At 41.6% G+C, this 104,619-nt stretch overlaps 3 protein-coding genes, 1 long non-coding RNA gene and 3 gene segments (V, D, J or C); 2 read left to right on the top strand and 5 right to left on the bottom strand.

The window, feature by feature from the left end:
• Window positions 1-8,624: 8,624 nt before the first annotated feature.
• On the bottom strand, window positions 8,625-10,977 carry LOC120436321 (the record flags this gene model as incomplete). The annotated part of the segment is given in 3 exon segments: window positions 8,625-9,109; window positions 9,183-9,491; window positions 10,935-10,977. Coding segments are annotated over 3 exon segments (570 nt in total), but the record flags the coding sequence as incomplete, so codon positions are not given.
• Window positions 10,978-26,387: 15,410 nt separating this feature from the next.
• LOC120436293 lies at window positions 26,388-28,754 on the bottom strand. The gene is given in 4 exon segments (XM_039607057.1): window positions 26,388-26,411; window positions 27,147-27,216; window positions 27,323-28,209; window positions 28,742-28,754. Coding segments are annotated over 4 exon segments (984 nt in total). The 3' UTR covers window positions 26,388-26,397.
• A 6,156-nt stretch (window positions 28,755-34,910) lies between these two features.
• Window positions 34,911-36,604, top strand: LOC120436236. Its single transcript, XR_005610261.1, has 3 exons — window positions 34,911-34,966; window positions 36,345-36,479; window positions 36,556-36,604. It is a non-coding gene; the product is annotated as an uncharacterized LOC120436236 (long non-coding RNA).
• Window positions 36,605-36,810: 206 nt separating this feature from the next.
• LOC116325036 (NACHT, LRR and PYD domains-containing protein 3-like) lies at window positions 36,811-55,168 on the top strand. The gene is made up of 10 exons (XM_039606822.1): window positions 36,811-37,048; window positions 39,073-39,160; window positions 40,215-40,467; window positions 40,551-40,601; window positions 48,046-49,807; window positions 49,883-50,056; window positions 52,023-52,196; window positions 53,582-53,755; window positions 54,096-54,142; window positions 54,232-55,168. The coding sequence occupies exons 1-10, from the start codon at window positions 36,999-37,001 to the stop codon at window positions 54,771-54,773; spliced, it is 3,315 nt and encodes a 1,104-aa protein (XP_039462756.1). The 5' UTR covers window positions 36,811-36,998; the 3' UTR covers window positions 54,774-55,168.
• A 9,014-nt stretch (window positions 55,169-64,182) lies between these two features.
• On the bottom strand, window positions 64,183-65,248 carry LOC120432755. The segment is given in 2 exon segments: window positions 64,183-64,664; window positions 64,738-65,248. Coding segments are annotated over 2 exon segments (525 nt in total).
• A 1,191-nt stretch (window positions 65,249-66,439) lies between these two features.
• LOC120436229 lies at window positions 66,440-70,042 on the bottom strand. The segment is given in 4 exon segments: window positions 66,440-67,335; window positions 68,286-68,671; window positions 68,747-68,830; window positions 69,935-70,042. Coding segments are annotated over 4 exon segments (525 nt in total).
• A 21,272-nt stretch (window positions 70,043-91,314) lies between these two features.
• On the bottom strand, window positions 91,315-94,060 carry LOC120436292. Its single transcript, XM_039607055.1, has 4 exons — window positions 93,660-94,060; window positions 93,370-93,452; window positions 91,577-92,995; window positions 91,315-91,500 (listed from the first exon to the last, which is right to left on the bottom strand). Exons 1-3 carry the CDS (start codon window positions 94,058-94,060, stop codon window positions 91,842-91,844), a joined length of 1,638 nt encoding a protein of 545 aa, XP_039462989.1. The 3' UTR covers window positions 91,315-91,500; window positions 91,577-91,841.
• Window positions 94,061-104,619: the final 10,559 nt, after the last annotated feature.

Genomic DNA, 104,619 nt, shown 5'->3' with positions numbered 1-104,619 from the left:
GTTGAGATGTGATGGATCGGCTGCGGTCCACCTGATAAGTGAATACTGGGTAAACTGAGACAATAAACTGTTTTAAATCTTCACTGGCTGCAGTGAGATACATGTGCTGAAGATTACTGGACTCGGCGAGGTCCATATGATGAAGTTCTTGGGGAGATAAATGACAGAAACAGTTTCTGAATTTTGAGGAGAATTCTGAAGCACTGAGGTTGAATTTTCTCTGTGCTTGGTGCGCTGTGTGGACTTATATCAGAGTTATAAGTCCAAAGGTTATGACCTGGAGGTCATTCATGGTGTTTAAAGAAGAACAGGAATTAGAAAAGGATATTTAATGTCATATTTTGTGTAAATTGAGGAAAACTCACCACATGTGTTCACCTTTTTCATTTAAAGGGATACAGACATTAACACACACACAGTACTTGGGTGTGAGTTACTTCCTCTTTTAATTTTAAAACTGCAACACACGTGTTCATTGAACTAGAATTTCAGCAGTGGATGAGACAGGATTTAGGTTAGGGCTAGTTAAAGATAAAGATGACCTTTATTAGTCCCACAGCTGGGAAATTTGTTTTGTTAAAGCAAAAGTGCAAAGTTATGCAGCAGAAATTAGAAAACACTGGAATGCAATAAAATAAAGTAGAATAGAATAAAATAGAATACCAATACTATATATAGCTGAGTAAGAAAATACAAAATACAACTTTGTCAAAGAAAGAAGTGCACATATAGCAGTCTTATTGCACGTATGAGGGTTCTTGTAAAGTAAAAGATTATGCTCAAAGTTTTATGCCCTGGAGGCCAAGAGTCGTGTGTAGAGAAGAACATGACTTAGAAACGGACATTTAAGGTCACATTTTGTCTAAGATGGGGAGAATTGTCCCATATGTGTTTATTTCTCTTCTTTTTAAGAGGACAGACGCACTGAGTGTTGTCTACTTGCTCTTTCTGATTCTAAGCAAGCATGTTTGATAAAATGCTCTTAGGAAAGCGTATTTTGAGTGCTGCTAAGTGTGTGAATGTTGTGAGTACTTGATTTGAATGATTCTGTGTGATTTGTACAAAATAATAAATAAGTAATAATAACTCATAGGGGAGTGCGTGAATAGAGGAGGCCTGAGAGAGTGTGTGTGCGTCAAACAGGAAGTCTGATTATAGCTGGGGAGAGACGTTGCAGCATGAAAACAGAGCAATTAGAGACTGAATGTCTTAAGAAAAAGTAATAAAATATATTAATTACATGTTTTAGAAAAAGAAAAACTGAGAAAATAAATACATGAACTAACATTTACATTAATGAATTGAAAACACACGTACACAAATTGTTACAGGTGAAATGTTGGGAATAATCAAGAAGTGAGATAGCATAATATACTGATGAAATGAAGAAAGCAGCTTACACTCCTTTGATTTCCAGAGTCAGTGTGTCCCTCCCCTCATAGCACCCGTGCCCAGTTGGCCCCGTGATCAGGCGAAGCATGGAAGGCTGGACAGCCCATGACGGGTAAGATCCCACCTCGAAACCCTGGGACAACCTAAGGCAAGGCGCAGTCACGATTGCTTGAACCTAGGTCCCTAAGTGAGCTGGACTCACTGGAGGAGACGGGACTACAAGGGTAAAGCCGCTGGGGCAGAGGGGGGAAACGTCATTAACAATGACGAGTGATGAGCCGAAGAGGGAGACACTCACTGTCTTTCAGGGTGAATTGTTCCCTGAACCTGAAAATCAAGCTCTAACTTCTGGCTGAGGACAAGGAATGTTGTTATTTAAGGAGGGAGATCAAATTTGGGAAAGAGAAAACTGACTGTTTAAGTGGAACCTTGTGAGGGAGTCTGAAAAAAACCACGAAAAGAAACATATACACAATCACACACACAAATAGAAAATGCGTTAACCTTAGAATACAAAAGAGCTCATGAAGATCAGATAGCAGGTTTAGCATAGGAGTCTGTTTATCATGTTGTCCAACTCGCTTAGTGTGTAGTAAGTTTTCAGAAGAGAAAATTTAGAAGTTAGTGATGATGGTGTGCAAGTTGTGTGGTGTTTAACGAGATTTTCTGTGTATTGAGCAGGTGAGGTGATGTTAGTTGACCTGAGAGTGTCAGGACCCTGAAGAACCTGTGGCAAAATGTTCTGTGTTTAAGATTGTTGAGGTTGTGTTGTAGTGATGGGTTACTTCTATCGGTTAGATTTGTGCTGTTTTCTTATTTTAATGGAGGGAGTTTTATCAAACATGCACATGTCTAAGGGGGTCCATCATTTTTGTAACAGTGCACTTAGAAAAACCTGTCAGGTGATTTTGTTTTGTGTTTGGATGAGCCAATAATCAGCTCTCTTTTTCTCACTTTTGTTCTAAGCAGGCCTGCAAAAGAGTGGATAACAGCGCTGACAAAAAGTCTCGGGAGAACAAACATAAAGGTGATCTTCTCCAGATTACAATAGGTAGAGGAAAAGGCTAAGTCTCTGTCTAAAAGGATTGCCGCGAGCCAATCCAGTCTAAAAAGCAGAAAGAACTATTTTCTTAAAAACAAAGTAAAACAAATAAATGAGTTGATGTTGCTGAGAGTGAAGACTGAATATTTGCGAGATAGTCTCCACTGTCAGCAATACCTGATGTTAATGCATGTGAGTGAATGTGTGTAAATGGATGGTGACTGGACGGACGAGGCAGACCATAGGTTGGACCGACTGGACACTGAGATAAAGACTGGACTAAGGTTAGACACATGACTGATAACTGTTCTGGTTTAAGTTTCCTTTCTTATAATACAGGTTGGATCATAAGTGAGGAAAAACTGAGTATGAAATGTGAAGTTCTGGTTAACACACAGGTTTTTGTTTCTAGGAAGTTCCAAGGATGCAGGCTGGGGATGGAGCCAAGAAAAGATTTGACATAATGATTAATTTGATTTCATTCCTTAAACACAGGTTTGAAGAGCCGGAGCATGAATATCTAATATGATATGACTAACCTTTTTCTTTTAATCTCCTAAGCTCGAGTGAAGGATTTTGAGTTTGTAACACATAAGATGTGTCACAAAAGGGGGGAGTTACAGGATTTAAGGTTTAATTTGAAATGGGTTTTAGGATCGTTTTATGACGTTTGGGGTTTTGATAATTTAGATATAGAAATTGTTTTGTGGTTCTTTTGATCTGTTTCTATGCTTAGATGGTGATGGTTTATATCTTACCCTGGGCGTGTTTAATAAAACTAAAAGTGTTGCTCACACACATGAAGGGCATGGAGATTAAGTAAAGTTAATATAAAGGACAGAGCCCAGAACATGATATGGTGAAACAACTTTGAATGATTAAAGGAACCTTAGATGAATATAGTAGATTAGTGAGGTGTAGCAGAGAGAGGCTTTTTGTTTTCTATCCTTTACAGGAGAAGATTTCAGGACCACAGCAACCACAGGGGTGGCAAGAATCCTGGAAGCCTGAGATCGAACGGAACCAACCAGAGAAAGGAGAAGAACAGAGCACAAAGACACCTAGTTGTTTATATAACAAAGAAGATCAAAAGCTTGTTAGACATAGGTTATAATGGAAGCATAAAAGGGATGAGAGGAACTTTACATAACATAGAAATCCTGCAACAATTCGTAAATTGCCCAAACACAGTGTTCAGACCGGATATGCGCTACCCGTTAAAGGGGGCGAAGAAATCAGGCCTAAGTTTGAAAAATGAAATGGGTTAACTCGATAGAGGATGTTTCCAAAGGTCGAGAAAATAATGTAGGACCTTTTACCAGGAGAAAGCTAATTGTATCTTTTACACTTTACAGTGTGCATTGAGGGAAGTCAGGAATAGTTTAAATTAGGATTAAAAAATTGAACTAGGTGGAAAGGGGGTGTAGCAAGTAGATTTAGGGCAGCTCACAGCCTGGCGTAAACGCAAGGTGCTGTCACACAGCTTAAGTTATTTGTTTGATTTATTTTAAACATTGAAAACATACAACCCGTTGAGGAGACAGATAGGGTTGGGGAATTGAAAGGTTTTGTTTGTTTAGCATAATCTCTTTTGTTATATTTTAGCTTTAACAGGAACATGCCTCTCTGGAGCTTCTCTCCTGATGCTACCCTGCCAAAGACCCTTATCCATAGAGACTATGTCAGCTCCCAAACAGACAACAACAAACCAAATCTAGCAATAAAACAAATTAAACATTAATAGTAACAAAGCAAGAACAATACAGAATCCACATCTGAACCGAAGAATAAAACAGTGAAATATGGATTATTAAATATTAGGTCTCTCTCGTCAAAGCCTCTGTTAGCTCACGCCAAGCGGTCGCAGCAGATGGTTGCCCGTACCTGAGCCTGGTTCTGTCGGAGGTTTCTTCCTGTTAAAAGGGAGTTTTTCCTTCCCACTGTTGCCAAAGTGCTTGCTCATAGGGCGTCACAAGATTGTTGGGTTTTTCTCTGTATCTATGAAGCGCCTTGAGGTAACTTTTGTGGTGATTTGGCGCTATATAAATAAAATTCAATTGAATTGTATTGAAGTAAACTTAATGTGATAAATTAGAATTAGTTCATTTCTCAAGTGAGAAATGAAAAAGGGGACTGGTGTTAGGAATAAAAGAAATATTTTTAATGTGTACTCTAATAATGAAGGCTTGTAGAGCAAGGCCACCTTTGACTCACAAACAAGTGCTCAGCCAGATTGAAAAACAGGAAGTTTTAGTGCACAAGGCATATTAATAGATATAGACACAAAAAAGAGGAACTCCCCATACAAACAATGTTCAAGACTGTGTGACGTGTAAAGTACCGAAATAACACCATATAGGTCACAGCTGATGATTCTAATGTTAGAGAGCTCTTGCAACTGGCGTCTGAGCTGTGCAGAGGTCTCTCACCCCCGGAAGATGATTGAATAAAGAAAGACAGGTACTTATGTATGTCAGCATAAGGTGGAGTCCAACAGAAGCAAGGCACCCTACATGCGCACAGCATGCAGCAGGGGTTGCCAAAATAATATAGAAAACAGCACATGCAGTGAGAGAACACCCACTAAAAGTTCTGACTACACATAGTGTGGTGGCATATGTGAACTCGCAGGCGTTCGACTATGACATCATTAGCACAACAGAGACTGAGTAAAGTTTTAGATGCTCCAAATCTGACATTTACACATGAAGGAATCAATATGGCAGATTTAATGGGATCAGGAGAACCTCATGATTGTACTAAGAAAGCAGAAGTTGAAGGGAAAGTCAGGGAAGATTTAAAAGCAGAACCTATCCCTGGAGCTGAGGATTGGTTCAGAGATGGCTGCTGTCATCGTGATGAAGAAGGATCGAAAGCAGGCTATGCTATAGTCTGCAAACAAGGAACTGAATTTGAGCCCACGAGGAGCTCCAGCAGTGGAAGGAGCCACGCTGGACGGGTCCTTATGAGGTCGTTGCCAGAACAACTACAGCAGTTCAACTGAAAGGGAAAGGCGATACCTGGCATCATTGGTCGCAGTGTGCGCCAGCACATGAGAGCTTGCCAGAGGAAAACTCGTCTTTAACTAACACAGGTGTGAACGATAACGAGCAGAGGCAAAATAAATCCTCTCACCTGTGCAACGGGCCAACCAGTAGTCTACCTGGGAGGCCAAGAGAGAAGAGGAGCAGCGCAGAAGGTCGCCACGCCAGCAGAAAGGAGCGGTGACAAGTTGAGGACTCCACAAAAGCAGGGAGTTTCATTCCAGGATATAAAGTTTATATAACATGATGCAAACACACGAATCAGAGACACGTAATGAGAAAACTGATTAGAATGTTCCTTACAACTACATGTTTATTGTATGCAATGATATTAATGATGGCTGTGTTGTTTATTGTTTATATTTTGCAGGGCACTCGGACCACTTGTCTGAACACGGAGGCCAGTCCAGCCCAGCACTTCCTGAGACTGTACTTGCCAATATGGGATCGGTAAAACGACAAAAGCGCGAGGTGTCAGGTAAAGGTGATGAGTGTCTCAGCATGAATAATGGCATAGAGTTGAATTATGTTAAAGGGTCTACCAGCTCATTCATGTTTGATTTGTGTGGCGTCATTAAGTGTACAGGAGGTAGTAGTAGCTGGAGAGCATATGATGTATGGGTCTGCAATCACCCCATGATATGCTTAGGGTAAATTTAGTTGATGCAAAGTCTAAGCCGTTCAGAGAAACCTTAATCACCATTCTGACTGATCAGATGGTAACTTCGGGAACAGTAGCTCAAAAGGAACAGGAACCAAAAGAGAGATTACTTCTGACGACAGATTACTCTAGACTGAAGCCTAAGGATTTGATAAAGCGTGCCACGGTTTCAAGGACAGTAACCTCTGGCTTGATTGGGTGGCTCAAAATGCTAGAGAACAACATGTATTAAAGGCTATTCCACAACACAACACACGTACCTTAGCCGCCAGAGGTAAGAGACATATTTTGGCGAAGAGGGACCCAGGGTACACATGCATATGACCCTAGGTTAAACTCTCCAACCTAGACTCTATTGGAGTGCCCAGGAGAGTTCCAGATGAGTACAAGCTGGTAAATCTGATAGTGGTAGAATTCGAAAGTATATTTCTTTGGGTGACACCTAATAAGAATGTTGATCGCATTAACTATGTTCATTGCAATCTGCTGAGACTCTCTAACCTAACCAGGGATGCCATGATGGGGTTCGCAGAACAATTGGGTCCGAGTTTGCTGATGGGAAATCGAATGGCCTTTAACATGAGAAGGGAGGCGTGTGCGCCATATTCGGAGACATGTGCTGCACTTTTATCCCTAATAATACTGCCCCAGATGGCTCAGTAACCCGAGCTCTGGAGGGTTTGAAAACTTTGTCTAAAACTATGCATGAACACTCAGGTATCGAAAATCTGCTGGCGTCCTGGATGACATCTGTGTTTGGACAATGGAAAGGTGTGGCTATGTCAGTGATGTTTTCTTTGACTGTACTTTTGGGAATACTGGTCATCGCTAGTTGTTGTATCATTCCTTGTGTCAGAGGATTGTTGGTAAAAGTAATGGCGAGGGTTCCTAACCCTGGCTGGGTTGAGGTCATCTACCAGATGAACTTAGAACCCCTAGAGTGGGGCAGGGAGTGATACAACATGAAGTGTGGTGACATTCCTTGATGGAATGTCAAAAGAGGGAATGTTGGGATTTAGAGATTCTTTTATTGCTGCCATATAATCTGCCTTATGATAAATGCATTAATAACATGTTCTACAGTATTATTTTATCAGTAATATTGTTTACAGGGTTCATATTGCATTGAATATGTTTGTCATCACATTCATTTTATTCACAGGTTGAGTTTATTTTATACACAATGCATAACTGTGCTTGTTTAGAGTTGATGTTCTATCCAAGAGGGTTTTAAGCTTCACTGGTGAGAGTGTCCAGGTGATACATGTTGAAGGAAGATGAGAACATAGCAGGTTAATCGCATGCATGCTTACAATACACATAAATCTAGTAGCAGGCCTGAGCGAAGGCCCAAGTGTCTTCTGCTTCTTATTTGAGACCTGCGCCAATTCAGTCTACTTAGTGATTGAGGACGAGGGTCCATTATTAGCCCTTAGAGGCCCTGAAGCTCGAAGTTATTACCTTAAAAGGAAGGTGTTATCAAAGAGAGAAGTTATATGTCTGTTTATAGTTATTAGAGATGTACAAGATGTACCCTTGTCTGTAAACAATGACTGGACATAATGTATTTTTGACCTGTATTGACGTGTATGTGGGGGTGTGATCCTCTATGCTATAAAACCAGAACTCAGTGTATTTTTGTCAGAGCAAATAAGCCATATGCTGACGGTTGTTCTCCGTTGTCAATAAACTCATCGTTTGATTGCACTTTTCTGGGCCTCCGTCGTTTGTTGTCTGGTCTGCAGTTGATCGATCTCGCTTCACCACTCACATCCTGGGCCATCTGACCTCAGGAAATCACATGATAGGGTGGGGCCAGGTTTCACAATGAGCTCACCCGAAACCCTGGCTGATTAGGTCCCACACCCGCTTTCACACCTTGGCGCATGTGATTAGAGGATCACCAGGGGGTCCTTTGTCCCTCCTTGGGGGGATACTCCCACTGGGTTTAAATCTGGGACTCTCGGCCATTTGACCTTAGAACTGAAGAAGCTTCTCGGATGAGAGGTGAAACGTCTTCAAGCAACTTAAAGAAGTCCAGACGCTTTTCTTTGCAAACTCCTTTGACTCCTTTACAAAATGAAAACCAATCAAGATGAACTCTAATTCTAATTTATTTTAACATTTAAAATTTCATATTCAAATAAATATTGGGTCATTGTGTTTAACATTTTTATTGCACCAGGAAGGAATTTGTGATTTTGTGTGTGAACATTATGATTTTGAATATTTACTTCCACACTATGATATCACATAGTGTCATGACTATGCAATCCCAATGATAGTGAACTAAAAATAAGGCTCAGACACACCTGCATGTTCTTTATCTAACAGATTTATGGTTTCATGTTGTCATCTTTCTTTAAAATCCTGTTTGTATCTCATTAAACATTTGTTCTTCTTTTACCACTAGTCGTTGCCTATCAGCATGTATTGGGAGTGCTGCTGTTTCTCGCAGTTTTCTACAAAATTAAACTCAAACAAGCAATATTTTTTTGTTTGCTTTATTTGGAATATTGCAGAGAAATACTTTGAAGAGCAGGCAACACTTTGTTTTAATTAAACAAATGCTATAAATGATGACTCATCTACTAGGGAGCTAATAATTCAGCCTTTTCTGTTTCAGCTCTTTTTTAATATTGAAATAAAAAAGAAAGTAAAAAAACAGCCAAAATGCTGCACTGTTACAGATTTTTCTAAATCCTGAGTGATAAACGATATAAAAAGCGATAAGCCAAGAAGAAGGAAACAGTCAGTCAGCTGCGTGTTTGCAGCTGCGTCTGACGAGCCTGAGCAGAGAGACTCCACAGCAGTACACCAGACTCTTCGTGATCAGCACCGTGTACACCAGGCAGAGCAGTTTTACTTGTTTTTGAGACACAGGATGTTCTGATGATGGACGTTCTGTTAAAGTTTGATTGGTGGAAAGTGTATCTGGTGGAAGTTCTTTTGGTGGACTTTGAGAAACTCCTGAAACAGAAAAGTCACATTTGAGTAGCTGCGTAGCCAATTTCATGCTGAAAAGGCAACAAACTTTCATTACCTTCCTCTATTTGGTCCTCCACCGTCCCCCCCTCGTGTGTGACAGAACAGTTATATGTATGTGAGTTCTCGTCTCGCTGATGGATCAACAAGATGCTGGCAGTGTAATCGGACTCTATGACGTCCAGCTGTTCTGTGCCACCAGGGGTCAATGCCAGCGGAGATCCGTCCTGCTTCTGGCTTTTCCAGGTGATCTGGACCACAGGAGGAATCATTTGTGAGGCCACACACAGCAGGGATCTCTTCTCCTCCAGATGATCACTGGATGCTGCTTGGTACACTGTCACCGAGGGCTTCAGTACCGGCTTCTCTGAAGTTTGACAGCAGACACAGAATTTCACTCAGTGTGACCTGACAGGCTTCATTATCACCAAACTACCCATCAGTACCTATCGGCCGAGTAATGGCTCATTTTAAACACTTAATAATATTCAGATGATTTATTGTTATAATATACAATATAATAGCATATATTAAAGGCAGAATTATATTTATCAAAGTTAAACTGATTTCATTAACACACAATATTTAATACAATTAACTCCTTTGTCCTTTACGTCTCTTTTATCACAATTTTAAATTATAACAATACAATGTAACACATCTATAGATGTAAAAATAAATCACATCCTTCACATATTATTGCTACAGTATTGATAATAAAAGCACGTGTACTTCATACATTATGGTTTCTGTTTATATTTGAAGCATATAGTTTGTAATTATTCTAAAACTGTTGCAAATAAGATTTCATATATACGATGTGAATATTTGTATATCGGTTTTTATAATATGTCAGAATTTAATTGTATCTTTGTTTTCATTATGATTTTATATTTGGGATCTCTTAATCTCTTAAAATATATAATTAAGGTTAGTATGTAAGTATTACAGTAATTTCATCTGAAAACATTTATGAGAAATATTCGTACATGGGATTTTTTAAATCTATATTGCGATTGATATAAATAAATATTTTTATGACATTTTAATGACATTAAAATGACATTTAAGAAATTTCCAGTATGCACAGAGAGAGAGAGACCAACACATCATTAGATCAGTAACTTCAGAACTTTTTTCATTGTGTTCACATTTGTTCACATGAGACGTTATTTTTTCATGTAGTTAAACAATAGCAATTATTTGAATATGTGGAACATAGCTTAAGGCCCTCAAAGGATACACAATCAATTCTATATAATGCACTACATTTAATTAAATACCGAATTACATAGCTTATTATATAATTTCAAAACTTTTCTTATTTTAAGTATGATGTCAAGTCCTAAATTTCCAAATTACATCTACTATAATATTTGAGATTATATTAAGCCAGTAGTCATTAAACTTTCCTTAAATGTGTCTTAAGGTTCAAATATGAATAACATTTTATTTACAAATTTATGATTTACTGTAAATATGTCCACAATGTTTAATTTGAATGATTTTGTTTTACAAATCCCAGTGAATCTGTTATCTTTTTGAGCTTACAAACAAATATAAAAATAAATAAATAAAAAGGGAGTAAAATTTGTTAGATAAGGATTAGTTGTAACCCTGCTCACATCAGACTTTTAGGACTTTTCACGCTGAAAAAAAAAGAAAACAATGAATACCTCACATATTCAGTGAGATTCACATTTTTTTCGACCTTAATAAAAACACATTTAAAGTTGGACTTAACAGAAACTGGCTTTGAACAAATTGTCATTTTGAACGCTGTAAGGAAAATGAATTCATTTGTTCTTACCTGTTACGTACAGTTTAACTCCAGAGCCAAAGATCCTGTCCCCTCACACAGTGACACAGACCAGTACAAAAACCTGTCTGATGTTGAATGTGACAGCTGAGGTAAAGCAGTGTCATACACCGATCAGACGTAACATTATGACTCTGCCTGATTTTGTGTTGGTCCCTCTTTTGCTGCCAAAGCAGTCCTGAGGCATGGATTCCACTCGACCCCTGAAGATGTGCTGTGATATCTGGCACTGAGATGTTAGCAACAGATCCTTGAAGTCCTGTAAGTTGTAAGGAAGGACCTCCATGGATCACACGTGTTTGTCCTGTAGATCCCACAGATGCTGAGTTACTGGTCACTGTTTCTTCCTTGGACCACTTTTGATACGTACTGACCACCCGCAACAACACCCCACAATCGGGCTTTTGCGTTTTTGCACCGAGTCATCTAGCCATCATTATTTTGTCAAACTCACTCAAATCCTTACACTCGCCCATTTTTTCTGCTTCTAACACATCAACTTTGAGGAGAAAATGTTTACTTGCTCCTTAATATATCCTACCCACTAACAGGTGCTGTGATGAAGAGATAATCTTGTCACCTGTTGTGGTCATATTGTTATTTCTGTTTAGTGTATTTCAGCTCCGTGATTTGGTTTAGTCGAGATGAATTAATGTTGTAAAAACTGCATGAAGCTGAATATTCTGCATAACTTCTGCCTCCAGATGATGAGCTACCTGAGCTGACCTTTGTTTCACAAGTTTCTTCTTGTCCAAACAGCAGGTTGGCAGTTTTCCACCAGAATTAAACTTCTCAACAATGTTTTGATGGAGTAGCACTGTAACAGGATTCATTTGCTGTGGCAGGGTGTAGTCTGTGGCTCAGCTGCACAGGAGGGGTGTTGCAGTGGGTTCAGGGACAGTGTCAGGAGAGCCTGGTGTACACAGCTGACAGCGATTGTCTGGAATCAATGAACGGTCTGCAAAGATAAAACTGTGCAAATAATTCAATTTAACTGCACCGGCTAACGCATCTGAGTGTGTTTTGGGACCTAGCAACAGCCAACAAGTGTTACAATATCAGTATGCACTTTGGTCGTCCTCTGGTTTCTAAGAACAAATATCTGTCCAGCTAAACGGTTTCTTCTGTTTGTTCAAGATTATAAAAATCAGCAGACACACAAAAAATTAACTCCACAGACAAAATAGAAACTTGCTGCATGTTTTGTAGTTTAACTGCCTGCAAATCTAAGCATGATTATTATGATGAGTCCTCATGGAGGAACCAGCACATGACAGCAATGACTGTAAAGGAAAATAAACCAACCTGTATGCTCTGTGCAGATGTGCAAGGTTACAGAAATAAGAGTTGGACAATCAAAGACACCAAAGCACAGCTTGCACTCGCAGATGTGATGTAACTTTTAGCGTTGGCTGACATTCGTGAGGATGACAGTCACAACTATAATGTTACTAAAGGGTGTGTTTGGCCAGTTGGCTATACTTTGAGAATCCTGGATTCAAACTGTTGTTTTTCATTCATTTCTTCTTTTTTTTTTTCAAAACCATATGCTTTGTGGTTTCTGGAGCTGTGATCACTGTTTGTGGTGTTTAGTTTTCCCTCAGTTGCTGATCACCAGCTGTTCTTGTAGAGGAATATTGCTTCCCAACAAAATATAGACACTTCTGTTTGATGTTTGTCAGAAGAAGCTAATATCTGTGGATTTTTACAGTCTGCTGTTTTTGACCTGAATGTGAACACATGGTAATTTTATCTGATACTCCCAATTTGTCATCTTTTGGCTCTTATTGAATTTATTTTGGTCTTGATTATTTTTACTTCTTATATAAATAGAATACAAACTAGTTGTTATGGTTTTAAAGGTGATGCCTGCGTCAGTGTGTGTGTGTGAACCTGAGCTGTGGTCTGCTGCTGTTCCTTTGATGGTTATTGTTCAGTCTGCAGGGATCTTTTGTCACTGTGAGAGCTTTGAGCACAGCAGCAGTAGTAGATGGCTGAATGAACGAGGCTAACTGCATTTATCTCCAACTCACAGCTGTTCTCGTTTTTCACAGCTGAGAAATCTTTTTTCTGAGCATGGTTGTAGTCACTGTCGACTTCACCAGTGCGTATGTTAATATGAAGAATCACTCTGAACTTATCATCGTCTTTCTTCTGGTACCAGTGCACATAGCTGCCACTGCACTGGGCAGTTCCACAGCTGAAGGAGACTTTTTTGCCAGGTGTCGCAGTCAAAGTTAAATCTTTCTGCACCAGCTCTGCAGCCATGGTAACCAGCGCTGCAAAGACACAGAGAGAAAAATGTCAGTTTGATGGTGTTTCTTACATGTAGTTTTTGTTGGGTTAAAACTCACCTAAACACAGACAACACAGAGCAGCAGCTGGGAGGAAAAGCATTGTGTGAACCGTTGTGTTCAGTGACGTTTCCTCTGGTGAATCTGAGGAGAAGTGATGCTTTGATAGAAACGAGGCCAAACAAGGACAATTTATATGATCAGATGAGGACCACGTGTTTCTAACAACTCCTAAAACCTCCCATTAACTGCTGCAGCTGTCAGTGCTGCTGCTGAGTGACAGCTGAGGCGTGTGTTGCAGTTTTCCACTGAGACTGAGGTTTGCAAAACATTAACCTTCAAATATAGAGTGGAATTTATTTATTATTTCAGTCGTATCTTTTCTTCACTTTCTATGAAGTCAGTCAACAAAATGTCTTAAAACTATGATGACTTCAAAACTAAAAATATTTGTTCCCACAGACACAGACTGAGGAACATAAATGGACTTGATGTAGTCTGAAATATTTTCGACCATGTGTGGAAACAATAGTATCATCAACATACAAATCCATGATATGATACATATCAACTTTTAACGTTCAGAAGGAAAAACCTCCCATACAACTGGTCTGTGACATTTTTTCTTTCTTACCCACCTTTATTGTGTACTCCCAGTTAGGGATGGGTATTGAAACCCGGTTCTTGTTGAGAACCGGTTCCCACTGTTTCAATTCCTTGGAATTGTTTGCCATTTTTGCAAACGATTCCCTTATCGATTCCAGTCGCCCCGAATGACGTCACCACGTTGCGGAGCGTCATTTACCTGGCAGGGCGCCTAAGCGGCTCAAACGCTCAAAAGTTTGGTTATACTTTACGAGAACAGATGACAACGGGGCAACTTGCAATACTTGCAAAGTAGATATTTCATTTAAAGGAGGAAACACTACGAATATGCAAAAGCATTTGCTCACAAAACACGCGATGAACTTAAATGAATGTCGTGTTTTTAATTCCACTCCGGACTCATGAATCTCAACCCAGCAGCAGCGGTAACGTTTGCACGTCATCTCCCGTTAATGCGGCAGGTAAATAATCAACTAACAGTGCATATTATGTTAGCGCGATCTGCCTTATTACAAAACCTGCCGTTACTGTCCGCTGCATTTAGGTGACCATGATGAGAGAGACAGACAGAGTCTGGCTGGCAGTTCTTGCTGCAGTCTACCGGTAGCGTCTCCTTTCAGGCCAGGATAGACAAATGTCACCGAGCAGTGACTTAAGTTTGTGGTCAAAGGCTTGCACCCATTTGCCACAGCAGATGCCCCCGATTTTCGGTAAGTGAATGTGTTTAACTGTAGGCAGGGACATTACTGGATATTCTTGTGTAATTGCTACAGAATAATTTATGTTATACTTTGTTAATGCTACAGAAGAATATTTATTTTATTATTTTACATTTACAATTTTTTTTCCTGGGTACCCTGTGACACCCCATTGAAGAGCCGTAGGCTGTGGATCTCTTAAGAACTCACTGTTGGGTTTGTAAGGCCATGTTACTCCTAAATTTCTATCTTGTTCAAAGAGAAGATATAAAACAAAGTTCTAAGCTAATCGACCTGTGTGTTCTCCTTTTTTAAAAAGAATCGATAAGAGAATCGATAAAGAATCGAATCGTTAAACAGAATCGAAAATGGAATCGGAATCGTGAAAATCTTATCAATACCCATCCCTACTCCCAGTACTCCCAGTTAGCTGTCAACTTTAATTACAAGTATTAATTTTACCCTTTGATGGTATGAACATTTCGATTTATGATTTAAAGTACTGAAAATTTCTCTAACTGGTGTCTCTCAGACTGGGATGGAGCTGTGGTTTCTTGCTTTTCCTCTGATGGTTTTTGTTCAGCCTGCAGGGATGATTTCACACTGTGAGTACTTTTGTAACAAGAGCAGTAGTAGATGGCTGAATGAACGTCTTTAACTGTTTTTAGCTCCAAAGCCCAGCTGCCCTGATTATTCACTGCTGAGAAATCGTTCTGCTGAGGGTGGTTATAGCCTCGATTTATTGCACCGCTGCTTATGTCAATAGAAAGAAGCATTCTGAATAATTCTCTTGTGTCTTTCTTCTGGTACCAGTATACAACAGTACTGCTGCACTGGTCAGTTCCCCCACAGCTGAAGGAGACACTTTCTCCAGCTCTCCTGGTCAGAGTTAAATCACTCTGTATCAGCTCTTCAGCCACAGTAATCACTGGGGTAGAGACACAGACAGGTTAGTATGGCAGTGTTTGTTACTGATGGTGGACTCTTGTTTCAATAAAATCACTCACCTGAACACAGACAGCACAGAGCAGCAGCTGGGAGGAAAAGCATCGTGTGCAGTGATGGTTTCTCTCCTGAACCTGGAGAGAAGTGGTGCTCTGTTAGGCTGATGCAGAACAATGGCAAGTTATAAGATCTTACAAGTACCACGTGGTTTCTAACAGGTCCTCCAACCTCCTCTTGTAAGGGTGGTGCTGACTGACAGCTGAAACCATCCTATACAGGGAGTGCAGAATTATTAGGCAAATGAGTATTTTGTCCACATCATCCTCTTCATGCATGTTGTCTTACTCCAAGCTGTATAGGCTTGAAAGCCTACTACCAATTAAGCATATTAGGTGATGTGCATCTCTGTAATGAGAAGGGGTGTGGTCTAATGACATCAACACCCTATATCAGGTGTGCATAATTATTAGGCAACTTCCTTTCCTTTGGCAAAATGGGTCAAAAGAAGGACTTGACAGGCTCAGAAAAGTCAAAAATAGTGAGATATCTTGCAGAGGGATGCAGCAGTCTTAAAATTGCAAAGCTTCTGAAACGTGATCATCGAACAATCAAGCGTTTCATTCAAAATAGTCAACAGGGTCGCAAGAAGCGTGTGGAAAAACCAAGGCGCAAAATAACTGCCCATGAACTGAGAAAAGTCAAGCGTGCAGCTGCCAAGATGCCACTTGCCACCAGTTTGGCCATATTTCAGAGCTGCAACATCACTGGAGTGCCCAAAAGCACAAGGTGTGCAATACTCAGAGACATGGCCAAGGTAAGAAAGGCTGAAAGACGACCACCACTGAACAAGACACACAAGCTGAAACGTCAAGACTGGGCCAAGAAATATCTCAAGACTGATTTTTCTAAGGTTTTATGGACTGATGAAATGAGAGTGAGTCTTGATGGGCCAGATGGATGGGCCCGTGGCTGGATTGGTAAAGGGCAGAGAGCTCCAGTCCGACTCAGACGCCAGCAAGGTGGAGGTGGAGTACTGGTTTGGGCTGGTATCATCAAAGATGAGCTTGTGGGGCCTTTTCGGGTTGAGGATGGAGTCAAGCTCAACTCCCAGTCCTACTGCCAGTTTCTGGAAGACACCTTCTTCAAGCAGTGGTACAGGAAGAAGTCTGCATCCTTCAAGAAAACATGATTTTCATGCAGGACAATGCTCCATCACACGCGTCCAAGTACTCCACAGCGTGGCTGGCAAGAAAGGGTATAAAAGAAGAAAAACTAATGACATGGCCTCCTTGTTCACCTGATCTGAACCCCATTGAGAACCTGTGGTCCATCATCAAATGTGAGATTTACAAGGAGGAAAACAGTACACCTCTCTGAACAGTGTCTGGGAGGCTGTGGTTGCTGCTGCACGCAATGTTGATGGTGAACAGATCAAAACACTGACAGAATCCATGGATGGCAGGCTTTTGAGTGTCCTTGCAAAGAAAGGTGGCTATATTGGTCGCTGATTTGTTTTTGTTTTGTTTTTGAATGTCAGAAATGTATATTTGTGAATGTGGAGATGTTATATTGGTTTCACTGGTAAAAATAAATAATTGAAATGGGTATATATTTGTTTTTTGTTAAGTTGCCTAATAATTATGCACAGTAATAGTCACCTGCACACACAGATATCCCCCTAAAATAGCTAAAACTAAAAACAAACTAAAAACTACTTCCAAAAACATTCAGCTTTGATATTAATGAGTTTTTTGGGTTCATTGAGAACATGGTTGTTGTTCAATAATAAAATTATTCCTCAAAAATACAACTTGCCTAATAATTCTGCACTCCCTGTAGTTTAAAGGAACATTTAAATGTTTTCCCATAGAAGGAAATGTATTTGCTTTTCCAACCATTCATCTTTCTTCATAGTTCAGAGTTTATTCATACTTTCTGTGAAGAGATAAAACTGTGTGACTTATTCTGCTATTTTAGAGATGCAATGGACTTGAATTCCACAAAGATCCTGATCTCTGATTTTAGCTTTGAAATATTTCCTTTTTCTCCGTCAACCTAAATCACATAAGTGGAAGATGGATGGATTTTCCCTTTCAATTCATTAGTTCAGTTTCCATTGCTCATACTTCTAATTCTTGTATTTGATGATCCAACTGCGTGGAATAACAAAACTTCAGACTTCAGTGTTTGGAGATCAATATTCTTCATAGTGTAATTACTTTTTAAGACACTGATAAAAGGTTTTAACATTTACACTGAAGTATGTAACTGACACCAGTATTTGAAAACCAGTTATGTTTTTCACATAAAACATAAAGATATTTCCTCGATCTTTTTTCATATTTAGATATTTATCTATCCTTAATCCTTCTTAATTGTCACAACAGATTGTGGATTACACGTTTGTGCTCTGCCCAACTTTACTTGCATAAACCGTTTGTTCTGGTTGTTCCATCGAACTTAGAGCAAACAGGGAGGTTGCAGAGTGCCCCCTGGTGGACCAGCTGTGAAACATCAATATTCATGACATTGTCATAATGTCACTGTGACATATTGAAAGGTGTTTCTCTTGTCTAATCTTTTTTAATTGTTCATTTATTGATCACTCTAAATGCTGATATTGATATATTGTCAAATCAACCAATATATCAGTGAGGCTCTAGAAATGACAAACCAACCACCATCTGAATCTCATCAGCGTTCACATGTATTTTTACACCATCATAGTACAATAACACTGTTGTAGAAGATGAGTGCACTCCACTTCCATATTGTTCATAGATACATAGACAGCTTTCCTGGAAGAGTGATCTCCCCTCTGTTGGTCTACCTTTAAAATTTTAGAGGTAATTAAGAAACATTTGGAGTTTGGATATATAACACACCGAAAATTTAGAACTAAAGCCACCAAAATAATTGTTCCATTTTTTCTTTTTTCCCTTTTTTTAAGATAATAAGCTTTTGACTTTGATTTCTGGAGATCTAAATCCTGAAATTTTTTTTTTCCTCAGACTAAAATGGAAGCAATACATGTGAACCTGGGCTGTGGTTTCTTGCTGCTCCTCTGATGGTTTTTGTTCAACCTGCAGGGATGATTTCACACTGTGGGAACTCTGAGAACAGGAGCAGTAGTAGATGGCTGAATGAATGACTTTAACTGTTTTTAGCTCCAACGCCCAGCTGTTCTGTTTCACCACAGCAGAGAAATCATTCTGCTGAGGGTGGTTGTAGCCTGAAGTGATCGCACCAGTGCGTCTGTTAATACCAATAATCACTCTGATTTTGTCACTGTCTTTCTTCTGATACCAGTACACAGCTGCAGTGCTGCACTGGTCAGTTCCCCCACAGCTGAAGGAGACACTTTCTCCAGCTCTCCTGGTCAGAGTCAAATCATTTTGTATCAGCTCTGTGGCCATGGTAAACAGCGCTGCAGAGACACACACAGGTTAGTATGTCAACGTTTGTTACAGATGGTCAACGTTTGTTACAGATGGTGTCTTCTTGTTTGAATAAAACCACTCACCTGAGCTCAGGATGCACAGAGCAGCAGCTTGGAGGAAACACATTGTGTGCAGTGATGTTTCTTCAGCTGAATCTGAAGAGAAGTGGCACTGTGACAGAGCAGAGGCCAAACAAGTATTAATAACTTAAGATCATGTTTGAAATCATGTGACGAGGCTCACGTGATTTCAAACGGGTCCTCAAACCACCCTGCAGCTGAAGATCATACAGCTGCTGATTAACAAGTGATGCAGTCTTGAAATTTTTCCACTGAATCTGAGGTGTGAAGAAGAATAATCATCAGTGTGAAAGTCTGAAAACTGCTTGTTTAGCCATGCGTGTAAACTACAGTGTCATAGAAAACATTTCTTCACAATAAAACAACACAATAACATGTTTATAAAAGATGTTTCAGCTCCGCTTTTTGTGTTCTTCACACATATGGATAATCTTTCCTGCATGAGTGATCTCTCTTCTGCCGATCTCTCTGTGGATTATAAGAATCAGAATCTGAATGTCTTTATTGTCATTGTCACAGGTACAACTAAATTAAATGTGGTCCCTGATCAGTGCATCATCCCTAAAAATATGAAAATATAAATCAAACAATAAAATCAATAAATAAAATACTTACAGTGCTAATAAGAAAAGTATTAGCAAACATTCACATACATTCCCACGTACATGCTTCAGTCAGCACACAGATTAATGCAAGAGTGGTGTGATGGACATTCCTTGTAGCAGCATTCAGACGTGTTATTGCAGTTGGATAAAAGCTGTGTTTGAGTCTATTTATCCTTGCACTGATTGCTCTGTACCGTCTGCCCGAGGGCAACAGTTCAAACAGGGAGTGTCCAGGATGTGAGGTATCTTTTATGATATTTTGAGCATTTTTAAGACAGCGGGTGTTGTGTAGATCTTCCAGCATGGGGAGAGGGCAGCCAGTGATCCTTTGGACGGTGTTAATGATCCCTTGGAGTGCTTTCCTCTCAGCCACTGTGCAGCTAGTGTACCAGATGCATATGCAATATTTAGTACACTCTCAATGGTGGCTCTGTAGAAGGACACCAGCAGTCTCTGTGTGATATTATTCCTCCTGAGAATTCTCAGGAAGTGCAGTCTCTGTTGGGCCTTTTTCAGGAGCTCAGAGGTGTTCGCACTCCAAGAAAGGTTCTCCTCCATGTTGACTCCCAGGAAGCGAAAGTTTGCCGCCCTTTCTACACAGTCCCCATTGATGAATAATGGTGGGATCTCTGCCTTTTTCCTTCTTAAATCTATTATGAGTTCTTTGGTCTTTGAACTATTGAGGAGGAGGTTATTGGCCTTACACCATGACGACAGCTGCTCCACCTCGTCTCTGTAAGCGGACTCGTCACCCCTGGAAATGAGCCCCACCACGGTGGTGTCGTCTGCAAATTTCACAAAGGTGTTGCTCTGGTGGACAGGAGTGCAGTCGTGTGTGTAGAGAGAGTAGAGTAGTGGACTGAGCACACAGCCCTGGGGTGAGCCAGTGCTGAGACTCAGGGTCGAGGACGTGTGATGGCCAACTCTGACTCTCTGTCTACGGCATGAGAGGAAACTGTTGATCCACATGCAGGTGCTGTATGGAAGCCCCAGGTCTTGTAGCTTGATCACCAGTTTGTGTGGGAGGATGGTGTTAAAAGCTGAGCAGTAATCCACGAAAAGTATGTTAGTTACGGCAGCATGGAGTACTGTGGCAACAGCGTCTTCCGTGGACCGGTTTGCTCTGTAGGCAAACTGGTGTGGATCCAGGCTGCAGGGCTGCTGTGATGTATCTGAGGATATTCTTCTTCCAGGGTGAGGGTGGTGCTGCTGTGGGCGGCGTGTTGCTGCTGTGGCTCCAATACCTCCGGTACCATGGCGTCAAAGCGGGCGAAGAAGATATTCAGCTCCTCCGCTAGCGCCAGGTCACCTTCCACAGCTCTGAGGTTGATTTTATAGTTTGTTAGATGCTGGATGCCCTGCCACACCTGCCGGCTGTTGTTACTCTCCAGATGGTCCTCAATCCTCCTCCTATAGTCCCCCTGTTGCCAGACCTGAACGCCATGTTCCTCTCCTTCAACAGCTGCTTGACCTCCCAGGTCATCCAGGGCTTTTGGTTGGGATAAGCCCGGATACATTTGTCTACTGTAACAGTGTCTATGCAGTGTTTTATGTAGCAGAGAACACTGTCTGTGAACATTTCCGGTCCAGATAACAGATAAGACTGCTACTGATCAACACTGAAGCTTCTGTGAGGTTTTAATCTGGTTTGAATTTTATAAGGCACAGGTAAACCTTGTGTTGTTATCCTATTCTTATTCTCCTTTTAGGAGTTTGAGAATTGATTGATGGTGATTTATCCCCATCTGCTGGTGAAAAGACTGCATTAAGTATCATCTTAACACTTCAATAATCACAGAGAAGCTTCATTATATTACTACAATTATTCGTCCATTTGACTTCAAACACATATGAACTTGAGTTACACTCCATTCTTAATCCATAGGGTTTAATATAAAGTTTGCCCACCCTTTGTGGCTTTAACAGGTTCAACTCTTAATGGAAGACTTTCCAAAAGGTTTATGAGTGTTTATGGGAATTTTAATGTTGGATGAGACGCCCTGGCTCACAGTCTCGGCTCTCTGTTCATCCCAAAGCTGGTATGTCTGGTTGAGGTCAGGACTGTGCATGCCAGCCAAGTTTTTCCACACTGAACTCGCTCATCTGTGTCATCATGGATCTTACTTTATGCAATGGTGTGGAGTCATGTTGGAACAAGAATAATCATTCCTCCAGCAAATTTTACACTTGGCACCAGCACGATTTGTCAGTGGCTCGCTCACCTGTAACCTGACTTCACTAGCTGTTACAGGTAGGAGTCACGCACACGTCGGTTGATTTGTAAGTTTTCTAGATGTCTGTGTCATCAGGTTTGTTCTACACACTGGCAAGCAAAGCTAGAAGCTGGCACAGTGTTAGGTTTTAATTTTAATGAATTGAAAAGTACATAAATAGTTGTACGAAAAAAGACTTATGTATAAAATTCCTTCTTTATAAAAAGGTAACATTTATCCCATTCTGACCAATCATAACAGTCAATTTGACCAGAACATTTTAAAATCTTCCTCTGGTGAACGACCTCTGAACCATGAAGAAACTTCACTTCCCACTGCTGTGGATGCTGTGTGTCCTGTAACACTGCGTGATGTGTTTGTGATGTGTGCTTGTGTTGTCTATGAGATATTCTCAGCTGAAGGGTCAGTGGGAATAAAAGAAACAAAAACAAAAAAACTTGTTTGCCATGAAAACTGTTCAGAAGTAGATCAGCTGTATGGATGTGTTTTTCTAACATTTATTTTAACAGTGTAAATATTCTTTATGACTGCGCAATATGCGAGTAACAGGTTATAGTGAGGATGACCTCACTTAACGCAGGAAATGACATTTTCTCTTAAAAGTGGAAAAAAAACTAGAGAGCAAATGGAGTCAGAGTAGAATACCTTTTTTTTTTGTTTTGTTTGTTTGTTTGTTTGTTTTTCACGTTTGTGATAATTAGAAGCAGTAATATTAAAAACACAAATTCAGTAATTACAATTGACTGTGGTGCAGTGTCTGGAAGCAGCAGGTACACCACCTGTTTAAACTGGGAAACGAAAACATCGTTCAGTCGTGGTCGCAAGGGCGTAGATTTGGCATTTGGCAAGGGACATGTCCCCACCAATATCCAGCAATCATTGAATTGTCCTCACCAATAATTTGATCTCTTCGAGTAAAGAAAAACAAACCTGACAGAAAGAAAAAAACAATCTGTCAACGCAAAATAAACTTTTAACATATTTTCAGGTGAGAATGTAGCTGTGTAAACTTCAAATATATGTGTTATTGTACTTACATTATAATCAATGAGCTTCCTTTTGTCCACTTAAAATATGTTTACAGAACTATTTTTGCATTTGTTACAATTTCAGCTGTCCTCTTGGCCAGATTGCTCTTAAGAGAAACATTTTTAAAGTAAACAAGAATTTTTTTAACTGCATAAATAAAGGATACATAAAAGTCACTGCCAAAAACTGATTGCGTCTTCTACTTTGTTACAGGAATGTTGTTTGTTGCTCAAGATGACTTGATATAATTCATGAGGAATATATTTGACACGTTTCACATGTTATAGACCAACAAGTTATTTATAGCAGTTTAAATACAAGCAAACAGTTTTTGGCAAATGCCGGAAATCAGTTTTTGGCAGACAATCAGTTTTTGGCACAACACCTGGTCCTCAGGTGGCCGCAGCCTCTGAATTTGGACACCCCCGGCCTGTTTCTGGCCGGACAATAATAACGGTGACATTTAACTTATTTTATCCGATAAATAAACATTGTAAAATTCAAGTTTTACAATGCCTAACAGCCCTTTTGATTGTCTCCCTAATTCTGAGGTCTCAAGGTTGGCAAGTATGTGCTAGGCTTTCACCCACATCAGTCTGTCAATCATCCATGTCTGTTGCTGTAACAGTAGTTCATGTGTGGAATAAAAAATCCCAGCTCACTGATTTGATCGGGGCAATGGTGCCTAAAATGTTGCATAATTTTGCTAAGAGATCTTTTACTTTGTGGTAATCTTAGATGACAAAAACCAGCAGGTCATTCAGTGTTCCCTTAGTGCTAATGTGTCAGAGATGTTGGTGTATTATAACTAAAATAATGTTGTTAAGTCCTTAAAGTCATATTCTTTTATTGTCATGACTGTATTTGAAGCTATTTTTATTTTTGTATGATACCTGATTTATATGGAATATGGCTGAAGTAAACTAAAGTCTAAAATACTTAGTCATTTGTTTAATAGTAATTTAACATTATATAATTCACATATAAAACTATGAATTATTATTTTGAATGGTTTAAAAGCATGTAGAATAGCATATTTAGGCAAGTATATTTCTCCTTTTGTTATCAAGAAGCAAAGACAAAAAGGAAAAAAAAAAGAAGAAGAAAGAAACAGGGCAGGGTTCTGTGGCTGAATCATCCGTCCCCACCAATGCCAAAACCAAATCTACGCCCTTGCGTGGTCATGTGACCTGGTATTTTGAACCAAGCTTCGGAGCAGTGTTTTAAACATCCCAGTAAACAGGTGTGTTTACAGGTTGTAACTGCAGAAGCCTCCTATTGGCCAGTTTGCTTGCAAATTGACTCCATTTGATCGGTATGTAACTAATCTTTTTACTGTAAATGCTAATTCTACGATGCATTACAGGGAGTCTGGGTGGGTGGTTTGAAAGCTTTACAGCAGAACCGCTACTGCTTCTGTGTGCTGCGTTTACAGAAGTGCTGCTTTGCATTTTTGCCTTGTTTTGCCTTCTCGTTTGATGTGTCTCCAACACTCTTGTTCAGGTTTTTAGCAAAGCCTTTGAGCCCTGTGTGTAATATATATATATATATATATATAAATATATATCATAATGTACTAAGTTATCAAATTATAGCAGTGGTATGTATAATAATTTAGAATAGTATTATGAAATTGTTCATTTGTTTTGTGTTCGTACACTGTTAGACTTTTCGTCTCCACTTTACCGTAACATACTGGCGTCACTGACGACGTGTTACGGTGGCTTACCGTTCTGCAGGATGATACCGTTTTTTGCTGTTGTGGTATAATACTCTTGGACAAATTATGGTAACGCACCGTAGCTTTTGTCGTCATGTCGTAAATTACGTCAACAAAGTAACATCATACTGTGATTAAGAAATTGGTATACTACCGTTTATTCACGGTATGTCACTGTAAGCCCGCTGAGAGGTAATAAACCGCAATATATTTACCAGTAACTTACCGTTATCACGCATCATCAGTACCAAAAATATTCATCTCTGCTAGAGGATACCGTGTTCCTACAGGCGGTCATTTACTGTTTAACACGTCGTAATTTACCATGATTTAAAGAAACAGTAACATACTGTAAGAGACTGGAGGGTTCCAAAAAATTGTATTGTATTAAAAAATGTACCATTTATTTATATATATTTTTATTAAAAAAAACCCATATATATACCCACTGTCGATCGATTGATCGAGATAGATAGATAGATATACACACACACACAAAATATAATTCATGTGCTTCACACCACTTTTTATTTCTGTTCTGATTTTTCCCTGCTGAAATACACATTTCCAAAATCAAAAACTGAAAAGAACTGAAAACATATTTTCATTGAGGAAGCATTTGTTTTTACTAAACCATGTAATCCATTATTTTCTCAGATGGTTTTACAAACAATAACGATATTATGTCATATCCATATCATGGCAGACAACATATGCTCAAGTGTTGGGTTTTCTTAGTTATATTTTGTAGGGTCTTAAACCTACAATGTGAAGTGCCTTGGCATTCATTTTGTTGGCACCATACAAATAAACTGAATTGCAATGAATATAATATCAAGCCCCACACTTCTGCCTCTATACACACTTTGTCCAAAATACTGGCTCACACCACCAAATCAATGCACAAAGCCGGGTCCACAAGGACATGGATGAGTGTGTGTGGTGTGAAGGAACTTGACTGACCTGCACTGAACCCTGATCTTGCTTTGTGGACTGAGTTCATTGATTTGTAGGGTGAGCCAATACATGTGACAATTAAAGTGTAAGTAGCTGCAATAATTTTTAACAAACGGGTAAAAGAAGGAAAAAAAATCAAAACTGTTGCACTCAAAGAACCTATTGGACAGAGACAGCGTCTTGCAAGATGGCAAGAGAGCTTGTCTTCATTGTTGTTCGTCTTGTGTAAATGTCCAGAAAGCATGGGCCATGGATCATCTGTGGAGACACAGGTAACAACACATTGGTCACTTAAATTATACAAGAAATTCACTATAAATGGCAAAAACAGTTACCTAATTTGAAGTTCTCCACTCAAATTCAGTAAGCCACTGGAGGAAAGTTGTGACATGAGGATTAATGTGAACAACCTTTCGCTTCACAGTGGTCCCAGTCTTTCTGCTTGTCCCAGCCTTGGAGGTACATTTTGTTCCCTCTTCAGGGTTTATCCTTACAAAAAAAAACTTAAAACATGCCACAATAAATAGTAACATACAGTAACATTGAGTTCTGATTTGAAATAATGAGTTACTTAGGGATAATTTATTCATCATCTATCACTATTAGCTAACTGTTCAAACATACCTCTGAATTAGTTCCAATGTTGCACACGCTGACTCCTGGTATTCCAGGTTCAATACATAGAATGAACCAAAGAAGACTGACATCGCATCAGCAAAGGTGTTCTCTTTGTCCAGCTCCAGCCAGTTAATTATTAATGGCCTTATGTACATAAGTCCGTTTTAACATATTCTAATTGTACATAATTGGGAATTATTCTGCACGTTAAACACACCTAACAACGTGTCAAAGGAAAAAACCTTAGAGAAGCAAGAAACACAAACTCAAGTTATGGCATGTACATGGGCGAGGCTTACTGCGTGGCAAGACACAGGCAAGTCGCGCAGAGCCTCAGTCCGTTCTTTATTTTATAGCAGAGAATAGATTACACAGCATCTCTAGGTGGAGCATATGTAATAGAAAAACATCTCTAGATATGATTATCGCATGAGTGGCCGTTATCCAAAAAACAAGAGGAACTAGTATCTTTTGTCATATCAGCTTCAGGTTGGAACTGTCTCTGCCTGAGCGTGTGTGACTTTGTAACTTCCTCACGCATGCTTCTGTTCTTTAATCTGTAGGTTGCAGGCACATCATGTTCTCACAAGAAATTATACTTAAGCAAAATAAAGGTTATCAAAGTAAGTAAATGTAAAAATCTCTTAACACAAAGAGTCAGCCTAATTAAATTACCGGAGATGAATCAACTGTATGGTTATTTTGGAGTTTATAGTTTGTGCTGCTGTTAAACTTTACAGTATTGACTTCAGTATTCCTGCTGTTGGTGTAGCTAGACTACTATGTTGATCAGTAATATGTAATGTGAAATTTGATATTGTTACTTTGCTGGATTCACTGAGACACATGTCCAACAACCTTGGTTTATAAAGGAAATTACAGAAATTTGAGCTAAATAAACAGAGACTGGATACCTGTCTGCCAAACAGAAACTGTAATATGGTCTAATCAGCTCTATTTCATAAATGACTTCTTACCAAGCATAATCAGCCTTGGGGTGATTGGCAGGTTGCTCTCTGCTTCAAGGGACATCCTGGTAGATATTTCCTGCCAGATAAAGGACCAGGACATTTTATGTAACAAAAAAACAAAACAAAAAAAACAGGACAGCAAGCAACAGCATTAAACATAGAGCTGTATGAAAAAAGCTTACATCTGCTAAGACAAAGAGGGAGTCTTCATCTTCCTTGTAATACTTCATCATGAGAAGTATGGCTGCTGTGCCAACCTTGTTGTTGGTCAAAACTCCCTCACTTTCTATCTGCTGGATGAGTGTCCTTATACCAAGGTTCCATTTGAGCTTCTGGCTGGAGAAATAATTAACAATCCTTCTGCCTTTGGTTATGAGGGCCTGACTTAAGCGCTCACTGATATCAATACCTGTGAGTTTGTGAAAGTGGTTTGAAAGACCTTTCCGAGTAAACAAGAATGGCCACTGCTCTTGAATTTCAGCTACTGAAAGTGAGGGACAACTGTTGATAAGCTGGCGCTGAGAAATATATGTGAGGCACATGAAGTCATCCACATCAGGTCTCTCCACAGCTCCAGGTCCTTGTGAATTAAAAATTGTTAACAGGATGTGTTTCTTTTCCTCTAAAGAAGCTGGCGTTTCCCCCTCAGGAAGTTCAACTGGCTGCCAATTTATACAAGCGTAGCTATCAACAAGGCATCTAACTTTTTTAGGTGAGGTTGCATTACTGTTGGGACTGCAGTCTTCCTCATTCCTGCTTCTCTTTGTTTCACTAAATCTATGTGTTGTATTATCTCGATTAACATTTTCAACTCTAGATTTGATGCTTCTTAGTAGTGGATAATGTCATCAACCCAGTCTTTCTCCCTTTTCAGTAAAATCTGCAAATGTTTGAGGGGATCTGTTTACAATGATCTTAGCAACCTCTTCACAAGATGCACGTTTAGGGTTTCTGCAGTGAACTTGCATGGCCTCCACAACAATTCTAACCATACTTCTCCTGTCCTCTGGCTGAGCTCTGTCCCCTCTTGTGATTGCATGCAACAGTTGGAGTGGAAATCTTTCCCAAGCTCCAGAGTAATGGTGTCATTCAGGTTCTTTGGTCTGTTGCCATCTAAAAATAAGAGAGAGAGAGATCATTGAAAAAGCAACTTTATATGGCTATTTCAACAAATGTCCTCACTAAAAGATGAACCCTGCAATTAGGATTGAGTACTAACAGAAAGAAAAATACATAAAAAAATACAGTATATTTTACAGTTTGTCACAATTTCCACCCTTAGTCCTACCATTACCAACGAAAGGTTAATGGTGTTAGATTCAGTGTCTACTTTTGTTTTGTGCATTGCACAGCTGCAAAGATCCGGAAATTCCTCTATGATGCTCTGTATAGTGCTGGTTGGTAAGAGCATTTTAGCCTGCATTTTTAAATGACACAAAGTCTTCTAATAGATTAACTGTGTCCTGTCCTTGTATTATGGTAAATTCCACAATTTCTTGTTGCCTTGACTGCTGAACTGTCTACTTATGTTTTTGAGAAATATGGCTGGAAAATGATGTTCAGACACTGAAGTATTTAGAGCAACCTTCAAATGGACATACTTTTTCCCCCCATCTTTGATATGAAATCTGAGATGGGCACAAAGAGTTGTGAAGTTTTGTACAGCATACCTACATCCAGGAACTTGACAGCTGAGGTCACCAGTGAACTTATAAAACTCCTCCTCAGTGGTCTCCCTTCTTGTTCTGTGATTCCTAGGCATATGTGAATGAAAGGCAGAAAATGTTCTGAAAGTGGCAGGGCAGTTCTCAGTTCCACAAGAAAGCCTATAGTTAGCTACATGTTTGTGGCTTTTAACATGCAAACTGAACAATATAAATTTGCGTGCACAGAAGCCACAAAATTTACAAATACACATAGTTGCAAAAAGTTCAGTGACCAATTACCTTTCCTAAATGACATATGCAATGCAAAAAATAAAAAAATAAGAGTATTGTCAATACGGACCAATTCCCAGTTTTTACATGATCAAAATTATTCACAAAAGGCTTCAATAAACAGAAAATGTGTGCTGACAAAAGACAAGAGAGCAGTGCACAAAAATGAAAAGATATTTGAGCTCGACGCTTTAATGGGTTTAGCCTGACTAAGTCAGCACTCCGCACCGTACAGGTAGTACAAGCACACCTGAAAACACTGACCAGCTAACAGCTTTAAGCATTTGGGCGCAACCTCGGTAGTTCACCGATTCACCTGTTGCAAACGTCCAAGTTTCTATCAAGTCTCATAAATCCATCGGCAACTATTACCTAACTAGTCTTTTGAGTCTCCACATTCATAGATATTGATATTTTGTCTTAGCATTTGAATGAAAATAACCTGGTAGGGTAGCTGAAAAGTCAAAACAAATAGTAATAAGAATGCATTTCGGACTTCTCTTGAATAAGTAAAAAAACACTTACCTTCAGACTGATTAGCTGGTGTCAATCCAACTTTAATGTTTCCCATGTCAGTCAGTTTTAGGGGAAAAGTGTTAAGTTTAGTTGTTTCATTTACTTTTGAGATACTCCCTCATGGACGAGAAATTTGGAGTCTAGCAGAGTTGTCACGAATAGCATACGATCTTCAGATATAATCCAATCAACCTTGCATTTAACCCGATTGAACATCCAGTTACCTTTGACTACTTCTAAGTTGCACATGTTAACGGTCTCATCATCACTCTGTGCTGCAGCGAACTGGATCTGTGGCACAGAATAGTTGATGGCCATGTTGTTCTCCTGCTTTGCAGCTTTGTTTGAGTCTGAATTGCGTCATAAACATGCAAAACTAAGAAAAGCAGATCAATATTTTCTTCTTGTTGTTATTTAATGGTGGTTGGCAACCAGCGAAAGGAGCATTAACCACCTCGAGCAATATTTTCCCCATTGTTGTTTTGAAAGTGAATACCCGACGTGTGCGTCATACGTCAGGTTGCACGTCAGGTGAAGGTGTGGTGTCGGCTATCGCACCTGTCGCATTAAAAAGCTTTAAAAACGTAATAATCGCTTTAAAAACACAACCCAACGCGCTAAACATGAACAAACATAAACACCCGTGTTACATTAACACGTATATCCAGGACATCTCTTCTGAACCAAGACGAAGTGGTGCTACAAGAGAATTATTTCTTTAGGAGAGTGCATTTAATAGCAGTCTGGCCTGCCACAAAATGCACCGCTGAAAATAAAGTTTCTGCTTGTCCCAGAATTTATTAATTTTGAGAGTGAAGTTGAAGGACTGATGCTGGTTAGTGGTGTAGGTTTCATGGATGTGACACCTGAACTTGTGTAAAATGACGACCAGAGCATATTATTAGGTTAGTTCACTGTAGTTAGGCAGAGGTGTCTTAAAACGTACCACCTTATACAAAACAAATGAAGGTCCAGTGTAAGAAAGAATAAGAAGAGAAAAAAGGAACACCCTGCTAAATGAAGTCATTTGTAAACATTACTCTAAATGTAGCCATTAGTTTTTGTTGCTGGCCATACAAAAAATAAGTATACTTCAAGTATATTTCCCAAGTATACCTTACCTAGTACGTATACTAATAATGCTTCTTGGGACTACATTGGCCCCCGTTTTAGTACATAACAGTATTCTTGAAATTAACTTTTAGATGTACTTTTTGTTCACCATAAATGTACTAGCATAATGTCATAATGTCTACAAGAGTATAATTAAAATATACTCGACTCTATCACAATACTAACTTTACAAGTATACCATTAATTTACTTTTTAGTTTATATTTGAGTTATTTCTGATAGAAAAACAGTAATTAAAATTCAATTGAAACATATTTTTCACTTGCAACAAAGCTCTTCATTCCCCAGATATCAGATAACAGTTTTAACTATCAGAAGGCTTCATTTGTAAAGAACTGCACCCATAGTTCAAGTACCAGAATTATATTGTGCATGGGCATAGGTTAGAAAGTCGTTTGAGAGTTGAGGTTTATTAATTATTGACCCTTTTCACTCACGGTTTGAACAATTTCATTTTTTAAATTAATGATTTGCCCCACTTACTCTGTTCAGAAGGTAAAAGACATTACACAAGAATTTTTGACAGATTCTTGTTTTAAAACATCAATCATTGTTTTAATTTCACAGTTAAAGCCCTGCAATTCATGCTGGGTATTTCAATTCAATTCAATTCAATTCAATTCAATTCAATTTTATTTATATAGCGCCAAATCACAACAAAAGTCGCCTCAAGGCGCTTTATATTGTACAGTAGATAGCACAATAATAAATACAGAGAAAAACCCAACAATCATATGACCCCCTATGAGCAAGCACTTTGGCGACAGTGGGAAGGAAAAACTCCCTTTTAACAGGAAGAAACCTCCGGCAGAACCAGGCTCAGGGAGGGGCGGCCATCTGCTGCGACCGGTTGGGGTGAAAGAAGGAAAACAGGATGAAAGACATGCTGTGGAAGAGAGACAGAGATTAATAACAGATATGATTCGATTCGATGATTTCTTTGTACTTCTTAGTAAACCTCAGGTATACGTCAAATAAATTACATACTAGTTTACTACTAGCACTACTATAGTACAAGTATAGACTAAATGTACTTATACTTTTCTGTATACTTCTAACTGCACTTAAAGTATGCTTAAATGTAATTTGGTCTAAAAAAAAAACCCAAGAAAATACATACAAAGTAAACTAAAGGTATACTTGCTTGTTTTCTAGTTTTTGTAAGAATGAGACTGGTTGTTTGAGACAAAGTGGACTGTAATAATGTTTCACAATACATTTATTAATATATGAGGTTCAATTCATTTCAAGGAATTCAATTTTAGTGTGGCTGCAACTTACTCCTTAAGTTAAAAATGATGCTGTATATTGTAGTTTATATGTTATACTACTCTCACAGTGAATTGCATTTTATAGTAATACACTCTGAATGAGGATTTAAGTAGTTACTCTTAGATCTACAGTAGAAAACAACAGAAATCCGGATGGTGTAATAGTATAATCTCAGTAACATCACCAATTGTTACGTTTGCTGTATTTTACAGCTGTTTCCATGAGTACGGTGATTTACCGTAAAAATAATGTAATCTCATGGAATTTTCCCATTACTTACATCACCATTACTTGCAAACTACAGTACTAAACTGCAAACATCCTTTAGAGTTTTTTACTGTTGATTTTGCAGTACTAAGCTATGGAAATTACTGCAAAGGCTAACAGTGTACATTTGATTTCTGAATGCTTGATATGTAGATTCGCTTTTGTGTTACATCGAGTTGGTGATTTTTCTGTACATGTCATCATCTGTCATCCCATTCACCCTCTGGTAAGATACAGCTGTGAATTTACAGTACATGTACAACTGAATCATTGATTCTTTTCATGTCATATTTTAAATAGCTGTAAATAAACTGTTGTTTACACTGAACCACATCTCTGTCTCAAGTATAGGAGCTGAATCAGTGTTCCCTCTAAGCTGTGCGAGTGCGCAACTGCGCACTGCTGACATGGTCTCTGCGCACAGAAAATCTGCGCTGCGCACAACAAAAAATCTGACATGAATCGAAATTAAAATAAATACGTAACAATTAATTCTGTTTTGCAGTGTGCGTCAGTAAGTGACCGGTGACTGGCTGCTCCAGCCAATAATGCGATTCACATTGGTATATACGCAGCTAAATAAAGTCATTGACAGGTTACGACAGCCTTCTTATGTACCGCAACCAGTGTTTTAGCTACCAAAGCGGTGAGGCCAATATGGAGTGAAGTCAGGCTAATGACAATGGGTACAACCATTGGAGATGTGAGCAGGACAGACGGAAAAATTGACGGAAAAAGTGTGGACTTCAAACTATATGCCAGTTTTTGTAAAACCAGAGTTATTATTCATTATGTTTTTTCCTGAATACTTTTGTTGTTTATATTTACTGCGGGAAGAAACGGTAAAAACTGCGTTTTCTAAGGAAAGCGCTTGAAGGCACTCTGTGCCTGTGAGTAAAAAAAACAAAAAACAAAAAAACCCCACCCTTTCCTATTGGTGGAAAACTGTACTATGTCCACCAATCAAAAAATGCAGCATTTGGTTGTTTATGAAGAGGGAGAAGTTTTAGGAGTGATGGCAGCGCGAGAGCGAAAGACAGAGAGAGAGAGAGAGAGAGAGAGAGTTTTGACATTTGTGACGTTTAGCATGTTTGGAGTATAAAGTTAGTGTGTTGTGTAGTGGATAGTTTTGTTATGTGTGTCAGAACAATGAGGTGACTGCTGAGTGTCACAATTGCTGCCAAAAAGCTACCAAAGGCAGATTACAATGTAAATAATGTCTCCAGATTAAAAACAGGAGGAGTGATGCATCTCCTGCTGTCAGGCCTGCAGGTATCAGGCTGTGATGTTCTTCTTTATCTCATAGTGGACAGAAATTATTTTTTGGAGTGGCACAAATAATTTGTGTGGCATCAAATTTGATGCAGAACACCTGATTGTTCTGTAAATAGTTTAAAATGGTTATTTAAAAAATAAAAACCCATTGGCTGCATTTTTAGATAAATAGCTGCAAAAAGCTTTGTTGTTTGCAAAACTCAGTTACTTTTTTGAAGAAGTAACTAGTAAGTATAATTAATTTCTTTTTCAAAATGACTTGCACAACATTGGTCATTATATATTGTATTTTGCAGACAAAGAGTTACAGGACTCTCTCCTAGTGCACAGCAAGAACTTCACGCAGACTCATGATAAAGTCAGAGCTTTATAAAAAAAAAATGTTGTTGTGTTTTCAAAATTGGAATTCAACTTATTTTTACTTCCAATAGTGTTAACATACTACACAGGTCATGAACATGATTTCTTTTAATTTTCATTGTAAGTGAGTTAGAGCACTTAACTAAACGTATTCTAATAGAAATGTTGATGCTGTAATTAGATTTTTTTGATAAACCATGTAACTTGGATGGATGCAATGCTGGTTTGACCACAGTGCACACATCTGCTGTTCCTCACAATGGTCCAAGGGACCGCTCAGGGAGTTTGTGTGTTTGCTCGGACACATGAGAAATTAAAGGGAACATTGCCTGAGATCCTTTTTGATCATTATTATAGTTTCTAACTAAATATTCTCTGGGTGAAATTCCCAGGATAGCGTAGTCAGATTTTCCCTATGATTGTAAACACTTTTGAGCTCCTGCGCCACCATTCTAGTGTGACATGTGCAGTGATGGGAATAACGGCGTTACAAGTAACGACATTACTAACGGCGTTACTTTTTTCAGTAACGAGTAATCTAACTAATTACTATTCCCATCGTTACAACGCCGTTACAGTTACTAACAAGGAAACGCGGTCCGTTACTATTTTTCAACAAACAGACGGTTGAAGCTGTGTTCAGCTTACCGCATCTTATATCAGCTGCACGGAAGTAGCTGTAAGTAATCTGGACGCTACAGCTTTAAGCAGCTGCGTGCGCCCCCGCGGACGGTAATCACGATCACTGTCTAGCGCAGGGGTGGGCAATCTCAGTCCACGAGGACCGGTGTCCCTGCAGGTTTTAGATCTCACCTTGGGTAAACACACCTGAATCACATGATTAGTTAGTTACCAGGCCTCTGGAGAACTTCAGGACATGTTGAGGAGCTAATTTAGCCATTTAAATCAGCTGTGTTGGTTCGAGGACAAATCTAAAACCTGCAGGGACACCGGCCCTCGTGGACTGAGATTGCCCACCTCTGGTCTAGCGCAACACCTGGAGCTAAGAGGGCAAAACAATCGCATGAGTGCTGCTGTTTGACTGAGGAAGAATAAAGGAGTCGTGGTAAGCCAATCACATGACCACTTAAAGACAAAGCAACAAGGTGATATATACCAGTTTTTAAATTGTGTTGATAGGCCACGTAAAACCAGAGTCATGATAAACAATATGTACGCGTGTTTTTCCTCAATAGTTTCGCCACGTTAGCGCTAGCAAGCACTCTCTGCTTATGAGCAAAAAACAAAACAAAACAGGGGAAGTTTTAGGAGTGACGGAGAGAGAGAGAGAGGGAGAGAGAGAGAGAAAGAGAGAGCGCGAGTTTTGAGATGTGAGAGATTTGTGACGTTTAGCGTGTTTGGAGTGTGTAGTTAGTGTGCAGTGTTGTGGATAGTTTTGTGTTGTGTGTCAGAACAATGAGGCGACTGCTGTCTCCAGCAGTGATACACCTGCTGCTGTCAGACCTGCAGGTATCAGGCTGTGATGTTCTCCTTTATAGTGGACAGAAATTATTTTTTTGGAGTGGCACAAATAATTTGTGTGTCATCTTATTGAAGAACAGCTGATTGTTCTGTAAATAGTTTGAAATGGTTATTTTAAAAAAGGGTAAAAGGTAAATGGATGCAAATAACTTTGTTGTTTGCAAAACTTGTGCATAGGATTTTAAAATTGACAATTAATATTTGCATTTGAAGTTATGAAATATGATTCATTAAACATGTTTGTGGTTGTTACAGTAAAAATATAACTTTTTCTACTCTGATTTTATGGTTTTTGTCTGATTTTAGATCAATTGTGTAAATACAGTATGTCAAAATGAAAACATAACTGTAACTTCAGACACGTGAGGTTGTGCTGAAAGAAATGATACCAAACAAGACAAAGTAAATAGTTTTTAAAGGTAAAATGTGGAGGGAAAATCAAGAGTAGTAAAAAATGGCCAATTATACCCTGGACCCCAGGGGGTTAAACGATTTCTTTTTAAAGTAACGTAATAGTTACTTTTCAAGTAATTAATTACTTTTAGAATACTCTAACTCAGTTACTAACTCAGTAACTTTTTTGAAAAAGAAACTAGTAACTATAATTGAATTACTTTTTCAAAGTAACTTGCCCAACACTGGACATGTGTGACATCACTGGTTCCTTGCTCTCTTCCTCATTGTTCTCACCTCCTTGTGCTCTCACATTGTCTGTAATGTAATGTTTCTCCATAGTTCACAGTAACAAACTGTCCAGCTGTTCTGTCCACTCTCCTGCCACCAATTAGATGACATGTCCTGTTTAAGCAACTGATTAACATCTTCACAAGTAAATGGTCACAACAGTACTGCAGACAGACAAACTCATAAATCTCTACTTAGACAACTGGAAGATTTTCTTCATATTTTCCTGTTTGTTCACAAAGCAAACTTCTGTCATTCCTTTGTTGTTCTTACTGCAGTGGTTGGAGTGGTTTCCACACCTAATCGAATCAGTTTGGATCACTTTGCTTCACCTGAACACCCTGACAGTATTTACACACTGCTGTCTGACTGCATTCAGCTGACACTGAGATGAAGCAGAAAAGAAGCAGCTGGTATTTGGACAGCACACATGATGGAAAGGAGGATTTCAGTCGATGTGCACATGAATGATTTGTGTTTCCTCTGCAGGTGAAGGTAGAAAGTGTGTGTGAGCTGATGTGGATGTGAATTCAGCAGCATGGATCAGTGTGAGGACAGAGAGGAGGGAGTCCCTCCCTCTAAAACCACTCTGTGTGGGGAACATGAGAGCCAGACCAAAGCTCAGAGGTGAGATGACCATCTCTAACTGTCCATGACTCTTCTCCATGTCACAGCTCAGCACTTTTCACTATTCACACTCAAAGCTGTGTGTGTGTGTGTGTGTGTCACGTTATAGTTCAGAGCAGCGGTACGCACTGTATTCTGCCAGACCTGGGCCCAGCTGCAGATCCCTAACGACTGACTTGTACTTGGAGTTACACGTGTTTTTTACTCGAAAGCGTCTCCCTTCCAGTTGGTCCTCCTCACTGTTTTGTGGAGTGAATCAAGCACAAGACTGTACTAAACTTGAACCTGAATCTAAACATGAACTGATGCCTGAAACAACAAGCATACCTGAACAAGAAGCCTCTGCGACTTCAAAGTAAGTCACTGAAATACAGTGTTGGGTAAGTTACTTTAAATTAGTAACTTAGTTAAATTACTAGTTACTTCTATCAAAAGTAACTCAGTTACTTCAAGTTACTTGTTACTTTCAGAGTAACTAGTTACTAGGGAAAGTAACTTTGGTTTTACTCAGAATCCTCTTGTTAATGTGTTGCTTCCATAACTTTGCCAGTCTTCTAGCTTGCTTACTTGCCACAAGTGCACTGTGCCACCTACCAATAGAAAAGAAAAAATAATGTGCATACTTCCACGAGAGAAATCCCACGCCTGGACCGTCGTTGACCGCCGCATGATTCTAGCCTACGTCTCAGCGTCATGTGCGCTTTTTTACATCCAACACAAAAACTGCAGTCGTGGTGCTTTCGATTGTACTCAGAACTCGGAAATTCTGCCTTCTGAATAGGAAGATGTAGGTAACACCAAACTGCAGATGAGCTGCATCCAGGGCTGGACTGGGACAAAAAATCATCCCGGGCATTTTGACTAGAGACCGGCCTCCTATTATAGGAAAAATCATAAAGCCTTTGAATGAAAATAAACACTGTTGTGACAGTGATGTACACTGTTCTGATGGTATATATGTATCAATCTATCAATCGTTTGTTGTAAGATTCAGATAATTATTTAATAACAGCCAGACATTTTAAATGAGAATAAGTAAGAAAAGTATTTCTTTGTGCCCCCCTTTTCCTGTTAATGCCCTACCTGGCCCCCTGGCAAAACTTTGCTAGACCCGCCCCTGCACAGTTACCAGCTGTCAGCAACATAGAAAAGGATCCTGGTGTTATTTGTCTCTCAGAAACAGCTCATAACTTCCCTTCAACTCATTCATGTCACCTAAAAGGTAAACCTGTTTCTCCATCACCTGTTCAGCTCTGATGATTCAGTAAGGACATCTCCTGGTTTCATCTTCATGTTTCCCTCTCACCAGATAACCAAACTAATATCATGACCAGCAGCTTTTACAGCTGTGGCTCCAGCAAACCTCAGCTGATATTAGAAATTAATATTAAATAAATTCTAACAACAGCTGATCAAGCTTAAACGTGCTGCTGTTGTTTATCCGCTGGTTTCCTCTTTCTGGCGCAAAGTGGGCGATAAATAAACAAGAGAGGAAAGCCGATCAGCTGATCATTGATCAGTTTCATGATTGAAGTAGAAACAAGAGAGGGAGGGGAGAGAATGAGAGAAGAAGAGGCAGCTGTGCAGCAAAGACACAGAATAACTCCAGCTTTGTGTCTTTTTCATTGTAGCTGAAGTCTGGGACAAACTGTGTTCCTTTTCAGCTCAATACGAAACGCATAATGTTTTCTCTGAATACGAGACGATTCCGTTTTTTACGGGACGGTTGGCAACTCTAATAATTAACTGTATGAACAAAATCAGTAACATAGCACCCACACAGCTGTATAGAAACTCCGTCATGCTAGCTAGCACGCAGTACGAAAAAGTCAGCATACCGAAAATTAACTCCACCTAAACTTGGTTTATAACTGACTCAGATAGACTGCAGGTCATAACTTCTTACCTGAAGTTCCGTTCACCTGATACTCGGACCGGCGGCCGCTTCGGGTCTCTCCTCTTGCCTCCCTTTTCCTTCATCCACCTGCTGGCCTCCACCACTTGCTAATGTTATTGAATCTGTGGAAGCTCCGCGATATCCACCACCGCGAGTAACGAGTAACGAGCCTATCTAAATCCCAGTAACGAGTAGCAACGCTCCTGGTTTTGACATAATAACTAGTTACCGTGCTCGTTACCACAATAATAACGTAGTTACTGTAACGTGTTACTTAATAACGCGTTAGTCCCAACACTGATGAAATAGTAGTAACAGTAAAACCACAGAACTGTAAATCAACAGAGCGTCTGTGATTAAAAGCCTGAAGTAAAGGTGTGTCTCATAAATCTGCTTTCTCACTTTACATGAAACACTTCTTTATAGAGATATTAACCATGCACAGTTAAATAATTCATTAAAATTGGATCATCTCTCTTTAGTCTTCAGATCCTCGGTTGTAAACATGTCATGGATCAGGATCAGGCTGGGCCCCGGCAGATGATCTGTCCAGTGTTGAACAGCAGTGCTGTAAGTCATGCTTCATCCTGTTTCAGGTCCTTTTCTGTATATTAAAAAAAATGTTTATTTCCTCTTTTGTTCCTGATAAGCAGACTCTGAGGTAAATATCACATTACACAGACCCTGACTTTATTGATTTTATTGTTTTAATCTAATGTGCTGATTTTATTGTTTTAAATGTAATTCTGATCATCATTTTTTATACTATTTTATTATTGTCTTTGCTATTTGTGCTAATTTTATTTATTTTAATGTCATTTTAATAATCATTTTTATATATATATATTTTATTTATTTTACATTATTATTTTTCTTAGTTTTTTAACATGTTTAATGTATCATTTTGGCATGTCAAGTGTACAGCACTTTGTGTTCAGCTGGGGGCTGATCTGAAAGTGCTATATAAATAAATTGCTTGCTTGCTTGCTTACATCCACAGCCATAGCAAAGGAAAGTGTCCTGATTTGAAACTAAACAAGTCATTATTCTGTCTCTTCTTCATTTTAGAAAACACCTATCCACCTCAGCGTACAACATCACGTTTGACACCACATTCATGCTTGGCATAGAGTTTAACACAAGAGATAAATGCACAGTAAATTTTTACCTCTAATATGGAGACACCTTGAGATAGGAAACAAAATTGGGAAGCTTTGTCAGCCTCAGGGATCAACAGACTGCACTCTGATAACAAAATCACAGGCAGGATGACAAAGACCAAACAGCAAAGAGTAAACTCAGGTGACTTGGACCTCTAAGCAGAACACTGACGTAACAATTAGACTGTCCTTTTTTAAGAAAGCCTGTCTAAAATGAAACAATCCCAGGTTAATGCAAAATTGGATTATTTGTTTATACAAGCAAAGTTAAATTTGATGTTAGTCGCACAAAAATGTTGAAGTTTATGGTCTTAAAGCCTATATTTATGTATCTGTTGTGTTTGACCAGTCTATTTGTTTTTTTTCTGTTAACAACTCAGATGTTGGTGAGATTTCATAAAACGACTCTTTCTTGTTCATTGTTTAGTGTGCGTATTATCAAAAACGTTCTCTTACTTTATCAGGTAAAAAAGACAGACGGGCTTTTAAAGGAATGGTTGTGGGAAACTCTGGAGACTTTGGGAACTGAGGAGCTGAAAAACTTCAAGTGGTGTCTGCAAAATGTTACTGAGTCAAAGGATGGCTTCAAGCCAATCAAAAAGAGTCGACTGGAGAACGCAGACAGACTGGACACAGTGGACCTGATGGTGCAGATGTACGATACAAAGACTGCAGAGGTGACGAAGAAGATTTTAAGGAAGATCAAAAGGAATGAAGGTCTGCTATTTAGAGGAACTATAAAGCCTGTACATGTTTTTTTAAATAATAATAAAAATGAATCCATTATTGGTTTTCAACAGGACAACCCTTTCCCCAAATTCTGCTGCAGGATCAACCAGCTAATGCCACAGGTATGTGTTCATTATGGTACTAAGTCATACTACACTAAGACTGATAATATAAGTGTAATATTTAAGGGGGGAGACCAAATAGCTGCCAGTCTGATTTAATCTAAACCTTTCTCATCTTTCCACAATTCACTAACTTTCATCTGTGTGAAAAGGTGAGAAAGTCTGCCCAAAAAGGAAATCTACTTCTTCTCTCTATAACTCAGTTTGATATTTAACTGCAAGAAGCATTCAACTCCAGTCAAACAGATCTTTAGTTAATCTGCTATATGAGGTGGACAATTTCTCAGTTTCCTAGACTTCCAAAAGTAACGTATTTTTAGGACTACACATATATATATATATATAAACACCCAGCGCGCCCCTGCGGGCGGTTTATCCTTCAAGCTCGGGTCCTCTACCAGAGGCCTGGGAGCTTGAGGGTCCTGCGCAGTATCTTAGCTGTTCCCAGGACTGCGCTCTTCTGGACAGAGATCTCCGATGTTGTTCCCGGGATCTGCTGGAGCCACTCGCCTAGCTTGGGAGTCACCGCACCTAGTGCTCCGATTACCACGGGGACCACCGTCACCTTCACCCTCCACATCCTCTCGAGCTCTTCTCTGAGCCCTTGGTATTTCTCCAGCTTCTCGTGTTCCTTCTTCCTGATATTGCTGTCATTCGGAACCGCTACATCGATCACTACGGCCGTCTTCTTCTGTTTGTCTACCACCACTATGTCCGGTTGGTTAGCCACCACCATTTTGTCCGTCTGCATCTGGAAGTCCCACAGGATCTTAGCTCGGTCATTCTCCACCACCCTTGGGGGCATCTCCCATTTTGACCTCGGGACTTCCAGGTTATACTCGGCACAGATGTTCCTGTACACTATGCCGGCCACTTGGTTATGGCGCTCCATGTATGCCTTGCCTGCTAGCATTTTGCACCCTGCTGTTATGTGCTGGATTGTCTCTGGGGCATCTTTACACAGCCTGCACCTGGGGTCTTGCCTGGTGTGATAGACCCCAGCCTCTATGGATCTTGTACTCAGAGCTTGTTCTTGTGCTGCCATGATTAGTGCCTCTGTGCTGTCTTTCAGTCCAGCTTTGTCCAGCCACTGGTAGGATTTCTGTATATCAGCCACCTCCTCTATCTGCCGGTGGTACATACCGTGCAGGGGCCTGTCCTTCCATGATGGTTCCTCGCCTTCCTCCTCTTTCTTGGGTTTCTGCTGCCTGAGGTATTCACTGAGCACGCTGTCAGTTGGGGCCATCTTCGTGATGTATTCGTGGATGTTTCTTGTCTCATCCTGGACTGTGGTGCTGACACTCACCAGTCCCCGGCCCCCTTCCTTCCGCTTAGCGTACAACCTCAGGGTGCTAGACTTGGGGTGAAACCCTCCATGCATGGTAAGGAGCTTTCTTGTCTTGATGTCAGTGGCTTCTATCTCCTCCTTTGGCCAGCCTATTACCCCAGCAGGGTACCTGATCACGGGCAGGGCGTGGGTGTTGATGGCCCGGATCTTGTTCTTACCGTTCAGCTGACTCCTCAGGACTTGCCTGACCCTCTGCAGGTACTTGGTGGTTGCAGCTTTCCTAGCGGCCTCTTCATCGTTCCCATTCGCCTGTGGGATCCCCAGGTACTTGTAACTGTCCTCTATGTCTGCAATGTTGCCTTCTGGTAGTTCAATCCCCTCAGTTCTGACTACCTTCCCTCTCTTTGTTACCATCCGACTACACTTCTCCAGCCCGAATGACATTCCAATGTCATTGCTGTATAGCCTGGTAGTGTGTATCAGTGAATCGATGTCTCGTTCACTCTTGGCATACAGCTTGATGTCATCCATGTACAGGAGGTGGCTGACAACCGCTCCGTTCCGTGAGTCGGTATCCGTAGCCAGTCTTGTTAATGATCTCACTGAGGGGTTCAGGCCTATGCAGAACAGCAGTGGGGACAGAGCATCTCCTTGGTAGATCCCGCACTTGATGGTGACTTGTGCTATGGGCTTGGGTTGGCCTCTAGTGTTGTGTGCCACATTCCCATTGAGTTCCTGATGAAGGCTCTTAGGGTCCTGTTGATCTTGTACAATTCTAGGCATTCCAGTATCCAGCTGTGGGGCATTGAGTCATAGGCCTTCTTGTAATCAATCCAGGCTGTGCACAGGTTGGTCAGTCTGGTCTTGCAGTCTCGGCTGACTGTTCTGTCTACCAGTAGCTGGTGTTTTGCGCCTCTGGTATTCTTGCCAATCCCTTTCTGTGCCCCGCTCATGTATTGACCCATGTATTGACACATATATATATATATATATATATATATATATATATATATATATATATATATATATATATATGTATATATATGTATATATATATATGTATATATATGTATATATATATATATATATATATATATATATGTGTATATATATATATATATATATATATATATATATATATATATATATATATATATATATATGTGTAGTCCTAAAAATACGTTACTTTTGGAAGTAACATATATATATATATATACACATATATATATATGTGTAGTCCTAAAAATACGTTACTTTTGAAGTAACATATATATATATATATATATACACATATATATATATATATATATATATATACACGTATATATATATATATATATATATATACGTATGTGTATATATATATATACACACACATACATACATACATACATACATACATACATACATATATATATATACATATATATATATGTATATATAGGGTCTCCATGGCAAATTGGTCCTGGGTGAGGGACCAGACAAAGAGCGATTCAGAAGACCTTTATAAAGAAAACATCGAGGGAACAGTTTACCCTGCCCGGATAGGGTTACCGGGGCCCCGCCTGGAGCCAGGCCTGGGAGGGTGCCCGAGGGCGGCGTCTGGTGGCCGGGCCTTAATCCATGGGGCCCGGCCGGCACAGCCTGAAGAGGAGACATGGGCCCCTCCTCCCAGGCAGGCCCACCACCCGCAGGAGGCGCCATAGGGTCGGGTGCATTGTCGGGTGCGGCCAGGAGCGGAGGCCCTGGCGGACTGATCCCCGGCTGCCAAGACTGGCAATAGGGACATGGAATGTCACCTCTCTGGTGGGGAAGGAGCCTGAGTTAGTGCGTGAGGTTGAGAGGTACCGGCTAGATATAGTCGGGCTCACCTCTCACGCATGGCTTGGGCTCTGGAACCAGTCTCCTGGAGAGGGCTGGACTCTGTCTCAGTCTGGAGTTGCCCCTGGTGAGAGGCGGCGGGCTGGGGTGGGTATTCTAATATCCCTCGGCTTGCTGCCGGCACGCTGGGATTTTTCCCGGTGGATGAGAGGGTTTGTTCCCTGCGCCTTAGGGTCGGGAATGGGTCCTGACTGTCATCTGCGCTTATGCGCCCGAGTGGCAGTTCAGATTACCCAGCCTTTTAGAGTCCCTGGGGGGTGCAGGAAGGTGCCCCACCTGGAGACTCTGTTGTCCTGCTGGGAGACTTCAATGCTCACGTGGGTAACAACAGCGAGACCTGGGGGCGTGATTGGGAGGAACGGCCTCCCTGATCTGAATCCGAGCGGTGTTTTGTTATTGGACTTCTGTGCAAATCACAGTTTGGCCATAACGAACACCTTGTTCGAACATAAGAGTGTCCATAAGTGCACGTGGCACCAGGACGCTCTAGGCCGCAGGTCGATGATCGATTTTGTAATCGTATCACCAGACCTGCGACCATATGTTCTGGACACTCGGGTAAAGAGAGGGGCTGAGCTGTCAACTGATCACCACCTGGTGGTGAGTTGGATCAGGTGGCGGGGGAGGACGCTGGACAGACCCGGTGCACCTAAACGTGTAGTGAGGGTGTGCTGGGAACGTCTAGCAGAGGCCCCAGTCCGCGAGATCTTCAACGCACACCTCCGGCAGAGCTTCAACAGCATTCCGAGGGAGACTGGGGACATTGAGTCCGAATGGACCATGTTCAGCGTCTCCATTGCCGAAGCTGCTGCATTGAGCTGCGGCCGCAGGGTGGTTGATGCCTGCCGTGGTGGTAATCCCCGAACCAAATGGTGGACACCAGAGGTGAAGGAAGCCACCAAGCTGAAGAAGGAGTCCTATCGGGCTTGGTTAGCCTGTGGGACTCCAGAGGCAGCCGACAGGTATCGACAGGCCAAGCGGAATGCGGCTCGGGCAGTGGCTGAAGCAAAAACTCGGGTGTGGGAGGAGTTCGGAGAGGCCATGGAAAAAGACTTTCGGACTGCCTCGAAGAGATTCTGGCAAACCGTCAGGCGTCTCAGGAGGGGAAAGCGGTGCTCTACCTGCACTGTGTATAGTGCTGGCGGAGCACTGCTGACGTCGACTGAGAAAATTGTCAGGCAGTGGAAGGAATACTTCGAGGACCTCCTTAATCCCACTGACACATCTTCCGAGGAGGAAGCAGAGTCTGGGGATGAGGGGAATGACCCGGCAATTTACGGGGGCGAGGTCACTGAGGCAGTTAAACAACTCCTTGGTGGCAGAGCCCCTGGTGTTGATGAGGTCCACCCCGAGTTCCTGAAGGCTCTGGATGTTGTAGGGCTGTCCTGGTTGACACGCCTCTACAATGTTGCGTGGAGATCAGGGGCAGTACCCCTGGACTGGCAGACCGGGGTGGTGGTCCCCATCTTTAAGAGGGGAGACCGGAGGGTGTGTTCCAACTACAGGGGGATCACACTTTAGTGATCGTTAGTTAGTTAGTCGAACCTCGGATACAGGACGAACAATGCGGTTTTCGTCCTGGTCGCGGAACACTGGACCAGCTCTTTATCCTCTCAAGGATACTTGAGGGTGCATGGGAGTTTGCCCAACCAGTCTACATGTGTTTTGTGGACTTGGAGAAGGCATTCGACCGTGTCCCTCGGGGTGTCCTGTGGGAGGTGTTGCGGGAGTATGGGGTGTCTGGCCCATTGCTACGGGCCATTCGATCCCTATACAACCGTTGCAAGAGTTTGGTTCGCATTGCCGGCAATAAGTCGGACTCGTTCCCGGTGGGTGATGGGCTCCGCCAGGGCTGCCCTTTGTCACCGGTTCTGTTCATAATTTTTATGGACAGGATTTCTAGGCGCAGCCAAGTGGCGGAGGGCTTTAAACCGGTGGCCTCAGAATCTCATCTCTGCTTTTTGCAGATGATGTGGTTCTGTTGGCTTCATCAGGTGAGGGCCTCCAGCTCGCACTGGAACGGTTCGCAGCTGAGTATGAAGCAGCAGGAATGAGGATCAGCACCTCCAAATCTGAGGCCATGGTTCTCAGCCGGAAAAGGGTGGAGTGCCCACTCCGGGTCGGGGATGAGTTCCTGCCCCAAGTGGAGGAGTTCAAGTATCTCGGGGTCTTGTTCGCGAGTGATGGGAGAAGGGAGCCGGAGATCGACAGACGGATTGGTGCTGCGGCTGCAGTGATGCGGACGTTGCACCGGTCCGTCGTGGTGAAGAGGAAGCTGAGTGTAAAAGCGAAGCTCTCAATTTACCGGTCGATCTACGTCCCTACCCTCACCTATGGCCACGAGCTGTGGGTAGTGACCGAAAGAACGAGATCGCGGATACAAGCGGCAGAAATGAGCTTCCTCCGAAGGGTGGCTGGCCTCTCCCTTAGAGATAGGGTGAGAAGTTCGGCCATCCGGGAGGGGCTCAGAGTAGAGCCGCTGCTCCTCCACATCGAAAGGAGCCAGTTGAGGTGGTTCGGGCATCTGACAAGGATGCCTCCTGGGCGCCTCCTGGGTGAGGTGTTCGGGCATGTCCCACCGGGAGAGGCCCAGGGCAGACCCAGGACACGCTGGAGAGATTATATCTCTCGGCTGGCCTGGGAACGCCTTGGTGTTCCCCCGGATAAGCTGGAGGAGGTGGCTGGGGAGAGGGAGGTCTGGGCTTCTCTGCTTAGGCTGCTGCCCGCGCGACCCGGCCTCGGATAAAGCGGATGAAGATGGATGGATGGATGGACTACCTCCTTTACCATCTGAAGGACACTTGGTCATCATATGAATTATTGGATCAGTGGGAGTCACTAATACTAGATGGTCTTGTTCATGGAGAACTATGGAGCTTGAGATAATAAGCAAATCAGTCCAGCTTCTGCATTGGTGTTGACACAATACTAGTTTGTTGTAGTAAAGAGAAAACGGATTCTTAAGGTGAAACTGTTGATAGTCTTACCATCAACAGCTAGCTTTGGGTAGTGGCCAAAGGAATAAGGCCATGTATACAAGTGGTGAAAACATGCTTCCTTTATTGGCAGTCTATGCTTAGCCTTAGAGACGGGGTAAGCAACTCTCACATTAACAGAGGTGGGATGGTATCTGCACTTATGTATTTGTTTTTCTGACAACTTTTGGGTTTTATTTCCTATTTATATTTTTAAAGTGGGCTGCATATGTTTTTTTAAGTGGTGATAATGTATCTAACAATGTATATAACAACAAAGTATATAACAACTCAAACGAAATGCACCGTGACTGGGGCACCATTGCTGTGGTGCTCATGGTCAGAGTTAGGTTGCATCAAGTGTACCACAGATGAATTATCTGAGCCACTGAATTCAACCTTTAGGTCACCTGAATACAGTCTAGTGTAAAGAAAGTATAAAGAGTAAACTGTCAGTTTAACGGATGGAAATCAGCCAAGATAGTTTGTGAAGTATTAGCTTCTTTCTCTCAGTTGTGTAAAGAGCAGTAAACCTCAGATCAGCACCAGCAGCTCAGCTGATCAAAACCTGCAGACAAAGAAAGTCTACTTGAGCTTTCAATAGAAATGATAATATTATCAATCATAGGGTCACCCTCACCTGCCAAATCTCATTATCCTCTTACTGTACACATTTCTTTGGTTTAGCTTTGGGAGCAAGGTTTTTAAAAAAGTCTGTATTCACATTTACTAATATTATTTTGTTATTATATCAATACAGCACAAGGATTTCACTTTGACCTAAGTGAAGAAGTTGACACAGCCCTTCAACTTTTGCCAAAGTATTTTTTTTAAACAAGTATCTCTACTTTTCTTTAAGTAAAGAGCTTCAGTAATTTTGCCACCTCTAGCCATTAAGAAGAGGCTCTGAACAGAGCAGCAGTCCTGTGTATTAATAATGACTAATGTGTCTCAGATATCTGCCTAAAATGTCTCCTCTTCTAACTGAGGGATCTTGAGAAAGTTCAACTTACAAGAGAGCCCAGGGCAGACTTAGGACACACTGTCAAGATTTTTCTCTCAGCTGGCTTGAGAATCCTTTGGTAACCTCTAGAAGATTAAGGATACAGTGGAGGATAAGGGAGAGGTCTAGAAGGCTCAGGCAGCCTGGATCTGGATAAGTGGTAGGAAGATGGGTAGAATTTTTAATATTGATAAATTGATATCCTACACTGTAAATGAAGAACTGATCACATCCATGATAATGTTTTCATTGCTCACTAACTGTTACATCTTTCCTTTTTTTTCTTTCTGTATTAAGATGCTTTTGTTCAGTGTCAATGCAAAATAAAGTCCAAACTAAAGAAGAAGTTCCAGTGTGTGTTTGAGGGGATCGCTAAAGCAGGAAACCCAACATTTCTTAATCAGATCTACACAGAGCTCTACATCACAGAACAAAAGACTACAAAGGTTAATGATGAACATGAAGTCAGACAGATTGAAACAGCATCCCAGAAAATGCACAGATCAGAAACAGCAATAAGATTAGACGATATCTTCAAAGGCTCCACTGGAAGAGATGAACCAATCAGAACAGTGCTGACAAAGGGAGTGGCTGGCATTGGGAAAACTGTCTTAACACAAAAATTCACTCTGGACTGGGCTGAAGACAAAACCAACCAGAACATTGAATTCACATTTCCATTCACTTTCAAGGAGCTCAATGTGTTGAAGGAGAAAAAGTTCAGCTTGGTAGAACTTGTGCATCGCTTCTTTACTGAAACCAAAAAAGCAGGAATCTGCAGCTTTGAAGACTTCCAGGTTGTGTTCATCTTAGACGGTCTTGATGAGTGTCGACTTTCTTTAGACTTCCACAACACTGAGATCTTTACTGATGTTACAGAGTCGACCTCAGTGGATGTGCTGCTGACAAACCTCATCAGGGGACATCTGTTTCCCTCTGCTCGCCTCTGGATAACCACAAGACCTGCAGCAGCCAATCAAATCCCTCCTGAATGTGTTAGTATGATGACAGAGGTCAGAGGGTTCACTGACCAACAGAAAGAGGAGTACTTTAAGAAGAGATTCAGAGATAAGGAGCAGGCCAGCAGGATCATCTCCAACATCAAGGCATCACGAAGCCTCCACATCATGTGCCACATCCCAGTCTTCTGCTGGATCACTGCTACAGTTCTGGAGGATGTGCTGAAAACCAGAGACGGAGAAGAGCTGCCCAAGACCCTGACTGAGATGTACATCCACTTCCTGGTGCTTCAGGCCAAAGTGAAGAAGGTCAAGTATGATGGAGGAGCTGAGACAGATCCACACTGGAGTCCAGAGAGCAGGAAGATGATTGAGTCTCTGGGAAAACTGGCTTTTGATCAGCTGCAGAAAGGAAACCTGATCTTCTATGAATCAGACCTGACAGAGTGTGGCATCGATATCAGAGCAGCCTCAGTGTACTCAGGAGTGTTCACACAGATCTTTAAAGAGGAGAGAGGACTGTACCAGGACAAGGTGTTCTGCTTCATCCATCTGAGTGTTCAGGAGTTTCTGGCTGCTCTTCATGTTCACCTGACATTTATCAACTTTGAAGTGAATCTGCTGGTAGAAGAAGAAACCTTATTTACAAACTTCTACCAATGTGCTGTGGACGAGGCCTTACAGAGTCCAAACGGACACCTGGACTTATTTCTCCGCTTTCTGCTGGGTCTTTCACTGGTAACCAATCAGATTCTACTCAGAGGCCTTGTGACTTATTCAAAAAGTATCTCAAAAGCCAGTAAAGAAACAGTCTGCTACATTGAGAACAAGCTCTGTGAGAATCTGCCTACAGAGAAAACTATCAATCTCTTTCATTGTCTGAATGAACTGAATGATTGTTCTCTAGTAGAGACAATCCATTGGAACCTGAGTTTAGGGCGTCTCTACCCAGACGAACTGTCTCCTGACGAGTGGTCAGCCGTGGTCTTCATCTTACTGTCATCAGAAAAGGATCTGGATGTTTTTGAGCTGAAGAAATATGTTTCAGAAAGTGCTCTTCTGAGGCTGCTACCAGTCGTCAAAGACTCCAAGAAAGCTGTGTAAGTACACAGATATTTATTGAGATATTCAGTTTACTGGAAGAGTTAATCATTGCTCTGTTATTTTCCCTTTAGACTAAGTGGCTGTAACCTTTCACAGAGAAGCTTTGAAGCTCTGTCCTCAGTTTTAAACTGTGACTCATCTCATCTGAGGAAGCTGGATCTGAGTAACAACAATGTGCAAGATTCTGATGTGAAGATACTGTCTGCTGGATTGAAGAGTTCATACTGCAGACTGGATTCACTCAGGTCAGAACAGAGTTAAAAGGCCTCAGAACTCTAAATACTTGATAAACTAAATAATAATAATAATAATGATAATAATGATAATGATAATAATAATAATAATAATAATAATAAGGGTTGCAAGCACAGATGATAGGTCCCTTGTGTATGTCCAGGCAAGCTGTAGTTACTTTAGTACATCATGGTTGGAACCTTTTATGTAAATTCAATCTACATGAGATGACACTGTGTGACCTAATATCGTGACATAGATATCTCAAGGCTTGAGATTCTCATGAAGCATGTGATGTTTAGGGCAGATGGAACTATACTTAAGTTTTATTTGCCCCAAAAATGCGGTTTCACAAAAACACAACTTTCCATCACCAAAATCTTTGGATTGAACTCACAAAAGATGCAGCCAGAGTTGCACCTTAAAATCAAAATAGCTGATTTCTTATTGGGTTTTTAGTATGACTTTTTTGCACATCACAGCACATTACATGAGGGAGCTAAATTTCAGATAGACAAATTAAATGTAGCACCAGGGCCTAAACTTCAACAGGGGAGTCGTTAATAATGTTATATCGTCAATTTGTAGGACTCTGTGTCACGGCCAGCGGGGCAAGATGTATGTAAATTATTAAAGGACCCAAAATGCGAGCACTGCTTCTGTTGAGAGTGAGCTATATTGAAGAGGATGTCAAACAACGAAAAAAGGGCGAGGGTGGTGAGAACAGAACTGACAAAACTAACCTGAAACCAGAGCAGAGAGATAACGCAGACCAGAGAACAAAACACCATATAATACAGACAAACCAGCAACACGCAGGAGAACACACAGGGCTTAAATACACACAGCAGTAATCAAGGAATGGGAGACAGGAGGGGAACACACCTGGGAGAAATCAGAGCTGATGAGACAGGGGAAACGTAAACTGAACACACTCACTTGAGACAAAGACCTTCAAAATAAAACACGAAACTAGCAGACACACAGGACCAGACAAGACACTGAACTTAACAGAGTGACTCACGAGCAGACACAGTGACACCATGGACAGACAGAGGGAACACAGACAGGCATGAAACAAAACCCTAACACATAGCAAACCTAAACAAAAGACATAACAGAATAAACAAAACATAGAATATTATAAAGAAACACAAAACACTGAGTCGTCAGACTCAGGGCCATGACACTCTGGTGCTTGAAAGAAACCAGAAAGATCTTCATTTAGCCTGGAATAAGAGCTTGCTGCTCTATATACATGTTATTAGAAAACTCCTCTGTAAAGCTAGGACACCTTAGTCTTCATTGATTGAAGAAATTATGAACAATGCTAGGAAAATGTAGGACTGCTTTCATACATTTGTACAATCTTTCTAAAATTAAAAACATCCTGGCTCAGAGTGATGTTGAAAAAGTAGTTCATGCATTTATTACTTCTGGAGTGGACTGTTGTCATTTATTACTATAAAAGCTCAGTGAAACACCTTCAATTGATCCAGAATGCTGGAGAATGTATATGTAGAATTTGTGGAACCAGTTCCCAGTTTGGATTTGTGAGGACTCTCTCTGCTTTCACAACTGGGTTTAAAAACCTTCCTTGTTCATAAAGTCCGGGTTTGATAAGGTCACCCTAAATTCTCCCGTAGTATTTTTCTATCAATTATTTATATTATATACAGCCTAGATTTGTATAGCATGTTACACCCAGAGGAATTTGTGATGACTTGCAGGATTTACATTATGGATAGCAAATGTTTAGCTGATGAAATCAAATGTTTTCGATGCATTTCCCACAACTGCACACTTTGGAAATTCCCACCCTCTGGTCCCTGAAAGATTTCTTTTATTATTTATGTTAGCTGCAACTGTTATCAATCTGTTTCTAATTTCTAATGTTTCTAAATCTTGCTGGTTGATAGAGGCACTTTATTTACATTTCAAATTAAATGTTTTTCATGTTTATTATTTTCTGTCCAGGCTCTGTGACTGCAAACTCTCACAGAGAAGCTGTGACGTTCTGTCCTCAGTTCTCATCTCACAGACTTGTAGCCTGAGGGAGCTGGACCTGAACCACAATGATCTGCAAGATTCGGGAGTGAAGATGCTATCTGCTGCACTGAAGAGGACACAGTGCAAACTGGAAATGCTCAGGTCAACAAGTGATAACTGGTAACACATAAAGTAGACCTATGTTTCCAGAAAGTCGGGCTTGTGTAACATCTCTATTAAAATAATTTTAAAACTATTTGATGTGTTGGTTCCATCTGAAATAATCAAATGTACTTCCTTTACACAGCTGTAATTACATCCTAAAGACATTTTAAGTCTGAAAATTGATGATGAGTCAAATTGTAGAAAAATAAAAACGTGTGATATATAAATATCCACTGATGTCTCAAATCAAGTACAATGCTGGAAATCTTGATTTATTACTTCCAGGCTGGACTACTGTAATTTATTATTATCAGGATGTCCTAAAAAGTCCCTGAAAAGCCTTCAGTTAATCCAAAATGCTGCAGCAAGAGTCCTGACAGGGACTAGAAAGAGAGAACATATTTCTCCTGTTTTGGTTTCCCTTCATTGGCTTCCTGTTAAATCCAGAATTGAATTCAAAATCCTGCTCCTCACATACAAGGTCTTAAATAATCAGGCCCCATCTTATCTTAATGACCTTGTAGTACCATATCACCCTATTAGAGCACTTCGCTCTCACACTGCAGGCCTACTTGTTGTTCCTAGAGTATTTAAAAGTATAATGGGAGGGAGAGCCTTCAGTTTTCAGGCCCCTCTTCTGTGGAACCAGCTTCCAGTTTGGATTCGGGAGACAGACACTATCTCTACTTTTAAGATTAGGCTTAAAACTTTCCTTTTTGCTAAAGCATATAGTTAGGGCTGGACCAGGTGACCCTGAATCCTCCCTTAGTTATGCTGCAATAGATGTAGGCTGCCGGGGATTCCCATGATGAGTTTTTCCTTTCCAGTCACCTTTCTCACTCACTATGTGTTAACAGACCTCTCTGCATTGAATCATATCTGTTATTAATCTCTGTCTCTCTTCCACAGCATGTCTTTATCCTGTTTTCCTTCTCTCAATCCAACCGGTCGCAGCAGATGGCCCCGCCCCTCCCTGAGCCTGGTTCTGCCGGAGGTTTCTTCCTGTTAAAAGGGAGTTTTTCCTTCCCACTGTCGCCAAAGTGCTTGCTCATAGGGGGTCATATGATTATTGGGTTTTTCTCTGTATCTATTATTGTACGATCTACTGTACAATATAAAGCGCCTTGAGGCGACTGCTGTTGTGATTTGTCACTATATAAATAAAAATTGAATTGAATAACAAGGGGAGTTTAAAAGTGGCTTTGACAGTATTTTAGGAATTATTTCTCAATAGAAACTTTTTTATATTTGGACTGTATTCATTCAAACACTGGATACAATCGTGGGTTGACTTTAAAACTGAAAATCTAACCTCTTCCTAAGTTATTTTTCTTTTTACTATACAATGAGCTTGTGTTTTCTGCTGTGTTTTGTGTCTGCAGGCTGTCAGGGTGTATGATTACAAGTGAAGGCTGTGTGTCACTGGCCTCAGCTCTGAGCTCCAACCCCTCTTATCTGAAAGAGCTGGATCTGAGCTACAATCATCCAGGAGACTCAGGAGTGAAGCTGCTGTCAGCTAGACTGAATGATCCACACTGGAGACTGGACACGCTCAGGTATGGAGAGCCCTACTGCAAGCTTGAGACCAAGTACAAGAACTAGTCTTTTGTTATATATAATTTCATATTTAGAGACCGCATTCACAAGACTTCATTTTCAAAGAATCGTGTATATAAAATTCCTCCTCTTCCTTTTCCTGGTATATAGAGATATCTATCTATCTATCTATCTGTCTATCTGTCTGTCTGTCTGTCTGTCTGTCTGTCTGTCTGGATGGATGGATGGATGGATGGATGGATGGATGACCCAAGCTTGAAGGATAGACCGCCCACAGTGGCGAGAGGGGATTTTGTTTTTTTTTTAATATTGCTTGATCTAACCCCCTTCTTCTTTTAGGTTGGAGCCTGCTGGAGTTCAGTGGTTGAGACCCGGTCTGAGGAAGTGTAAGCCTGTTTCCAATGTGATTCATAAAAACAAGAATGAACACCAAACAGATGAATAACCTCTGCTGTGTTTTTCATATCTCCATCAGATGCATGTGAACTCACGCTGGACTCAAACACAGCAAACAGAAAACTCAAACTCACTGACAACAGCAGGAAGGTGGTATATGAGGGCTGTCAGTCATATCCTGACCATCCAGATAGGTTTGACAGGTGTCCTCAAATGCTGTGTGGAAATAGCCTGACAGGTCGCTGTTACTGGGAGTTTGAATGGAAAGGAGATGTTCAGTTAGCTGTGAGTTACAGAGGAATCAGAAGAAGAGGAGACGGGCTTGATTGCAGGTTTGGGGAGAATGATCAGTCCTGGAGTCTCTTCTGCTTTGATAATCGTTTCTCTGTCTGGCACAACAACAGACATGCTCTCCTCCCTTTTTTTTCTCCCACTGTGTCCTCCTCTGTCTCTAACAGAGTAGGAGTATTTGTGGACTGTCCTGCTGGCACTCTGTCCTTCTACAGAGTCTCCTCTGACACTCTGATCCACCTCCACACCTTCAACACCACATTCACTGAACCTCTTTATCCTGGAATAGGGTGTTTTATTCATTCCTCTGTGACTCTGTGCGATCTTTAGAAGAATCTTATCTGGTAACAAAATATACAAGCTGAAAGTGTGTTGTTTACTTAGATGATCTTGTACAACTCTTAAAGTTGAGTAAAATCCAGTCAAGTAATCTGCAGGTCAATGATTTAATTAACTGAATAACCATAATATTAATAACCTTTCATGGACTAAGGACTGCCTGACACAGTATGTGAGACCTGGCAGTACTGTGTCTAACTTGGTGATGCACAGTACAGGAGCTCCACAGGGAACTGTAATACTGCTGTTCACCTTGTGCACCACAGACTTTCCAAACAACACCAGGTCACCAACAGAAATCCTCTGATGATACACCTGGACAGTCTCGGTCGTTGTGTCCTTGGGCAAGACACTTCACCCGTTGCCTACTGGTGGTGGTCAGAGGGCCCGGTGGCGCCAGTGTCCGGCAGCCACGCCTCTGTCAGTGCGCCCCAGGGCAGCTGTGGCTACAATGTATCTTGCCAATGCGTGGATGACTGAATGTAGTGTAAAGCGCTTTGGGGTCCTTAGGGACCAAGTAAAGCATTATACAAATACAGGCCATTTACCGTTTACCCTGGATGCATCATCAGTCTGTTGCAGGGCCACCACAGAGAGACTGACAATCATTCACACCCACAATCACATGTAAGAGCAGTTTAGAATCACCAATTAACCTAACCTCACTAACTGCATGTCTTTGGACTGTGGAAGAAGGCTGCAGTACTCAGAGAGAAACCACACAGATACACACCACTGTGCTGCCCACGGTGTAGAAAAATGTAATGTGATAATGCAGGTTCTTAGGCTTGTAAAGTAAGTAATCAAAAATAAACTTTGAAATCAGTTTAATCATAAGAGGATAGCTGTGGTGGCATTGCTTCTAAATCTATGAATAAACAATTAATGATCTGTAGTACTTGTAACGTAAAGTCGACATTTAACACCATATTTACGAAGGCTATTTAAATTACAAGCCTGAAATGTTTATTGATCTTTTTTTAACCATCAAAATTGATCAGGATCAGTAATTGGGTATTTCAGACAAATGCATCACATGTCTCTGTATTAGCATATCAAGCAGTCCTTTAAAATCCCCTTTTTATGAATACTTATCATTTTCAAGACCTGCACCATTTTGAGTCCTTTTGTCCTAGAATAACAAAATATGTATATTTTTAACAAAATTATTTTCTCAGTTAAGGAAAAGTGTGAGCAATGTGTGAAAAAATGGTCTGAAAGTGGGTTGACTGATCTTTTTTTTAATATCTATATCTCAAAAAGTATGGGACTCAACAGGATGTGTGTATAAAACTTATTGAATCAGCACAGAATCGATATCACACAATGATCAGTGGAAAACAGGGAACTTGCAACTCGTTTTAAATTCAAACTGATGTTTTCAGTGTAATCATTATAAATGTTCAGTCCTTGAACCATAATCATTATTAGTGTTTTTCTAAAAACTCCAGTGTTTTTCTATTTGGACAGGATGTATTGATGTTTTTGTTTTTGTGGTACAACTTGTCTTATTTGTGCAATCCGCATTAAAGTTGAAAGAAAACTGGAACTGTCACTAGCTTAACTTTCACTGGAACTTTCCAAGAGTGCAAGACCTTTAAAAAATATTTTAACAAACTAATACTCAGACAAAACCACAGATCATAGATACACTAAAAGTATAGGACTTTTATCTTAAACAGCTTTTTGAGATATCAATGTTTAAACATTGTCTCAGATTTCAGTGTGCAACAAAAAGGCCTGAAAGTGACCTTTAAAAAAAAAAAAAAAAAATATATATATATATATATATATATATATATATATATATATATATATATATATATATATATATATATATATATATATATATATATATATGTATATATATATATATATATATATATATATATATATATATATATATATATATATATATATATATATATATATATATATATATATATATGTATATATATATATATATATATATATATATATATAGATATATATATATATATATATATATATATATATATATATATATATAGATATATATATATATATATATATATATATATATATATATATATATATATATATATATATATATATATATATATATATATATATAGATATATATATATATATATATATATATATATATATATATATATATATATATATAGATATGTTGAAAACAATTTGATTTATGAAGCTAAAATTTGTCAGCAACCATTATACATGTTCAAACTTTTGTATCACAACATTTTGATGTAAATTCGAGATGGTTGAGTAGAAGACCTGTGTTGTTTGAGGTGAATGACCTGTTTAATAATCAATAATCTTGTGAGACACATAAGCGTTGTTGTGACTCAGTGTGACCACTGGAGGGAAGTAAAGACTCTTTTGCAACATACAATCACGCTGCAGACTGCAGACAGTGCACAGGACAGTGGGAAAGGTTTAGTCATGCTTATAAGTTATCCAGAAATAAATTTAAACTTGGCCCAGAAGCAGCACCTGCTGTCTGGACTACAAGATCTTTCATTTGTTTCCATGTTCATTAAACATATAGATTACAAAGATATAGAGTTAGAAGTTTTAAAGCCCAGTTATTTGGATACATAATGTCTCATGTGTATAATTCAGGTTTTTTTATATTACATATTTTAGGTTCACCACCATGCACAAACACACACAGACACACACTCAAAAAATACTAAGTGTAACTGAATTAATATTTTGTGCTCTGTAATTTCATCCAGAAAATGTAACTGTAATGATCAGTGTTGCTCCTTAATCTGAAGCTGCTAACACGTTGCTCTGATGGTTGGATTAAAAGTCATTAAAGCTTTAAAGGTTTTTAAATCAAGCTTGAAATCGTCCAAAACAGCTGATTCAATACAAGCTTTGTGCCCTCGATTTATTTAATGTAGCAAAACCTTGTCAGTCATTAACACAGAGCAAATGAATAATAAAAAGTAAATGATGTAGCAGGTGGGTCAGATGGGGTCAGTTCAGCTCTGAGTGGGCGGAGCGCTCAGTGGAAAAGAATGAGATAGAGGGGTGCAGCAGCAGATATGGATCTGTTCTCAGTGGTTATTAGGACAGAAAAAAACAGTTGACAGCCAATCAGAGCTTCCCTTTGTGCAGCAGCTGGGCTGTGTGGGTTTCTGTGCGAGTTGGGGGTTCTCACTTTAATGTCACAGTGACAGTTACAGTTACAGCAACAGCCACAGTTGCACAATAATTCCAGGAAGTATTCAGATCCCTTCACTGCAGTGACTCTGTGTGCCATAATGATGAAATCGAATAAAGTTTTGTTTGTTTAGGTTTTTTGTTTTTGTTTTTTCGAAAAAAATTAGAAGTGAGGTCTGCTGCATCCTACAAAACCAATACGGGGAACACAAACTGGTCTTTAATAATGTTGGTCCTACAACATCTAAGCTGGTGTTTATTAAAATCAGTCATTAGGATGAATTTTAGGTTTGGCTGCACAAACCAACATTAAGGTTAATCTGAGCTACACTAGTGTTACATACAAGACGAGGTCATGTGTTTATTCACATGAATGCAGGTTTGACTTTAGTGGTCAGTAATGATGAACACAACTTAAAAATATATGTCAGAGATTTTTGGTGCAATTAGCACCATTCATGCAAAGAATATGGAAGAATCCAAAGTTAAACAGTATTATAGGAATTTAAAGTTTATGAAGTGATCGCATGAGAACAGTTCAGCGCTGAGTCTCGGACATCCTGCTCGTACGAGAAGACAAACCACACAGAGACAGACTCAGAAACCGCTGAAACAAACAACTTATTGTTCTTTTCGAAACAAACATGAGCGGTTCACCTCACATGTTTTTATTTCACTTCCATTTGATCATGTTTTTATTTTTTCCAGCTAAACACATGAAGTGAATCAATGATAAGTTTGGAATCAGGGCTTTCAGTATTTAGCTCATGTATGCTGGTGGAAAATTAGATGTCAGTGTCAGGAAATATTTCATCAACATTTGTTGTTTTCTAGTCTCAGTCTCTTCCATCTTTTGGTGGTTTGACGCTTCAAGAAATCAACACTGGATATTAGGTCAATGCAGTCTGGAAGGTCCCCTAAATTAAGTCTGTAAAGAAATTCTAAAGTTCACAGCTCTACAGCACTGACAGATCAGTAGTCTGGAGCTAAAGAGCTCCACTGGAGAATGCTATGTATTGCGTTTTAACGGACAGGCACATATTGTGCACCTCTCTCTGCCAGTGTTGTGAGAAAAAGGGAAGGTGCACAGCACATACAGAGAGGTGTTATGTCAGTCCTCAATAGAACGGATGTATCTCTCATATGCAGCTTCATCCATTAGAGTGTCAAGCTCAGCAGGTTTGGAAATGCTCATCTTCATGAGCCAACCTTCTTTGTAGCAAGATTTATTGACCAGACCAGGGTTGTCTGCCAGTAGCGTGTTGACCTCTACAACTTCTCCAGTTAAAGGAGAATAAAGCTCACTGGCTGCCTTTACACTTTCCAGAGCTCCAAACTCATCTTGCTGAGCCAGCTGTGTCCCCACCTCTGGCAGAGGTGGGGACACAGCTCTCCCTCTCCGTGAATCGCTACCTTATCGTGGTGGAGGGGTTTGTGTGTCACAGGGATCCCAGGGGCTATGTTGTCTGGGGGCTTTTGCCCCCTGGTAGGGTCTCCCATGGCAAATTGGTCCTGGGTGAGGGACCAGACAAAGAGCGATTCAGAAGACCCGTATGAAAAGAACATCGAGGGAACAGTTTACCCTGCCCGGGATAGGGTTACCGGGGCCCCGCCCTGGAGCCAGGCCCGGGGAGGGTGCCCGAGGGCAAGCGTCTGGTGGCCGGGCCTTAGTCCATGGGGCCCGGCCGGGCACAGCCCGAAGAGGAGACATGGGCCCATCCTCCCGCAGGCCCACCACCCGCAGGAGGCGCCATAGGGGTCGGGTGCAATGTGTGTCGGGCGGCCCAGGAGCGGAGGCCCTGGCGGATCGATCCCCGGCTGCCAAGACTGGCAATAGGGACATGGAATGTCACCTCTCTGGTGGGGAAGGAGCCTGAGTTAGTGCATGAGGTTGAGAAGTACCGGCTAGATATAGTCGGGCTCACCTCTACGCATGGCTTGGGCTCTGGAACTAGTCTCCTGGAGAGGGGCTGGACTCTGTCTCAGTCTGGAGTTGCCCCTGGTGAGAGGCGGCGGGCTGGGGTGGGTATTCTATATCCCCGGCTTGCTGCCGGTACGCTGGGGTTTTTCCCGGTGGATGAGAGGGTTTGTTCCCTGCGCCTCAGGGTCGGGGAACGGGTCCTGACTGTCATCTGCGCTTATGCGCCGAGTGGCAGTTCAGAGTACCCAGCCTTCTTAGAGTCCCTGGGGGTGCTGGAAGGTGCCCCACCTGGAGACTCTGTTGTCCTACTGGGAGACTTCAATGCTCACGTGGGTAACGACAGCGAGACCTGGAGGGGCGTGATTGGGAGGAACGGCCTCCCTGATCTGAACCCGAGTGGTGTTTTGTTATTGGACTTCTGTGCAAATCACAGTTTGGCCATAACGAACACCTTGTTCGAACATAAGAGTGTCCATAAGTGCACGTGGCACCAGGATGCTCTAGGCCGCAGGTCGATGATCGATTTTGTAATCGTATCACCAGACCTGCGACCATATGTTCTGGACACTCGGGTAAAGAGAGGGGCTGAGCTGTCAACTGATCACCACCTGGTGGTGAGTTGGATCAGGTGGCGGGGAGGATGCTGGACAGACCCGGTGCACCTAAACGCGTGAGTGAGGGTGTGCTGGGAACGTCTAGCAGAGGCCCCAGTCCGCGAGATCTTCAACGCACACCTCCGGCAGAGCTTCAACAACATTCCGAGGGAGACTGGGGACATTGAGTCCGAATGGACCATGTTCAGCGTCTCCATTGCCGGCTGCTGCATTGAGCTGCGGCCGCAAGGTGGTTGGTGCCTGCCGTGGTGGTAATCCCCAACCAAATGGTGGACACCAGGGGTGAAGGGAGCCACCAGGCTGAAGAAGGAGTCCCATCGGGCTTGGTTAGCCTGTGGGACTCCAGAGGCAGCTGACAGGTATCGACAGGCCAAGCGGAATGCGGCTCGGGCAGTGGCTGAAGCAAAACTCGGGTGTGGGAGGAGTTCGGAGAGGCCATGGAAAAGACTTTCGGACTGCCTCGAAGAGATTCTGGCAAACCGTCAGGCGTCTCAGGAGGGGAAAGCGGTGCTCTACCTGCACTGTGTATAGTGCTGGCGGAGCGCTGCTGACGCCGACTGAGAAAATTGTCAGACGGTGGAAGGAATACTGAGGACCTCCTTAATCCCACTGACACGTCTTCCGAGGAGGAAGCAGAGTCTGGGGATGAGGGAATGACCCGCCAATTTCTGGGGTCGAGGTCACTGAGGCAGTTAAACAACTCCTCGGTGGCAGAGCCCCTGGTGTTGATGAGGTCCGCCCGAGTTCCTGAAGGCTCTGGACGTTGTAGGGCTGTCCTAGTTGACACGCCTCTACAATGTTGCGTGGAGATCAGGGGCAGTACCCCTGGACTGGCAGACCGGGGGTGGTGGTCCCCATCTTTAAGAAGGGAGACCGGAGGGTGTGTTCCAACTACAGGGGATCACACTCCTCAGCCTCCCTGGGAAAGTCTATGCCAGGGTGCTGGAAAGGAGAGTTCGTCCGTTAGTCGAACCTCGGATACAGGAGGAACAATGCGGTTTTCGTCCTGGTCGCGGAACACTGGACCAGCTCTTTATCCTCTCGAGGATACTTGAGGGTGCATGGGAGTTTGCCCAACCAGTCTACATGTGTTTTGTGGACTTGGAGAAGGCATTCGACCGTGTCCCTCGGGGTGTCCTGTGGGAGGTGTTGCGGGGAGTATGGGGTGTCTGGCCCACTGCTACGGGCCATTCGATCCCTATACAACCGTTGTAAGAGTTTGGTTCGCATTGCCGGCAATAAGTCGGACTCGTTTCCGGTGGGTGATGGGCTCCGCCAGGGCTGCCCTTTATCACCGATTCTGTTCATAATTTTTATGGACAGGATTTCTAGGCGCAGCCAAGTGGCAGAGGGCTTTCACTTGGTGGCCTCAGAATCTCATCTCTGCTTTTTGCGGATGATGTGGTTCTGATGGCTTCATCGGTGGGGGCCTCCAGCTCGCACTGGAGCGGTTCGCAGCCGAGTGTGAAGCAGCGGGAATGAGGATCAGCACCTCCAAATCTGAGGCCATGGTTCTCAGCTGGAAAAGGGTGGAATGCCCACTCCGGTCGGGGATGAGTTCCTGCCCCAAGTGGAGGAGTTTAAGTATCTCGGGGTCTTGTTCGCGAGTGATGGGAGAAGGGAGCCGGAGATCGACAGACGGATTGGTGCTGCGGCTGCAGTGATGCGGACGCTGCACCGGTCCGTCGTGGTGAAGAGGGAGCTGAGTGTAAAAGCGAAGCTCTCAATTTACCGGTCGATCTACGCCCCGACCCTCACCTATGGCCACGAGCTGTGGGTAGTGACCGAAAAGAACGAGATCGCGGATACAAGCGGCAGAAATGAGCTTCCTCCGGGGTGGCTGGCCTCTCCCTTAGAGATAGGGTGAGAAGTTCGGCCATCCGGGAGGGGCTCAGAGTAGAGCCGCTGCTCCTCCACATCGAAAGGAGCCAGTTGAGGTGGTTCGGGCATCTGACAAGGATGCCCCCTGGGCGCCTCCTGGGTGAGGTGTTCCGGGCATGTCCCACCGGGAGGAGGCCCAGGGCAGACCCAGGACGCGCTGGAGAGATTATATCTCTCGGCTGGCCTGGGAACGCCTTGGTGTTCCCCGGATGAGCTGGAGGAGGTGGCTGGGGAGAGGGAGGTCTGGGCTTCTCTGCTTAGGCTGCTGCCCCCGCGACCCGACTTCGGATAAAGCGGATGAGGATGGATGGATGGATTGTTGTTTTCTGCCGCTTGTTTGAAGCATATTTATTTTTGTTGTGCAGCTTTAACAAAGTCAGGTGTTTGAGTTTATTGCAGTGTAATCTTCACTGTTAATCAGGACCATCTGGCCCCTTAACTACCAGAATACTTCAGTTTTAGTCAGTTTCAAAAGTTAGCAAAAAATAGAAGTACAATCGATGAAATTAATACAGAATGTTTAGTAGAAAAAGTAAATACAGCATTCAGGGCAATTCAAATAAAATGAAAATTTTTAAAAACTAAAACAATTTGACAGACTTCAATCTGCTTGAAAGAGATTCAGTTCAAAAGTTAAAAAGCGATCCATGTTTGTTTGAAAAGTTAAAGGATGCCCTTGAGGGTAGCAGCGCTAACAGCTGCACTGATATCATGACATTGTTCAGAGGCTTTAAACAATCTCACCATGGAACACACAATAACACATAATTTACATAACTGATATATAGATATGCACAAAAAAAAAAAAACCCACACACACAACCTGAAAAAAGCGGTCTAATATGATTAGTTAGATAAGTCTGTGTAGCAAAAGTAGCTATTTACTGGATGTCTGATCACAACCATCTCACAATAGAAAAAAATATCGCATTTGCTTTTTTTTAGAACAACCCCAATTCAACATTTTTTTCTGTGAACCATTTGGACATCTCAAAAATATATCAGTGGGTAAACAGGGTTTCAAGTCTCTGTAAAGATGAATTCTGTTACATCTTCAACTTAAGTTGATGTAAAGATGATATCTTTACTTTACTGAGACTGAGTCCAGAAAACAACATCCACGGGTTCCTGATAGTTTGGTTCCTTTAGTTAGAGAGTTTTTAATTCTGTGTCCTTTAATAAGAAAATCACATTATCTGTATAAAGAAACATTTGATTTGCGACGTCTGAAAGAGGACAGAGCTTACAACTGGAGTTCGCTTTCATAGTTATATCTGCTTTGAATCATGGAGAACATGTTAAATAATATTTTAGGTCATAGAGCTAATTGTTGTTGAATGACATAAACACGTTGGTGAGATCCATAAATGTGTCTGCTAAATATGTCCTTTACAAAATGAAAGCCAATCAAGATGAACTCTAATTCTAATTTATTTTAACATTTAAAATTTCATATTCAAATAAATATTGGGTCATTGTGTTTAACACTTTTTTTTTGCACCAGGAAGGAATTCATGATTTTGTCTGTGAACATTATGATTTTGAATATTTACTTCCACACTATGATATCACATAGTGTCATGACTATGCAATCCCAATGATAGTGAACTAAAAATAAGGCTCAGACACACCTGCATGTTCTTTATCTAACAGATTTATGGTTTCATGTTATCTTTCTTTAAAATCCTGTTTCTATCTCATTAAACATTTGTTCTTCTTTTACCACTAGTCGTTGCCTATCAGCATGTATTGGGAGTGCTGCTGTTTCTCGCAGTTTTCTACAAAATTAAACTCAAACAAGCAAGATTTTTTTGTTTGCTTTATTTGGAATATTGCAGAGAAATACTTTGAAGAGCAGGCAACACTTTGTTTTAATTAAACAAATGCTATAAATGATGAATTATCTACTAGGGAGCTAATAATTCAGCCTTTTCTGTTTCAGCTCTTTTTTAATATTGAAATAAAAAAGAAAGTAAAAAAACAGCCAAAATGCTGCACTGTTACAGATTTTTCTAAATCCTGAGTGATAAATGATATAAAAAGCGATAAGCCAAGAAGAAGGAAACAGTCAGTCAGCTGCGTGTTTGCAGTTGCGTCTGACGAGCCTGAGCAGAAAGACTCCACAGCAGTACACCAGACTCTTCGTGATCAGCACCGTGTACACCAGGCAGAGCAGTTTTACTTGTTTTTGAGACACAGGATGTTCTGATGATGGACGTTCTGTTAAAGTTTGATTGGTGGAAAGTGTATCTGGTGGAAGTTCTTTTGGTGGACTTTGAGAAACTCCTGAAACAGAAAAGTCACATTTGAGTAGCTGCGTAGCCAATTTCATGCTGAAAAGGCAACAAACTTTCATTACCTTCCTCTATTTGTTGCTCCACCGTCCCCCCCTCGTGTGTGACAGAACAGTCATATGTATGTGAGTTCTCGTCTCGCTGATGGATCAACAAGATGCTGGCAGTGTAATCGGACTCTATGACGTCCAGCTGTTCTGTGCCACCAGGGGTCAATGCCAGCGAAGATCCGTCCTGCTCCTGCCTTTTCCAGGTGATCTGGACCACAGGAGGAACCATTTGTGAGGCCACACACAGCAGGGATCTCTTCTCCTCCAGATGATCACTGGATGCTGCTTGGTACACTGTCACCGAGGGCTTCAGTACCGGCATATCTGAAGTTTGACAGCAGACACAGAATTTCACTCAGTGTGACCTGACAGGCTTCATTATCACCAAACTACCCATCAGTGCCTGTCGGCCATGTAATGGCTCATCTTAAACACTTAATAATATTCAGATGATTTATTGTTATAATATACAATATAATAGCATATATTAAAGGCAGAATTATATTTATCAAAGTTAAACTGATTTCATTAACATACAATATTTAATACAATTAACTCCTTTGTCCTTTACGTCTCTTTTATCACAATTTAAAATTATAACAATACAATGTAACACATCTATAGATGTAAAAATAAATCACATCCTTCACATATTATTGCTACAGTATTGATATAAACCATAATGTGCTTCATACATTATGGTTTCTGTTTATATTTGAACCATATAGTTTGTAATTATTCTAAAACTGTTGCAAATAAGATTTCATATATACGATGTGAATATTTGTATATCGGTTTTTATAATATGTCAGAATTTAATTGTATCTTTGTTTTCATTATGATTTTATATTTGGGATCTCTTAATCTCTTAAAATATATAATTAAGGTTAGTATGTAAGTATTACAGTAATTTCATCTGAAAACATTTATGAGAAATATTCGTACATGGGATTTTTTTAATCTATATTGTGATTAATATAACTAAATATTTTTATGACATTTAATGACATTAAAATGATCAAAGATCAGTAACTTCAGAACATTATGTTCACATTCGTTCCCATGAGACGTAATTTTTTCATGTATAGTTAAAAATAGCAATTTTTTCGATATGTGAAACATAACTTAAAAGCGTTGGAGGCAAACACAATCAGTTCTGTATAATGCACTACATTTAATTTAAATTTAAATTTCCAAATGACATCCACTACAATATTCTAGATTATGTTAAGTCAGTAGTTTTTTTTTAACTTTCCTTAAATGTGTCTTAAGGCTCAAATATGAATAACATTTTATTTATAAACTTATGATTTACTGCAAATATGTCCACAATGTTTAATTTGAATGATTTTGTTTTACAAATCCCAGTGAATCTGTTGTCTTTTGAGCTTACAAACAAATATAAAAATAAAATAAATAAAAAGGTGTTGAAATTTGTTAGATAAGGATTAGTTGTAACCCTGCTCACATCAGACTTTTAGGACTTTTCACGATTAAAAAAACAATGAATACCTCACATATTCAGTGAGATTCACATTTTTTCGACCTTAATAAAACACATTTAAAGTCGGGCATAACGAAACTGGCTTTGAACAAATTGTCATTTTGAACGCTGTAAGGAAAATGAATTCATTTGTTCTTACCTGTTACGCACAGTTTAACTCCAGAGCCAAAGATCCTGTCCCCTCACACAGTGACACAGACCAGTACAAAACCTGTCTGATGTTGAATGTGACAGCTGAGGTAAAGCAGTGTCATACACCGATCAGACGTAACATTATGACTCTGCCTGATTTTGTGTTGGTCCCTCTTTTGCTGCCAAAACAGTCCTGAGGCATGGATTCCACTCGACCCCTGAAGATGTGCTGTGATATCTGGCACTGAGATGTTAGCAACAGATCCTTGAAGTCCTGTAAGTTGTAAGGAAGGACCTCCATGGATCACACGTGTTTGTCCTGTAGATCCCACAGATGCTCAGTTACTGGTTCACCACTGTTTCTTCCTTGGTCCACTTTTAATGCATAGTGACCACCGCAGGAACACCCCACAAACGCTGCATTTTTGAAAAAGCCCGGTTGTCTGGAGTCTTAGAGTCACTTAGCCATTACCATTTTGTCAAACTCACTCAAATCCTTACACTCGCCCAGTTTTTCTGTTTCTAACACACCAACTTTGAGGAGAAAATGTTTACTTGCTCCTTAATATATCCTACCCACTAACAGGTGCTGTGATGAAGAGATAATCTTGTCACCTGTCGTGGTCATATTGTAAGGTCTGATTAGTCTATTTCAGCTCCGTGATTTGGTTTAGTCGAGATGAATTAATGTTGTAAAAACTGCATGAAGCTGAATATTCTGCATAACTTCTGCCTCCAGATGATGAGCTACCTGAGCTGACCTTTGTTTCACAAGTTTCTTCTTGTCCAAACAGCAGGTTGGCAGCTTCATTCAGAATTAAACTTCTCAACAATGTTTTGATGGAGTAGCACTGTAACAGGATTCATTTGCTGTGGCAGGGTGTAGTCTGTGGCTCAGCTGCACAGGAGTTCAGGGGCAGTGTCAGGAGAGCCTGGTGGACACAGCTGACAGCGATTGTCTGGAATCAATGAACGGTCTGCAAAGATAAAACTGTGCAAATAAGTCACTTTAACTGCACCAGCCGACCCATCTGAGTGTGTTTTGGGACCTAGCAACAGCCAACAAGTGTTACAATATCAGTATGCACTTTGGTCGTCCTCTGGCTTCTAAGAACAAATATCTGTCCAGCTAAACGGTTTCTTCTGTTTGTTCAAGATTATAAACACGGTAGAGACAAAAAAAAAAAAAAAAACTCAATAGAAACTTGCTGCATGTTTTGTAGTTTAACTGCCTGCAAATCTAAGCATGATTATTATGATGAGTCCTCATGGAGGAACCAGCACATGACAGCAATGACTGTAAAGGAAAAGAAACCAACCTGTATGCTCTGTGCAGATGTGCAAGGTTACAGAAATAAGAGTTGGACAATCAAAGACACCAAAAAGACACCAAAGCACAGCTTGCACTCGCGGATGTGATGTAACTTTTAGCGTTGGCTGACATTCATGAGGATGACAGTCACAACTATAATGTTACTAAAGGGTGTGTTTGGCCAGTTGGCTATACTTTGAGAATCCTGGATTCAAACTGTTGGGGTTCTTTTTATTATTTTTTATTATTTCTATTTTTTCAAAGCCATATGCTTTGTGGTTTCTGGAGCTGTGATCACTCTTTTTGGTGTTTTGGTTTTCCCTCAGTTGCTGATCACCAGCTGTTCTTGTAGAGGAATATTGCTTCCCCCCAAAAATATAGACACTTCTGTTTGATGTTTGTCAGAAGAAGCTAATATTTGTGGAATTTTACAGTCTGCTGTTTTTGACCTGAATGTGAACACATGGCACTTTTATCTGTTACTCCCAATTCTGTCATCTTTTGGCTCTTATTGAATTTATTTTGGTCTTGATTATTTTTACTTCTTATATAAATAGAATACAAACTAGTTGTTATGGTTTTAAAGGTGATGCCTGTGTCAGTGTGTGTGTGAACCTGGTCTGTGGTCTGCTGCTGTTCCTTTGATGGTTTTTGTTCAGTCTGCAGGGATGTTTTGTCACTGTGAGAGCTTTGAGCACAGCAGCAGTAGTAGATGGCTGAATGAACGAGGCTAACTGCATTTATCTCCAACTCACAGCTGTTCTCATTTTTCACAGCTGAGAAATCTTTTTTCTGAGCATGGTTGTAGTCACTGTCGACTTCACCAGTGCGTATGTTAATATGAAGAATCACTCTGAACTTATCATCGTCTTTCTTCTGGTACCAGTGCACATAGCTGCCACTGCACTGGGCAGTTCCACAGCTGAAGGAGACTTTTTTGCCAGGTGTTGCAGTCAAAGTTAAATCTTTCTGCATCAGCTCTGCAGCCATGGTAACCAGCGCTGCAAAGACACAGAGAGAAAAATGTCAGTTTGATGGTGTTTCTTACATGTAGTTTTTGTTGGGCTTAAACTCACCTAAACACAGACAACACAGAGCAGCAGCTGGGAGGAAAAGCATTGTGTGAACCGCTGTGTTCAGTGACGTTTCCTCTGGTGAATCTGAGGAGAAGTGATGCTTTGATAGAAACGAGGCCAAACAAGGACAGTTTATATGATCAGACGAGGACCACGTGTTTCTAACAACTCCTAAAACCTCCCATTAACTGCTGCAGCTGTCAGTGCTGCTGCTGAGTGACAGCTGAGGCGTGTGTTGCAGTTTTCCACTGAGACTGAGGTTTGCAAAACATTAACCTTCAAATATAGAGTGGAATTTATTTATTATTTCAGTCGTATCTTTTCTTCACTTTCTATGAAGTCAGTCAACAAAATGTCTTAAAACTATGATGACTTCAAAACTAAAAATATTTGTTCCCACAGACACAGACTGAGGAACATAAATGGACTTGATGTAGTCTGAAATATTTTCGACCATGTGTGGAAACAATAATATCATCAACATACAAATCCATGATATGATACATATCAACTTTTAACGTTCAGGAGGAAAAACCTCCCATACAACTGGTCTGTGACATTTTTTCTTTCTTATCCACCTTTACTGTGTACTCCCAGTACTCCCAGTTAGCTGTCAACTTTAATTACAAGTACTAATTTTACCCTTTCATATTATGAGCATTTTAACCTGTACAATTTAAATACTGAAAATTTCTCTAACTGTTGTCTCTCAGACTGAGACGGAGCTGTGGTTTCTTGCTTTTCCTCTGATGGTTTTTGTTCAGCCTGCAGGGATGATTTCACACTGTGAGTACTTTTGTAACAAGAGCAGTAGTAGATGGCTGAATGAACGTCTTTAACTGTTTTTAGCTCCAAAGCCCAGCTGCCCTGATTATTCACTGCTGAGAAATCATTTTGCTGAGGGTGGTTATAGCCTCAATTTATTGCACCGCTGCTTATGTCAATAGAAAGAAGCATTCTGAATAATTCTCTTGTGTCTTTCTTCTGGTACCAGTATACAACAGTACTGCTGCACTGGTCAGTTCCCCCACAGCTGAAGGAGACACTTTCTCCAGCTCTCCTGGTCAGAGTTAAATCATTCTGTATCAGCTCTTCAGCCACAGTAATCACTGTGGTAGAGACACAGACAGGTTAGTATGGCAGTGTTTGTTACAGATGGTAGACTCTTGTTTCAATAAAATCACTCACCTGAACACAGACAGCACAGAGCAGCAGCTGGGAGGAAAAGCATCGTGTGCAGTGATGGTTTCTCTCCTGAACCTGGAGAGAAGTGGTGCTCTGTTAGGCTGATGCAGAACAATGGCAAGTTATAAGATCTTACAAGTACCACGTGGTTTCTAACAGCCTTACAACATCCACGTGTAAGGGTGGTGCTGACTGACAGCTGAAACCATCCTATAGTTTAAAGGAACATTTAAATGTTTTCCCATAGAAAGAAATGTATTTGCTTTTCCAACCATTCATATTTATTCATAGTTCAGAGTTTATTCATACTTTCTGAGAAGAGATAAAACCGTGTGACTTATTCTGCTATTTTAGAGATGCAATGAATTAGAATTCCACAAAGATCCTGATCTCTGATTTTAGCTTTGAAATATTTCCTTTTTCTCCGTCAACCTAAATCACAGAAGTGGAAGATGGATGGATTTTCCCTTTCAATTCATTGGTTCAGTTTTCATTGCTCATACTTCTGATTCTTGTGTTTGATGATCCAACTGAGTGGAATAACAAAACTACAGACTTCAGTGTTTGGAGATCAATATTCTTTATAGTGTAATTACTTTTTAAGACACTGATAAAAGGTTTTAACATTTACACTGAAGTATGTAACTGACGCCAGTATTTGAAAACCAGTTATGTTTTTCACATAAAACATGAAGATATTTCTTTGATCTTTTTTCATATTTAGATATTTATCTATCCTTAATTCTTCTTAATTGTCACAACAGATTGTGGATTACACGTTTGTGCTCTGCCCAACTTTACTTGCATAAACCGTTTGTTCTGGTTGTTCCATCGAACTTAGAGCAAACAGGGAGGTTGCAGAGTGCCCCCTGGTGGACCAGCTGTGAAACATCAATATTCATGACATTGCCATAGTGTCACTGTGACATATTGAAAGGTGTTTCTCTTGTCTAATCTGTTTTTAATTGTTCATTTATTGATCACTCTAAATGGTGATACTGATATATTGTCAAATCAACCAATATATCAGTGAGGCTCTAGAAATAACAAACCAACCACCATCTGAATCTTATCAGCGTTCACATGTATTCTTACACCATCACAGTACAATAACACTGTTGTAGAAGATGAGTGCACTCCACGTCCGTATTGTTCATAGATACATAGACAGCTTTCCTGGAAGAGTGATCTCCCCTCTGTTGGTCTACCTTTAAAATTTTAGAGGTAATTAAGAAACATTTGGAGTTTGGATATATAACACACTGAAAATTTAGAACTAAAGCCACCAAAACAATTGTTCCATTTTTTCTTTTTTCCATTTTTTTAAGATAATAAGCTTTTGACTTTGATTTGTGGAGATCTAAATCCTGAAATTTTTTTTAGCCTCAGACTAAAATGGAAGCAATACATGTGAACCTGGGCTGTGGTTTCTTGCTGCTCCTCTGATGGTTTTTGTTCAGCCTTCAGGGATGATTTCACACTGTGGGAACTCTGAGAACAGGAGCAGTAGTAGATGGCTGAATGAATGACTTTAACTGTTTTTAGCTCCAACGCCCAGCTGTTCTGTTTTACCACAGCAGAGAAATCATTCTGCTGAGGGTGGTTGTAGCCTGAAGTGATCGCACCAGTGCGTCTGTTAATACCAATAATCACTCTGATTTTGTCACTGTCTTTCTTCTGATACCAGTACACAGCTGCAGTGCTGCACTGGTCAGTTCCCCCACAGCTGAAGGAGACACTTTCTCCAGCTCTCCTGGTCAGAGACAAATCATTTTGTAACAGCTCTGTGGCCATGGTAAACAGCGCTGCAGAGACACACACAGGTTAGTATGTCAACGTTTGTTACAGATGGTGTCTTCTTGTTTGAATAAAACCACTCACCTGAGCTCAGGCAGCACAGAGCAGCAGCTTGGAGGAAACACATTGTGTGCAGTGATGTTTCTTCAGCTGAATCTGAAGAGAAGTGGCACTGTGACAGAGCAGAGGCCAAACAAGTATTAATAAGATACTGTTTGAAATCACGTGACGAGGCTCACGTGATTTCAAACGGGTCCTCAAACCACCCTGCAGCTGAAGATCACACAGCTGCTGATTAACAAGTGATGCAGTCTTGAAATTTTTCCACTGAATCTGAGGTGTGAAGAAGAATAATCATCAGTGTGAAAGTCTGAAAACTGCTTGATTAGCCATGCGTGTAAACTACAGTGTCATAGAAAACATTTCTTCACAATAAAACAACACAATAACATGTTTATAAAAGATGTTTCAGCTCTGCTTTTTGTGTTCTTCACACATATGATAATCTTTCCTGCATGAGTGATCTCTCTTCTGCTGATCTCTCTGTATATTTTTAGAATCAGAATCTGAACGTCTTTATTGTCATTGTCACAGGTACAACTAAATTAAAAGTGGTCCCTGATCAGTGCATCATCCCTAAAAATATGAAAATATAAATAAAACAATAACATTCAATAAAATCAATAAATAAAATACTTAAAGTGCTAATAAGAAAAGTATTAGCAAACATTCCCATGTACATGCTTCAGTCAGCGCACAGATTAATGCAAGAGTGGTGTGATGGACATTCCTTGTAGCAGCATTCAGACGTGTTATTGCAGTTGGATAAAAGCTGTCTTTAAGTCTATTTGTCCTTACACTGATTGCTCTGTACCGTCTGCCCGAGGGCAACAGTTCAAACAGGGAGTGTCCAGGATGTGAGGTATCTTTTATAATGTTTTGAGCATTTTTAAGACAGCAGGTGTTGTGTAGATCTTCCAGCATGGGGAGAGGGCAGCCAATGATCCTTTGGACGGTGTTAATGATCCCTTGGAGTGCTTTCCTCTGAGCCACTGTGCAGCTAGTGTATATCGAGAATAGAAATATTTTACTGCTATTATTTGTTGCTATTTTATAATCGTCATTACCATTTCATGTGATGTTGCATTCAGATGCATTCAGATGTTCAAATATATTGGTATTATATTAGTTTTATTACAGGTTCAGTTATAATTTATATTACAGGGTTATCATAATCAAATATTAACAGGTTTATTACAGGTTGTTCTAAAATTTAAAGGTTTTCGAATGTTTTATATTCTTACATATAGTCTTCCGTGGGTGAGAAAACTGAGTTGCAGGCTGACAGGAAACGGCGTGCTTTTTGCAAAAGTGAAACCAAAACCAGAGTCTGGGTTTGTATAATGAGTTTATACATTTTACATAGAAGTTAAGATCATCACAACACAGGATGGCCTTAGCCTGGTTGCCTCACGTGAGGTCAACTAAGGTGCAGAGAGCAGATGCACACTCTGTGCACGCCAGAGAGATACACACACACACTGTTAGGGTGTAGGTGAAAGTTGACTGATGAAGCAGTAGATGCACGATGCGAGAGCTGAGCTGGCTTACGGAAACCACCGGGAGAAGATGGAAGCCAGTGTACTTTTAATTGTGCCTTAAGTTGTCAAATAGAACATTTGTGGTTTTGAAGCTGATGTATGTGATGACGCAATGAGGGGCGTCACTAAATATACTCTGATGCATATAAAACTGTATTTTGATGTTAGGAGGATGAGATTGTGGGGCTGTCTGCTTACAGAGTCCGCTCATTCTCCCACGCGTGTCATTTCATTAAAATCATCGTCTTTACCCTTTGGACCAGTGTGGTTACTTGCATTCCTCCTGTGTTTCCTTCCCTATATTTTTGAACCTTAACATTTGGGGGCTTCGTCCGAGGGGGAAGTGAGACAGGACGGAGAAAGGTCCGAGGCGTCAGGCGCTCAGGCATTGGTCAGTGGTCAAAGTGAGTGACAAGCCGGCATATAACAAAAGGTAGGCACCACCTGTTGATCTTATGAACCAAAGTGTGTCAAATTGGGCTGTGTAAATTGAAAGTCTACTCACTGAAACTACTGGTAGATGTCTGCTTTGATTTTGGTGAAAAGTTGAAGGTTGAAGTAATGATAATGATAAGGAAGTATAAGTGACAGTACTGAGTAATGAGAATAAAGGAATGAAAAGAGAATTAAAGCAGTTGGACTGCGAAGTGAACTTTAGAATGATAGGGAATTTGGTCATTGTGTGGGTTCAAGTCCCATTGGTTATGCAACCCTTAAGAACTTTCTCGGAGGTGACGCTCCCTGCTGGATAGAGAAATCTATCCTTCACCTAGCGATGACTAGGGATAGTTTCGGGCAACATCCGAAGAGGACTGGGGAATCTCTAAAACTGTTGAGGGTTGTCCTCAATCTTAATCCTGTGTTGGGTGTAGATTGTTGTTTCAAATTATTCTAAATTTGTCTAGGGCGACAGCGGCGTCTGTTAAGAAGCGCATAGCCGGACGTTGCGATCCCTCCTCGATGCGGACGCGCATTGTTGACCTACCGCGAGTAGGGTTAGCTCGGTTTGGCTTGACCGTGGGGTACAGGGCATCCTGAGATAAGCTAGGGGTTCAAGTCCCCTATTCTTGCGCTTTTTTGGCTACCGGTAAATTAAGTTAGGGCTAGAAATCTGGACAGAGCAGTTCGAGTCTGGTCTGGTGAATTGATTGCAAAAAACCTGAGGTTTGCCCGTTCGAGTCGGTTATGGTAAATTTTCGAAATTTGTAGGAGCGACAAGGCCTAAAAAAATCTGTGCAGTTGTAATTTAAGACGTCTGTAATATAAAATATGAGATCTATGAGTAGGATCAGTCTCTGTCAGTCATGCACAGCCGGATGTGCACTGATTGTGTGTGTAAATGCAAATGAGCAGCAGTGACGCGCAGAGAGAGGGTGGTTTCAGTTTTCGAGAGGACTGAGAGCTTTTTGCTAAATGCCTGTATATAAGAGGTTGGTTTTGATTATTATGAGAGTGTAAATACAGTGTGAATATATTAGTGTGGATGTATAGTAAATGACTGAATTTTGATAGATGTATATTTCGTGAGCCATAAATGTTGGTGTGTTTTATTTTCAGTTATGTGTGTGTGGGGAGAAGCGGTGAGACGATGAGAGGTTTCAGTTTTCTTTTTCTTTTTCTTTTGACTTGCTCTTTCTGATCATGGAAGGCATGTCCAAAATACTCGTATGAAAGCGTATTTTGCGTGATTTTAACTGTATGAAGGCTGTCAGTATTTGATTTGAGTGACTCTGCATGATTTGTCTGAGTGAGTGGAAAATGGAAGTTTGAGAGAGAGAAGGCAGGGTGTGTGAGACGAGTCATGGCGTCTGAAAGAGGTTAGAACCTTTAAAAGTGTGTATGAAAGAAAGGGTATGAAATATATTTCTTTTTGTGATGAAAAGTAGGATGTTTTAAAGTTTGACAGGTTGAGTTTATTTTTTCTGATTGAAAACACATAAGTATATACACTTGGGAAGCCCAGTTAAGAGATTATTGGGTGACTGATGCTATAAAACTGACCTAAAGAATGGTCCTGTGCGTGGAGAAGTGTTAGTTGTCCTGATGTTTGGAAGAGCTCTATTTAAAAGTGTGTGTGAGAGGAAGGTGTGTGTGACTGATGATGTCAGGGGAGCACCCAGAGAAATAGACAGAGTTAAATTCTAAGAAGATGAAGCGGATGCATGTTTTAAGAAAAAGTAATAAAGTAATAAAATTATATTAATTACAGGGTTTAGAAAAGAGACAGACCGAGAGAAATAAATACATGAACTAACAATCACATTAATGAATTGAAAATTCACGTACACAAACTGTTACATGTGAAATTATTGTTGAAAGTTTAATAAAGAAAGCAGTTTACACTCCTTTAATTTCCAGAACCAGTGTGTCCCCTAGATCTGATAACACTCTTGCCCAGTTGGCTCCTGTAGTAGGCGGGCATGGAAGGCTGGACAGCCCATGACGGGTAGATCCCACCTCGAAACCCTGGGACAACCTAAGGCAAGGCGCAGTCACGATTGCTCGAACCTAAGTCCCGGAGTGACCTTGGAGTCACTGGAGGGGACGGGATTTAACAGGTAAGGCCACTGGGCACAGACGAAGGGAAATGTCATTCACAATGACCAGTGATGAGCCAAAGAGAGAAAACACACCCTGTCAAAAGGAGTTTGGAACACTGGAAAAGAAACATTTACAAGATCACAAAGATCATAAAGAAACATTTATAAGAATCACACATACAAACAGAAAATGCACTAACCTTACAGAGATAAGCTCATGAAGAGTAATGAACAGATAATGATTTAAAACCTGGCTAAGAACACAAACATACGTAATTAAATCAGCCTGCTAATTTCATGAGGGTTAAAATGGTGTGAATGTTGGAGAAAATACACTTAAAACACACTTGGATAAAATAGAGTTGTGGAATAACTCAAACGAAGCTGTATGACAAGGGAGTGAGTTATGGAAAAAAAAAAAAAAAACAAAAGAGGAGTAATTACTTAGGAGTGCTCTTGCACTGATTTATCAAAGTAAGTGATTAGTATAGAAAGAAAATGAAAATAATTCAATGATGTGATAAGGTTTAAAAACATGTATTCCTCTTGTTAAGTTGGCTGTTGAGCTGTGGGTTTATGCAAATTAGCTGGAGCAGAGACACTTCCTGTGTGTGTGTGTGTGTCGGAGGCTTTCAGTTCAAGAGAGATCGGGGCTGTTGAAGAGTATTGGGAGAAATATATAATGGTAAAGTATCAGGATATTTGATTACGGTGGTCAGGTCTGTTCAGAGGGCAGATTTGGACAGGAAATTTATAATTTAAGGTTGATATGGGGTTGAAATTGGTTTTATTTTGTGCTGAATGAAAACACATGGTAAAGTGAGGAAGGGTGACATTGTGCAAACGGTCTTTGATCTTTTGACGAGGTTTTCGGTGTGTTGAACGGGTGAAATTTAAGATTGTTTCAGATTTTGAGGGTGTTTGATTATTTCCAGAGAGGGTGTTTGATTAGACAGGGATATGTCTGAGAGGGGCCCCAAAATTTTTTGTAGTAGTGCACTCAGGAAAAAACCTGTCAGGTGATTTTGTTTTGTACTTTGATGAGCTAATAATCAGCTCTCTTTTTCATTTTTGTTCTAAGCAGGCCTGGAAGAGAGTGAACGGACGGCGCTGACAAAGTTACCAAGTACGAAAATCAGGTGGGCAGTACGGATTATAATTGATTACAATCAGAGACTGATCGGCGGCGAGTCTCTGTCTAAAAATGGATTGATCGATTCAATCCAGTCAAAAGTATAGAGAACTATTTTCCTAAAAAGGAAAACGAAATAAAACAAATGATTGAACTGATTTTGCTGATGTGGAGCATCTGATGACGTCTTGTGGAAGGCTGCAGATCAGCAAAAATATCATGTGTGAATGCATGGGAGTGAATGTGAGTGGTTGGACCAAGGGGAAATAAATAAAAGGTTGACAAACAGGAGAAGTGGAAGACTTAAATCTGGGGATGCTGATGTTCCTTTGAGTGAATTTCTGTTTTATTGATTTGGGTTAGACCATATTAATACATTATAAAATGCTAAAAGGGAAACATTGATGTAACTTAAGTTACCATTAACTGAGGTAACACATGATTAATAACTGTTTTGTTTAAGGTTATTTTTGTCATGACACAGACTGGATCATAGAGGGAGAGTATGAAATGTAAAGTACAGGTTTTGTTTTCAGGAAATTCCAAGGATCCAGACTTTGCATGGAGCAACGATTTTGAGGAGATTTGACATGATGATTAAATTGATTTTGTTCCTTAAACACAGGTTTTCAGGGCTGGAGCAAAACACCGGAGAGGACAATTGCTGAGCTGTTCTGAGAAATGAAATGACTAACCTTTTTTCCTTTTGATTTGTTAAGCTTGGGTGGAGCATGTTGAGTTTTTTGCCACATGAGATGTGTCAAAAAAAAGAGAGGGATTTAAGATTTAATTTGTTTAATTTGAAAGGGGTTTTACTAGGATTTTATAATGATTGGGGTTGTTTGATAATCTAGATATAGTAAAACTGAGGACTTGTTAAAAGAAAGGATTAAAATGAACTGAATTCTGTTTAGAAGATAAATTGCTGGGGTTAATAAGAAGTTGTACACCAAACTTAAAGGGGAAACTGTGGGAATAAAGGATATGCTTTGGGGAAAATAGTGAAGATTTTATGAGTAGAAAATGTGGGATTTCTTTTTGAACAGATAGTAAATAGATTTATTTTTAGGGTAGAGGAGAGCTTTTTATGAGGATGTTAAAAGTCTCGCTGACTCAAATGAATAATATTGGAGATTATATATGTAGAAATGATTTTCATACACATTGCATTTTGTGTGCATTTTGTGGCTCAGAGAGTCGTCTCTTGAGGGTCATAAACTTTTGGTTAACGTTATGATTAGCCAATCTACTGTGAGAATGACCTGAGTTATTGAAGGATTGCACACGCTTACAGACATATAGAGTTCATTAAGACCTGACAGTATTGATTCCAGGCAAAAGGCCTGAAATCCATTTAGCATTTAACTGAATTTGAGTTGGCCCAATAACAAATGACAGAAAGAGGAACTGAATAGGAGTTTTGCTTGTAACTAAACTGAGTGACATATAAAATATTGAGATAACAGATGCAGCTCTAACTTAGTCCTCTTATATAAAAAGCAGTTACAGAATACAGAAATACAGAAAACAGAAGCAAAGGGAGAAAGCTTATATATGTTGGTTAAGTCTGATAAAGTTTAAGTTAGAGGAGGCATTACATTAAAAGCAGCAAAATGAAATAAAATGATATATTCAAACAGGTTATTACCCAGAAAATGGGAGTTCAAAATACTGTTAGAGTTCAGTTTTAGCTATGATGAAGTTTATCTAGAAGCAATTAACTAGGTGCTTACACTTAGTGATTAAAGTGGTTGTTTTTTCTTGATCCTTTTAGTAGAATAAGCCGTTATAATGATTTTATGATGATTTTGCTGGTGAGAGGTGACTTTAGATGAGAGGCACTTGCAGCAGCAGGGACAGTTTTGTGTACAGGATGTTGATGATCAGATAAGGAAAAACAGGAAACGTATGACAGCAGTGCTGTAAGACTGTTAGAAAGCTGTAGATTGAGATGAGTGATGTTTAAGATTATATAGGAATAAAAGTCAAAAACCAAATATGAAATTAGGTTCATGTTTTGAGAACAATCGAGGAACAGAGTAACTTAGAGCATAGTAGGGAGAAAGTGTTTTCTATCCTTTACAGGAGAAGATTTCCACGAGAGAGGGACCAAGGACAACCTGACTTTACCCATGGAGTGTTCTTAGGGGGAGCTGGCATTTCTAGAGAGGGTCAGAGTAATGTTATAAGTGTATGGTGACCCTTTTAAGGGTCACCAAGAGAGGGAGTATCGAGAATAGAAATATTTTACTGCTATTATTTGTTGCTATTTTATAATCGTCATTACCATTTCATGTGATGTTGCATTCAGATGCATTCAGATGTTCAAATATATTGGTATTATATTAGTTTTTATTACAGGTTCAGTTATAATTTATATTACAGGGGTTATCATAATCAAATATTAACAGGTTTATTACAGGTTGTTCTAAAATTTAAAGGTTTTCGAATGTTTTATATTCTTACATATAGTCTTCCGTGGGTGAGAAAACTGAGTTGCAGGCTGACAGGAAACGGCGTGCTTTTTGCAAAAAGTGAAACCAAAACCAGAGTCTGGGTTTGTATAATGAGTTTATACATTTTACATAGAAGTTAAGATCATCACAACACAGGATGGCCTTAGCCTGGTTGCCTACGTGAGGTCAACTAAGGTGCAGAGAGCAGATGCACACTCTGTGCACGCCAGAGAGACATACACACACACACTGTTAGGGGTGTAGGTGAAAGTTGACTGATGAAGCAGTAGATGCACGATGCGAGAGCTGAGCTGGCTTACGGGAAACCACCGGGGAGAAGATGGAAGCCAGTGTACTTTTAATTGTGCCTTAAGTTGTCAAATAGAACATTTGTGGTTTTGAAGCTGATGTATGTGATGACGCAATGAGGGGGCGTCACTAAATATACTCTGATGCATATAAAACTGTATTTTGATGTTAGGAGGATGAGATTGTGGGGCTGTCTGCTTACAGAGTCCGCTCATTCTCCCACGCGTGTCATTTCATTAAAATCATCGTCTTTACCCTTTGGACCAGTGTGGTTACTTGCATTCCTCCTGTGTTTCCTTCCCTATATTTTTGAACCTTAACATGTACCAGATGCATATGCAATATTTAGTACACTCTCAATGGTGGCTCTGTAGAAGGACACCAGCAGTTTCTGTGTGATGTTATTCCTCCTGAGAATTCTCAGGAAGTGCAGTCTCTGTTGGGCCTTTTTCAGGAGCTCAGAGGTGTTCGCACTCCAAGAAAGGTTCTCCTCCATGTTGACTCCCAGGAAGCGAAAGTTTGCCGCCCTTTCTACACAGTCCCCATTGATGAATAATGGTGGGATCTCTGCCTTTTTCCTTCTGAAGTCTATTATGAGTTCTTTGGTCTTTGAACTATTGAGGAGGAGGTTATTGGCCTTACACCATGACGACAGCTGCTCCACCTCGTCTCTGTAAGCAGACTTGTCACCCCTGGAAATGAGCCCCACCACGGTGGTGTCGTCTGCAAACTTCACAAAGATGTTGCTCTGGTGGAGAGGAGTGCAGTCGTGTGTGTAGAGAGAGTAGAGTAGTGGACTGAGCACACAGCCCTGGGGTGAGCCAGTGCTGAGACTCAGGGCCGAGGATGTGTGATGGCCAACTCTGACTCTCTGTCTACGGTCTGAGAGGAAACTGTTGATCCACATTCAGGTGCTGTATGGAACCCCCAGGTCTTGTAGCTTGACCACCAGTTTGTGTGGAAGGATGGTGTTAAAAGCTGAGCAGTAATCCACGAAAAGCATCCACACCATGCTCCTCCATGTTACGGCAGCATGGAGTACTGTGGCAACAGCGTCTTCCGTGGACCGGTTTGCTCTGTAGGCAAACTGGTGTGGATCCAGGCTGCAGGGCTGCTGTGATGTGTCTGAGGACCAGCTTCTCAAATCATTTCATTACCACTGGGGTGAGTGCCACTGGTCTGCAGTCATTCAGGCTGGTGATGTGGGGCTTCTTATGGTGGAGGACTTCAGGCAGAGTGGGACAGTCACCTGTGCGAGGGATTTGTTGAAGATGGTGGTGAAGATCCCAGCCAGCTGTTCTGCACAATCTCTCAATATTCGACCTGACACACCATCAGGACCCTCCACCTTTCTCGGGTTAATGGCCCACAGAGTGTGCCTCACCTTGTGTTCTTCCAGGGTGAGGGTGGTGCTGCTGTGGGCCGCGTGTTGCTGCTGTGGCTCCAATACCTCCGGTACCATGGCGTCAAAGCGGGCGAAGAAGATATTCAGCTCCTCCGCTAGCGCCAGGTCACCTTCCGCAGCTCTGAGGTTGATTTTATAGTTTGTTAGATGCTGGATGCCCTGCCACACCTGCCGGCTGTTGTTACTCTCCAGATGGTCCTCAATCCTCCTCCTATAGTCCCCCTGTTGCCAGACCTGAACGCCATGTTCCTCTCCTTCAGCAGCTGCTTGACCTCCCAGGTCATCCAGGGCTTTTGGTTGGGATAACCCCGGATACATTTGTCTACTGTACAGTGTCTATGCAGTGTTTTATGTACCAGAGAACACTGTCTGTGAACATTTTCAGGTCCTGATGTTCAAACATATCCCAGTTAGTCCTGTGAATTAAAGGTGACTGATTTCATTTGAGGTGATTTCAGGAGTTCTGAAATGTGTAACTTTGAAATCTTATCATTAAAACCATCAACACTTTGTTTCTTTTTCTTCTTTCTGTTAAGATAATAAGCAATTTGAGTGAAAACCACTTTTATTTAGTGCAAACATACTAGACCAGAAAACTTCCCACTGAGCTCTCAGCCTTCATTACAAATAGTCATTTCACTGTTTGCTGATATAAAGACTTCGATTTGTGCAATTTAAATGCTGAAATTTCCGTAACTCTGTTCTTGTGTCTCAGACTGAGATGGAGGTGACATATGTGAATGTGGGTTGTGGTTTCTTGCTTTTGCTCTGATGGTTTTTGTTCAGCCTGCAGGGATCATTTGTCACTATGAGAACTTTTAGAGCAACAGCAGTAGTAGGTGGCTGAATGAACGTCTTTAACTTTCTTTATCTCCAACTCCCAGCCATCCTGTTTCTTTACAGCTGAGAAATCTTCTTCCTCGGGGTGGTTGTAGCCTTTAGTAATTGCACCATTTTTCGTGCTGATAGAAAGAAGCATTCTGAATAATTCTCTTGTGTCTTTCTTCTGGTACCAGTCTACAACTGCAGTGTTGCACTGGTCAGTTCCACCACAGCTGAAGGAGACACTTTCACCAGCTCTCCTGGTCAGAGTTAAATCACTCTGTATCAACTCTTCAGCCACAGTAACCATCACTGTGGAGACACAGACAGGTTAGTATGGCAGATTGGTACTGATGTTGTGCTCTTGTTTGAATAAAATCACTCACCTGAACACAGACAGCACAGAGCAGCAGCTGGGAGGAAAAGCATTGTGTGCAGTGAAGGTTTCTCTGGTGAACCAGGAGAGAAGTAGAGCTCCAATGCAGCTGAGGCCAAACAAGGATAATCATACAAGTACCACGTGGTTTTTAACATAACTCCCGTCAGCTCCAGCAGCTGACGGATAAGACTGCTACTGATCAACACTGAAGCTTCTGTGTGGTTTTTAAACTGGTTTGAATTTCATAAGGCACAGGCAAACCTTGTGTTGTTATCCTGCAGATAATGTGGAGACACTATTTACATTATAAGAAAAATAAGAATAGTCTCCTTTTAGGAGTTTGAGGATTGATTGATGATGATTTATCCCCATCTGCTGGTGAAAAGACTGCACTAAGTATCATCTTAACACTTCAATAATCACAGAGAAGCTTCATTATATTACTAAAATTATTCGTCCATTTGAATTCAAACACATATGAACTTGAGTAACACTCCATTCTTAATCCATAGGGTTTAATATAATGTCTGCCCACTGTTAGAGGTTATAACAGGGTTCAGGGTAACGTCCATGTCTCTGTGCCTGTCTTATGTTTCCTGTTTTACTTTGATAGTCCCGTGTTCTTTGTTAATGTTTCCAGTTTACTTCCCCTTGGTCTCATCATATTTGATTACTCCCAGCTGTGCTCTCCTCCTGTGTCTCATTCCCTCGTTATCCCTCAGTGTGTTTAAGCCCTGTGTCTTCCCCTGTTTGTTGTTGGTTTGTCTTTGCATCACCCATGACATTTCCCATGTTCATTGTGTTCTATGTTCCCTGTCTCAGGTTTTTATGTTCCTATGTATTATTTCTGTAGGTGCTCCCAGTTTAGGTTTTGTTTAGTTTTGACTAGTGATGGGTAGATGAGGCCTCGTGAAGCATTTCAGCACATTCCCCAAACTGTATTGATACTGTGTCGACACAGTGTTGCTGTTTTGCTCCATACTGACACCTGCTGGACCTTAAATATCATTGCAGGCAACTTACTTGAGACTCACAACAGACACTGATTCAATGACCTAGTCATACTTGTACACTAAGGTATTGTACTTTCCATGGAATCATTTTATATCTTTTACATTTCAAATATTGTAGACATTATAAAATATATTGTGAATGACACTAAGTGAAAATTAAAATGAAAGTATTGTGAATGTAATATTACCCATTTGACTCAGAGTTTATTATAAAATTCTATTCAGAAAAATAAGTTTATCCAATGTTTTTGCATTCAGTCTATTGCATTTTTTTGACACCATTTCCCCAGCTTTGGAAAACTCACAGGCACAGATGAAGCTGGGGTACACAAAAACTGTAAAGCCAGGTGGAAAAGGTTCAGATAAGATGTCTTCCTATTCCCCCAGTACGTTAAAGGATCCTCTGATCTTGGAATGTTTCTCTCCGACACTCTCCACAATACTAAGGGGTTGACAGTCCCTTATAATAAAATTCAGGACTGCCTGGTCCAGAACAGTCTTCCTAGATGCTTGATTTCAAAATAATAAAACACATATTAATAAAAAAAAAATGATGATAAAGCTGTTCAGTGTCAATATAGGCCGACCTGTGTTCATTCTCGGTGTGTTTGTCTCCTCATTTTCATGTTTGGCTCTGTAATGCCTAAACACTGAGGAGGTGCTTTTGTTTGTGTAAGAAAGCTCTGCAGAACAGATGCGACATTTAACCTGCATAAAATGAAATAAATAATTTACACTTCAACTCACATTGCTGTTTTTCCTATTCTGATAGATTACACTGAAACAAAGACAGTCAAACTATTACCTTATTTGCAGTTAAAAGATCAAACTGATCCCACACAGCAGAAACATTTCTTTTTCTTTCGGGCTCCATTTTGTTATGGAGAGATGTGTATTTTTTTTTTTTTTAATCTTTAGCGACAGTAATTTTGTGTTTTTTTGGTGGTGACTCATTCCGTTGACAGATGCGGATGCGGTACTTTTTAAACAGTTTGGCGCGTTGGCAATGAGCGATACAGCAGCTGTATCGATCGCGTGACTTTTTCTTAAAGCGACGCACGCACCGATACAGGCTTCGCTAGGTGAGCTTGATACATGCGTCGGTGCGTCAGTGTTGCAGGACCCATCACTAGTTTTGACATGTTCTTTTTTTTTTTTCCCCCTGTCCCTGCCGCAAATAAAAGCTTATTCACAGTTAAGTTCGTTGTCAATGTCTGCACTTGGGTTCTATTTCAACTCAACTCAACTCAACTCCACAATTAGCAAAACCTCAAACAAACTGAAGACAAACTGAACTGCTGAAATTCTTCTTCTTCTGTATAGAGTTTATTGGCGGTTGGCAAACAGCGAAATGGTGCATTACCGCCACCAACTGGTGTGGAGTGTGGACCGAAATGACAAAAAAATTAATTAATTAAAATTCTCCCGAACAAATGGGTCTGCCTTACAAACCAAAATACAGCCTGATAACTTTCACTTATAGAGCTCATGCGAAATAAATCAAACAAGTCCAACTTCACTTTCATATCGTCCAGGTTTTTGATCAGTTGTCTCCTTTCCATAACATACTTCTGACAATGCAATAAAACATGTTCTATTGTTTCCTGTTCCCTACTGCAGTCACACTCCCCTGTACAGTGTTTACCTATTAAAAATAATGTGCTATTTAAGCCAGTGTGTCCAACTGCTGAAATGACACACAAGAGAACTTTAATACTGGCTTAGCTAAACCAAATGACACACAAGGGGGAAAACAAAATGGCTGCCACATAACCAGCTAATACAAAACAATTAAACAAACTTGAAACACCCCCCCAGGCAATGAATTGTGTGGTTTCATCCAATTAGGCTGTCAGTGGTACTTCAGTTATCCCAGCCCTTTGCCACATCTTTTGCCAACCAGGAAGGAGAAGCCAAACCCCAGGTAACTCAAACAAAGAAAGAAGTGTTAATATAACATAAAATAGAACTTTGACCTGGCAGTGTTAATATGTGTGCACACCATATAAACATTGGACAGTGTAATGGAAATCAATAAATAAATTTAATAAAGAAACAATACTGGACAATAAGTAGAATATATTTATAGTGACTGCAAAGCAAACTAAACTGAAGCAACTAATGGTGAGGTGTGGCGCTTACCATGTGTGGTTTGCCATCACATACCTCCCCTCTTCAGAGCTCTCGCTGGTACAGCAAGAGAGATAGTCAGCAGTAAGGTTCTCCTTGCCTGGTACATGGTGGACAGTGAATCGAAATGGCTGTAAGGCCAGGTACCAGCGGGTAATTCGCCCATTTGTGTCCTTCATTTTCTCAAGCCACTGGAGTGCTTTGTGGTCCGTTTCCAAGGTGAAGTCTCTTCCCAGTTGATAGTAGCGGAAGGAGTCCAGGGCCCACTTGATTGCTAATGTCTCCTTCTCTGCTGTGGAATACCGAACTTCCCGTGGAAACAGTTTCCGGCTGATGTATGCCACTGGATGGTGGCCTCCCATGGTTTCCTGAAGGAGGACAGCTCCCAGGCCCCGATCTGAAGCATCAGTCTGTAATATGAACGGTTCATCAAAGTTGGGACTGTACAAAACAAGTTGCTAACTTACTGACTGTTGGATGTCATGAAATGCTGCCACTGCCTCCTCTGTCCACTGGATGTGATTGGGGGAATTTGATCCCGTCAGGTCTGTGAGCAGAGCTGCCCTGTTGGAGAACTCAGGGATGAAACGACGGTAGAAACCAGCCATGCCCAAACAGGATCTCAGCTGCTTCCTTGTTTGAGGCAGGGGGCTTGATTCCACAGCCTCGATCAGGGCTGGACTGGGATAAAAAATCAGCCCGGGCATTTTGAGTAGTGACCGGCCTACCATGGTATTATAGGAAAAGCCATTATAATAAACTTAAACCTACACCATCCTCCCTATTCTGGTATTCTAAACAGTACTTAGCAAAAATTAAAAAAACAACCTAATTTACAATTACATATACCTAACTAATAGGGTTGCCAACTCCCAGCAAAAAAAGAAAGAAAATAGGGAACCACTCCCCCACACTCTGCCTCAAGATGCTTAACAGACGAAACCGATTTTAATTTAATGCACGTATAAAACAATTGCACAGAAATCTATTATTTTTCTCCAGTAATTAAATAGATTCAACATCTTTCTTCAACAGAATTGCAGACTGCACAGATGGTACCTTAACAAAGGAAAGAATACTATAACTGACTAGTGTATATATTAGACTTAATATTTACTGAATACAATAATGGATTTCTATACATTTTACATCAGATGAAAACTTTGGTTTGGTATTGTGTGGATGTCTTAAAGTATCCACACAATTATTTATTAAAAGCTAGACATTTTAAATAAGAATAAGAAAGAAAAGTATTTCTTTGTGCCCCCCATTGACTGCAGAAAACATGGACGACGGGACTCCGCCTCCTACCATTGTGCAAATATGAAGCCAAAATACCCCGCTTGTGGAGGCTGCCATCTTGCAAATTTGGAGCCAGAGGGCGTTTCTCAATATGCGTACTTGTGCGTACTTGCGTTCCCGTGTACTCGTGATACGTCATCAGTCGGAGACCAAGTACTGTTCCAATTCGAAGTACGCATCAAGCCGAGAACGCGAAAAAGTCCCGGATGTGTTCTCGATCCACCCGTTTTATCGAGCATGCATCGGTGTGGACTTGGGACAGCTATATATCCCAGAATGCATTTCGCCCAAAACTCAACAGCGGACTCCCGGCACATCGTTTTCACCCCCCCCCCCCCCCCGCTCATGGACTTCTCACTACTCAGGTTAAAGAAACCCCAGCAGCTGTCTATAGTATTGAGTGTCCACTAGAATAGAAATAAAAGCGTTCTAACATCTCACCTGCTTGTTTTTATTAAGGTATGTACACGTATGTACATGTACACTATTTTTATTAATAGAGGTTTCACTACTGAGGTTAAAAATGATATATAAGTCACTTAGATCACTTCTAAATGTTAATGTTTGGTTTATTTCAGTGTTTTATTTGTTCCTGAGTAAACCGGTTTGGCTGTGATTACAGTTAAGCTTCATAACATGTTACTCACAGTTAAATTAGGAGGGGACGGCAGTAAAAACTCCGGACCTGTGACATCATCATGTACGCAGGTGTTCCAATTGTACATATCGCGAGTCCGTGCTCGCGTTCTCGGTGGGTACGTACTCCCGTGCGTTCTCGGCGAGTACGTACTCACCGAGAACGCGAGTACGTACTCGCATACTTGGGCATTGATAAACGGCCCAAGTACTGTTCCAATTCGAAGTACGCATCAAGCCGAGAACGCGAAAAAGTCCCGGATGTGTTCTCGCTCCACCCGTTTTATCGAGCATGCATCGGTGTGGACTTGGTACTGCTAAATATCCCAGAATGCATTTCATCCGAAACTCAACAGCGGACTCCCGGCACATCGTTTTCACCCCCCCCCTGCTCGCGGTCTTCTCACTACTCAGGTTAAAGAAACCCCAGCAGCTGTCTATTGTGTTGAGTGTCCACTAAAATAGAAATAAAAGCGTTCTAACATCTCACCTGCTTGTTTTTATTAAGGTATGTACACGTATGTACATGTACACTATTTTTATTAATAGAGGTTTCACTACTGAGGTTAAAAATGATATATAAGTCACTTAGATCACTTCTAAATGTTAATGTTTGGTTTATTTCAGTGTTTTATTTGTTCCTGAGTAAACCGGTTTGGCTGTGATTAAAGTTAAGCTTCATAACATGTTACTCACAGTTAAATTAAGAGGGGACGGCAGTAAAAACTCCGGACCTGTGACATCATCACGTACGCAGGTGTTCCAATTGTACATATGGCGAGTCCGTGCTCGCGTTCTTGGCGGGTACGTACTCCCGTGCGTTCTTGGCGAGTACGTACTCACCGAGAACGCGAGTACGTACTCGCGTACTTGAGAATTGAGAAACGGCCAGTGTCTGCGCAGTAGTGACTTGAGATGGAGCGACTGTGTAACGCTCCCGCCCACACACCCACTGGATGTGACCGCAAACACGCCCCCCTACACTTTTTACGTAGCCCGGCTGCTCGAGTTTTTTTGCTGGTTTACCGCGGCTGATGACTCCTTTAATTAAGGTAAATACAACCATGTCACTGTTATAAAAAAAGACACACAGCTTATCATCTTATAGTTCTAAAATCACTCTGTTGTTAATTCGTTTGCTAGATTAGCCGCTAGCATACGCACTGTGTTGGAGGCTTGTTGCTAGCTAGTTAGCGATGCTACACACCTAATACTCTTAATAGTCTGTGTTATTGAAGGATTCAGCACTTCTTATGTTTGTTATCCATTTTTAGACAGCGATGAGCTCATCTGCACACTCATCTGCACGCAGATTGTGCCCAGTAACTCTGGGCACAATCTGCCCAGAGTTACTGTTAATATCAAAAATATAATGCTGTCCTTTGAGATTTTAACATAAGACTGTGAGTGTAATGGATCTAAAACTGTTTAAATCTTCAGAGCCCTCTACAGCCTGGTAACATGGAAACTTTAAAAACATCAGCAGAACGTTTCAGTAGTGTAGTCTAATTTGTTCTTTTCATTTAATAATAGAGTCCATATTTTATCAACAGCTACATTCACCCTGGGGAGAAACTAGTGAGGGAGACCATCAGGACCAAGCTGGGTTTCCTGGGTCCAGAGGTTTGGAGAAACTTCTTCCCTTTCTTCATCACAGCTGTCCTGTGCCAGAAGTTCTGTTGACCCACTGAAAGAGGCATCATGGAACACCAGGAAAACTGAAGCCCATCGCATTGATCAAGTAGGATTCATGATCTTCACCAGCAGCTCCCTCACAGGGAAATCTTCAACATTCCTCCGTAGGCCCGCCCCATTAGATGGATAAACCCAGTATTTCATGAACACTGTGGAGGACCTTTGGTTTGTGTAATGTTATAAATACTCGGATACTCCCCAGAGGCTCCGGACTTTTACATAAAGATATTATATTCAGTCCTGTAGAAAGTTATATATTTAAAAATATATGATCCTCTCTAGTTATTCTGGTATGAACAACTCTGAATCACTTTATGGTAAATAACACACTATGTGCAAAAAACTGTGAAAGAATTTCAGATGACAAGTTTGTAGTTCAACATACAAGTGACGACCTTTGACCTTCATCAGGTTTTATTTAATCCAGTTGTTCAGTCTGATGTCACTGGCCGTGTCTGGGCCTAAACTCTGCTGCAGGTCCATATATCAAACGATCACTGTGGCATTACTGAGAGTTGAAAAACTGTCTAAAGTCTTTCATCTTTAATAAAATGATCAGTGTTCTGCTCTACCAGGTGTAACAATTGAGTTTAAAATCCAGGCATCCATGAAAATGGAATTTATGACATTTAACGGCGTTAGAAGTTAGCAGGAAGTTAGCTCGCTAGCTTCTATCTAAATACAATATAGCATGTCCTGACTGCGGGGTTTTGGAAAAAAATTCAAACGTACAGCTCTGCTATCACTTCCAACATAAATGAAGACAGGAAACTAAACAGCAGTGACGTTTGTAGGGTTACTGAAGTTTGGCTAGTTGGTATATAATGATGTGCTACGTGACCGCTAGCGACACAGCTATGTTAGCATAACATAAACAAGCTAACTTTTTTTCCACTCGATAAAAGTTAACGTGAGTGTTCTCGGTGGTCAGGAACAAATGTAATCGCATGGCAGGATGCTGTAAAAGGACTAAACTTCAGCCAGGAGAACAAGTGAGATAATCCATCCACAATACGAGGTTAGTCATTCATATACTGCTGCATGGGCTGTGCTGTAGTTACATTGTAAGGTTTTAAAAACTGAGCTTAAATAAATGATTAGCGGTAATAAAAGCCGAGGGAGGTCAACAGTGATCACTGACTGTTTTAGGAGCTTTTTGAGATTAAATAGAAGAAAATACAAAACATTAAACATGTTAACAACACAAAAGCCATATTAAACGCAGACTACTTTAGGCCCGGAAGTAGGATTCGTCACGTCATCACTGAACAACCGGATTGTGAGAAAATCTCATATGCTCTTCATGCAGCTGAGTACATCAAGTGTTTAAAACGGAAGCTGTGCAGGTCTGAGATCAGCAGCTTTGTGAAACACCAAACTGAGGTGCTGTTAATGCTGATATATAGTGACACAGTTACAGGGGTGATTAATCCTTTTGTTTTTTTGTCTTTAACTTTATCAATAAAGCTGCAGCTTTCACTACAGCACGTGTGGTACTTCAACCTTTGCACTGTTTTCATCAGTTCATTTTGCAGTTAACATGTGAACATGTTGGATGATCTGTCTGCTGTCACTGGGTGGTGCTGAGGTCTGAATCTGAGGGCAGCTCCTGTAATCACAAAGAGAACATGTGGTGTCGCGAAAATGAGATAACCGGAGACGGTTACTAAAGTAGTGACAACGCCACCTGGGGGAGAGCGCCCCAACCCCAGGAAAGATTTCTCTAGCCAATGAGAAGATTACACTGGCTACCAAAGCCCACAGACTCGTTATTTAAAGGCAGAGGTGAGACAAAGGAAGTTTATAATGCAAAGTTTATTAAGAGAAACTACTAAAACATAACTAAAAGATTAAAAAGCACCTAGGGTAGCAGGGGTGAGAGGGTAAAATAATTAATTAAAACACTTTATTACCAAACGATGATTAAAACGACATACTCCCTACCACAATGCTACCCTAAAACAAGCACAATATGTTAAAAGAAGCAACTAGACAAAATGGTGGAGACCGGCCACTTGAGGAGGCAACCTACAGGGAGGAGTGCCCAAGGGTGCCACCAATTACTCACCCGTGTGATTTCACAGCAAACCTCACTCACACTAAACTCTAAAGGTGCAATCTGCCTATGCCCGGTGTGTACACTCGCATGCATCGGGAGGATTCCACCTCATGTGCCTAGCCTCTGAACAAGCGGCCGCACCTCCACTAAAACAATAAAAGAAAAGATAAAACGTTAAACAATCAATAAAAGATCAACATAAAACCAACACATCCCAAATCACTATACATTATAAAAGTAGTGCATAACAAACAAAACGGCATCTGACAAGACAGCAGCAGTCTAATGCACACCTGCAACAAGAGAGGGAAACAGTAGTCAGAGTCCACCCTACTATGCCACAGTATGATAAACAAAAGTCGCACTTACCACTCTCTAAGGGCAACTGAGTAGCTTTCCTTAAGAGATATGTGGAGCTCAACTGCCTAGTGCTGCAGCCACCTTAGATTGCCAAGACTGCCAAATGCCTTCTCTCAGTAGTGAAGCGCAGCTGTTTCTTATAGCCAGGTAATTGTCGGCTGAAAGGTGTGGATGTCAGTGGTGCGTTTAGGGACATCATGTAACATCCTAACCCAAAATCTACTTCACTACAATCTACCCCCGAGATTTGAATCGTCGTCCCGACGATTGACACTCACTGCCAAGGTCTAAACAGGGTAACTGTAGTAGGCACAGGTGCCTGAGAGTTCACGGCCTCTATTGCTCTACTTCCTGCTGCCTGGGGCAAATGGTGCGGATTTGGGTGCGTCCCAGCATTACCACGATTAGTCCTGCGTAAAGGGGCTATATCGTTATGAACACCAGCCATAACTGGCAGCTGGTCAGGGCAGGCCGACCCCGCGGAGGACGTTGAGGGTTCTAGCTCATCTGACCTACGAGGGCTAGGAGTCTCTGGTCTTTGTTGGCAACTGCTTGGGGCTGGAGTAGGTTCCGAGACCAATAAAACCCACTCGCCATCTTGCATCGGTTCTTCTACAGGGGTAGTAGTATACACGGACCCATTTTGGTCAGGGGCCTTAAGCACTTTATACACCACTGAACTCGAAGCACCCTTAATTTTATCACGACCTCTGAGCCCAGCTTTCTTCAGATAAACCAGCTGACCTTCTCGCAGGGGAGCATCCTTAGCTTGCTGGTCGTGGCGCGTCTTACGCCAATCAGCTACAGGGATTTGCTTCGGTTGGGGTTCAGGCAAATGGCCCCCACACACATTACGATGGGTTGGTGCATCCTTAGCCAAATGGCATCGCTCACACTCCTGGCACCAACGTTGGATGTCTCTATACATCCCTACCCAGTAGCACCATTGAGATACCACATCTACCGTGCTCCGAACACCCTGATGACCATGCTCCTGGCACACATGTTGCAAAACTTGACCCTGAAGGGACTTGGGCAGCAATACCTGCAGTGTCTCTCCTCTCCTTGGATGACAGACCTTCCGATATAACACCCCATTCCGCCCCACTAGCCTACTCCATTGCCTGACCAACCCGAGGGCCAGCCTTGAAGTGCGACCACGCTCCTTAGCGTCAGGGCCCCGCCTCCGCCTCCAAAATGGCCGAAACTCCCGGATCACGGGGTCAGTCTCCTGCAACATACGAAGGTCAGACAATGCGTACCCAGAGAGGGGCGAAGTGATGGTTTTGACAGCGGGGGTTACTGGTTTCCTACCAGTTACTGGTTTCCTACCAGCAACCTGCGGCAACGGGTCAGGTAGTACAGACTCTGAGCCTAGGATGCCCCCACCTGAATCTCGGCTCAGTGGTTCAGGGGGTGGAAGTTTTCCTGCATGGAAGAACAGCCAACATTACTCAAACTGACTTGCGTTGCTGTACCAGCTGACTGCACAGGCATGACTGTGGGCTCACCAGGGCACTCTCTGGCAAAATGCCCAACCCTTTGGCACCGTCTACAAATGACAGCCTTATTACGTGAGGCAGGATATGGTGTGGAAGCACTATTCAAAGCAGCAAGACTCTTTGCGAGCTGATTCAACTGCTCTTGCTGACTTTTAAGAATCTCTTTTAACTCCCGTATTTCAGAGGCATAGGGTGCAATACCTGCGGGACTACCTCTAAAAGGGACCTCCTGGACAGTGTGTTGAAAGCCTAGCGCCGGGGGAACCGAGTAACTTCTATCCCTCCCGCCCCCTGGCATACCTCCACGCTCCCATAATATAGCCTCATGACGAACATCCATCAAGGTGGCAGTAGGGTGGCTGCGGACATACTGTTTTAGTTCTCTGCGTAAGAAACAATCAAGCACGTTTTCAACAAATTGGTCTCTAAGCAACACATCTTTGTTCAGCAGAACATGAGGGGACTGTTTCGCAACTCTGTCCATGAGGCACATAAGAGCATGCGAAAACTCTTGCAATGTTTCTCCCTCCTGCTGTCGTCTTGAAAAGAACTCTTCCTGCAGAGAAACATATGACTTAGTACATCCATACAGTTCCTGTAAAATAGTCAAAATCTTTTCGGGATCGTCTTTCTCCTCTGGAAGCCGATATTTAATTTCTTCTCTGGGCTCGCCTTCTAGATGATCATAGATGAAAAGGGCTTTGTCGGCTGGTGAAAGATGTCGTACCCTCAAACAGGCCTGCACCTCTTCCACCCATTCGGCAATACCTATACCAGTCTTACCGTTGAACCATGGGCACTTCCTCTCCCGAGGAATATAAATCAGTCTCTCAGTCGCGGGAGCTGAGACAGCAGAATGCCCATTGGTGGATGAACCTGTAGCAGCAGCACTGGTGCCAGGTTGCTCCGATCCTCGCTCTGGCCACATCCGCCAATTTTCTGCTTGCAGCTGAGCTACCAAGTCTCGTAGCTGTGTGAGCTCTTCCTCCATAATGAACCAGAGTATTTAAATATCACTTTATAAAAAAACCAGAAGTCACCTGGGGAAGAGCGCCCCAACCCCAGGAAAGATTTCTCTAGCCAATGAGAAGATTACACTGGCTACCAAAGCCCACAGACTCGTTATTTAAAGGCAGAGGTGAGACAAAGGAAGTTTATAATGCAAAGTTTATTAAGAGAAACTACTAAAACATAACTAAAAGATTAAAAAGCACCTAGGGTAGCAGGGGTGAGAGGGTAAAATAATTAATTAAAACACTTTATTACCAAACGATGATTAAAACGACATACTCCCTACCACAATGCTACCCTAAAACAAGCACAATATGTTAAAAGAAGCAACTAGACAAAATGGTGGAGACCGGCCACTTGAGGAGGCAACCTACAGGGAGGAGTGCCCAAGGGTGCCACCAATTACTCACCCGTGTGATTTCACAGCAAACCTCACTCACACTAAACTCTAAAGGGTGCAATCTGCCTATGCCCGGTGTGTACACTCGCATGCATCGGGGAGGGGATTCCACCTCATGTGCCTAGCCTCTGAACAAGCGGCCGCACCTCCACTAAAACAATAAAAGAAAAGATAAAACGTTAAACAATCAATAAAAGATCAACATAAAACCAACACATCCCAAATCACTATACATTATAAAAGTAGTGCATAACAAACAAAACGGCATCTGACAAGACAGCAGCAGTCTAATGCACACCTGCAACAAGAGAGGGAAACAGTAGTCAGAGTCCACCCTACTATGCCACAGTATGATAAACAAAAGTCGCACTTACCACTCTCTAAGGGCAACTGAGTAGCTTTCCTTAAGAGATATGTGGAGCTCAACTGCCTAGTGCTGCAGCCACCTTAGATTGCCAAGACTGCCAAATGCCTTCTCTCAGTAGTGAAGCGCAGCTGTTTCTTATAGCCAGGTAATTGTCGGCTGAAAGGTGTGGATGTCAGTGGTGCGTTTAGGGACATCATGTAACATCCTAACCCAAAATCTACTTCACTACAATCAGAACCATCAAACTCAGATATAAATTTTATCCCTCAAAATTGAAATAAAGCTGATTCTTCTGTCCTCACACACCCAGGATCTGAAGATCTTCTCTTACATTTTTTTCAGTATTACAGTACACTACAGTACTTTAATCCATAGTTCCTGATTAATGAGGAGTTACTGAAGTACAAGCTTTTAAAAAAGATGTTACTGTCTTTACAGATGTGGCAAGAGACTGAAAACATGCTGTTGTTTGCACATATTTAATATTCAGCTCTGCACAGGAGCTGAAGCAGCGTGCAGCCTGTTGCTTTTACAGTATAATACTTGTAATAAAAGTACAGTAACAGTAATTAGTGACTGAGTAGCCCGGGGTGTTTCTCTTGATTTCTTTAGTAAATTCATTCACCTGCACAGATTAGCTAAACGAACCCCGACAGCCGAGTGCTCATTTTAGCTAGCTAGGTCTCAGGACCTAAGGACGGTAGTTACGGATTAGCTTACAAACACGTTTAACTTACCGAAAAAGTGCAGCGGGGCCTCGGGTCCTTCTGTCGGGTAGTCCAGTTTACTGAAGAACACCTCAGGCTGTCAGGTTAAAACAGGCGGTCGTGTTTTCATAACGTAAACGCTGGTCCTCCTCTCAGAGCCTACGCTCTATCTGCTATTCCCGAACAGAGATACGCAAGTTTCTCCGTGACTGCAGCTGCCAGTCAAAGCTGCTATGATGACGTTTCACCCCAATTTAACATCACCGCGGTAGGAATTAGAATCAAACTTATGGGAAAGGATACCCCTTGGACATCAATCAGCATGATGAGAACTATTGATAACAAAAGAAAGAATCTTTGGAAAAAAATTATCTGAGGAGAATAAATTTATTTTAGTCTGACCCCAGTCCCATCCGCTAACATGGAGGAGGCGGGGTTTATGACCTATACTGCAGCCAGACACCAGGGGGCGATAGAGATGTTTTGGCTTCAGTTTTGGGGAGCTGTCGCGTCGTCCATGTTTTCTACAGTCAATGGTGCCCCCCATTTCCCTGTTAATGCAATACCTGGCAAAACTTTGCTAGACCCGCCCCTACACAGTTACCAGCTGTCAGCTACATAGAAAAGGATCCTGGTGTTGTTTGTCTCTCAGAAACAGTTCATAACTTCCCTTCAACTCATTCATGTCACCTAAAAGGTAAACCTGTTTCTCCATCACCTGTTCAGCTCTGATGATTCAGTAAGGACATCTCCTGGTTTCATCTTCATGTTTCCCTCTCACCACAAACCGATATCATGACCAGCAGCTTTTACAGCTGTGGCTCCAGCAAACATCAGCTGATACTAGAAAGTAATATTAAATAAATTCTAACAACAGCTGATCAAGCTTAAACGTACTGCTGTTGTTTAGCGCAACATCCGCTGGTTTCCTCTTTCTGGCACAGAGAGAAAACCCGATCAGCTGATCATTGATCAGTTTCATGATTGAATTAGCAATTTTCTAGCTGAAGTCGTACGGGACAAATCGCGTTCCTTTTCATCTCAACTTTAAAGTTCGACCTCCTCGGCTGTAATTGGTTCAGCCCAGAGTCGATCATGACCAATTGGCCAATCCACCACCATTCATTTATACCGTTAAAAAAAGAAAAGTAATAAAACCCCATCGGCCATAAAAACGAAAAATCACGAGCGGCCCACCGGGCAAATGCCCGGTATGCCCGATGGCCAGTCCAGCCCTGGCCTCGATTTTGCTGACCTGTGGCCTGATAACCACCTTACCGATGACATGGCCCAGGTATTCTGTCTCAGCAACAGCGAAGACACACTTTGACAGATTCACCATCAACCCAGCTGAGTGTAGGTGGTCCAGAACAGTGTTGGGTTTTAATTTTAATAAATTAATATATATACATGTGTGTATATAAGAAAAAAACACCCAGCACGCCCCTGCGGGCGGTTTATCCTTCAAGCTCGGGTCCTCTACCAGAGGCCTGGGAGCTTGAGGGTCCTGCGCAGTATCTTAGCTGTTCCCAGGACTGCGCTCTTCTGGACAGAGATCTCCGATGTTGTTCCCGGGATCTGCTGGAGCCACTCGCCTAGCTTGGGAGTCACCGCACCTAGTGCTCCGATTACCACGGGGACCACCGTTACCTTCACCCTCCACATCCTCTCGAGCTCTTCTCTGAGCCCTTGGTATTTCTCCAGTTTCTCGTGTTCCCTCTTCCTGATATTGCTGTCATTCGGAACCGCTACATCGATCACTACAGCCGTCTTCTTCTGTTTGTCTACCACCACTATGTCCGGTTGGTTAGCCACCACCATTTTGTCCGTCTGCATCTGGAAGTCCCACAGGATCTTAGCTTGGTCATTCTCCATCACCCTTGGGGGCATCTCCCATTTTGACCTCGGGACTTCCAGGTTATACTCGGCACAGATGTTCCTGTACACTATGCCGGCCACTTGGTTATGGCGTTCCATGTATGCCTTGCCTGCTAGCATCTTGCACCCTGCTGTTATGTGCTGGATTGTCTCTGGGGCATCTTTACACAGCCTGCACCTGGGGTCTTGCCTGGTGTGATAGACCCCAGCCTCTATGGATCTTGTGCTCAGAGCTTGTTCTTGTGCTGCCATGATTAGTGCCTCTGTGCTGTCTTTCAGTCCAGCTTTGTCCAGCCACTGGTAGGATTTCTGGATATCAGCCACCTCCTCTATCTGCCGGTGGTACATACCGTGCAGGGGCCTGTCCTTCCATGATGGTTCCTCGCCTTCCTCCTCTTTCTTGGGTTTCTGCTGCCTGAGGTATTCACTGAGCACGCTGTCAGTTGGGGCCATCTTCGTGATGTATTCGTGGATGTTTCTTGTCTCATCCTGGACTGTGGTGCTGACACTCACCAGTCCCGGCCCCCTTCCTTCCGCTTAGCGTACAGCCTCAGGGTGCTGGACTTGGGGTGAAACCCTCCATGCATGGTAAGGAGCTTTCTTGTCTTTATGTCAGTGGCTTCTATCTCCTCCTTTGGCCAGCCTATTACCCCAGCAGGGTACCTGATCACGGGCAGGCAGGCGTGGTGTTGATGGCCCGGATCTTGTTCTTACCGTTCAGCTGACTCCTCAGGACTTGCCTGACCCTCTGCAGGTACTTGGTGGTTGCAGCTTTCCTGGCGGTCTCTTCATGGTTCCCATTAAACATGCGGGATCCCCAGGTACTTGTAACTGTCCTCTATGTCTGCAATGTTGCCTTCTGGTAGTTCAATCCCCTCAGTTCTGACTACCTTCCCTCTCTTTGTTACCATCCGACTACACTTCTCCAGTCCGAATGACATTCCAATGTCATTGCTGTATAACCTGGTAGTGTGTATCAGTGAATCGATGTCTCGTTCACTCTTGGCATACAACTTGATGTCATCCATGTACAGGAGGTGGCTGACAACCGCTCCGTTCCGTAGTCGGTATCCGTAGCCAGTCTTGTTAATGATCTCACTGAGGGGTTCAGGCCTATGCAGAACAGCAGTGGGGACAGAGCATCTCCTTGGTAGATCCCGCACTTGATGGTGACTTGTGCTATGGGCTTGGGTTGGCCTCTAGTGTTGTACGCCACATCCCCATTGAGTTCCTGATGAAGGCTCTTAGGGTCCTGTTGATCTTATACAATTCTAGGCATTCCAGTATCCAGCTGTGGGGCATTGAGTCATAGGCCTTCTTGTAATCAATCCAGGCTGTGCACGGGTTGGTCAGTCTGGTCTTGCAGTCTCGGCTGACTGTTCTGTCTACCAGTAGCTGGTGTTTTGTGCCTCTGGTATTCTTGCCAATCCCTTTCTGTGCCCCGCTCATGTATTGACCCATGTGCCTGTTCATCTTAGCCGATATGATGCCTGACAGGAGCTTCCATGTAGTACTGAGGCAGGTTATTGGTCGGTAGTTGGATGGGACCGGTCCCTTCTTGGGGTCCTTGGGGATCAGGACCGTCCGACCTTCGGTTAGCCATTCCGGTGTCTCTCGTTAACTAGCAGCTGGTTCATTTGTGCTGCCAGGCGCTCGTGGAGTGCAGTCAGCTTCTTCAGCCAGTAGGCGTGAACCATGTCGGGGCCTGGTGCTGTCCAATTCTTCATACTGGAGACCCTTTCTTGGATGTCTGCCACTGTGATGGTTACTGGACCCTGTTCAGGAGGTCGCTATGGTCTGCCCTCAGATCCACTAGCCACTGAGCATTGCCGTTATGGGTTGTGTCTTTCTCCCATATGCTCTTCCAGTATTGCTCCGTCTCCAGCCTTGGTGGTGCTGTTCTGTTATTATTGTTCCTTGCCACTGAGAGTACACCTTTGCTGGTTCTGTGGAGAACAGCTGGTTTATTCTCCTGCCTTCTATCTCTCTGGTGTACCTCCTCAAACGGCTGGCCAAGGCTGTGAGTCTTTGCTTGGCAGTTTCCAAGGCCTCAGGTATGGACAGCTTGTTGTATTTCTTATGCACCTTCTTTGTTGCGCCTTTCTGCAACTCCGTTAGTTGGCTAACCTCCCTTCGTGCTACTTTGATCTTGCCCTCTAGCCTCCTTCTCCATGGAGGGTATTCAATTCAATTCAATTCAATTTTATTTATATAGCGCCAAATCACAACAAAAGTCGCCTCAAGGCGCTTTATATTGTACAGTAGATAGCACAATAATAAATACAGAGAAAAACCAACAATCATATGACCCCCTATGAGCAAGCACTTTGGCGACAGTGGGAAGGAAAACTCCCTTTAACAGGAAGAAACCTCTGGCAGAACCAGGCTCAGGGAGGGGCGGCCATCTGCTGCGACCGGTTGGGGTGAAAGAAGGAAAACAGGATGAAAGACATGCTGTGGAAGAGAGACAGAGATTAATAACAGATATGATTCGATGCAGAGAGGTCTATTAGCACATAGTGAGTGAGAAAGGTGACTGGAAGGAAAAACTCAATGCATCATGGGAATCCCCGGCAGCCTCGTCTATTGCAGCATAACTAAGGGAGGATTCAGGGTCACCTGGTCCAGCCCTAACTATATGCTTTAGCAAAAAGGAAAGTTTTAAGCCTAATCTTGAAAGTAGAGATAGTGTCTGTCTCCCGAATCCAAACTGGAAGTTGGTTCCACAGAAGAGGGGCCTGAAAACTGAAGGCTCTGCCTCCCATTCTACTTTTAAATACTCTAGGAACAACAAGTAGGCCTGCAGTGCAAGAGCGAAGTGCTCTAATAGGGTGATATGGTAGTACAAGGTCATTAAGATAAGATGGGGCCTGATTATTTAAGACCTTGTATGTGAGGAGCAGGATTTTGAATTCAATTCTGGATTTAACAGGAAGCCAATGAAGGGAAGCCAAAACAGGAGAAATATGCTCTCTCTTTCTAGTCCCTGTCAGTACTCTTGCTGCAGCATTTTGGATTAGCTGAAGGCTTTTCAGCGAGTTTTTAGGACTTCCTGATAATAGTGAATTACAGTAGTCCAGCCTGGAAGTAATAAATGCATGAACTAGTTTTTCAGCATCACTCTGAGACAGGATATTTCTAATTTTAGAGATGTTGCGCAAATGGAAGAAAGCAGTCTTACATATTTGTTTAATATGTGCGTTGAAGGACATGTCCTGGTCAAATGACTCAAGGTTTCTCACAGTGTTACTGGAGGCCAAGGTAATGCCATCCAGAGTAAGAATCTGCTTAGATACCATATTTCTAAGATTTTCAGGGCCGAGTACAATAACCTCAGTTTTATCTGAATTAAGAAGCAGAAAGTTAGCGGCCATCCAGGTCTTTATGTCTTTAAGACATTCCTGCAGTTTAACTAATTGGTGTGTGTTACCTGGCTTCATGGATAGATAGAGCTGCGTGTCATCTGCATAGCAGTGAAAATTTATGCTATGTCTTCTAATGATGTTGCCTAGGGGAAGCATGTATAATGTAAATAGAATTGGTCCTAGCACTGAACCCTGTGGAACACCATAATTGACCTTAGTGTCTGAAGAGGACTCTCCATTTACATGTACAAATTGGAGTCTATTAGATAGATATGATACAAACCACTGCAGTGCAGTACCTGTAATACCTACAGCATGTTCTAATCGCTCTAATAGGATATTATGGTCAACAGTATCGAATGCAGCACTGAGGTCTAGCAGGACAAGCACAGAGATGAGTCCACTGTCAGAGGCCATAAGAAGATCATTTGTAACCTTCACTAAAGCTGTTTCTGTGCTGTGCTGAGCTCTGAAACCTGACTGAAACGCTTCAAATAAGCCATTCCTCTGCAGATGATCAGTTAGCTGTTTGACAACTACTCTTTCAAGGAGTTTTGATATGAAAGGAAGGTTGGAGATTGGCCTATAATTAGCTAAGACAGCTGGGTCTAGAGATGGCTTTTTAAGTAAAGGTTTAACTACAGCCACCTTGAAGGCCTGTGGTACATAGCCGATTATTAGAGATAGGTTGATCATATTTAAGATCGAAGAATTAATTAATGGCAGGACTTCTTTGAGCAGTTTTGTAGGAATGGGGTCTAAAAGACACGTTGATGGTTTGGAGGAATTAATTATTGAAGTTAACTCAGAAAGATCAATTGGAGAAAAAGAGTCTAACTTAACATTGATGGTACTAAGAGTAGCTGTAGATAATATTACATCTGTGGGATGATTATTGGTAATTTTTTCTCTAATGATAAAAATTTTATTTGTGAAGAAGTTCATGAAGTCATTACTAGTTAACGTTAAAGGGATGGTTGGCTCAGTAGAGCTCTGACTTTTTGTCAGCCTGGCTACAGTGCTGAAGAGAATCTTAATTCTCACCAGCAGGAAATAGATTTTTCCCACAATTATATTATATACACACACACACACACACATTAGGGGTGCAACAATACGGTATTGAACCGTTCGATACAGTGCTTTCGGTTCGGTACGCATATGTATCGAACAATACAAAATTTTAAATTTATTTTATCAACTTTTCTTCTGACGATGCTGTCTGTGTTGAGAGCTCAGTGGTGGTGCGACTACCCCGCCTAGGCTGCACTGTCGAGCGCAGATCCACTGAGCGCAACGCAAGCTAGTAGGACAGAAGCTAAAGCTCATTGCAACATGGCAACTGTCTCAACGCTACCCAAAATTGAACCTCCCCCTGATGGACAAAAGTAAAACAGTATGTCGGATGTGCCACGCAATGCTCAATTACATTGGTGGGAACTAGTGCGTTAGCGCAGTTAGCTCGTTAACGTTTTGACGCCGTCCAGCCCCACACACGGGGCGATCCGCGGTAACTCATTAACGGAGATTTATGCGTTATGCTGTTAACGTCATTTTAATGAGATTAACGCACTAGTGGGAACACAACGAATATGACTGCACATTTACGCCGACATCATCCTAGTGCACAGACAAGTGGAAGCAGACAAAAACGACAAGCACGCATGCTACAAACTTTACCCAAGTCATTTAGACAGCCGTTAGCACATGATTCTCCTTATGGGGACCTGATATGTTTAATATGCTGCTGAGAATAAAGCCCAGAAGAAGCGTATAGTATAGCTTTTATTTTGGAAAGAGCCATCTCTCTGTATTAAACTCTCTTTTCCAAATCTCAGTGATTTTTTCCAACAACAAACCTTGGATTACCCCAGAAATTAAAGCCGTCCTCAAGCAGAAGAGGAGGGCCTTCAAATCCAAAGACAAAGAGGAGTTGAAAAGGGTGCAGAGAGAGCTGAGGGGACTGATAAGGAATGGGAAGGACAGCTACAGGCAGAAGATGGAGAACCAGCTTCAGCAAAACAACGGTGGTGAAGTCTGGAGAGGCCTCAGAACCATCTCAGGCCACAAACATCAGAACTCTCTGCCTGGGAGGGATGTGAGGTGGGCAAATGAACTGAATCATTTCTTCAACAGATTTGATTCAGCCATGAGGCAGTCTCCAACATCGGCTGCAGACTAACCCACCCCCACTGCTGCTGTTCCACCTCTGACACCTCAGACACTTCAGACACTTCACACCTCCTCTACTCACCCTGCTCACTACTCCCCACCCCCAACAACAGCATCCAATACACACTCAACACAAGGCCCCAGCCTGTCTCTCTCAACCACCCAGGTTAGGAGGGAACTGAGGAGGATTAAAGCCAAGAAAACAGCGGGTCCAGATGGCATCAGCTCGAGGGTCGTCAGGTCCTGCGCGGACCAACTGTGTGGGGTGATGGAGCACCTCTTCAACCTGAGCCTGAGGCTGGGGAGAGTCTCACAGCTCTGCCAAAGACTTCACGCCCCAAGGACCTCAACAGCTACAGGCCGGTGGCTCTAACATCCCACCCGATGAAGACCCTGGAGCGGTTGGTCCTGGCTCAGCTTCGGCACCTGGTGAGCTCATCACTGGACCCACTTCAGTTTGCCTACCAGCCTGGCATTGGAGCGGATGATGCCGTCATTCACCTCCTACATCGTTCCCTCGCTCACCTGGAGACCGCTGGGAGCACTGTGAGAATCATGTTCTTTGATTTCTCCAGTGCCTTCAACACTATTCTTCCCAAGGTCTTGAAGGACAAGCTGGAGAACTCAGGAGTGGACCATCATCTCACAGCATGGATACTGGACTACCTCACCGACCGACCACAGTATGTGAGGACTCTGAACAGTTCTGGCTCCGTTCCTCTTCACCATCTACACTGCAGACTTCTCCCACAACTCCACCCAGTGCTTCCTGCAGAAGTTCTCTGATGACTCTGCAATAGTCGGCCTCATCACTGATGGGGACGACAAGGAGTAAAGAGGACTGACTCAAGACTTTGTGGACTGGTGCCAGCTGAACTACCTCCAGATCAACGCCAGTAAAACCAAGGAGCTGGTGGTACACTTCCGCAGGCACAAACATCCTCCACTGCAACCACTGAACATCCAAGGTATGGACATCGAGGCTGTGGACAGCTACAGGTACCTTGGTGTTCATCTGAACAACAAACTGGACTGGACTCATAACTCAGACGCCCTCTACAGGAAAGGGCAGAGCAGGCTGTACCTGCTGCGGAGACTCAGGTCGTTTGGAGTGGAGGGCCCACTCCTGAAGACCTTCTATGACTCTGTGGTGGCCTCAGCCATCTTTTATGGTGTGGTCTGCTGGGGCAGCAACATCTCTGCCGGGGACAGGAAGAGACTGAACAGGCTGATCCGAAGGGCCAGCTCTGTTCTAGGATGCCCTCTGGACCCAGTGGAGGTGGTGAGTGACAGGAGAATGGTGGCTAAGCTGTCATCCCTGATGGACAACATCTCCCACCCCATGCAGGAGACTCTGACAGCACTGAGCAGCTCCTTCAGTGGGAGACTGCGGCACCCACGGTGTGGGATGGAGAGACTTCGCAGGTCTTTCCTCCCCACTGCTCTCAGACTCCACAACAAAGACTTCAACTGATCTAACACAAACACATCCACACATGTGCAATAACACTAAGTGCAATACTCTTTTTCTGAGTTGTATAAAAGTTGTATTTTTACTCAGTTGTATAAAGCGTTTGCATTCTATTTTTATCCTATTGTATATTTTACTATATTTATTCTACTGTATATAGTATTTTATTTTATTCTATT

Source organism: Oreochromis aureus, linkage group 23 (assembly GCF_013358895.1).
Source record: "Oreochromis aureus strain Israel breed Guangdong linkage group 23, ZZ_aureus, whole genome shotgun sequence".
NCBI lineage: Eukaryota > Metazoa > Chordata > Actinopteri > Cichliformes > Cichlidae > Oreochromis > Oreochromis aureus.
Note: the sequence above shows the minus strand (reverse complement) of the source record. Positions and strands in the feature narration are given on the sequence as shown.

Bases quoted from the DNA above. Each gene is read 5' to 3' on its own strand.
- LOC120436292 (XM_039607055.1), bottom strand. From the start codon at position 94,060: ATGGAGGAAGAGCTCACACAGCTACGAGACTTGGTAGCTCAGCTGCAA. The intron at 93,453-93,659 runs GTATGGATGTAC...TTTCTTACGCAG, and splicing joins TTGACTATTTTACAGGAACT to AGAACTAAAACAGTATGTCC. The intron at 92,996-93,369 runs GTATGCCAGGGG...TCTTCCATGCAG, and splicing joins TATATTATGGGAGCGTGGAG to GAAAACTTCCACCCCCTGAA.
- LOC116325036 (XM_039606822.1), top strand. From the start codon at position 36,999: ATGCCTGAAACAACAAGCATACCTGAACAAGAAGCCTCTGCGACTTCA. The intron at 39,161-40,214 runs GTAAGTCATGCT...TTACTTTATCAG, and splicing joins CAGTGTTGAACAGCAGTGCT to GTAAAAAAGACAGACGGGCT. The intron at 40,602-48,045 runs GTATGTGTTCAT...TTCTGTATTAAG, and splicing joins TCAACCAGCTAATGCCACAG to ATGCTTTTGTTCAGTGTCAA.